The sequence below is a fragment of the Sinohyriopsis cumingii genome, chromosome 17, assembly GCF_028554795.1.
Source record: "Sinohyriopsis cumingii isolate HCF-2022 chromosome 17, ASM2855479v2, whole genome shotgun sequence".
Taxonomy (NCBI): Eukaryota; Metazoa; Mollusca; class Bivalvia; order Unionida; family Unionidae; genus Sinohyriopsis; species Sinohyriopsis cumingii.
Window position 1 is genome coordinate 77,936,597 of NC_142977.1, and position 144,179 is coordinate 78,080,775.

Below are 144,179 nucleotides of genomic sequence, written 5' to 3' on the forward strand. Positions count from 1 at the left end.
CATTTTTTTTCAAAATAACATTTTTTTATTCAAAATCACTTAACACTAACAAACAACTATAACATTTTTAACAATATAACATCAAACATTTTTTTCAAATAACAAACATTTTTTTCTAACTCACATTATTTTGGACAATGCTGACAACGTTGTGAATGAAATTGTGATTTCCACTGCTGGAAGTCATTAGGCCATTGATGGACACTACGTTTCCTAGCTTGAGACAAAAGATAAGCATAATGGTCACAAAACCATTGATCTACTTTCACACCGTTTCTAGAAGAAGAACGAGGATCAAAATGAGTCTCTAAATGTTCTAAGGAATAGCCCAGGCTGCGATGATGCAGAAAATACACACAATATTGTCCACACACCAAGGAATCTGTGCTTGTAATTTCACATGATTGAATCGGGTGGTCTGAGCATTTCTTCTCATAAAGTCAATGATATCGTCTTCCAAAGGAGGCAATCCATACGAATCGAAATATTCCACACATCCTTCTTGAGGAAAGTAGACGGCTACCCAGTGGGTTCCTGGGAGATGACTGTCGTCCGTGTTGATCACATAAGCTAGATGGTCTTGAGGTTTACGATGAGGGAGTTCATCTTTAGCACAGACGACAGGATTCCAAGAAGCCGTGTACGAGCTGTGGTTCAAAAGGTAATAAAGTTCCCAAGTATCCATTGATTTGTGTGGTTTTCTTCTTCACAGGTAATGATAAGTGATCAATTCGATCCTGACTTTTTCCTTGAAAATGTCTGACAAGTAAAAGGCGTTTAGATCCGACTTCTTACTCTGGTCAAAGAGTGATTCGATGCGACGGCACTCCAGAGACGTTAATGGAGGAGAAGAATGTTTATCCAAGCCTTTATACCACTCGTTCAACACGAATTCTATCTCGATGTGATCCCAAGCTTTGTCCAGATATTCGTCCAATTTTTCTTCTTGACTTCACATCAGATATTTGTCGTGTTGAATTTGACTGGGATGATCTTGTGACATCCATAGCACTCTTCCTTGATCAATTCTTTCATTATTTCTGCCAGGACTGTAGCAAAACAGGAGACTAAATGGGCTTCTTGTTCTGGCCATCTTGACTTCATCATGATAACTTCTTCGTCTTGGGATTCTTCTTCTTCTTCTTCCACGGTCTCCTCACATTCCATCTTCAAAGTTTCTCCACTAGGTAAAGAGGGATAACAGTCTTCCATGGCTTCTAATAATCTAGAATGACTTCTCTCAAACTGTTGATTTCTATGGTATTGTCAAATTCTGCATACAGGAGGACGTTCACTGTGTGATCTGGAGGTGGATTTGCAAACTGAAGTTCCACACGAATCTGACCCGATTTTATAGGGTGGAAATGTCCCTCGTCGCTGCCTTGGTCTGGAGTGAAATCAAAACCCCACAAAGCATAGCTTCCTGCATAATCGTCGTACAAAATACCGTGACTGGTGTTGGTTCCTAACTGTCCCGTGGCTTCGTACAGGGACAAGTACGATCTCAAATAATTCTTCGCGACACCAAAGTTAGGCTCAAAGGGTCGGGTACACAAGATCTTGCCGTCGCGACTGATTCGATCTTGGACACATTGTAATGTTGAAACTCAAAAGGATTTTGATCGTGGGTTCCGTTGAAGGCTGAATTCCTGACGATACCAACAATCAAAGGCTTGGGTAACTGTCCTTGGAACAGATGATCTTCGATCATAGATCACCGTCCAGCGGGAATGGTGAACGTTTTCACTTCTACGCGTCGTATCGGATACTTGGCGGTCGTTCTGCTCAACGTCTGACTGACGTCGTTTCCCACTTTAGGTAACACTTCCACACGACGCACGTAAAGTCGGGCTTCTTGAATGATAGTTTTGTATTCATTGGCATGGGCCATCAAATGGAAAGCGGCACTGCTACGATTCAGTCTCAGACGGATATCCACCCCGTTCAGCAAATACTTTTCTTGTAACCACATGTCCACATGCAAACGATCCATCAGTTCTAAACTTCGCCCTTGCAGAATTTTCTTACGACGGTCGTTAAACCCCACATTGTGAGGATTGTCATCTTCTGTCAGGACTGTGTCGCTAAACGTGGCTACACCTGCCGTGTCAGGTTTCCATACCACGCAAGCATCCAGATGAGTATTCTTGGCTTCTTTTCCGTACATTAAGAGATTTTCCAGGTAGGCACGATATGGGTAAGTATCCATGCTGCTGCTGACCCGTTTGTTATTCAAGTAAAAGTCCACTTCGCTGAACAAGGAATGCATGAAATTGTTGACAGGAGCTACTCTAGCATCGCCTCCTGGATTGGTGTTGTCCGTTTTGGTCACTTTCACTTTCAAATACAGGTAACTGCTATTCAGATCGATGTAACCTTCGGGCTGTCCTTTGATTTCAAACTCGATGGGAGCGGAATCCGTCAAAGAGGAGACGGGATGAAATTCCATCCACTGGGATTCTTGCATCGTCATCATCGTGGGGGGCATGGCAAACAGATCCAGTTCCGACTTGGAACAAGCGAAAGACTCTCGGTGCATCATTTTTCTCTGTGTCTCAATAATCGAAAACGTCTAAGTCTCGGACGGTTATTCTTTTCTTTGCCTTTCTAGCTTTAGAAGTGTGAAGTCTGGTGAAAGGGTGTTTTCTTCGTCGTCTCTTCCTGCCTTGTCCTTGCTGAATGCCTGACTCGGTAGCGTGCAGGGCATTTATAGGTGTTTCTCGTCGACCCAAAAGGTCTTTGCCCGTTTGCAGCAAGACATTTTTGCCTGCCCTTATGAAGGCTTCTTTAGGGTTTTGTTTGTCGATGATGACATTTTGGAGAAATTCTTTGCCTTGCGTCAGTGCCGCATCTTTCAAGGCGTGCAATCCGCGTGTCACCATCGGTTTCAACACCGGGGCCACCGAACGAAAGGCCGATTTCAGCATATCTCCTAAACCGTGTCCTCACTGTCGAGCAACCCCTCGGTACACTGGATACATGACTTACGACTCGTGAGAGAACCGTTTTCGAAAATGGAGTTTCACCGTGACTTTTCCTTTGGTGAATGGAATATTTTGTCCCAGATCTCCTTTTATAGCAATGTTGACCGTGTCCAAATATCACTTGCTGACAGGCAAATAGTGAGGATGTACAAATTCGCGGTGAACGTGGTAAGTGTTTCCACCTTCTTCGTCAGCGTTCGTGGCAGAATCCACTTTGAAAGGAATGACACACAGTAACGGCACGGAGGTGTGTCCCGCCACGTTATACTCCACCACATCGGAGTACACAAACATCAAATTCAGTCCTTGGTTCAGTTCTACCGGGGCACGAAATAACTTGCTAAAAGACTCGTTGTCGTAAATGATTGGTAATTCGTTTTTCTTGAGCATGGCCTTTCTCATGTCCATGTCTCCGCCCAACATGTCAAACAATTCAGGACAAAATAAAATGGACACGATTTTACTCCCGTCAAATTTCATCAAGAAGCGACGAGCTGATTTGTGGTATTCCATGGTGACACTTTTTTTTGACACTTTCCAAAGCTTTAAGAAACACGACATTAAACCTGGAGGCTATGGTGATCACCAAATGTTGACCACTAAAATAATAGCCTGGGGGAATGAACAAGTGATAGGTGGTGTACTTTTGATTTTGTGTGCCAGGGGTTTTATGTTATATTTGCCATGGATATCCAAGTAATGTTGCATTTGTTCGTCATGAACTTCCACATCAAAAAAGTTTTGATTGGGAAGGACATTGAGGACTTGGGTCGGGTGAATGATTTCTACTAAAGCCACTTCCCAATGGGCTTCGTGATCTAATGAGATGGTCTGAGGTAATTTGGCCGTGTAACAGCACAACGTGTTCTTGGGAAACACCTCCATGGAACTGTCACTGGGTAAGGTTAAGTAAAATTGGTTTTGGTGACTCATAATTCCAGAGTTCTGTGGCTGTCCGAGGGGTTACTGGACGTCAGAGGAGTGTCTCCGCCCAAAATAGGGTTGTTGTTGTTATTGGAGTGGTGACTGACACTGGCACTATACACAAGGTTCCCTTTGTTCCCGTTCGAGGAGAATTTCAGGGAGGGATTGGGAAGCAGGTAACCGATGCAGCTGCTCAATAAAATGGTCCACAATTGTTTGTCTCCTTGTTGAAAACTTAAATTGGCGATGGCTGCCCCGATGACACAATACACCACGAAGATTTGGCAGAAAAAGACGATTTGCGTTTTAGGCACACGTTCTCCACACCACACCCACAAAGGTTGTTTTTGTAAATCTTGCAGAGAAGAACTAGGTGAAGGAGTGGTCGACGTAACTGCGTCTGTGTGAAAGGGCATGATGGTCACTTTTTTTATAGTCGATGACTTGTGAAGCGTCGATCCAAGAATCGAAACTGGGTGGATATCCTTTCCAACGTACTTTGACTTCTTTGACACGTCGTTTGCCCACTTTACGGGTTCTGCGTTCGAGAATGCTTTCGATATCGTACACGTCGTCTTCTTTTTTGGTGACACGTTGTAACTCGGGTAAGTAAAACGTTCCTTTGAGCACTTCTCCGTTCATGTCTTCCAATTTATAGACGGCAGGATGACGGCCATGCACTCGTCCAGTGACACGAAACAATTCGGTCGTCCAGTTAGGTAAGTAACCTTTGTCGAAAGTGCGTTTGGTTTTGCCAATGCGTACCCAATCTCCTACGGCCAACACTCCACCTTTCTTGGGGACAGCCCTCGTCGGGGACGTACCAAACAGGCGCTCAAACACCAACACTTCGTTCTCGGGAGTCACTTCTTGCGGGGCATGTCCGATGCTTCGATGGTAAGATTGGTTGTACGCTTGCACCAGGTGCGGTAAGATGTCGATGTACTTCAGAGTGTGGTGATGCGTAAAATATTTCCACATGCGTTCTTTCAAAGTGCCTTGAAAACGTTCCACGATGCTGGCTTTGGTTTCAGGATTCTCGGTGGTAAAAAAATGAATGTTACTTTTCTTTAATTCTTTTTGCAAAGCTTGGTTCAGAAATTCGGTGCCTTTGTCCGTTTGCCAAGAGGGTGACGACCACTTTGTTTCAACACTCGTTGCAGGGCTCGCACTAACTCGCCGCTCGATTTGGAAGTCAAGGGTACGACCCAGGCAAATTTGGAAAAGACGTCGATGACACAAAACAAATATTTGTAGTCGCGACTGTAGCTGGCCAAATGAGTGACATCGGCTAAATCGGCTTGCCATTGATGATCGATGCCTTCCACTCTGGTGCGACTTCTGGAAAACTTGCGTCGAATGGGTTTGTGTAAAGTGTAGGTAGCTTGTTCTTGTAACCATCGTTGCCCTTGAGGTAAACGGAGACTTTTCAGTCGAGTTTTGGCAGCACGATACAATTTCTGAACTCCTGCGTAACCTGCAGGATGGGAGGGATCGTAGTAAATGCTGGCTAACACTTTTTCCATTTTTTGTTTGTTTGTTAATAAGGCACCCACTCTTGGAAGATGCTACTCTTTTTCTCTTGGGGTACTTTCTTGGATTGCAATGCTTTGCGTGTGCGACCAGCAATAGGTGTCGCAGAGGAGGATGTCTGAACAGGGGATATCGGTTCTTGTTTCACTTCTGTCTTCACTTCTGTCTTCACTTTCTTTTTCTCTTGTGATGAAGAAGGAGTGGTCATCATCTTTTTAATCCATCCAATTCTGGAGGTAGGTGGTGTTGTACTTTTTCTGGTGGAGTTTCAAACCCTTCTTCTTCTTCTCCTTTTTCTGTCTTGGTCACTGGTAGTGGTGATGGTGCTGAATTTTCATCAAGGTCTTAAAATCTTTCAGAGTGGGAAGAGCTGTTTCGTCTGAGGATTTCTCGTGAAAGAGTTGCAGTCGTTGCAAGAGTTGACCGTACTTTTGCGATTTTTCTGTTTCGGACAAATCTTGGCGATCCATCAAGGATTGCAATTCGTGTTGTAACTGGGACATCTCGCTCAAATTGGGATTGGGAGGTAAATGCGGGGTACGTTGTTCTTGCCAACGATGGTATTCCATCCATCGTTTGTAGGGCACTAAAGCTAGTTTTCGTCCTTCCATGGGATGTCAGGGGTCAATTCTGAGATCTTGGGACTTCAGAGGGCCTTTTTATCTTGCTCCCACCAGTCCTCCCAACATGGTTCCCAAGACTTCTTTCAGCAATGGGCCTAGCAAGAGGGGTAAAATTCCTCCACGTTGGACCAACATCTTCTTTTTTTGACGAGTAGGGATTTTCTTTTGAACCATTTGGCGAAGAACGTGACGATGTTTGCCTAAGCATTTTTTCTGGTGTTTGGACAAAGGGATCGTACCTTTCAAGACGTTCAAACAACATTCGCACACGGTATCGATGACCTCTTTGGAGGCCGTTTGAATGAGTTTTTTTCCAAGGGGTGGAGAAGCTTTGGACAGGACAGATAACATGTCCCCATGTTTGACTAAACAAGGAGGTAGTCCTTTCCTTTTCTTTCCTTGGGGTTGTTTAGAAGAGGGATGTTTTCAAGAGGGTGACATCTTTGAGCCTTTAGGAGCACCAAAAACACTGATACCCCGTCTTGGTCACAGGCCTTTTTTATACTGGAAAGCGTCGCCACTGATTGTCTTTACGTCCTATCAACTTCAGGACTGGCATGACACGTCGTGCAGGGGTACGCAACGGACTAAATCGAGCCAGTTCTTGCTTGGACAAATCCAGTAAACTTTGTAACATGCCCGATCTTTCTTGGACTTTGATTTTGGGAGCAGGTACTTTGTGAGCAGCGGCCACTGCCACTAAAATGGAGGGTCCTGCCACTGGGGAAGTTCTTGGGGTTATCAACGGAGAAGTTCTTGGTGTGATCAACGTCTCCAAGTACTCTTCAGTTCTTGGTGACATCAACGGGGAAGTGAATGAACCTGAGGCTACCGGAGACGCGGTCACCGCCGTTGCAGGTCGTGGTTTGCGAGTGTAAGGTTGCGTCCTGGCCGAAGTGCCTCTCTTGCGACTAGTTTTTTGTGGACTTTTCTTTTTCTGGGGACTTTTTCTCTGCTTCTTTTTCTGAGGGCTTCTTTTCTTTTTCCGGGGTGGTGTCTGGTAAGAGGAGGGTCCCGCAACTGGAGAAGTTCTCCTTGGGGACCTGGTCTTTTTCTTCTTCTTGGGGCTTCGTTTGACTTTTATCTTGGTGAGAACTTTGGGGGCATTAGGATCCCATCTTAAGAGAGAGCGAATGATGACCCCTCCTAGAGTACCGCTCCTTCCAGGTTTCAAAATGATTTGTTTTTTGGTTTGAGTGTCGATGCGAGGATCGGCCAGTTGGGTCAAAGCGACTTTGTTTCGATCAAAAAAGGTTTTAGTTTGATGAGGAATCTGAATGATCCCTTGTAGTAATTGACGTGCTGTCACCGTGAACCATCGTAAGACTTCTTTGAGACTAGCTTCTAAGACACAAGTCCGTATTTGTGGATTTTTTTCTCGACTGATGCCATACAAGGCACGAATCAATTTGACGGGAAGATGCGACTGAAGGGACGTCATGTTCAAACTGTGTGTGAGACAGACGATAAGTGTCTGAGGTTTTTATAGATTTTTTTGTTGAGTGAAATTAAGTCGAGGACGGAGACGTGTACAGGACAGGCCCTCCGTCTTGGCACCAGTGGTGAAACAAGTGGGTACGAAATCGCAAATCATCGGGGGTCGTAGGTTTCAAATCGACGAGTAAATAGGCGTGTGGAGTTTGAGTGGCATCGTCGTACACCTGAGTCAGCCAAGGCGTTCCTAACTGTTTGGCTAAGACTTGCACTTGCGATTTATCTCGAGGACTTTAAAACAAGACCACGTAATGCGCATTGAGACTGATGGAGCGATGGGCTTTACTTTGTTGAAAAAAATTTTGAGTGATGTAAACGACACTGGCATTACGATGATGCCCTTTACGCGTAAACCACAGTTTAATTTCTTCTTCGTCTTCTCCTAACATGTCGTCGAAAATGACCAAATGGGTTTGACGGGAGTCAGAGACGATGCCGTCGTCTTCTTTAGGAATGCCTTCCACAAACACGATGGAATCGCCTTGACTTTCTCGCAAGAGGCTGTACGCCGATTGCCACTCTTTGTAACACCACACGATGCGTTGAGGTGGACGATCGATCAAATGATGTTTATGTTCAATCAAACGTTTGACGAATTCGGTTTTGCCTGAACCGCTAGGTCCAGCAATGAGCATGTTAAAGGGATGCCGAAGATACAAAGCCTCCCAACTGGCACGATCTAAGTGTTCGTCGATGACTTTGACAGTGGAGGAAGAGGGAGCAGAGAGAGCAGAGGTAGCCATAGTGTCAGGAATATCACTTGTGACATGAAAACAGACAAGACAAGAGTTTATATACCTTTTCACGACACGTTTATTGAATGTTTCAAACATGAACACGAAAGACAAAAATACATAAAAGCCAAAGGCTTAAGTACAACGATAGAAGGCACATGAAAACCATTAACGTGGAATAAACACAAGTGTCTGTACAACATGTTTTGGGTAATGTTCTGACCAGTTCTATAGGGGGTAAGGTCACACAAGTGTCCTCTCAAAAGGGTCTTTCAGGCATGTCCACGACAGTCCTGTCCTGGGTGATGGGTTCTTCTGGTACTGTCACTAACACAGGTTGAAAAGTAACTTTTTTCTTTGGACGTTGAAAGGAAGGATCACAACTCTCGAGCATACTGGGCCAATTCTTGGGTCCAAGCCTCAAAATCCCATTTTTCCAGGCACGGACATCTGTCCAATGGGGGTGTAAGTCACAAGCTACACACACATCGTCATACACGTCTTGGGTAGCTAAAAGTTGACGAATCTTTTTTTCCCGTAGAGGTCGAGAAGTATCCAGATGAAAACGTAAGGCTTGGAGCAAAATGAGTCTCTCGTGAACATTTAAAGGCACCACTTTCATGTTGAATGGGGTGGTAAATACTGTTCGTAAAGAGTTCACAAGGAATCGGCTGGTAAACGAAATCCCAGAAAACAAGTCACTAAGACACGCACTATGCGTCGTCCCAAATTGATTGGATACAGTTCTTGTAATAATTGATGGTAATGATCCACGGTTTGAATATGGTCATTGAGTTCCTTCCATGGAATCTGTTCAATCACTTGTGACATAAGCCGTGGCATGGATTCCAGATTTTATAGTCTCTTTATTTCGAAAGCAATAAAGGTACTTTCTAACTAGACATCTTCGTTCTCCAGTGGGGAATCTAAATCTTGCATACTGTAACCTACACTTCAGAGTTTGTTTAGATGTTTCCTCTTCCGCTAAGCAGATTCCACGTAAAATATGTTGGTAATTCTTTAACTTGTCTTCCTCAATGCGTTGCTCTAGGTGAATCTCGAAGTAACCAAAATTACAAACATTTCGTTCATTCACTAACTCAAAGTGTTGAACAAGGTCTGACCACAGAAACAATTTCTGACGAATCAGTTCTTTTATACCATTCAGGTACCAGTGGTTAAACATCTGGTGACCTAACGGATGCAACTGTTCTTTACGTTTGACTTGTATTTTGACCAGCTCTCGGTAAATGCGTTCTCTCAACTCCACAGGCAAAGCACGAATGTTCTCTTGTAAAATGTCCATGAATAGGTCAGTCAGTACAATTCACAATCTTCTTCTAGAGCAAAAGTAATCCACATAGTAATTTCTGACCACTGCCATTCAGGGTAACGTCCAAGAATCTCACTGAACTCTTTTGATGTAAACGGTCTAGAGTGATATAATAGGATGAATGCACACTTGACCCAGAGAAATCTAACACACTGGTTGACTTTTTTCACTTTCCTCTTGTGAATTTCTCGGCACAAAAGTTCTATAGTTACCCATTGAGATTTCACTCTGGCAAACCCCTGCCAAACTTCCTTGTAAATCTTCTCTTGCAGTTCTTTAGGTAATGATTCAATATCGTTTTTGAAATGAAGTTTAAATACTGGTCTCGGTGATGTCCAACATTTGACTCCTAACCAGTCTGGTTTCTTCTTCGTCAACGACATGGTAAGTTACTTCAATGTCTCGGTCCCACTAAGGGTAAGTAATGACAATTCGGTGACCATCGAGCATGTTCTACGTAGGCCGAATCTTGCGGTTCCCAGTGGTGAAGTGACACACCGCAACTGAAGCACTTGACTTTATCCCCTTCGCCCAAGTAGAAAAATCCAGCTCTGGCTAATTCTTCGGGGGTTGGTCCTCCCAGATACTTAGGCCATTTTCCTTTGAACGATTGAAGACGATTTTCAAAGTCGCAGTATTCCGACAAACGCACAGGAAACGAATATTCGTCTTTCACAGGTTCGTTTCGATGAGGGTTGGGTGACATGGACAGGAGTTTGCTCAGGGCTGGATGACATCCGTAGGGAGATAGACGTGAAGGTAGACATTCACCTTTAAAACGAAACCCAGTAAAGTGTCCAAGAGGACGAGTGGCATCGCTTTCGCATCCCTCAGGTTTGATACGCACAGCATCACTTTCCATGATGGGGTAGTGAGAACAAAGTTCCCATGATGCTTTACGGCATCGCTAAGGTCACAGCGTACAGCATCATTCCCATCGCAAGGCTTACAATCGCATTCCACTTCAGAGCCCCCAAACTTGAATTGTGCCCTTCTGAACTTGTTTTGTGTTTCTCTGAAAGTATTCATCTTGTTCGCTTGGTCTTGGTAGTCACAATAAACTATCGATCTTGCCTAGGGTTCCTTTTTATATACAGACCAATACCGACGTGTCCATACGGTAAGATGAAATGATTGGGAAGTCGCACTCGCATCTGGCACACGATTTGATAGACTTTTTCCAAGGGTCGACTGACGATGTGGTGAGTGGGTAAACGTACAATCTTGTTGGGCTGATAGGTGGTCACTTTAAAGTGTTCATCTTCTCTAGACTGCAAGGCTTCTTTCAATACCCCAAAGTTCACCACACGACTGGTACGATAATTCAGAGTCAATCCTTTCACTTTGCACTGCGTGTGCACTTCTCCTTGTTTGTCCCGGTATTCGTAACCGTAATTTTCAGGACCACCACTGACGAAACTTAGAATCTTGTCGTCGGGGTGCTCGTCTGTCCAGGCTCCTAAACGGTCTCCTTCGATGTCAGGGTGCTGTTGACTCGGGTGATGGATGTAAATGCAACTGTTCGTGTCAAAGTACAGGACACGTTCCCCTAACAGTTCTAAAGCTTCGTACAGTTTTAAGCGAGCATGAGCTGTCACGTAAGCCGCAATGATGACATTTCCAAAGGGGTCGTTTTGTACAAAGTCCAGATCTTCTTCGTAATTGACCAAGATCAAATTTTCGCGAACGACGTCCACGTGTTTCATGAATTTGGTTTTGTCGTGAATCATCTGAAAGTAGCGGGAAGGTTCGGTCAAATATTCCGTCTTGGGTAAACACGGTCGTTGTGCCATTTTACCCCACAAGCAATTTAACATCACTTTGGCAAACGATCGCCTGCCTTCGTTTTTCTCGATGTGATCTAAAGTAATGCCTTCTTGTGCCCAGTATTTCTCTTTGAATGTCTTTTGGTCTTCGGGAGTGTGACACCAGGAAGGATAGCCACTGGCTTCTTGCTTCAGTTTCAAAAAGGCATCCACGTAGTCTGCGAAAATGCCTTTCTGCGTGGGGTCACCCTTGTGGTATTGTTGTGTCTTGGGAAAGTGACAAATTTCGTACACTTCTAACAGTTGGTATCCCATGTCCAAAGCTTTGAACAATTCGACGCTGACCCACGTCCCCGTCAAGGCCCGTTCTTCCTGGGTGTGATGACAAGGTTGATTTTGGTTGCACGTTTCCGCACAAGTACGGCACAAAGGAAACATCAGTTTGCCTTGGCAATGGTGAGGTAGCACGGGATGGTACAAGTCCGTGGCAGGCAAGACTTTGCACTTGATCAGACCATCGTATTGTCGAATGTTTTTCAGGTCGATGTGTTCCGTGAACAATTGTGGGTACCCTGCAGGAAAGCGACAATATTTGCACACGTAGGGATACAACGAACACACGTCAAAGTATTTCATTTCTTCTCCTTTCTCTTCGTCGGCTTGGTACAGCAAACAGGTGGCATTGGTCCTTCCTCCGTACAAACTATCCCTCTGGTTCAGCGGATCCATGAACTGGTAACTTTCCACGAGGCGTTTAAACTCGGGATCGGTTTTCAAACGGTGATCGTATTCGTGTTCCCACATTTCCACCACTTGGTATCCTTCCTGTTCTAACTTTAGGCGTCGCTGACAAGTGGCCTGGTACAAGTCTTCCATGGTCCGTTGTAAAAACTGATTTTTAGTGCCACGATCAGGGTAACAGTCGGGGCATCCGTGAAATAAGCAACTGTTAAACTCGTACACGATCTTGGAGTTTTCTAAGTCCCAGCCATCGACCGAATGCGTTCGGATGGTCTTTTCGCCCCCTCCGTTGCGGGCATGCTGAATCCATTTGTCTTCCTTGTCGCACAAGTAATGTAACCAGAGTAGGGCTTTGACCGAGTATTGACGTTTGACATAGTTGGTCGTTTGAGGACTGATGACAGCTACGGTGTTTTCAGGCATGAATCGTTGCCGGTACACTAAGGAACACGCTTTGGCAATGGTGCAAGCTTCTTTCAAAGGATCGACCCCTCCGTGTTCCATGAACAGTTCTCGAAATTTTCCACAGCAACGTCTTAAAATGTCCACGTCGGAACGACAATACTTTAGCATTTCTTCCTGAAAGTCGAAAGGGTCAGAGGCGTGAGCCTGGTACCAAGCGTAGAAAGCTTCTCGTTGTTCGGTACGCATGTTGTCGGGGTCGTAATAGTGAGCCTCAGGCAAATGGGGTAGAACGGCGTGTTGGTTGGCTTCCGTATTGAAAAAGTGAGGAAAGTACCGTTTAGCCATTTCTGTCATTCCAAACGTTTTAGGCATTCGACTCAAAGGCATGGCCAAGTAACTCATCGAATCTTTAAACTGCACTTGTCCCACTTGCATGAAAATGATTTTGGCTCCGTTCAAAGTGACTTTAGGACGTTCGGTGCCTTGTTCCGTATAGTACCTCAAAAGAAACTGTCCATCGTATCCGGAGAAATTGTGAGCCATCACTGTGGCATGGCGATGACAATCTCCGTAACGTTCAATGTCCTCTTGGCTCCATGTCTTGTCGATGGGGTCTAAAACCCATCGGGCGAAATCGGCTAGCGTGTTCGGTCCCCGAAAGATTTTTTCACGCCCTCCAGGAATCTTGCTGCAGTGAGGGCAATAACTCAAGATAGGTTCTTGAATGCACTTCTCGCACGCTCGATGAGCCACGCAGAAATTAAAAATGTGAATACCGGTCTCTTGCATGCATTCGAAATCGAAAAAGATGAAATTGCCTTTCTTCTTTGTCCATCCTCTTTCTCTGGTTGGAATTGGTATTTTTGCACGTAGCATTGATGTTCCAAGTCCACGAATCGGTGACAAATGTGACATCTTTTCTTTCCTGAACATACGTGTGCCTTGGCATTATTGGTAAGTATGCCTTGTCCACACGTAGGGCACAATCTCAGCAGCTGACAAGCACATTTCTTCTGTGAACTTTGCGCCTTCAGATGTTGTTAGTAACAGGCAGGGCTGACAAACGTGCGCTGACAAGTTGAACAATGCACTGGTTCTTGCCCTTCGCTCAGACAGGGTGGAGAGGCCAAACATCCTGAGCATTTCGAGCCACAATGTTTGTGTTGCTCTCGATTGTTATAGCCATAGTCACATTTCTCACAGTAATATCTGTATCCCAGGAATCCAGTGATGGTGGTAATGGTATCGAAATGGTCATCGTGATGATAGACATGAATGTATTTTCCATCCTTAAAGTCTTTCCCTCGAAACAACAGAGGCCCACGCATTTCTTGAGGGTGTACTTTCAAGGTGTAGCGTGGAGCTAAAATATCTTGCAATGTTTGCATCTCAGGAATGCCACAGGGTGTGTCTGTGGACAGGCCGGCTTGTTGTAACAGGAGTTCTGCTTCACTTCGTTGTTTGGCTCGGTCTGATTGTTAAATGTTCTCCCAGGCTCTTTTCCAATCTACCGTGTCGTTTTTGTTGGCATAGGTTCGTCCCACCACAATAGCCCTGGCTAAACACATCTGGTCTTGAGGGTTGTGAATTCGGACGAGACTTGTTTTGGTGCTGCGAAGCTCGTCCACCAATAACATCTTTTTGCGTCCAGTCCCTTGAGAAGGAGAGACGTGGGTCATGTCCAGTGTGGCTTTTCCATCGGTGATGTCAAACTGGTCATTGGATTGTTGTACGTGTTGAATCTTGTCCATGACTTTGGAAGCGGTCAATTCTGCAGGGGTGCTAAACTCGATCCAAACAGGGGATTTCAAACCGTCGTGTTGTATGGAAAGTCTCAAGCGATCGTCTTCTTTGGGTTGACATTGTCGCTTGAGTGTGGTAAGTAAAGAATCCCACACCCCAGTGATGAACCCTTCTGCTTTCTCCAACGGTACTTCGGACTTGAAATCTTTAAACTTCACCGTGTATTTGTAAGCCGTGGTTCTAAATTTTCTAGAGGAGCGCTTTTCGGTCTCTCGAATGTCATAGTACTTTTCAGGGTTAACTAAGGGTGGTGAACTTTGTTTAGAGGGTTTGGATTCTGGTTCACTCATGTCCTCTTCAAAATCACTGGCATGAATTTGTGCCAAGACTTCAGCTCTGGTACGAGGCGATAGATCACGTTTCTGCCTCTTACTGTCTTCTTCTTTCTTATCAAATGAATTGGATCGTTTCATCTTGATAGAAAAACGTCAAATGACTAAAGTTTAAACACCATGGACTAATTTATAGTCCTAGCAGACCAGCGTATATAAAAGGGTGTGTATCTTGTCCTTTCACTATTCATTTCACTCACAAACCTAGTACAATGATGGAAGAGACTACCCAGATCGAACATTTCATCAGAGCGTTGCGAGGGGTCATTAGAAAATTCTCTTCAGACCAGCCGACGGACTACTCTCCTTCCTTGCGAGATAAAAGTCAAGATACTTGCTATATCTGTCAGAAGAAAGGGCATTGGTCTTCAGAGTGTCCAGACCGTCAAAAAAGAAAAAAAGGGGTTAGAAAAGACAAAAGTCAAGATACCTGTTATTATTGTCAAGAAAAAGGACATTAGTCTCCAGATTGCCCAAAAAAGAAACACAAGGAGTCAGAAGAAGAGAGGGATTCTTCAGAGGAAGAAGAGGAAGAAAGAAGACAATTCTATTTACAAGAGGCAAAGAAAAAGAAACAGGAGAAGAAAAGAAGAAGGGAAGAAAGTGAGGAAGAAGAAGAGGAAAAGCCTGTGACGGTGAAGAAATTGAAAAAACAGACAGACTAAACAATGAGACAGAAGAAGTGTATGAACTTTTTAAAGTGCTCTGTTGTGAATTGTGAATTGGATTGTTAATATTTATAAAAGAATAAATTAAGTATTAAAAGGTAAGTGTCTTTGGGTTTTGATTTTAAAATAAGAACGTACACTCACACACTCATACACATACTATAGGGTAAAATGGGTTGATTTTTTTTTTTTTTTTTTTTTTTTGAGTTTGAATAGACGTTGGCAATTGAAAGTCTATCACTTTTCGAGAGACGTGGATGGCCCTGAAAAGGGCCTTTTTGGTGTAGGGGTGAGTTTAAGCAATCAACTTTAACTGCCTTAAGCCTTTGCCACGGCCAAGGCCTACTTCTGGACTGCGTACTGTTGATGATGATGATGATTTGGTTGAAATCACTAAGGGTGGTACGGTAGGCTTAGTCACAGGGTTGGAGTGTTTAGCTCGGGAAGGTCGTATTCTCTTCGGTCGTGATAAAGAAGTCTGATACATTTGTTTCAGACTTCTTAACTCCGCTAAAATGTCTAACAGTACTGTGACCGTTTGATTTTCACACCCTTGTTTCTTTGCTGTTACTTCTTCTTCGTGTTTTTTTCTTACCTCTTCTTCTTGCTGTTGTTGCTGTAGGAGAAAAGCTTGTTCCGCTTCCTTTTGCTGTTGTATAAATTTCTCCAATTCTTCTTTCTGTCTCTGTCTAAAATTCTCCACGTGCGGTAATGAAGGAGACGAAGGTTCCGGAACAAATTCTTGCGAAGTAAGAAAATCCACAAAATCCCAATTTACCTCTTCTGAAAGTAAGTCCGGGTTCCCTTGGGCGTTCTCCACTGCTGGTGCACCCCAACTGATCGTTTTCTGAGTTTCCGTCATGTTCAAAAACTGTCGCATGGATTGACTACACACAGGCGCTAGCGAATCTATATAGACCACGTGACGTCACAAACTGCTCTCTTCCGATTGGACGGCCCATGACTGAATTTTGTAACGCGTGTTTGGATTGGTCAATGAACTCAATCCGTTTCAATCCTTTCTCTCCCTATAAATAAGCGCAGTTCACTGCATTGATTCACCTGTTCTCTTCGCCTCAAGATGTGGGCCGACGTTCAATCTTCTACGCTTGTGTCTTCGATGATGTTCAGGACGGACATACCGATGTATGTCCGATCCAAATGGACAGTTATCCATAGGACCGACACCAGCCTATGGATACGTAGGATTTACGTGGAGAGGCAAGGATGCCTCAAAAGAGTGTTAGTGTATGGACCTACCATTAGACGAAGCCTAAGACGAAGAAGATGTTGCAGATGCCCTTTATATTAAGGGCATATTAACATAAACCCAAAGGCCCTTTTCAGGGCCACTCCAATCTCTCGAAAAGAGATAGACTTTCAATTGCCTACCCCATTTTTTTATTATTTTTTTTTTGTTTAAAACAAATCAGAGACCCATCAGGTCGGGACCATATTAAAATAGGGTCCCGACCCTGTTCCATTTCCCCTAGTCCCTAGACAGGCCCAGGGTGATTAATGTTAAATTTACATAGACCCTATATCAGCCCAAGATTTTTGTCCATGTTAATTCCCATAGACCCTAGAGTGGCCCAGAGTGATTAATGTTAAATTTACATAGACCCTAGACCAGCCCAAGATTTTTGTCCATGTTAATTCCCATAGACTCTAGAGTGGCCCAGAGGTTTTGTCCATGTTAAATTTACATAGACCCTAGAGTGGCCCAGGGGTGTTTTTAATGCTAATTCCCATAGACCCTAGGGTGGCCCACTTCACAACTCATACAGATACTGAGGATATCAATAATGAAATCAATAAAGGTTATGAGAAGATCCCCGAGATGAGCTTCAGATGGGTAAATTTAAAACGTATGAAAGTTCAGCTTCATGTTTCCCTATAAAAAGAACATTTTAGCTGGTTAAGCTATATTTAAACACCAGTGTGTAATCCACCGTGATCAGTGAACGTAAACAATGATGACAAAGAATGTTTCAGATGGGCACTAAAATGTGTGAGTGGTTGTACAGATCATCCTCGTATATACACACGATATCTGAATGAACTCAGTTTGATGACATAGAATTTCCTCTACAGATTAGTATTAAACTCAAGCCTATCGATGGGTTTGTTTGGAATAAAGGCCTGTAGTCAAATCGGATAACCACTGTGAAGCGCCCACGGTACAATAATGATTCATTATTTTTAAGAAACAATAATACTTCAGAAACGTAGTATCATATGTGTATATTGATTTTTTATTTTCACGGAAGGTATAACAACACGAAAAGCACAAGGGTAAAACGTTTAAATGCTTATATTTAGATAGTATCGGTATCTAGATAGTATCGGTATCTAGATAGTATCGGTATCTTGAAAACCATAACTTTTACTGTGATGGAATCAGTGAGAAATCATAGCAGACAATAATTCCAGAGCCAGGCTAAAACATTTTGAAATTTGCTTCAGTGCAACAGAAAATGCAAGTACCGTGTTTACTTTACGTGAATTTGTAATTTCTTAACATTCCCAAAGATGATTACCGTAGAGGCTATCACCTGAGGTATTATTAATCTAAATAAGTAATTATGAACTGAAAAAAGAACTATGTAATTTTTTTCGTTTTTACTTAGGTTGTATGCCTTTAAATACAGTGCAAGTTGCAGAACAAGTCTCGTATGAAATTTGTTGCACTTTAGTCTGATGTGATGGGCAAGCTGAGCCAATATTGTATCGTGCACAAGGGCGCTCACACCTACACACGGTAGAAATATTTATACGATCACGGAATGACACACCAATTTTTTTTATACATAATTGCTGAAACGCCTGACATATGTGTTGTGTAAGAAATGCAAGTTTCATTTGTCTGATAAATGTCAGAAGGTTCTTAATAAATTAAAAGCCATACTTAAGAGTGCACCAGTTCTTTCAGCTCCAATGTTTTTTTAAATGTCCGTTGATGCAAGTGATGTAGGGTTTGGTGGAGTATTGATTCAAGAAGACAAAAATGCTGTGGATAATTAAGTGCGTTATTTTTCTAAAAAGAAAATAAACATACATCAGAGAAATTATTCCACTTTCAATACGAAATGTTTTGTTTTGATGTTGGTTTTGCAAAGATTTGAAGTGTATATGTTCAACTTCTTCTCCGATTATTGTATTCAGTGATCACAAATCCTTTACTTTCTTTAACAAAACGAAAAACAAGAATAAGAGATTGTTGAGGAGTTTGATGTTGCAAGAATACAACATCGGCATTATGTACATCAATGGAAAAGATAATATGATTTGCAGATGCACTTTCACGTGTTAATAAGTATATATTGTTTTATTCTGTATATAACTTGTGTAATTCATAAGACATCTTCCTGTGTAATTGTAATTCTTTTTGCAACAATCAATATAAATCTTTCTTTTTCTTCATGAATGTATATCTATAGTGTGTGCATTACTTTGGTCCATTATTGTACATTGTGCTTTGAGATAATGGTCATTTGTAAACAACGTTCACTAAAACTTGGGTTCAGGGCTTAGCCTTGATTATGGCCTTAGAACAGGGGTGCACAACCCCCGGCCCGTGGATCCGGCCCGCGAACGTATTCTGTCCGGCCCTCAGGGCAAATTAAAATAACACAGAAATCTGGCCCGTGATCAGTAATTATATTAAAGAAATTAATGTTTGCGGCCCTCGAGTGGTCTTAGAAAGTGCAATCTGGCACTTGGCCGAAACAGGTTGTGCAACCCTGCCTTAGAAGAATCTGGAAGTGAACTTGTTTACAGTTTTATACAATTTTCCATTAAGACGATTACATTTTTTGTGTATTTTTAAAAAAAAAATATTTTGTTATTGTTTTGTTTTGTTTCAAAAGAAAATACTATTGTGACATGGGTCAGGTGGTGGATGTATATTAAAAAGAGTTTTGGCAATGCAGTTTGCATCATATTTTAATATCAGTCTAGAATCATTACTGCTGTGTTTAGTTATAATTTGAGGGGAAGAATTTATTTAAATTGTTCATTGGAATTACAAAGTGCTCAGTAACATTTGGTACTAAAACACTTCCTTGGGACTACGTTGGACATTCAAAAACATTCTTGATTATAGCCTTTTGATGCATAAAGACTGTTGGTACATCAGCACATTCAAGAGTACTGGAATTCATTTAGAACATTATCTACTTTTGGACTTGTGATAGATCATTTAGGATTATTTTGGATTTAATTCACAATACTGTAAGTTCCTCTTAAATTTTCTCTTTGTAACTTTGAGAATTAAAATATTTCCTGACTTTACTAAACTTGTTGGTTTCGCTTCTCTCTCTTACTTAGTTTAAGACCATAGAGTCGTAACACTGTCTTTTCTCACAAGTTTTACTAGGTGCGGTACCGTATCTTGTCCTATATTTAACATGGTTGAAATTCGACACGTGTCCCATGCTACCTTTGAATATTTCATATTCAGAATTGATACAGTTTTCGAAAATTGAATACAGGAGGGATATTATATTCAGTAATCATAAATGTGTATTTGTGGCGCTCTACAGTTTCGTATTTTGCATAGGTTTAGAATTTTGAAGAAATAGAATTTCCTCGGGTTTCCTCACTGGTTATATTGACTATTTAAAAACAAAAGGCATTTTATATCTTAGGTATTGTTCAAAGAACCTTTAATTCCTTTTATGTTGGTGTATGATTGATTGGTGTTATATGGGTTACAGAGTATACAGCTTGGCCTTACTCAAGATGTGCACCTTTCAAAAAAGTGCTAGCTCCACTTGGTAATTTTCATTTCCTGGACTTAAGAGGTAATTTGTAAAAAAATAATAACTTTTTTAATTACTTTTTGTATATTTGGCAATTCATCCATTGCACTTTCAGAAGCTGATATTTTCTAGTTGGGCAAAATTCATTTTCCCTGTTTTAATAGTTGCTAAAGACTGTACTTTAGACTAACTCAGGCTGATTTTTTTTAGCACAAGGGAGCAGTCATTTTAGTTAGCATATAGGTACTAGGACAAAATGGTAGCGCATAAAATGGTACGGACAAAAAGGTATGGACAAAATGTTAAGTGGACATAATGGTATTGGACAAATTGGTATGGATAAAATGGTGCGGATAAAATGGTACGGACAAAATGGTATGGGACAAAATGGTACTAGGATTAAATGGTACAGACAAAATGGTACGATTGCAATTTTATTATTACGAAATGTAAAAATAAAATAGAAAAGTTTTTAATAAATAACATTAATAGGCTGCTATTGCGAATTGACCATGGATGATTTATAATACTTACCTATACAAACAAATTTTTGTTTAAATTGTAAAATAAAAAAGAAATTCAAGAAAAATAAAGCTACATGACAAAAGACAAGTACAAAACCTCTGACTACTATAAAATATATTAGAAATAGAAAAAATAAACTAAAAAATGTCACATATCCAAGGCATACTCAAATAAAATATATCATATGAGGTCAATTTTTTTTAACTTAGTCGCAGTCAGATAACATTTATATTGAGTACTCTGGCAATATCTCCCAAATATATAACCGGATCTCGGTTATTGTAATATACCACTATGGTGTGAAGCGCTTTGTTGATGCAAACATATGTTTTCTTCTTGTACATGTTTCAAATGCAAACAAGTTCACTTTACATATGTCACTCTCTCAAAAGTACATAACAACTGGTGGAATCGGGTCACAGTTAATACTTCCAGTTCAGTACCCCACGAATGTAGTTCTAGTCTAGTTTTAGAACATTTTTTTCTTCTCTCATTTTGGTGGTGATAGAAGAGTATTTGTGCATTTTTTGTAGAGATTCAAAGGTAATTGTTTGTTCTTGAGAATATGAGCTTATGGTGTGGTTGTCTGTGTGTATTTCGGCGACAGTGCACATGAGCAACAAGGCCTTGGTGATGATCCGTAAGTGAAATATGTGTTATATTGCATGCTGCTTTGTTTACAATCCAACCTCTAAAAAAAAAATATGTAAAAAAATGCCGGTGAACCTTTCACAAGAACTTCACGTTAAGTCATATTTGAAGATATTTTAGATTAACATATGATTTGTATTGATTGTCACACAGTGGAAAGTTCAGTACTGAAAAATAAATGTAGAAAGTATATAGTAAAATTAATTGTGTTCTATGTCCTGGTGAGCGCCCCCTAGGTACGATACCGTATCTTGTCCTAACATGGTTGAAATTCGACACGTGTTCCATTCTACCTTTGAACATTTCACATTCAGAATTGATCGTTTTCGAAAATTAAATACGGGAGGGATAATATATCCAGCTATTTTTCATTAAAGAATTAAAACGATTATAATTCGAATGTCGTTAATTCTGCAGTCTCACTTTCGGCAAATGATTGAAAAATCACGAGGATGCGTAGGCCACTAAAATTGTTCTCTTTATACTTTCATAAACGAGTATCATATATGGTAGGAATTTTTTAAACCCAATGCACTTTTTTCCTAGCGTTAAAGGAACGTGAAGATGGCAAATTTTGGATTAGAAACTACCCCAACATTTGCCGGTCAGTGCAGTCGTGATGATGTGAAAACAGAAAGTAAAGAGGAGAAACTTCGACAATTTATGGACGTCCCAGGATGGGCTCAAATAAAACCAGAGTAAGAATTGCCACGCAGTAGATTTGTCACAGGCACTTGATTCGGGGGGTAAACTAATGTGTATTGGTGAGTGTACACAATTGTTTACCACACACACACACACAAAATCCACAGGTGCTCGACGCTCTGAAGGGAAAAAAATCACACTGAGTGACAAAAATACCTTAGATTGCCCCCATGGCCCGTTCTGACGTAGGACCCTCTATATCATACTATATAAGAAAGAAGGTACGTTACTTCCAAATACTTCGTTCCACCCTAGGCCTACATGTAAGACATAGCACATTTTGATCTTGTTTAGGTGCTATGTCTTACTATCCAAATAACGGCCTTGTATAGTGTTTTCCTATGTCGTTGACATCGAAATAAGTAATCAAAGTTTCAGGAACATCTCACACACTTGGCAGCCTATATCGACATTTTTCCACTAATTTATGTGTAATTAATATACTTACTGTGCTGTCTTTATCCTGGTGGAATGAAAATATTACACTTAGCAAATGGATGCATTCTCACGTTCCGTTGACATACATTTGAATTTGTTGCAATGCGACGGTAGTCGAGGTATGCCGAAGTAAGTTCAAGTAGGTTCATGTTGGGGATATGTTTCTTGAACGAAATGAACCGTTGCTTACAGTTCCAATAGGCATAATATATTTTTTATTCGTTTTGTTAAAAAATAATATTTCAACTTTATCCAATTTCGGCATTCTCGCCTTTCATCCCTTTCAAGCCAACTGAAAAGTAGGCCAAAGAAACTTGAAAACGGGTCCATTTCTTTTGTGAGAATTTGAATTTATTAGAGAAAAGGCATCATAGTAAGTAAAGTCTGACTAAAACATTATAACTTTACTTTGTAGAAAAGCATTGTTATTTTAGTTGTCAGTTGTGTGAAATATTCCTGAAAATTTTGCTTTTGTAACGATGTTAGTCGACATCAAAACACACTACACAGCACCGTTAGTTAGGCTGTAAGACCCTGACGCCCAAAACATAAATATCAGCGTCAGGTCTTACAGGTAGGACTACGTTCCACTCATGACCCTCGATTTCCTTCTGCTATCTCCGTCTTTAAAGAAACACGGCCATACTGTGTGGCTTGTCTCCTGAGATATTTTTCTATTCATCAAGCCATCATTGACTTTTCTGTGTTGCACCAAACTAAAGTTACAGGCTGTGAAACATGATGTGTCAGCTGGTACATGTACTAGACCAACAAGTTGTTCTCCACCTTTTTTTTGTTTTGTTTGACTGGCAGAGGACACAGAAAAAAAGGTGGAGAACAACTCGTTGGTCTAGTACATGTATGTTGACACTTTCATCAGATGGTAGAAGATGCTGGTTTTTCTTTTTTCCTCATGATAACATGTTTGAAACTTGTATTACCATGACGGTAATCTTACCAGTATATATTGTTTACTACAAGCATGTCTAACATCATTGACATGGTCACGATGTAAACATTTTGAAGAGAAAATAAACCCATGAATTAGGATATAACATTTCTCCTGTTCTATAAACACAGCCCCTGTGAAACATTATAATCAGTCATTGCTTATATCTCAACCAGCTGTACTTTCAACAGGATATAATTTGCATTAAACCAATAATTGTTTTGCTGATGCGTTGCTAAGCCTCAAACACATTTTCTTATATGGCTATACTTTCAGAAACTACTATATTTGAATTCTATTTGATAATGACCAGCTGCTGTCATGATCTGCAACCACCCATCTTTGTTGTACATAGATGCATATTTAGATTTTCTTGTTTTGCAATTAACAATCTTCAATTGTCTGGCAGTTTAAAATTATGTTTTTTTGTGTACAATTTGGCATTCTTGTGGATGAAATGATTACTCAGTGTAACTATACCTTTTTCATATCGATACCCATATTAATACAAAAGGTGAAGAATCGATACAAAACAATACTTACCCTGTACAGCACTGTTCTGATGGCCTAGTGGTTAGAGTGTCTGCCTCCGATGCAGGAGGTTATGGGTTCAATCCCTGGCTGAGTCATACCAAAGACTTACAAAATTGGTACTAATAGCTGCCTCACTTGGTGCTCAGCATTAAGAGGCTAGTGTTAGGACTGGTCGACCTGGTGTCAGGGTAGTTGTGACTGGGTAGAAGATCGTGCTACATGTCTGTGGCATGATGCCCCAGTGCTAGACATCACTATAAACTGTCACACTGCAGACATCATAGCGATATGATTGAAATTTTTTTAAAAGCTACGTTACAAATCCAAATCACACACAAGCACACACACTTAGTCTTCATCATTCATGAAAAATTATTAGTATGCTTTTTTTATTCTTTAAATTTAGAATTCATATGAGACAGCCATAGCAAGCACATACATCCAATTGTGTTTGTAACAAAGAAAAACTATTGAAAATGCCCACTTGACGTCTACAAATTAGCAAACACAATGTGACTTGACTCACATGGTTTGAAATCTGTCACTCACCCCCTCTGCCAATTCCATGCATTGCTGATTATTTTATCCCATTAACAGGCTGAGCCACTGGTAAAATATGTCAACAACAAGAAGACATTCCAGATTTGTTCTTCATGTATAACTTAAATTCTCTACTGATCATTTTATACATGAAGTTCCACTGTTGTTTCACATCTTGTCTACTTGTACCAAATGTGAGAGCTACACTTCCAGTTTGTCGCGCAGTGAAATATATTACATTTAATTTTGATTAGTGGTTGTTGCTTGTCCATGTCCAGAGTAAAACAATAATCATCAGTCAGAACTAACTGTAGCTTGTTCACTGTGTGACACCAGAGAAGTATTGGCATCCCAACTCGTTCTAAATATATACAAAGCAAGAGAGAGACTTTGCACAAAATTAGCTATTAATAATCTGTAAAGTACTTAAATCATATTGTACTACATGGAGGACAAGTCTGTAATGTCTCCTTTTATTCTGATACATGTATATGTAATCACTGACTGAACATTTAGATGTATCAATTTCAAAGGCTTAAACTTAATTGTTGTGATTGACTTTATTTTGCCTTTAATTACTTTAAAGTATTGCATTATCAACAATGTATATATTCTGCAGATAAATTGAAAACCTAAATCTGTTCTTGTTTTCACTACACTATACTGTGTACTAATTACTTGAAACAATATTTCATTAAAATAAAAAGATCTGATTTAAATTATTATAATAATATGATTTTGTTTTTCAACCCTGCATGTCAGTTGGTTGGTTTGGTTTGAGTTTGTTGGTTTACTGCCATTTTTTAGCACATAGTGGCCATTATATTTAGAGGGAGGAAGAGCCCAGGAAAACCTGGGAAGAACCAATAACATATGGGATGTTATTGGTAAGCTTTCTAGCTGACCCTTGTTGGCCAAGCTTAGACTGGAACACACATTGATAGCGGTAAGATGTCATTGATCTGAAAGGGTGAGTGCCTTCGACTACTCAGCCACTCTGGCCCCTCTGGGAATGAATCATTCATTCTAAAAATGATGCGGCATTTTTAGTTTTGAATTCTTGAACATTAACTGTCAAATGATATTATGATTGTTAATAAATTGAATGAAACAGAAATTTGCATCTGCATTATATCTCTGGTTCTATCATTAGAGTCCTTTCACCAAGGAATCAGACCTCTTGGTTTTATTTTCTTATATTTGACAGGACCTTTGTTCTTTGGAGACTTTGTTAGCTAACATGCATGTTAATTTTAATTTACAGTTTACATGTTTCTCTTTTCCTGCAAATGTTATATTCTTCACATAATATGAGTTGCTAAACCTATCCCCATCCAGATACTTCTTGTTGAAACTATTTTTTCAGGATGAAGACCTAAACCAGAAAATTGCATAGAAAGTTAAAAGATTGTGAGCTGTTTTCAAGGATTTTCATTTCTGAAGCTTCCAGAGTAAAGCAGAGTCTCACTAGGATTTAAAACTAAATTGGGAAAAATAAATTGATATAAATGTTTTAGTAAATCTGTCAGCATAACATTACCATAGATTTATGTCCCTTTCCTTTACAGGTTCCTGCTGCTTGATTTCAAGCCAGAAGTGGACAGAGAGTTTCTTACTGACTCAGATAAACAACAGCTGAAGGAAGATGAAGAATCCAACAAACAGGATGATAAAACAGATGAGCCACCTAAAAAGAAAAAATACCTTAGAGGACGTAACAAAAATCGTCCTCAAAATACATATTCAAAGACTACAGGTCGTATTTGCGCAGAGATTTTAGCTGAGAAAGAATGTAGGTTCGGAGACAAGTGTAAATTTATTCATGACGTCAGAGAATACATGGCTTCAAAGCCCCCAGATATAAGAGATAATTGCTACATTTTCAGCAAATTTGGAAAGTGTACATATGGTCCTGCATGTAGATTTGGTACAAGCCATCTTGACTCAAACTTCAAAAATATTATCAATGTGGACATTTTTGATCCAGGTTTGAAAACTGTTACTAATGTCCTTGTCAAGGAACTACAGGTGAAGTTGTGGAAGCGCAAGTACAATTTTGGAAAAGCCAATAAAATTCTAAATGAGATGGGAATTAAGAGTAAGTTTACTGATATGTATGAGAATAATCCTGCCAAAGATTCAAAAATTGCTTCCATAGCTAGTCAGAAAATGTTAGAGCCAGATACTTCTGAACAAGTACAAGTTGAAAAGGAACAAGAAGGTGGTATTTCAAACAACTGTAATATTTTTTGTGGAAATGTTCAGCCTTTGGTCACTGTCAGCACTGATGAGTCTGCAAAACATGTGCTTAGCGTTGATAAAGGCAGCCCAGATACTGATGTAAATATTGAAACAAAAGTCAAGAACAATTGTGATAAGCTACAGCACCATCTTCCTGTCAACTCAGCTGAAAAGGAAAGCAAGATCATTCATTTGGAAAGCAAGGGAGATAATGTATTGAATCAAAGGGAGACAAGTGACACCTTTATAAGACTTAGACCACAAGAGAAAAAGAAGGTAAGCCAGACTGTTTAATGTTTTGGATATTGTACTACACTATGCCTGTTCACATAACCATTAACATAACTTCACCTAAACTGTTCGGTCGAATTTGTTCATCAAATTTACTATTAGCATTTCACTTGTCAACATAGTAGTTGTGTGCAAAAGAGGTCTATATCTTGTCTCACATCCCTGGCATATTTTTGAGTGGATCAGGGACCAAAATTAAAAAAATCTTAATTACTATGGTATTTTCATTTTTCATGGGTTTTATTTAATACAAGACAGTTATTGATGGATGCCACGGTATCATTATTGGAGGAGCTGTGGTATAGGCATAGGTTTCAAATGATACCATCTTAAGATTAGTAAACATAATGAGCTGGTTGTGATTTACAATGGCAAGCAAGCAAAGTTGTTATAATGGGTGGGGGTGAGGGGGTGGTATTGTGTTATGGGAGGGTGTAAAGGCCAAGCAAATCAGAAATTTTCATGACAGTGATCCCCATTGGAAGCTTGGACAAGTTTTTCATTCCTTTTGCAAAATCACCTTCATTTTAGTTTTATTGATTTACTTTAATAGATCACTAATTCATATCAAGTAGTATGCAACAGTAACTTTTGAAAAACATTGGAGGAAAGTAAAGTTGTATAGGTTGTGTTTGGTTTAAGATTTTAACTGGAATTTTGGAAGTGTTACTATTCCATTAGTTTGTGTTTGGTTTAAGATTTTAACTGGAATTTTGGAAGTGTTACTATTCCATTAGTTTGTGTTTGGTTTAAGATTTTAACTGGAATTTTAGAAGTGATACTATTCCATTAGTTTGCGTTGGCTGCCTAATGCTTTCTTGATTTGATTTTCAGTTTTACTGGCTTTCTCAAAGTTTTAGATTTAGACATATTATCTTGCTTCAGACAATGTTAGTATTTCCTCGTGAAATAACACATTCTTTTCGAGTGTATGGACATGAGACAGAAGTTTTATGCTTGGAGGGATTTGTTTTCTGCATGTCTGTAGTATTCTCATAATTTACCAAATATAATTTGTATACCTAAAAGCTGTAGAAAATTTTATAGTTAGAGAGTTTAAATCCATTTGCCTCTGGTCAAATTTTATTCAATGATGGCAGCTCAAATTTATATTAATAGTTATACCATACAGTAGTTATCTTTCCACTGTATAGGATTCTACTGATCATAATAATTGAAAAAATCATAGTAAATGCTTTTAAGAGCAAATCACCGAAGTAATATCTCAGATAATGTTTCAAATATTGATATAACTTCTACTTACATATGAAAAAATAAAATGTAGAATAATAGCAAAATGACTATTCAGCTATTTAGCTATTTACAGCAGTCAATTTACAATAGTATAAAGGACATTTATAGAAGTATCTTTGGAGATATGTTGTTCCATCTGATCTAATGTTTGTTTTAGTTTCTTAATGGTTTTAATGGCACTTGAAATAGATTTATAACTATATGCTGAGCAAATGTGAGCTAAATACATTTATAACTATATGCTGAGGAAATGTGAGCTAAATACATTTATATAACTATATGCTGAGCAAATGTGAGCTAAATACATTTATAACTAAATGCTGAGGAAATGTGAGCTAAATGCATTTCCCAAGTTTTAGTTAGGTGCTTTATGGTAAAGCAACACAAGTAGGTTATTAAATGCCAAGGCAATTTAGTAAAGTGCCATGCCCAAGGTCACACCACAGTAGTTTTGGTAGGATTTGAATCCACACCTTTTAAGTCGTCAGTTCAGCACACAAACCACTGGGCCACCCATTCCCAAGATACAACAGGCAGTCAACCTGGGCTGGCCTGGGTTGGTATTGAACCCACTACCCTTGGATTACAACGTTCTTCCAGCTGAGCTACTGTGACATCCCTGTTCATATACAAATATATTGTTACTTTATTTTAACTCTTGAATGCTGATATTTTAGAGGAAAAGAATTGTTGCCAACCAGGCAGTTGTTATACGGTTTAACACCATTTTTCAGTATAAGATAGGCTATACATGGCGGCCAGTATAAACGGTGGAGGAAGAACCCAGGAAAGAACCACTAACCCACAAGAAGCTACTGGTGCGCATTCTCACATACCCACAAGCCCGAGACTTGAACCAATGCAGACAGGTGAGATGGCAGTGATCTGTAACAGTGAGAGCTTTAGACCACTCTGCCCAAGCCAACCAGGCATTAAGAAAGATATTCAAAAATTTAAATTTTAGGAGGAAAATGTTAGATGTTTAGTGAAGTAGAAAGCTGTTTTTCATTGGTTTTGTTGATTTTTTAATAAACTTTTAACACATTATTGGATATATTGTGATGAGGAAATGGGCATTAATTGTTTCTCCTAAGGACATACCAGGACAGTCGGCCCAGTCTGGCCTGGGTGAGTATCCACAACCCTTGAATGATGAGTCCATCACTCTACCAATTGAGCTACCAAAGCTCCCCAGAATGTTTGGAAGCACATCAAGTGTATATTGGGCCCTCATAATTGCATATGAGATGAGTAGTCCAGCTTAATGAAGCTTCATATTTGCACGAGCCATTTAATTTTAACATCTTATTTAAGTATATCATGTCACTGGTGTTAAATTATGATGATATTTAAGTATAACATGTCATTGGTGTTGAATTGTGACATATTTAATTGTAACATGCCATTGGTGTTGAATTATGATATTATTTAATTGTAACATGTCATTGGTGTTGAATTGTGACATATCTGTTTTTTTTGCTATTGGACATCTCCATAGTTTTCATTGTTTTCATTGTTGTGATTGTGAAAGGCAGTCCTAAATTAAAATAACTCTTTCAGAAGCAGCATTGACTTGTATTGTTTTTAACACAGTCATGTCTTTATTTGCATATAGAAACTATTTTGCAAGAAACAAACCTGCTTGATATTTATGGAGAATATAACCCCAGTGATGTAACATAATACTTGCTTAAAAGTCCAGTCCAAGCAGAAACAAGATCAACCCTGATTTGCTGTTGCATAATGTGATGGCAGATTGTTATTCTACTTATTATTCCTAACAAACTGCACAGAGCCAGGTTTGTCTGCACACTATCAGACTTATGAGTTATCTCTTTTTATTCCACAGATCTCATTCAGTAAAAAGCTGTATCTAGCACCACTGACAACTGTAAGTACCTACAGTTAATGGATGAAGGAAGTGGGTTTTTTCTTTTCAGTAAAGCTGTTATATCTATTAACACATTAACCCCTGGAGCTTTTTGTAATTTTCACCTGAAAATCGAGTAGGAAACACATTTTGAAAGCTGTTTCTGAATAGACTCGAAAAACACCAAATCCCTGGTCATCTTTCAATAACATACTGCCTAGTTGTGTTAGAAACATCGTTTTTCGTTGGATATTTGATTCGCGCATGAGCAGAAGGGTAAAAATTGGAGTTATTTTTTTCCCTCCATCTTATCCTAGTTTTTGTAAAGGCTCATCTGTCTGTTTGCAGTTCATACCGGTTTGCCTTAGATCCGAGACCAAAAAGTCTAAAAATCCAAACACAAAATCGGATTCCGACCACTGGCAAATTTTGGGTAGAAAAAAGGCGGGTCCAAAACATGAGGTTTTTTTTATCTGTATTTGGTAGTGCAACTAGATATTCCAGATTATTTGGTATCATGTTGAGCTACATCTGTCTACCTTTCTATAATACCACTCACTTTAGTGTATCAAGTATGACCATGACGCTACAGCTCGGCAGTAGGCTACTACCTTCTGCCCCGTTAAGTCTTCGCTAGGGGTTAATGTGTTAACATAAAAAAGGTAAATTATTTAATTATATTAAGATTATTATGCCCAGTTGATTAGAAGTGTTTCAGCATCATCAATGAATCAATAAATCGCAGTATTTCCTTTGGTGATTGTGCATCACGATACAGATTGTAGCTCATTTGGATTTTAACCATTTAAATACATGTCTAGTAATGGGACATAACTCATTTTAATTCTAAGAGGAACTGGAGGATATAGTTTTACTCAGTGGTTAACTTCCTTGTCATTTGTTTGACAGCTTCAGTATGGAATTAATTCATTTCAGCATTCACATAAAAGCAATTGCTTAAATATTTTCAATAAAATTTTGAGCATTTTTTAAAATTAAATCTTTGTAATGAGATGAAAAGAAGATTACTTGTTTTAAGAAAGGTGTTTATGCTTGTTTTTTTATCATAAAAAGAAGCATGACTATCTATTTGTAACAATTTATATTCATCACTTGTATCCTGGTTACCATTTTCCATGAAGCCTTAAGACATTGGTGTTCTCAATTGTTTCATTTTTCTATGTGGAATACAGCAACAACTAAAAACTCTAAATTGCACATATCAAGAGGTACACTTCATAGAGAACAAGATACTTTAGCTGTTTATAGATACTCACCTCACATATTGTCACATGCTGGGTGTTCAAAATATTTGGCTGACTATAATAATAGACATTTTAAATTAATTTAGTGTATCTCACCAATGTTTTGTGAATATTTAAAAGAAAGACAGTATGAAAAAATACTGTTTTCATTTCTTTCAGGAATTTAGCATATATTAAACAGAGGCACTCAAAATGTGTTTATTTATTTAATAATTGAATTATGAAATGAGCAAAAGACATTATTCAGTGCGCTTCATAAATGTAATATTAAATTATTACCCATTTGAGATTAGAAATAATATCTTTCATACTGGTACAGGCACTGCATCTTTCATCTGTTGCACGTAAAATATTAGTTCCAGATGCTTGACGACTTGATAATGCACATTTCTACAAACAGTAACATTTAAACGAAGATTCTTTTTCACAAATTATAATTCAAAGATCAACCAGATTAACAAATGAATAGAACATTTGACACAGCATCATCAGACAGTATGGAAATTCCTGTGATGTCATATAGTTTTACTCAAGCCATATACCTCTTTCAGTGAGACTGTTTCCAAGTTAATTCCTAAAGTGTGTCATTTCCTCTACTAAGCATTCCAGTTGCTTGATATCCATGTGAGGGGATTATTACTGGATACAGAAATACCAGATTTATATCAGTGTGTTTGTGAGTGGATACTTGCATTGTTTGATTTGGAACATTAGTCAGCATTGCATAACATAATAAGAAACATAAGGTCATTGGAGCTACTTTACTGTGTAATAAAATGCTGTGGTTAGATAACATTCTGTCAGTTGGGATACTGACATATGTTTATATTCTTTTCAAAACTGAAGTGAGTTTTTTAGTCCTTTAAATTAAGTTTTAAACGATGCTTGTAGTAGGGTGGGGTCCAGGTTACCTGCCCTTTATCTGTTGACCAATACCCTAGTTTTACTTGTAACGAGCCCCTGTGGTGTAAATTGGACATATTCTTACAGATGTAAAAAAAATCCCATACACTTAAGCAATCAATTCGAATAATGACCACCACAATGTTGATATTAATGGTGTGTCGACTATGAAATAAAATGGATTTATGCAATGATAAGAATGATTGGTGTTTTGCAAACATGGATTCACATGATAGCTTCTCATTTTATTTGTGTGTAATACTATCATTAAATAACATCACTGACAGTACTCAGCTTTACTCTTGTCAATTCTTTAGTTATAATCTTGCATTTCAATCTGTCTCAAATTCATCAGTTTCATTTTTCAGGAGACTTAATCAGACAAATTTAAAATTTTCTTTGTGAAAGCATCATGTCAGCCAATGATAACCGTCATATTTATCATGTTGTTTCTAGGATGAGACATTGTGGGATTTATACAGTATATTGTGGGATTAGCACAGCTTATGATAAGTTGACTAATTAAACCTATGTGCCAAAAGGTCAATCAGATTGATTGATTGACATTGGTGCAAATTGTGTAATTGTATGCAGGATTTCTTTAAGCAAAAAGAAGAGAATGAGTTTGGACAAAACAGTGACCAAAAGTAGATATGTTCCTGTTCTCATAGGGAGGTCTTTCAACAAGAACATCCCTCCCTTTCCTGTAATTATTATTACCAAAATACTAGCTCTTCTGGGTCTTTCAGATACAAATTTTGTGATTATTTCAAATTTTAAATTTTATACCATTCCTTAAATGAAATTATGCCCATATTACACTCCTATAGGCTGATAAGGGTCCCAGAGTACAGACATTTTTCTTGCAGTTACATGAACAGTATGACAGGAATTTTGTAAAAGATATAAGTTTTTTTATTATCCAGGACAAGTTTGACATTGATTTTGAGCAGGTTCTGTTCTCATTCTCCACTTTATATTTTCAAGCTTGGCATTAAAAATACATCTGTTGTTTCATATCTTTTTGCTTTGAAGCTCATAAGCTTTGAATTTTCCACTGAACATATAAAAACTAAGAAATTACTTTGAACAAACTATGAATTTTGTTCACTTGTGATGTTAATTCTGAGGAGTTATTTTTACAGTAGCTGCCATCCAAATGATAAACTTAACTAAATTCAGTTTCCCAAACACAAGCAAGTGTTTATTTACCAATTCTTCAAAAGATACAAATGATATGGTTTAAAACCATCCATACATAAATGAATATCACAGTGTTTGCATATATTTCTAAGTTCCCAACATCTTCCCTCTTTTTACCATTCTTAGGGTAGCAGCTCTTGTTACTGTGGCTAGCACTGCCCTACTATTTTTCTGGTAGTCCCCAATAAGCAGTGTGTCCCCAAGGAGCCGTGTTACTTGATTATCTTTAAATCGATCATCCTTTTTGCTTTTATCCATCTTTTCTTGCACCGGTTGACACATCATTTTGATTTTCTCATAAGTAAAAATTCATTGGTGATATCAAACGGAAACAAAAATGGTATTATCACATGTGCTACAGCTGGTCTGCAGTCTCCACTCCATTCATGTTGATCTTATACTGTATATGCTACAGCTGGTCTGCAGTCTCCACTCCATTCATGTTGATCTTATACTGTATGTGCTACAGCTGGTCTGCAGTATCCACTCCATTCATGTTGATCTTATACTCTGGCATGATAGATGGTTATCTATTTCCCAGACTTCTCCATTTCTGGACCTGCACTGCACAGTCTTCTCTATGGCTGCTGGATCTTGTGTTGTTGATAGTGTGTGTCTGAATGCAGGCTGTTAGTTCCCCTTCATAATCTGTATTGAATTACATGTGAATCTTCATGTCTTCTGAAGATGCTATGAAGGAAATCCTCTTCTTTTTGCTCTTACAGCTCCATGCTCATAAACACCACTCGAAATAAGCATCTCATATAAGTATGGATTGGTGAAATAGTTGTCAACATTTACTATTTGGTTTATAGATGTAGTTAAAGATAGAATTCTCCCTTACACTGCTTGACAGGAAGATTCATAATGTCATAAGGACATTCAGTTTGATGAGACATTTGTTTTACTGCTGCAGATTTTGATATTTGCCATTTACAAATTGTGTGTTCTTCTGCAGGTGGGAAATCTTCCCTTCAGAAGAATCTGTAAGAGGCTTGGTGCTGACATCACATGTGGAGAAATGGCAGTAGGTACAAACTTACTTCAGGGTCAGGCTTCAGAGTGGGCCTTGCTCAAACGCCATGCCTCAGAAGATACCTTTGGAGTACAGGTAGAAAATTAAACCAAAATTAATTTAGGATAGTACTAATAATCTGAATGTATCGACTTTGCACTACATCTGTATTTGTCTTAGGTATAAACCCTTGCTCTTGGAAAAAGAATGCAATTACTGTAAAGCATTTTATATTAAACTCCCTCATTTTATAATTTCCATTTTTATCTGTCTATTTTGGGGGCCAAATTCTGCTTTATTCCCACTCCATGAAATTGGTCCAGTTCCAGTCAATAGTTTTCAGTCCCCTCAGTGTTATGGGAACAAATTTTCCTTATCATGCTATCTGATATCGGTACTTGATATAAGTGCTTGATATTTTTACATGATATCTGAACTTGATATGTGTGGAAAATATTGAGATAAATATTGAAATCCAGATTTCATTCTGAAGCAAGGAATAAAATGGAAAGCTGATGTACAAAGGCTTAGTGTGCAAATGGACTGTCAAGGACCTGACTACATAGAACAGAGGGCTCATATACTCATATGTGAAGGCTTAGTTGAAAATGGACTGTCAAGGACCTGACTACATAGAACAGAGGGCCCATATGTGAAGGCTTATTGTGCAAATGGACTGTCAAGGACCTGACTACAAAGAACAGAGGGCCCATATGTGAAGGCTTAGTTGAAAATGGACTGTCAAGGACCTGACTACATAGAACAGAGGACCCATATATAAAGGTTTAGTGTGAAAATGGACTGTCAAGGACCTGACTGCATAGAACAGAGTGCCTATATATGAAGGCTTAGTGTGAAAATGGACTGTCAAGGATCTGACTACATAGAACAGAGTGCCTATATATGAAGGCTTAGTGTGAAAATGGACTGTCAAGGATCTGACTACATAGAACAGAGTGCCTATATATGAAGGCTTAGTGTGAAAATGGACTGTCAAGGATCTGACTACATAGAACAGAGGGCCCATATGTGAAGGCTTAGTGTGAAAATGGACTGCCAAGGACCTGACTCTGTCAAGGACCTGACTACATATAACAGAGGGCCTATATATGAAGGTTTAGTGTGAAAATGGACTGTCAAGGACCTGACTACATAGAACAGAGGGCCTATATATGAAGGCTTAGTGTGAAAATGTACTGTCAAGGACCTGACTACATAGAACAGAGGGCCATATATGAAGGCTTAGTGTGCAAATAGATTGTGGAGTGTGTTGATCAATGTCAGTCACAGAAATCATTAGTGACATCTAGATTATTTCAAAACATTTAACAACTTTTTGTGTTCCTTTTTTCTGCCAAAATGTTTGGTTGGGTCATAAGTAGGAAGATTATTATTAACTCCATATCAGTGAAGTTTATGTGAGAAATATTATGATTGTCTGGTTTGGAAACCAACTCATCAATGTGAGAAAAAACATTACTGGCATTAACTCTTTTTCAGAACTTTATTAGTTCTGAAGATTATTTTTAAATGGTTGGTTGAGGAGGGAAATCTATGCTTAAGTTTAGGTCTTGTGTTACCCTTTTTATCGTTCCATATGTCAGAATGTACCCTTGCGTGGTTATTTCTGGTAGGTAGGTCATTGTCCAGGCACTCTGGTGGTGGTGTGCTTGTTTTCCATCAAAACATCTAAAATTTGTGAAAATGCAAGGGAAGGTTAAGTTGATGGATCTGAATCACATTTTATTTAATCATTGTATTGAATACCATGCAAGTCAAATAGTAAAAGATACAGATAAGTGATACAAATTATGGGTTTTTAAAAAACTAATTTGGCCAAAAGGTAAAGTGAGTTTATTGTATGGTCCTGCATGCAATCGTCTCTCATGTATCATGCATTCATCAACAGTTGCTGTTTTAAACTTTTTTTTAAAAAAGATCAGTTTTCATCATAATTTGGAAGCAAGCATACTGGTATAAAGAACATTCACACTCATACAAATGATAATAATCCACCAAATTTGCACGCCATTAATAAAATTAGAACAACCGTTAAAAAACTTATTCTCAAAAAATACTCAGCCAAATTTGTCTGGCTTTGACTGAAGGGATATTGGTGGGGGGTGGGGGGGCTTTCAGATATATGCTCATGATGCTCTGTGCACAATCTAATTCAGCAACAATCACTAAAAATAGACAAACCTTTAAGCAACTTTTTAAAAACTGCTTGACTATATTGACTATATTTGGCTGGAATGCATCAAGGAATTCTAATTTACACAAATAATGCTGATCCACTATGAAGTATGGCCACTATTAAAAGAGCCAAACCTTTCAAACAACTTCTTAAATTCCTGTCAAGAGAAGGGGACAAAATTTGACAGAAAACATCCTGCCTTAGAGGGTTTTCTAGGAGGGTGGCACGCATGCATGGGTCTTAGAGATAATCAGATATTTTGCAGTTTCATGCATACTAAAACCAGTCGTTTTTAAGACATTTGTAAGAACTTAATGTTTTTGATAAATGTTGTGCCAAATTATTAACTCGTGCTATTTCGATTTTCATAAGAATTTCATTCACTGTGGTAATTTAACTTATTATTAAGAATCAGACATACAGTACATCTTTTTTAGAGACAATTCAAGAGGAATTTTGTTAATCAACAATATGCAGAAATGTCTGCACTACACTTGTATGTATGCCCTATATATTGTACATGTACATAACACCATGATCATTGGTGGCTTAGTCTCCAGAGACCATGCGAGTAGCGCCCTTGGAGTGTCGTCTGTCTCTGGGGTTTTGGCAACATCTGCTGTGGCTGTGCAGGCCTATGTGCAAGTGACAGTCCCAGTTGCAGTTGGTGCAGACATACTGGGAAGTCTGAGTTGATGTGGTTGCTGCTGCACTCTTTCTCTCACGTTTCTCTGCTGCCAGCTGGCTCTCCTCACATCAGTGAGTGCTATGCCCTTACAGACCAGCTGTCTCCAGGTGCCTTGGTCCTTGGCCTGCACTTCCCAGCCATTGGATGAAATGTCACATGCCTTCAAGTTCCTCTTGCACACATCCTTGAAACTGAGTGAAGGGCAACCAATGCTTCTGGTGCCAGTGACCAGCTGTTCATATAGGATGTCCTTATGCAGCCTCCCATCCTCCATGTGTTGGATATGTCCCAGCCATCGAAGGCGGCGTTTGCTCAGCAGAGAGTACATGCTGGGGATACTTGCATGCTGCAGGATCTCGCTGTGTGGGACGCAGTCTTGCCAGCTGATTTTCAGAATGCGTTTTAGGGACCATATATGGAAGGAGTTGAGCCAATGCTCTGGCCTCATATAGGTGCTCCAGGTCTCACTTCCATATTGGAGGGTGCTGAGAATACAGGCCTGGTAGACTTGGATCTTGGTGTGCTCTGTCAGTGCATTGTTTGCCCACACCCTCTTCATTAGTCATGCCATGGTGGTGTTTGCCTTTCCAAGCCTTCTGTCCAGCTCCACATCAAGCGAGAGGTTGTTGCTGATAGTTGACCCAAGGTAAGTAAAGTTGTTGACTGCTTCCAGGGTGACACCATCAATTTTGATGGAAGTGACAGTGGTAGCATCTTGCAAACTGACATTTGTCTTGTTCAGACTGATGGTGAGCCTGTGGGTCACAAGAGCCATGTCATCCGCGAAGAGCATCTCCCTGTTGAGCACCAACCTCACTTTGATCTTTGAGTACAGTCATGCCAGGTTGAACAGCCTCCAGTTGGACCTGGTGTGCAGATATATGCCACAGTGGATGAGTCAAAGGTGTAGGAAAGGAGCAGGTAGAAGAAGATCCCGAAAAGGATTGGTGCCAGCATGTTGTCCTGCTTCATGCCACTGTTGATGAGGAAGGGGTCTGAGAAGGATCCATTGTATAGGACTGTTCCCTTCATATTGGCATGGAAAGAGATTATCATGCTGCTGAGATTGGGGGGGGTGCAGACGATCTTACTGATAAGTTCAAATAGGCCCTTCCTGCTGACCAGGTCAAAGGCCTTAGTGAGGTCAATGAACATCATGTAGAGTGGCTGACCTCGCTCTCTACTCTTCTGTCCCAGTTGTCAGAGGGAGAAGATCATGTCTGTTATCGACCTACCTGCTCTGAAGCCGCACTGAGATTCCGGGTACACACGGTCTGCCAGCAGCTGCAGCCTGTTGAGGATGATGTGGGCATACCTGTTGAGGATGATGTGGGCATACACTTTGCAAATGATGCTCAGGAGCGAGATCCATCTGTAATTGTTACAGACACTGCGGTCACCCTTGTTTTTGTAAAAGGTCACAATGGTGGCATTGTGCATGACCTGGGGGACTGCTCCTTCCTCGCACCAGAGGCAGAGTAGCTCATGCAGTGGCTGAAGCAATGTCGGTTTTTCACATTTGATAACTTAAGGTGGGATGATGTCACTACCTGGTGCTTTGTCATTTGGGAGGGAGTCAGTGGCTTTGCTGAGCTCATCTAAGGTGGGGACTTTGTCAAGTTCCACCATGGTGGGCAGTTTCTGTATGCTACTAAGGGCCTTAATGTTGACTGACATTTCTTGGGAATATAGCTCTGAGTAGTGCTCCACCCATCTGGCCAACTGTTGCTCACAGTCTGTGATCTTCTCTCCCATCAGATTTTTGGGGGGGGAGACCCCTTTCACTGTAGGGCATAGAGCCTTCTTGATGCCACTGTACATACCTTGGATGTTTCCAGATTCAGCACTGTGCTGGATTCCTTCACACAGTTGCTGCCAGTACTGGTTCCTGTACTGTCTAGCGATGCATTGGGTGATGCTTCTGGCACTTCTGAGGACAGCAAGTGTCCATTCATTGGGGCATTTTTTGTAAGCTATGAAGGCTTTTGGTTTGTCCTCGATTATTAGTTCCATCTTTGAAAGGTGTGCATTGAACCAGTCCTGACTGGGCCATACCTTCTTGCCAAACGTGGACATGGCTGTGCTGAAGAGGGCATTCCACTTGGCTGTGACATTGTGCTCTGGCAGGTCCTGGAGAGCCTGGTCCAGGGGGAACAAATACTCCTGATGCGAGGGCATCCTTTTGGTTTTGAGATAATCAACATCAGTAGTTTTTGTGCATTTCTAATATGATATGATAATGTTTAACTACAGTAAACTATTATAAGTGAAGTTTAATGGAATACACTGAGTTCTGTATTTTTAGAACTCTAGCGTACCCATTAGTTAAAACCACTTACATAGAAACAAGAAAGCCACATCCCCTCCTGCACGTAACATATGGAAGAACAGTGACCTATAATGGGTGCATTTAAAGAAATGATATCAAGTAACTAATTACTCCAAATATGTGATATAATGCTAGTTATGCCACATATTCCATAAGGTCATACCATAATGCGGGGAAGGGTGGGGGGAGTTGGCAAACTAAGTATTCAAGCAAGACCTCAGCAAGTTAATTTTGGTACAAGTTACATGGCTCAAAATTGAAACTTGCAAGTTGGCATTTTGTTGGTTAAAATTCTGAACTGCTAATAAATTGCAGAATGTTTTTAATGGAGAATATTACACCCATAGAATTTATATCAAAATCACTTATGTCGACAAGCCGCCTATTTCAACAAAAAAGCAAAGTCCTGGTCCCTTGGTCTACTGTCACTACCAAAATTGTCATGCTTATGTCGACAGCGAGATAAAAAATAAACATACATGTCGACAGAAGCCCTTGGTCCCAGCTTGAACAAATCCTTTGTTTTCTACTCATTTATGTCGACAAGCTGCCAGTTTTGACCCATACTTTGCTCAACAATTAGTTGATCTTGCCGCCAGGCTTTAATTTTCCCGCCTAATCATTTGTTGACCAGCTGCCAGTTCCAACCCATACTTTGTTCAGCGGTTAGTTGATCTTGCTGCCAGGCTTTAACTTTACCGCCTAATCATTTACGTCGGCAAGCGGCCAGTTCCAACCTGTCCTTTATTCAACAATTAGTTGATCTTGCCGCCAGGCTTTAATGTCCCAGTTGGATAAAAAAAACAGGATTTTGTTTGGTCCTATAAAGTTGGCCTCTCGCAGCGAATTAAATAAAAGCAATAAAATCTGATCAATTCTTGCATTTTCCAAAGTGATCGGTGATTAAAACAAGTTTATTGTGCTATGAAAGTTTCCTTTTTTAAATTTTTATATATATATATATATACGATGGCTACCACCAGCTGTGTGAAATGCAGATTAAATTTACAGTCTCTGGAAACTAAATATCTCTGGGACATATTTTAAATGTACACCACTTGAGCTGACATTGTTACAATATTGTATTGTAAGAATCATTTTCTTTTAATACCTCATTAGCATGTGTCACTGTATACAATATTATGCCTTCATTAATTATATCAGCAGCGTATCTCTCATTCGCTGTGAATAGCCCATCCCCTTGGTAGCCTCAATAAGATGGGAACAGACTGACCAAACTCTAGGCCAATTTAAGAGACATATCCTTCGAGCATGTAAATACAACTACGCAACCATGTGCTAATGCCGACATTGAATATCGTAGTGAATGTTTTTCATATCAGGATGTGACCGATGAAATATTTTGTTGTGTATTTTATTACACAAAGGTAACCAAAATGTAATTTGTCAATATACAAATGTATTTCACACTGGTTTTGTCTTCATGTACGAAAAATTTCCATTGTTTGTGTTCTCAAAGTGTAAATGCTACTCACTGACGACAGGTCACCCCTTACTGACGAATTTAACTTTATCTTTTTTCAGACACACACACACACACACCCCCCCCCAAACACTTATCTCGACATCCGCCTATGTCGACACTATATTTCCTATGGGCCTGAGAATGTCGACATAAACGGGTTGGACTGTACTGAAAAAAGTTCATTTTGAGCTTCGGATTACTATCTTTGTCCTACACACTTTGTCTGAAGCAACTTACTGCGCATACTTATAGGTTGTGTTCAGCTGTAAGCAACATAATCTGCTGTTGCATAATGTGCGAGCAGATCATGATCCATGTTGCATAAGCACAAATCTTATGATGCATTACCGTATATCATGTATTTTTCATACCCTTTAATTTTTCGCACACAATCAAGTTATCAAAATAATAATTATTTAAATGGATCATAATTTTTCTTACATATCACTTTGTATATTTTTTAATCCATTAAATTATCGGACATTAAATTTCTACTAAGAAGATTTACATTTGCAAAAAAGATAGATAATAGAATATTGCCATTTTGTTTTTACAAAAATTAATAATTAATTGTTGGTGAAAAAATACAAAGATTGATACATAAGTGGACACTCGCAGCATAGGTCAAAGGGGCAGGTCATATGACCCCCCCAATCATACTGCAAATATATATATAGACATATATATAAATTCTGACAAGTTTAATCATGCAGATCCGCCTATGTCGACACTATATTTCCTATGGGCCTGAGGATGTCGACATAAATGGGTAGGACTGTACTGAAAAAAGTTCATTTTGAGCTTCGGATTACTATCTTTGTCCTATACACTTTGAATGTAAATAACACTGCATAGCCATGGGGTTGTTGTGACAATGTACATCGTAATTAATACAAGAATGAATTGTTGATTTAGTGTTTATTGATAATGGAATATAGTATTGGTCATAATACATGAGGATTATCACAAGCATCAGGTAACTGAAAATAGTCCTTTTTTTCTCTTTGCAAAAGCTACAAAATAAAAACCACCCTGAATAAATACGGTCTTGTACACTGACAAAATTTGGTTCATCTCTCTCGCACACGTGTGCATGCACTCACACACATTAACTAAAACTTGATTTCAAGTTCTTTACTTTTTATTACAATTTGATAATGAGATTATTATTGCTGTAAAAATAAAAGTTGCACTTAATTTCGTGACAATGCTAACTCGTATCATTGCATACAATTTACCAATAAATAATACCCATAACTAATACATGTTCAAACCATCTTAATCATTTTGCCAACATTACATAACATGACAGCTACATATGCTCTAAATGCAGATGAGCTTGCACACTGAGACATAATCTTCTCTCTCTCATTCTCTCTCTCATTCACTGAGACATAATTCTCTCTCTTGTTCACTAATAACAACAAAAATCTTTTTGAGTGCTTTTATTTTTATTGTAATTAGATTCTTGAGTTGAGAGCCAAATGAGACAGAAAATATACGTTTACTTTATACGCTTGTACCGTTAGGTTGTTGACTTGGTCTGTTCTGTAGAACTTTTTCGGGTACATGGTCGGTACCACCAAATGATAATTATTTATTTTACCTATAATTTTCGTACACAGAAATTAATAATTATTTTTTCATGTACGAAAAATTACATGAAATACGGTATGTGATGGCAGATCTCGGTCTGTGCAGTTTGTGGTTCGATCAGCTTTTAAGCAAATGATGATGTACCATCACATATGGGTGTAGATGCCAATAGTAGCACAGAAAACTTGAAACATCCAGTAGTTATGTTTCATTTCATTGGAAGAACGTTTTGTAATGCATCCTACTGACCCTGATTTCTTGGTCATCTTCTCTTCCATGTCAGCCAGGTGAGCAATCTCAGGTCAACTCGAGACTTCTGAAAGGTGTGGTAGACCTTCTTTCAACTTTCTTAAAATGGCTGATGTAACAATATTGCTGCCAGTTGCATGCCAAACTTTATTGATACCTTCATTTCATCTGCTTGTGTTGTTTGAACTTAGTTTTTTATATTCCGATGCAACGTGCTGTAATTTCGTTACTTCTTATAAAGTAGTGCCATAACCATTATACTGAGGATATGTCTAAGGATTATCATTTGTTATGCTCTAAAAGTGGGTTGATGTTACTCAAATTCCACAGTTCTTTAAAAATTGCTTTAAAACTATATATTTTGCCTGTATGGGCTGTAATTGCAATATCACTATACCTGTTAACATCAAGCTTAGACCATGGCTGCATTTTGGATGAGCACCATGTGCATCAAAACTCTGTCATTGTAATCTTTGCAGGGTGTAATAGAAATGGGTTACACTTTTCATGGGTTCTAATTCAAGTACCATGTCAACATTGCTATCATACTTTCTGTGAAAATGCATCTATGAGTGAAGCCATTTCACAAATCAAAACTCCAGCCTCCTTTCCAGGAGTTTGAAGATTGCTTTTTGTGTCCAAAATTTCCATCTTTGTAACTTGCCAAAACTGAGCTTATGTGATCAACTTGTTTCCATAATCAGATAAAGTTTTTCTTGGTATATTTTGTTTTATTTGGCTGATTCATTCACTTTTTTTTATATTCTAAAGAGTAAATGTTTTAAAATACTTTTCTTTTGGCACCTGCAGATATGTGGTGGATACCCAGATACAATGACCCGCTGTGGTCAGTTGATACAGGACCAGCTAGAAGTCGATTTTGTGGATATAAATTGTGGATGTCCCATCGATCTCATCTTCAAAAGGGTAGGTATTTCTAGTGTCAAGACCATGTGTAGAGAATACTACAGAAATCTGTCTTCAGGTTGTATGATTGATTTGATCTCCAATCAAAGAAGACTTAAGTTTGAATCAGAGCTGCTTGTTTAAATCCAGCCTTTTAATGATTGATTTTTCCTTCCTTCCCATCATGCATTGTGGTGTTGCCTATTACAGCCCCATGATCTCAATCAGGCATACAGTAGGTAATATTAGTCTTCAACCTTGGTGAACTCGAAACTACCAAAACCTCTTACCAGAACTTGCACTCACAGCACTTCAACATTTTTAAGTTGTAATGTACATTTGGGAATTGCCCTTTACCTAGGACATAATAGTAACAGAAACCCCGCTTTGTTGAGTTAATTTGATGATTTTAATGAGAACATTTTGCATTTGATTAACAAAGGACAAGGATGTATGTGTGATTTTAGCAAGTGAGGTAATGCATTTTAATACAGCACTACCTCACTGTAAAGTCCTTCATTGTAACATTGTAGCCTTTTAACAAGCTAGCAAGGACATGGACAACCAATGGATCCATTTTCATTCAGTGGTTGTAAAATTTTGGGTCATTTACTTCATTATAAGGTTGTCTCACTGTAAGGTAGGTATACTCAGTGACTCCTATGAACAGTGTTATAATTAGGGAATATTATATACTTCCTTATATGGCTTTCTCACTGTAAGGCAGTATACTCAATGACTCCAAGGGACAGCATCATAATTAGGTGTATTATGTACTTCATTACAAGGTAGTCACACTATAAGGTGATATAATCTGTGGTTCACATGGACAGTGTTACAATGAGGGAGTACTGTGTGCATAATGTACTACATTATAAGGTGGTTTCACTATAGGGCAGTATACTCTCTGGTTCACATGGACAGTGTTACAGTGAGGGAGTACTGTGTGCATAATGTACTACATTATAAGGTGGTTTCACTAAAGGGCAGTATGCTCTATGGCTGCCATGGACAGTGTTACAGTGAGGGAGTACTGTGTGCATAATGTACTACATTATAAGGTGGTTTCACTAAAGGGCAGTATGCTCTATGTCTGCCATGGACAGTGTTACAGTGAGGGAGTACTGTGTGCATATTATAAGGTGGTTTCAATATAGGGCAGTATACTCTATGGCTGCCATGGACAATGTTAGGGAGGGAGTGATGTACAGTACTCTATTGTTAGTTCTCATCATATAAGAGTTTACAGTTTTGAAAATAAATTGGTGGATAATGTCCAGTATTTAAAGATTGATACAAGTTGGACTGGATTGTAAATTTGTTGGAAGATTAATATTCCTCACTTTGCATAACCTAACAATGGAGTTTTAAAAAAATATAATAATGTTAGTAATTTTAGAAATCCACGTCTGTCAGTAAAGCACATTTACAGAGTACATATGTACAATGTAATGTATACAATACAAAATGTATGTACAGTAGCCTCGACTGTCCTACAGAAATATGCATGCTTGTACCTCAACATTCCAAGATTCAGTCCATGGAGAATGCAGAACTCTTCTATCAGTTGAGATACAATTGCTCTATGGATCGTTTGAGTGCTTTGCCTGAAACACATTTGTATAGTCACTCCAAGCACTTGGGAAGTCAGTTTGGTCACATAGACTGATTACCCCATAGTAAGCTTCATATCAGTATCTTAAGTAGAAGATATCAAGACCAGTCTAGCATCACACTGTCAATAAAGTGTCATCTCAGTAAGATTAAGGTATAAAAAAGTAACACTTCCCCAGTTAACATTTTGATGAGTAAAGTTAACAAAAATATATTGTATCAAATATTTGCTTATTATTCAGTAGTTAGTACTGGGAATATGGTGGTTGGCATCATCATCAATAGTTACCTTCTCAACTCCCAGCTTGCCTTTGTGGTATATCTGCTGATTGGAGTACATTTCACTGCAGATTCCCATGCTCTGGGTGTCTGTAACAGTGGCTGTATTAGATGTTCTTGACGATTACTGCATCAGCTTTACAGTTCAAAGCCAGGTAACATTTAAATTTAAAAGTAGATGATAGAGAATCATCCAGTCACGAGTGGATTAAAATGTTAGTGTTTGGACATCATCCTGGTGTCAGGATAATGTGACTGGGTGGGACATCATGCTACATGTCTATGGCATGATGCCCTAGTGCTAGACATGACTAGAAACTGCCACACTGCAGACATCGTAGCGATATGAATTCAAAATTTCAAAAAGCTACATTAAAAATCCTAAACACACAGATACTCGCTTTGTCCTCCCTAAACATCAGTTAAACCACCTCATAGTAACAGATTTATCTTGGAAACTTGTAATAGAATTTCATTGTTTGGGCAGTCAGTAGTTAGTTCCATATTTCTGCTTGGGCATAAACTATACCAGGTACACTGCAGGACGTGTGTGTACCTTTGAACTGTTAAATTTGATAAGCTGAAAAATTGTTACAACCAAAAGATTTATAGCTAAATTGACACTATTTTTTTTAATTGGTTGCAAAGGGCCATTCTAGAAAATACTGGCATGGGGTGGGGTGGGTGGGCGGTTACACCCAGCATCCAAGTAAATTTAATTATATTTTTCAACACAACTCATAAGAACATTCAGGATTACCCCCCATCATCCATATACATTTAAGTGAATGTTCATTCTGACTCCCCACACCCACACCACTACATTTTTCCTTGAAAAGAAGATATGTGTTGTATCTTTACAAGTCTAAATAAATATATTTACAATTAAAAGCTAAACAAATTTGGGGAGCAGATGGAGCAAAAACTCGACTAGAAGTTTTGTAGCAAACAATCTACCTTCAACATGTCAAAAATTGACTGGCTACCTAGTTCTTTTAGTTCCAGTAATTTAGCAGTGAATTTATTTATATACAAGATTTAGTTCTTTATTCATTTTCATACATAAGATTCTCTATCATTTCCACACATGATTAAATTCTTTTATCCATTTTCCAGGGTGAAGGATCAGCCCTGATGGGACGTATGAACAGGCTAGAGAAAATTGTCCGAGGTATGACTTCGGTTCTGGATGTCCCATTGACGATCAAGATGAGGACAGGAATCATGGCAGAACGGAACTTAGCACACACAGTGATCCCACGTTTGAGAGACCAGGGTGTTGCCATGGTTACAGTAAGGAAGCTATTTTACTCATGGATGTATTATTACAGCGTCATCTAAAGTTATTATGGCAAAATATGTTCCTAATAACTAGGGTGATGTTCCTGATAACTATAGTGATGTTCCTAATAACTAGGTTGATGTTCCTAATACCTGTGGTGATGTTCCTGATAACATAGGGTGATATTCCTAATAACTAGGTTGATGTTCCTAATAACTAGGGTGATGTTCCTGATAACTAGGGTGATATTCCTAATAACTAGGATAATGTTCCTAATAACTAGGGTGATGTTCCTGCTAACTAGGGTGATGTTCCTAATAACTAGGGTGATGTTCCTAATAACTAGGGTGATATTCCTGATAACTAGGGTGATATTCCTAAAAACTAGGATTATGTTCCTAATAACTAGGGTGATGTTCCTGATAACTACGGTGATGTTCCTAATAACTAGGATGATGTTCCTAATAACTAGGGTGATGTTCGTAATAACTAGGGTGATGTTTCTAATAACTAGGATAATGTTCCTAATAACTAGGGTGATGTTCATAATAACTAAGGTGATGTTCATAATAAGTAGGGTGATGTTCACAATAACTAGGGTGATGTTCCTGACAACTAGGGTGATGCTCATAATAACTAGGGTGATGTTCATAATAACTAAGGTGATGTTCATAATAACTATGGAAAAATATGTTCCTAATAACTATGGTGATGTTCATAATAACTAAGGTGATGTTCATAATAACTAGGGTCATGTTCAAAATAACTAGGGTCATGTTCATAATAACTAAGGTGATATTCCTAATAACTAGGGTGATGTTCATAATAACTAGGGTGATGTTCATAATAACTGGGGTCATGTTCCTAATAACTAAGGTGATGTTCATAATAACTAGGGTCATGTTCCTAATAACTAAGGTGATGTTCATAATAACTAGGGTCATGTTCATAATAACTAAGGTGATGTTCATAATAACTAAGGTGATGTTCATAATAACTAGGGTCATGTTCATAATAACTAGGGTCATGTTTATAATAACTAAGGTGATATTCCTAATAACTATGGCAAAATATGTCCCTGATAACTAGGGTCATGTTCATAATAACTAGGGTGATGTTCATAATAACTAAGGTGATGTTCCTAATAACTAGGGTGATGTTCATAATAACTAAGGTGATGTTCGTAATAACTAGGGTCATGTTCATAATAACTAAGGTGATGTTCATAATAACTAAGGTGATGTTCCTAATAACTAGGGTCATGTTCATAATAACTAAGGTGATGTTCATAATAACTATGGCAAAATATGTTCCTAATAACTAGGGTCATGTTCATAATAACTAGGGGGATGTTCCTAATAACTAGGGTGATGTTCCTTAAGGAGCAAAATAGATTTCTAACAGCATTAGCAAGTATACATTGATACATAGATAGCACAACTGTTCAAAAATGAACATTTCATGAATATACAGGCTAAAGTTCAAGGTATCTTTTACAGGCAGTTTTTTTCAGCAAAGTTGCTACATGCCAGAATTATATTAATGTATTAGTCCCCTGTTCAAGTTCAAATAAATACTAGATTTTTCTATTTGAATATTAATTTAATGTATTTGGATAGAATTTTAGTGTTCATTGGCATTAATAGGGTTACCAAATCCTTTGTTTTTTGTCATCTATGGTGATCTTAGTCGTCTAAATCAAGTTAAATGAGATTGGGGGGAGGGTCTTAAGTGCTATTCAGATTAAATTTTCCAAGTATTGTAAGTAAAATATTACTTTGGTGCTGCAGATTCTCCATTTGTTGACAGTGAAAATTACAGACATATAGCCAATTTAGTTTGAACTAATACGGGTATTTCAGTTAATGCATAAAATTTTTGTTGACTTTGAAAAGATCCCTTCTATCTTGTCTTCTTTTTGAAGGTAAAATAGGCTATTCAGAGATCTCAGAAATGCTTAATTACACTTATTTGGACGCCACTTTTTGATCTGGGATGCAGAAAATCACCGAGGCGGGAGTCCTCCGTACGCATGTAATAGGTGTGCGGCAAAATTCAAAGACTTGCCAGTTCTGCTTCAGCCACATGCTTTGTGAGAAAACGTGTTGATCAGTTAGCTGTGCTGATATTTACAATGACAGAATTCAGTGACTGAAAGACCCCTTGATGTACATACATGTTGCCATTACAAAAGTACATCAAAAAGAACATGATGCAGTAGCTGGGTGGTAAGATCAGAGGCTTTGACTTGTGGCCGGGTGGGAATGTACTTAAATTTACAGTGATTGAATTCAGAGTCAGAAAGACCGAGAGATGTGCATGCGGTCATTTACAAAAGTACATCAAATAAACAACTTTAGCTTTCGTTATTGTGTTCATTTCCAAATGTATCAGAATAAGTAGTTCACTTGACCTCAGAATCAAGACATGTTGAGACTTAGACAAAATGCCATTCGTAAATTTGGATAAGTATTTTGGGGTTAAACGGCAAACTTATGAAGATTGTAACGAGATTCAGAAGAGTGCTAAAGCTGCTAGAATTGATAGTTCGGATAGGACAGTAGCTAAGTGTAAGAAAGTGTGTGATGCCTAGCTTAGTGTTTGGAATAAGTCCTTACTTGGATTGACAAAATTCAGTGTCACTCTGATGGACGAACAAGAGCTATTTAAGAGGTACATTAACTGACCATACTTTTTAAAAAATGCCCCTCGCCTTAGCCCGGTTAGTTCTAGTGTTGTAGCGAAATGTATTCATCAATACATCAGTAGCTAGGCCTAGCTTTATATCAGTTACGTTGACAAACAAACTCTTGCCCATTCACAAGCATATGTTTTAATAGCTGATTGACCATTAACCCTTTTCAGAGTAAGGTAGTGACTATCAATTTCCTGCATGATATCCTTTGATGATAAAACATACAAACATGTGTTTTAAGATCAGAATCGGTGATCTGGATATATATTAACTGCCTCTTGTACACTATTTCATCATAAAATTAGTTTGAAACTGTAAGTGAACCAGTAAGCCTAGCGGGAAATAATGGCGGACTTTGCTAAGTCTGGGATGTACCTGTTTATTAGATTGTCTGTTTTCGTAAATCATCGGGCAGATATTTTCAGAAAAATATACAAATCATTGAAAGCAAAGCCAAGGTATTTTTTTATTAACGATTTAAATTTAAAATGCAAATTATGTAGGTCAGAAACATATGGGACAATGCTATGTTGTGGAATTCGCGAGATGCGCTTTTAGGTCTAAAATGTTTTCCGACTTGACACGTATTTGCGAAAATACAGGGGGAAAAACAGCAAATCAGATACTATTTAACTATTGCCTAAAATTACTACAATGACATAGACAAATAAATAAACCATAATTTGCAATCCTGTCACTGGACTGTTGTAATGAAGCTGTGTTAAAGTGAGTGATTACATTCGAAAACCTCTCCATCAAAAAATAGATGCACTCACGTCTGTGTTGATTCTGTAGGAAAGAAGGGACTGCAACTTTTGATGGTGGGACTCCTATTTTACTAAAATGGGAGTCCTGGACTCCTAGTTGTAAAATCCTAGTGAGACCTCTGGGCTATTGCAAGTCATGTTATCATTTCCAAAGCCCCTGATTGACATTGAATTTGAATGGCAATGTTTTGTGCAAAGTGACTAGTCTTAATTTTGACATTATTAACTTGGGAGTGGGAGTATAAATTTCAAATGATTGAGCAGGTTTATTCCTTTGTGAACTTATTCATCTTTAAATAGTTGACAGTTTGTCTTTGTTTCTTTTATATAAAAAAATGCTGCCATACTCACTCGGTCAGCAAACAAATATCCATATACCAATTTCTGTTTGAATCTTCACTTAAAGATATTATGGTTGTAATGTTTTTTGGTTACACATTTTGTCCCAGCTTCATTCTGTCCAGCATGCAATTCAAGCATCTGTATGGTTATGAATGAGGTTATTGCATCTGAATCCTGTGGGTTTCATGCTGTGATGAACTGTGCACAAAATAAAAAAATCATCTACAGTAGTCCCCCTCTTGAACTAGTGGCCAGAATCCGTTGGCACCGACGAGTTTATGTTCAAAAGTACCCCTTGCGAAAGGCCACCTGGCTAACGCGACCAGCAGCCAGCATATTAGTGCAATAATATAAAATTTACCCCTCACAAGCAGCCACATTTTATTTTAATATGTATCCAGAACCAGTATTTTATTCATAACGTGTGTTAAGTAATCCGATTTATGTTTCCCGATGTCAGGTTTTCGTTATTGAAAGAAGTGTTGACTGAAGTACATGTACCACTAAGGTTAATGTTATATCATTTATGCCTCACGAGAAGCCACATTTATTCCATGAAGCCGAGAAAGACTCACATTTTAATCGATACAAAAGGGTAAGTACATGTAATCCAATTAGCGTTACTGCTGTGTTATCATAAGATGTCCGGTTTAGTCACTGATAATTGTTAAGATTACAATTATTGAACAGAATGGTGTGATAGCCATTATGGCTTCCCTTAGTAAGATGTTGAGCTTGTTGACTTCGATAATTAGTGGCTATTACTACTGACAAAATTTGTCAAAATTACAAATCCTAATGGCTGCGAGGTCAAATCTGCATGATGTTAATGGTACATATCGAAGCCGTTTTTGCTTCTCTCACTTAGTGTAAAAAATGTATAAAAACAATAGGGTACCAGACTGTGACTAACGAATCACGTGACAAGATCACTTCCTTTATAAACACACATCAATTTGTTTAGATGCATAAAAAAAAAAATTGTTTTATCAGTACTGTAGTTGGCAACATGAATAACTTACTGCAAAAAGATCAACATGTCATCGAGGAAGAGAAAAATTCTCAGTTTAGAAGAGAAATTGAAATTAATTCAACTGACCGAGAGGTGGGGGGGTAGAGGATCCTTGCAGTAAACTAATGTTGGAAAGACTCGGATAACAGTATCGTGAAAGATAAGGAAACAATTCTACAGATGTGGGAAGATGAAATGGCTGGAGAAAGGAAGATTGTTTGAGCCAGGAGATGTTTGTATCTTGATTTGAATGACAAGAAAAAGCAACAGTTTTGTCAGTTGAATTGGGATATGATGACTTTACCGCAAGTAATGGATGGTTACACAGATTTCAAGTGCGACACAATATTAAGTGTTCTGTCCTTAGTGGAGAATCAGCTGATGTTAATAATGAAGATTGGAACAAAAGACTAAACAATATATGCATGGGATATGAATGACAGCAAGGATATTTTTAATTGTGGTTTTTAGACTGTTACCAACAAAGTGACAGATGATGTGATTCATAACATAATTATAAAGACAGTTTTAAAACTATATCAATGGCTATTCATAACATTCTTTTAAAAATGATGAAACAGTTTGTTTTACATTTATTTCACAACATGCATGTGATTTTGTAATGAAAATATTAAATGTTTTAGAATTAAATGTACTTGTGACTTTCTTCATATGTATTTACTTTTCGCATTTGTCATTTCTATCTTGAAAGGCCACCCTCATTATAAGGCCACTTCCCTGCTGCAATAGGGGTGGCCTTATAAGAGGGGGATAACTGTACATAATCAATCAGAATAACAGCTAGATGGTGTTGATAGATATGACGGTATGCATGAAGAAGCTTGAACTTGCATGAAAACATCTGTTGATATGGAAGGAGGAGGAGGATCATCAGTTAATTAAGGGATATATTGATTGAACTTTGAGACAGCACTTACAGACATTGGACAGGGTAAACAATTCTGAGATAGAATAGATAATTTCATACATAAGTATGCTTACAAATATTATTTCCTTCACTCCTGTTACAGATATTTGTAAATAGAACATTTCCATCTCAATCTTGGCTCTTTTGGGGATAGTTGCATCATGATAATTTTTTGCAGCTTGTATTGATCAGCATTTAGTTTAATGGCTCATGTAACTGAAATTTATTTGCTAGTAAGGCTGCAACATTTACACACAATAAAAGGCTTAGCTCAAGTCACTGCCTGTAAACATTACACATATGAAAGAATTAGCTTAGTTCACCGCCCATAACTATTTACACACATAAAAGGCTTAGCTCAGTTGCTGCCCATAAACATTTACACATATAAAAGGCTTAGCTCAGTTCACTACCTGTAAGCATTTACACATAAAAGGATTAACTCAGTTCACTACCTGTATGCATTTACACATAAAAGGATTAACTCAGTTTGCTACCTGTAAGCATTTACACATAAAAGGATTAACTCAGTGCACTACCTGTATGCATTTACACATATAAAAGGCTTAGCTCAGTTCACTACCTGTACACATTTACACCTATAAAAGGCTTAACTAAGTTCACTGCCTGTAAACATTTGCAAATTTGGTAAACTTGTAAATGAACATGCACGATACACCTGGTGTAAGCAAGTGCACATCTGAAGCCATCATGTCCAGCTATGTAACCTATTTTTTCATCATATCTAGCAATACAAAATGGTATCATGATGATACAGTGTGACCCCGCTATAACATGGCAGTTGGGAGCCATAGAACCCGACTGCATTATAGACCAAACCATGTTATAAGCAACCAGGTCAGTTAGCTGAAGAAAATTCCGCATGTATCACAAAAAAAATCGCAGAGAGGGGGTGTAGGTAATAGATGCGGGCAGTAAAATGTGTGCTTCATTGGCACAGTTACCATCTTAAATTGATGCATATTAAATGAGAAATACACTTGAAGTGAAAACATAGAAGACATATCTAATAGTTTACTTTATTTAGAGAACCACAAATTGGTACATATACGTGAATACTGTTGATATATACATGTCTAATGTATAGCATGAATAGTGTATCAACACTGTGTACTCACCTGTGAACCTCATCATATACATTGAATCCACAATACAAGTGATTCCATCAAAAATATGCACACACACAGCTTTAAAATATTCAATAATTTTGTCACAGGTCATATTGGTGTGAATTCAGTGGAAAAATATAGCACAATCACATAACAAATGACAAAGCACATTTACTTTTCAGTATGTCCCAAGTCGGTAAAAGTTAGTTTGTGTTTTAAGCTGCCATTGGTAGCATTCGTATGCATAAACTTTTTCCCTACAAAAAGAAAACTTTCACAGCACAGTTAACATGTTCCAGTCATGTTGGAAAATGCAAAAATCTATCAGATTCCATCACTTTTATTTAAGTTTGGTACTGACTTCCTTTGATGAAAAGTTCTTTGTTTTTATTGAAAGATTGTAGTCTGCTTTCTTTGATGAAGGGTGCATATGTTATTGAAGTCACCGCTAAAGGACAGCTTTGGAGAACCAAACAAATGCCTATTTCTTTTTGCGGTGGCAACATCAAATGTATTGCATGATTGAGACTGATTTTTTTTCTCCATTTGCTGAGTATGTTTTCATAACAATCGGTGCTTCAAAGGTAATCTGTTTCCTTTGAAATTTCAGCAAACTATTTTATCTGGGTACATTTTTGAAAGGATTTGGCCGGGGTTTTTTTACTAATCTAGTTACTGTCCCTCCATGCTTATTGAATAAACCAATAAGATGTAATTTTTAAAAAATTTTTTTTTTACATTTGTGGTAGCAGCGTGATGCTGCCTTCCATGCATGCATCTGAAAATTAACAAAGGGTCAATGGACGATAGAGACGCAGGTGTTCTGGTTTGATGACAGGGATTATTACAGAAGGATTTAATTCTGAGTGAAAAGAAGAGGAATTTTACTTACCATCCACTTACAAATGTCAGTCTTTGTAAATATATTAATTACTAGCGAGCGGTTGAAAATCCAATGAAAGATAGATTACAAGATAATACCTTGTCCGGTTGATCTCAGTTACCAGAAATATAAACAATAAAAAAGTGGATATTTCACAACAAACAGTATTCATGCTAGATTTCATGATAAGTGGATTATAATATAACAATGCACTGTTTAGATGGTTTGTCAATATGGACAAAGAATTTGTTTATGTAACAATAGATAAATTTCAATGCATTTTGTAGCCAGCTTGTGGCATCCTTTCATGGGGCCTCTGAATTCCTGCACTCCAAATCAATGGTTGTATATAAAAGTTTAAACAGCCAACGACGCCACCAGTAAAAATAAATCACCACATGGTATGTTTTGCCACCAATAAGGAAAAACAATCCAAGTTTGTGACATTGGCGAAGACCTATGCGATCCCAAAATAAACTTTGTATGCATTATTTGTTGTACTTTTAAGAAGAAAAAACTACTTTTTCATGTACAAGAAAAATACATACAAAATTTCAGGAGCCACGCCACTATCGTCTTCATATGCGATCTCTTCCCCAAAATGATATTAGTTTTTACATTTTTTTTCTCATACTTTTAAGAAAGATTTTGTTTTTGTGTACAAGAAAAATACATGTATATGAAATTTTGTGAGCCACACCACAACCGTGTTATATCCAAATTCATGTTTTAACGGAGCACACTATAGCGTGGTCACACTGTGCTAAGATGTTTTACCTAAATTGTGAGATAGATTCAAGAAAGATGTCTTGCATGCTGAATCCTGCCATAGTAATCTATAAAAAGACATAGACCAAACAGTCACAAGTTGAGCAAGATATGTCGGGCACATGTCTAAAGGCTACATATAAATAGCTGTCAGCTGTAAGCCTAAAACTTATGTGGGGAAAGATTGAGTTTTAAATCAGTCTGATGAAATGCATCGTTTTAGGTACTGTATACTGTGAAAAGTTTAGAAATGTTGCTAACATTGCAGCCATATTTGCCTATCTATGCAGACTAATAATTTGAATGAAGTTCCTTTGAAATTCTTCTATCTGAGCAGAAAGTTTGTTTCATCTGCATGATGCATGTGAAATAACTTGGACTCTCTGAAAGAGACTGGGGGTAATCATAGTGATACATCCCAAGTTTGGATAAATGTCCGACTACCTCTATGAAGAATAGTTCCATATAAAATGAAACTAATGCTGGACAATATTTGAACCATCAATAAAATATATGTACTTCATATTTTCCATATTGTTCCTGCAACTTTTAAATGAAAAATTTAAATTCATTAATGTAGCTTCAGATCATTGCTTAAATTGTTGTTAGTGATGACACATCATAAAAATGCAGTGCCAAAGAAGTTATGATTAAAACCACCCTAGAGCTTCTGGACAGTTCAGGATGGTCGCTATTTAAATCCAATGTCTTTTTCTATCTGGAGAAAAAGATACTGGATCATGTGCTGTGTATCACTTTTCTGCCAGTGTGGCTGGTAGTGTCAGTATTAAGCATTTTGATTCATTTTTTTGCAAATAAGATCCAGAGGGGTAAATCATTGTTTAATGGTGAGACACTATATTCTTTTGAATCCTTGTTTCTGGCTAAGAGGGATTTATCTGTCACAAGCCCATGACATACAATCTGCTCTCTCTCTCTTACTAAAAATGGTCTATTTCTAATAATAGGTACTTTTCAGTTCTGCTCTATTGGCCTTTTTGCCTTGAAAAGTGAGTCTGGCAGTGTAAATAGACATTACTCAAATTTTAATCTTACCAGGGAATGATTAGTGATCACCTCCTTTGATATGGTCTGACAGCTTTGGTTCTGTGTAGTACTTTAAACAGAACTATTTCCATAGAAAATGATCCTAAAAGGCAATTGCTTTATTAATTTATGTCAAAATGTTTGATAAATTTTGTAATGAAATCTAAGGAGATGAATGGAGGAAAAGACTGAAAACGTTTAATGTTTCAGAGGGATATTGTTATTTTCATGCGATCAAGTTGATTATCAGTATCTTTATGTTGATCGTTGTGATCCTGTTTAATATACCATATGACCCCCTAGCTCTATGTATCTTCTGTATCATCAGTTCTTTGATCCTGTTTAATATACCATATGACTCCCTAGCTCTATGTATCTTCTGTATCATCAATTCTTTGATCCTGTTTAATATACCATATGACCCCCTAGCTCTACGTATCTTCTGTATCATCAGTCTTTGATCCCGTTTAATATACCATATGACACCTTAGCTCTACGTATCGCCTTTATCATCAGTCCTTTGATCCTGTTTTATATACCATATGACCCCCTAGCTCTGTGTATCTTCTGTATCATCAATTCTTTGCCATATGACCCCCTAGCTCTATGTGTCTTCTGTATCATTTGTTTTTTGATCCTGTTTAATATACCATATGACCCACTAGCTCTATGTATCTTCTGTCTCATCAGTTCTTTGATCCTGTTTAATATACCATATTGTAACATGTCAAGGGTCAAGGTCAAATAAAATGGAATAGATGGACAGCTCACGCCTTTTTCAGTTATTAGATCTCTCCATTATATTGTAGTGTCAATAAATGTGTGTTCACCACAAAAGTTCTTATATACAGTAGATCATAAATGCACAAAACAAAACAAATATAAATAGTCAACACAGTTTATTATATGACTTCCTGGCTTGTGTTTGTTTTCTCACAAAATTTAGTGCTCAGAATGTTGAAATAAAAGCATATTGAAATAACAAGATTAGTTGCAATGGTAAATTGCATGTGAAAATCAGCATAAATGTTCAATTTGTCCTAATTCATATAATCTCTAACTCAGATAATCCCAATTCCCATATGACATACCGAAGTGGTATTGATTTTGTGCATCCAATCAAGGTTCGGAATCAGACCCGGGTTTGTGTTTCATAGTCCATTGATGAATTTGGTAGAGGTACAGTCTGGAACTGGATGTTAATAGTGTGTCGCGTTTGTTGTTTGAGACACAGTTTGGCGTTTTGAGCGATGCAGTCTGAAACCTGATGCCAATAGTTTGTTGCATGGGTTGTCTGTAACACAGTTTGTCGTTTTGAGTGACACAGTCTGGAACCGGATGTCAATAGTGTGGTCATTTGAGTTGCAAACACTGTGTCGTTTTGTAACAACAAAGTGTGCTGTTGTGTTGGGTATATTATTTCAACATCTAAATGAGAACCACTACAAACCAGATGGAAATTTCTGATTTCAAGATGATACATGAAATTGAGTAGGAAATTTGATAATGCCAATACTAAATTTCCAGTGGATAGCAGTCAGCTGTGTTGACGACGACACAGTGACAGTGTCTTCAGCTAAGTCCCTCTATGGGAAATTTTTGTCTGATGTAACTAGGAAATAAACGTTGAACCAATTTCAGAGAAACATTATAGTAGTCATTATGAGTGCTAAATTTAATGTGTCGGTAGTAACTAGTCTACCTTGCTGTTAATGCATGAAAGCATCTGCTGAGATGACTAGAGACTTTTGTTCTGTTTGCTTGGTTTTGATACCTTTACTGGAGTCCAGTAGAACCACAACTGCCAAAATGGCGGATCTCACCCCTATTTATAGGTTTTGGGAACACACTTGGGAAATTCATGACAAAGTTTTCACAAATATGACTAAATATGGAAGAATTCAAAAAGATTAACCTGAGCACCTCCTAGTGGAAAGCCAAGCGCCCAATACACATAGTAGTAAAAATGGTGTCTGATTTCAAATGACAAAAATAGCAATTATTTCACAATAAATTATACAAAGATTCAACATTGATGATGAACGGTTTCATCACACTGGTGACAAAAAAAATTGAACTTACATGAGTATTACCTTAATACTGGAGAAAAATGGATACAGTTGCCTATTTCTCTCTCAAAATAGAAAGTAAGTGATAACAGTTTACAATCCTATCATGTACACACTGGGTTCAAAAATATTTCCCCAGATGATGAATATTTAAACATATCATTTTTACATGATTTACATATTGTATCAAATTACTTTTCTTTTGTACAAGGGTCATATATCAAAAACTGTTACTACAGTTACTATTATTTGCAGTGGAAACAGACAGGTACAACTTTTCATCATGAAGGGAATGTAAACAATAAATGGAGATTATAAATGATCTCCAACATTAATGCTATGTGCAAATGCACTTTATAAGAATACAAGTTGACAGGTAGTCAGGATTGTTTCACTATGAGTCCCTAGCTCTAAGTATCTTCTGTATCATCAGTACTTTGATCCTGTTTAATATACCATATGACCCCCTGGCTTCTACGTATCTTCTGTATTATCAACTCTTTGATCGTGTTTTATATACCATATGAACCCCTAGCTCTGCGTAAATACTGTATCAATTCTGTGATCCTGTTTAATATACCATATGACCCCCTTGCTCAATGTATCTTCTGTATCATCAGTTCTTTGATCCTGTTTAATTTGCCATATGACCCCCTAGCTGTACGTATCTTCTGTATCATCAGTTCTTTGATCCTGTTTAATATACCATATGACCCCCTAGCTCTACTATGTTCTGTATCATCAATTCTTTGATCCTGTTTAATATACCTTATGATCCCCTAGCTCAACATAAATACTGTATCATCATTTCTGTGATCCAGTTTAATATACCATATGACCCCCTTGCTCTACATATCTTCTGTATCATCAGTTCTTTGATCCTGTTTAATTTGCTTTATGACCCCCTAGCTCTATGTATCTTCTGTATCATCAGTTCTTTGATCCTGTTTAATTTGTCATATGACCCCCTTCCTCTACGTATATTCTATATCATCAGTTCTTTGAGCCTGTTTTATATACCATATGACCCCCTAGCTCTATGTATCTTCTGTATCATCAGTTCTGTGATCCTGTTTTATATACCATATGACCCCCTAGCTCTATTTGTCTTCTGTATCATTTGTTTTTTGATCCTGTTTAATATACCATATGACACACTAGCTCTACGTATCTTCTGTATCATCAGTTCTATGATCCTGTTTAATGTACCATATGACCCCCTAGCTCTACGTATGTTCTGTATCATCAATTCTTTGATCCTGTTTAATTTGTCATATGACCCCCTTCCTCTACGTATATTTTGTATCATCAGTTCTTTGAGCCTGTTTTATATACCATATGACCCCCTAGCACTACGTATCTTCTGTATCATCAGTTCTATGATCCTGTTTAATATACCATATGACCCCCCCCCCCAGCTCTGCATATCTTCTGTATCATCAATTCTTTGATCCTGTTTTATATATCATATGACGCCCTAGCTCTACGTATCTTCTGTATCATCAGTTTTTTGATCCTGTTTAATATGCCATATGACACCCTAGCTCTACGTATCTTCTGTATCATCATTTCTTTGATCCTGTTTAATATACCATATGACCCCCTAGCTCTGCATATCTTCTGTATCATCAGTTCTTTGATCCTGTTTAATTTGCCATATGACCCTCTAGCTCTACGTATCTTCTGCATCATCGGTTCTGTGATCCTGTTTAATATGCCACATTACCCCCTAGCTCTGCGTATCTTCTGTATCATCAATTCTTTGATCCTGTTTAATATACCATATGACCCCCTAGCTCTACGTATCTTCTGTATCATCAATTCTGTGATTCTGTTTAATATACCATATGACCCCCTAGCTCTAGGTATCTTCTGTATCATCAGTTCTTTGATTCATCAGTAGAATGTGTTTACATTATGCAAACGTAGTCATCTCATGGTAGAGCATAGCCAAACATTGCCAATGTGTCATCTCAATTATCTTGTCTTTAACTGCTAGGTCCATGGACGTTCCCGAGAACAGAGATACACACGGCTGGCAGACTGGGACTACATTAATGAATGTGCACATGCTGGATCTCCAATGCCTGTGTTTGGTAAGAAATAAAGTATGATTTGAGGGGTGAAATGAACAGTTTATCTAAGCCAATTTCAAGTGCCCCAAACTGCTTCTACCCTATGTGACACATTTTGGATAACCAAACCTTTTATCAGAACAGATGTCAGTATTGATCCCTTTCCTTGCGGATGATATATTAATTCATGACTCAAAATTTATTACTACAGGTTGTACCTAATTGGTCAAAATCATTATTAATTTTAAAGGTTAGAGAAGTATAGGTGGCATCTTTATGCTCTGTTAGAAATAAAAAAGGTGCATGTAGTGTTGTAATTTTATGTCTCTTCCTGTATTCTTTTTGCACTTCATTCTGTCCATTATTATTGAAGTCATTTTCTAATTATCTGTGAACTGTGGGGCCCAGAGTGACCGAGTGGTCTAAAGCTCTCACCGTTATGGATCACTGACATCTCACCTGTCTGTGTGGGTTCGAGTCGTGGGTTCGGCCTATGTGGGTATGTGAGAAAGCTTGCCAGTAGCTTCTTGAGGGTTGATGGTTCTTCCCAGGGTTTTCCCGGGTTCTTCCTCCACCATTAATGCTGGCGGCCATGTATAGCCTATCTTGTGATGAAAAATGGTGTTAAACCCCACAACAAGAACAACGTGTGGGCTGCATGGTTGTTCACTTTGATAGACACCTATTGGTGAGTGTTTGCATGGTCATAACACCTTTGTAAACAATACTTGGTGAATTTAGGCTTGGTCTTAACACCTTTGTAAATATTGTTGAGTGAATGCATGGTCATAACACCTTTGTAAATACCTTATGGTGGGTGAATTCATGGACATAACACCTTTGTAAATACCTCATGGTGAGTGTATGCATGGTCATACCACCTTTGGAAATACCTCTTGGTGAGTGTAGGCATGGTCATAACACCTTTGGAAATACCTCTTGGTAAATGTAGGCATGGTCACAACACCTTGTTAATACTTCTTAGTGAGTGTAGGTATGGTCATAACACCTTTGTAAATACCTTTTGGTGAGTGTATGCATGGTCATACCACCTTTGTAAATACCTTTTGGTGAGTGTATGCATGGTCATAACACCTTTGTAAATACCTCTTGGTAAGTGTAGGCATGGTCACAACACCTTGTTAATACCTCTTGGTGAGTGAATGCATGGTCATAACACCTTTGGAAATACCGCTTGGTGAGTGTATGCATGGTCATAACTCCTTTGTAAATACCTCTTGGTGAGTGAATGCATGGTAATAACACCTTTGTAAATACCTCTTCGTGAGTGTAGGCATGGTCATAACACCTTTGTAATTACCTCTTGGTGAGTGAATGCATGGTAATAACACCTTTGTAAATACCTCTTGGTGAGTGTAGGCATGGTCACAACACCTTTATAAATACCTCTTGGTGAGTGAATGCATGGTCATAACACCTTTGGAAATACCTCTTGGTGAGTGAATGCATGGTAATAACACCTTTGTAAATACCTCTTGGTGAATGTAGGCATGGTCATAACACCTTTGGAAATACCTCTTGGTGAGTGTATGCATGGTCATAACTCCTTTGTAAATACCTCTTGGTGAGTGAATGCATGGTAATAACACCTTTGTAAATACCTCTTCGTGAATGTAGGCATGGTCATAACACCTTTGGAAATACCTCTTGGTGAGTGTAGGCATGGTCATAACACCTTTGGAAATACCTCTTGGTGAGTGAATGCATGGTAATAACACCTTTGTAAATACCTCTTGGTGAATGTAGGCATGGTCATAACACCTTTGGAAATACCTCTTGGTGAGTGTATGCATGGTCATAACTCCTTTGTAAATACCTCTTGGTGAGTGAATGCATGGTCATAACACCTTTGTAAATACCTCTTGGTGAGTGTAGGCATGGTCACAACACCTTTGTAAATGCCTCTTGGTGAGTGTATGCATGGTCATAACTCCTTTATAAATACCTCTTGGTGAGTGAATGCATGGTCATAACACCTTTGGAAATACTTCTTGGTGAGTGTAGGCATGGTTATAACACCTTTATAAATACCTCTTGGTGAGTGAATGCATGGTCATAACACCTTTGGAAATACTTCTTGGTGAGTGTAGGCATGGACATAACACCTTTATAAATACCTCTTGGTGAGTGAATGCATGGTAATAACACCTTTGGAAATACCTCTTGGTGAGTGTAGGCATGGTTATAACACCTTTATAAATACCTCTTGGTGAGTGAATGCATGGTCATAACACCTTTGGAAATACCTCTTGGTGAGTGTAGGCATGGTAATAACACCTTTGTAAATACCTCTTGGTGAGTGAATGCATGGTAATAACACCTTTGGAAATACCTCTTGGTGAGTGTAGGCATGGTTATAACACCTTTATAAATACCTCTTGGTGAGTGAATGCATGGTCATAACACCTTTGGAAATACCTCTTGGTGAGTGTAGGCATGGTAATAACACCTTTGTAAATACCTCTTGTTGAGTGAATGCATGGTAATAACACCTTTGTAAATACCTCTTGGTGAGTGAATGCATGGTCATAACACCTTTGGAAATACCTCTTGGTGAGTGTATGCTTGGTCATAACAACTTTGTAAATACCTCTTGGTGAGTGTAGGCATGGTCACAACACCTTTGTAAATACCTCTTGGTGAGTGTAGGCATGGTCATAACACCTTTGTAAATGCCTCTTTGTAAGTGTAGGCATGGTAATAACACCTTTGTAAATACCTCTTGGTGAGTGAATGCATGGTAATAACACCTTTGGAAATACCTCTTGGTGAGTGTAGGCATGGTTATAACACCTTTATAAATACCTCTTGGTGAGTGAATGCATGGTCATAACACCTTTGTAAATACCTCTTGGTGAGTGTAGGCATGGTCATAACACCTTTGTAAATACCTCTTGGTGAGTGAATGCATGGTAATAACACCTTTGTAAATACCTCTTGGTGAGTGTAGGCATGGTCATAACACCTTTATAAATACCTCTTGGTGAGTGAATGCATGGTCATAACACCTTTGGAAATACCTCTTGGTGAGTGTATGCTTGGTCATAACAACTTTGTAAATACCTCTTGGTGAGTGTAGGCATGGTCACAACACCTTTGTAAATACCTCTTGGTGAGTGTAGGTATGGTCATAACACCTTTGTAAATGCCTCTTGGTAAGTGAATCCATGGTCTTAACACCTTTATAAATACCTTTTGTTAAGTGAATGCATGGTCATAACACCTTTGGAAATACCTCTTGGTGAGTGTATGCTTGGTCATAACAACTTTGGAAATACCTCTTGATGAGTGTATGCTTGGTCATAACACCTTTGTAAATACCTCTTGGTGAGTGTAGGTATGGTCATAACACCTTTGTAAATGCCTCTTGGTAAGTGAATCCATGCTCTTAATACCTTTATAAATACCTTTTGTTAAGTGAATGCATGGTCATAACACCTTTGTAAATACCTCTTGGTGAGTGCATTAGTTCCACAAGACTGGACAGTGTTAGATGCACTTTTGGCTTTAGGGTTATATATCATTGTTATATGACATTGGTAATAATTTATGAGTAAAACTGTTTACCTGTATTGGTCTTTTATACAGGTTTGTATTGTATGTATTAGGTAATAGATTTTTTAAAAATTTATTTATCTTAGTACACTGCAAATCTTTTGCAGGGAATGGAGACATCTTGTCATTTGAGGATGCCAATCTTCGCCAGACTCAGACAGGTGTCAGTGGAATTATGATTGCCAGGTATTTACACCCTTGCATCAAAAATTTATATCATCTGTTAAATGAAGCTGCTCTAGTAACTGTAATTGATACAGCAAAGAAAAATTATCTGACCAATTGGGTTTTAAAAAAACAGTGCAAATCATAACATTTGAGTGTCATTAAACTATTGCAAATTTAGTAAATGGAGTGTGTGTTCGACATTTAAAATTTGGTGGCCTTGTGTGGCTGAGTGGTCTCAAGTACTCACGTTTACAGATCACCAACAGCACACCTGTCTGTATAGAACTGAGTCTCTAATTCAGACAGCATAGGTATGTGCGAAATTTGCCAGTAGCTTTCTGTGAGTCGGTGATTCTTCCAGGGGTTTTAGCAGGTTCTTTCTGCACCTCATAGACTGGCCACCAGATATCATATCTTGAAAATGGCATTTCATGGACTGGCCACCATGTATCATATCTTGAGATTGGTATTTCATAGACTGGCCACCTGGTATCATATCTTGAGATTGGTATTTCATAGACTGGCCACCATGTATCATATCTTGAAATTGGTATTTCATGGACTGGCCACCATGTATCATATCTTGAGATTGGTATTTCATGGACTGGCCACCATGTATCATATCTTGAGATTGGTATTTCATGGACTGGCCACCATGTATCATATCTTGAGATTGGTATTTCATGGACTGGCCACCATGTATCATATCTTGAGATTGGTATTTCATAGACTGGCCACCAGGTATCATATCTTGAGATTGATATTTCATAGACTGGCCACCATGTATCATATCTTGAGATTGGTATTTCATAGACTGGCCACCATGTATCATATCTTGAAAATGGCATTAACCCCATAACAATAACAACTTGACATTTTTGTGATTAATTTGTCATCTTGTTGTATAATCTCTTAGCCTATAATCTTCCATTTTAAAATATTACAGATATTCTGTATTGCTGCCAAATTTAGCAAAGAAATTGGTGCTTTTATCCTGTATCATTAGTTTCAGACTTTTTTGTTATATGCTTTAGCCATGGTAAATATTGTGACTCATCAATCCATCAGTGATATCAAATCAGCTCAGTGTTATTTGAACAGAATGTGTGATACTTGTTAAGTTTGAAGGCTAACCAGGAATTCATCTGACTTTCCAAGCATAAGATTATGACTTTTACCTACATTAAAGCTTTCAAAATTTGCAGGTACATTTTTATGTAAGCAAAGTAGCTAACACTAAAACTTTAATGTAATTCTTATATATATATCACCATCATCATCATAATTATCATCATCATCACTTTTTATTTTATTTCAATGATTTGAATGAACTGTCAGTCTCAGCCATTCATGTTGTATAAATTCATGCCCAGTGATCTGGCAGACAGTTATTTCTCATACTTCTGTTGTCATAACAACAATCCAGTTGTGTCTGAATATATTTTCTCCTTTGACAGAGGTGCATTGATAAAACCCTGGATTTTTACGGAGATCAAGGAACAGCGTCACTGGGACATCTCATCCAGAGAGAGGTTTGAGCTGTTACAAGAGTTTGCAAATAATGGCCTGGAACACTGGGGCTGTGACACACAGGGTATCGAGAACACAAGGCGTTTTCTCCTAGAGTGGCTGTCCTTCCTTCATAGGTATAAAATTGTGCATAACATTTTAGCTTGTAATATTGCAAATCAGCAATGAATCAGCACTATCCGATAATTTAATTTCTGTTTGTAATTCAAGCTTGTATTTTTGAGAATTAGAATTGAAACAGTGCAGTCTGATTTATCTGAAATTGTCATACATTGCCAAAAAGCAGTCAACTTCACTAAACCAGACACTGTTGGGAGCACAGTTTTATTAGAGATGTTCTATATGGGGATAAGTCTGATTAGCATTTGAGTTGCTTCATTGTGATGAAAATATATGTATCTGACAAGAGGCCCATTTTCTGAGGGTCCAGTTTAGGGAGGTTTGACAAGAGGCCCATTTTCTGAGTCTCCAGTGTAGGAAGGTTTCACTAGAACTTTTTACTGCCATTTTCACCATAGTTCTACTGAAAATGTCATAAAAATATTGACTGGTTCTTTTTAAATTTTAGGACTTAAGTCATTTTCCACAAAGATGCAGCATACCAGAGTTCTGTTCCTTTTTAAGGCTGCTCATTTATGTCACTAAAGAGTTGGAGAAAGCTATAAAATACTACATACAAGCAACAATAGGATGAGTGTAGTCATTTGATGTTATGATGGACTTTTGACAAGACAGACTAGCCAGTGGACTTGAATAATCACTGTGAACAAGAGATGAGATGGTCATAAACATTTATGAAAATATGCATCAAGAGTTACGACCTTGTAATTATCCATTTCATGCAAACTATGGTTGAAATGGGAGTGGGGGAAGGTGTGTGGGAAGGTGGTATATTTGTAATATAGAATCCACCTATACACAAGCATGGTTTAAATGTTAACTTAAAATAAAAAAAACTTACCTCTGTTCACAGAAGAATGTGCACATAAACCAGTCTCCCAGCAGACAGAATTTTATCCCACCACTGCCTGTTTACATGGTAAATATGTGATGCAGTTCTGACTCAAATTGAAATTTGTTTGTCTTCTGTAGTTTACTGCTAGTTCAACTTCGTTAGGGACTTTTTATGCACAACAAATAAAAGGTACAATGTCTGAGTCAGAATGAACAAAATTATTTGTTCTCCTTTCTCTCCAAATAATTTTCACAAAACCTTGTAAAAAGAATATCGCATGGGTAATAATTTGATATTGAATTTATGAAAGTCATTGAATACTATCTAGTCAAGGCTTGCCAAAGTTGGACATCATTCAACTCATTACATAATTTAATATTAAATCATTACCCATCCTATATTTATGCCATATATTGCCTTTTTAGAGCTGATTGATGCTCTAAATGATATTAACTGCATCTGTTGGACACAATGCTGTTTGTCCCACTATTGAAATCAGTATTTTTACCATTCATGGGTGGTTAAGACCTATCTTCCCCTTGATACCACATCTGTCAGCAAATGATATCCTGGTTAAATATAAATTAACCCTTGATACCACATTTGTCAACAAATGCTTTCCTGATTAAGTGTCAATTTCCCCTTAATACCATCTCTGTTCACAAATGATATCCTGGTTAAGTGTATATTTATTTCATCTTGAGGCCACATCTGTCCACAAAAGATATCCCAATTAAGTGTAAATTTCCCCATAATATCACATCTGTCAACAAATTATATCATGGTTAAGTATAAATTTCCCCTTGAGACCACATCTATCAACAAATTATATCATGGTTAAATGTCAGTTTCTTTTTGATATCACATCTGTCAACAATGACATCATGGTTAAGTGTAAATTTCCCACTTGATATCACATCTGTCAGCAAATGATATCCTGGTTAAGTGTAAATTTCCCTTTGATATCACATCTGTCAACAGTGATATCTTGGTTAAGTGTTAATTTACCCTTTGATATCACATCTGTCAACAAATTATATTGTGGTTAAAGGAGACCAGAAACCAATGGAAATGTAGAATAATAATAAAAGTACTATAGCAGAAAACCTTATTCTGAAGTATCATCAGCGACCGTAATGCCAATATTTAAATATTGGCCTATCTTCTAGAGCTGAATTTCCGTGACCTCGTATGCAAAATTTCTGTGCCTATTCGGTTACTTTCGGGATGTGACGTCATAGTAGTGACTCCAGCGGCCCAAGTGGGAGTTGCCAGAGTAAAAGACAATACCATTTTGCATTGCTTACGGGTGTAATAGAACATTAAGAAAAGCCTGTTGACATATAAAAAAAAAATCTTTTCCGAAAGATAAAGGCATAATGAAAGAATGGGTACATTATTACAAGTGAGTCGATTTCAAAGCAACACCATACAGCACTATGTGCTCGTTACATTTCTCAAAGGAATGTTACAAGAGGGATCATGAAAAAATAGCAGCTCAAAGATATGCAAATGCTAGGCTTAGACTAAAAGTTGGCACTGTTCCAGACATACCTTTGGACATTTTAAATCCTGGGAAAAGTGTTAAATGTGTGAGTTACGAAAACAGGCAGAAGGACGAGTAAGTGACCACAAAATGCAACAATCAATCCACATCTTTTGTCTGAAAACAGCAGTGCTAAAAACAAATTTGATAGCCCGACACCCTGGGCCCCTTCTGGTTTTAGTTCCGGCCCATCCTGTATTCAAAGTGAGGTGCCCGTCAGGCTTGTCGAAACAAAAATTGTTTGCCTGAGGAAACTTTGATTGCGCTGGTGAAGTGAGTAAATGTATTTTCAAGATGTTGACATACATGCCTTAACACGGTACAATCTAAATCAAATCACCACTGTCCTAGGTGAAATTTAGATTTGATTTTAATCAAATGGAAACTTTGCAAAAAATAAGATTCTAAACCAGTCGTGTTTCGAGAAAACACAATTTTCAGTAATCTTATAAAAATTAAAAATTAAAAAAAAATGCATTGTATACATGTAGTATGCATAAACTGTAATCTGTAAAAATTGGAACTGATATAAAACTATTCCTTGGGCAGTCAAAGTTTCACATTAACTATCTGACAATAGAAAGGGGGGGGGGTCTATTGACCCCCCCCCCCTTGCCCCAATGTGCGACCGCCCATTTGACGTGCCTTTTCTTCCTGTGATACGCCTTATTATTCCCCCATGACAAGCCCCTTTTGCATATTCTGGTCAGTTCTGGCTAAATTGCAAAATAGCTAAAGTTTTGATTTAAGTACGCAAATGATAAAGCCGGTGTGACTAATGAACATAATCCTTATCCTTGCATTGATCTTGTGAAAAGGACTGCCCTTCGGACATACTTCAAAGAAACCATGTTCGACAGTGTGTGTATGCGTAAGCACCAGCAATTGATTGCCAAATAAACGATGCCTATTTTGTTGTTACTTACGATGCCATGGACTTAATTTTAACAGTTCAAATCTGCAGTCACAAGTTACCGTACTTGTGGCAACTGTTTTTCTCACGTTTTATGGCCCACCTTATTTCCTTAGGTTTAAGTCTTAATGCATGTAATACTGTTTGCTGAATAAAATATTTATTCAGAATTAGTTCTTTAGGGCCACATATATCACATGGTATATTTTGTTTTATTCCTTGTAATTTAATCATGATAATTAAACTTTTCATATACGGTAGAGGAATGTCAGGTGTTAACTGGCCGAGTTTCTTTGGCGGAAATGGAGATGCGATTTTGTTTGCAGAGAAAATTTCAAAGTGATCATTCATTTAAGCTAATTGGTGACAATTTTATTCTTTTAATTTTTTTAATACTATAGTACTGTTGTTTAAAAAATCTGAAATTTACTTGAATAATGTTTAAATCTTCACGTTCTATTTACTGAAGAAGAAAAAAAAGATAAAAACTGTTGTATGATATTAATTATTTCGTCCAGTGCCGGTTTAGACGTGTATGCGTGTGATTTGAATTTTTAACGTAGCTTTAACAATTTTTCAGTCATATCACTATGATGTCTGCAGTGTGGCAGTTTAGACTGTGGATTGCATACGTTATATCTATTTATAAATGGTTTGGGGTTGGATTTTTTTCTTCTGACAAATGAAAATTGACAGACATAATGTAATAATCGGGACTTCGCTGTGCAAAATTGAGAGATATTACGAGATCGGGAGGTAGATGAGGAAATACCCCCAAAATCGGGAGGTTTTTCTCCCGGATTGAGAGTTGACAGGTATGAACTGTCCGGGCTTGTGGAATTTCATTCAGGACTTTAGTTTATTTAAGTCACCAGCCCGGGGCCTGTGCCTAACAAATTTCTTTTAGCACTTACCAGTACAGTACATAAACTATTATATCAGATTGCAGATTCAACTTTTGAATGTGCAACCCAAATGTGGTCTCCTGTCTGCCTCGCTCGCCAATGTTTATGTTTGTATTCGAGGACTGGCTAGTATAGCGTCACGGTACCACGTGATCTGTCATCTCATCAAAACTCGGAAAAACTCAGCAATTTATGGAATCATGGTATCTTCCACGCAATATAATCACTACCCGCTTACGATATTTAATTTATAAGCATTGCAGTCGAATTAAAATCTGAAGAGAATGACATACGTAAAAGGAAAATTTGATTTCTAGTCTCCTTTAAGTGTAAATTTCCCACTTGATATCACATCTGTCAACAAATGACATCCTGGTTAAGTGTAAATTTCTACTTGATACCACATCTGTCTACAGATGATATAGTGGTTAAGTGTCAGTTTCCCTTTGATATCACATCTGTCAACAAATTATATTGTGGTTAAGTGTAAATTTCCTACTTGATATTACATCTGTCAACAAATATCCTGGTTAAGTGTAAATTTCTACTTGATACCACATCTGTCTACAAATGATATAGTGGTTAAGTGACAGTTTCCCTTTGATATCACATCTGTCAACAATGATATGTTGGTTCAGTGTTAATTTCCCTTTGATATCACTTCTGTCAACAAATGATATCCTGGTTAAGTATCAATTTCATCTTGAGACCACATCTGTCCACAAAAGATATCCTGATTAAGTATAAATATCACATCTGTCAACAAATTATATCATGGTTAACTGTAAAATTCCCACTTGATATCACATCTGTCAATCGATATCCTGGTTAATTGTAAATTTTCCCTTGATACTGCATCTGTCAACAAATGATATCCAGGTTAAGTGTAATTAGCAGATATAGGCTCTCAGGCAGGCCACATGTAGACTGAAAAACATACTGGCAGCTGACATAATTTTGAAAGACAGTCTGGAGTACCATGTAAATTTAGTACTGATTTCTTCTGAAAAAGACCGCTCCTGTGGTCTGTTGGTTAGAGCATCTGCCTCGGATGAAGAAGGTCACGGGTTCGAACCCTGGCTGAGTCGTACCAAAGACTTATAAAAATGGTACAGGCCTCACATGGCACTCATCATTAAGAGGTTAGTGTTAGGACTGGTCGCTCTGATGTCAGAATAATGTGACTCGGTGTAGTGATGTGACTGAAAAATTGGTGAAGCTATGTTCAAAATCCAAATCACACACACACACTCTTCTGGAAAAAAAATGAATACTGTCTTAATATTCTGATAGCATAACTACTTTAATTATAAATCACCCATGCAGGAAGGTTTCATGTTCTGTAATGCCTCTCATGAAAGCTTAATTAAAATTTAACTGCCTAAACACAGGGAAAGAGACATGTGTATCAAATTGTGTAGGTCTAAAACTACAAGTGAATTTCAGATAAGTGTATGCTCAGTAGGCATTTATGATTATAAAACTCGCAAATGGTGATCTGATTTTGGGATGGCGTTTTCATCAACAACGGAAAAAGCAAGAAAGTTTACTGTTTAAAATTTCATGTCTTTTTTTAAAGTAGCTTCAGGCTTTCCACTTTAAAAATTCACTGCTGACCACTGGTATAATGGAAATGGTGTTGATGATAAAATTAACTCAATTTTTAAAGGAAACAACTGGTACAAATGAGAACAATTTAGCATTTGATCAGATGTTGAAGTAATGCACTTGGGGAAAAAGAGGATAGTTAAAAAGAAATGCACAATGTTTAAAAAGCTAAAGGAGAGCAACATCTTGAAAAGAAAAGATCTTTTCCACTATACTAAACAAATAGATATAAGACAGACTATTAAAAAAAATTGTCCTTTTTTTTCTGTCATTTTTGTTACATATGGGGATATTTTTGTCAAGCGCACATTAGAGGGAAGCATGACATGGCAATAGTGCTTTGATAGAGAGCTTGATATGTCTAATTTTGCTTATGCAGTACATGTCATCCATGCTAAACACTGCTTATTTTCTACTTTAACAGATACATTCCTGTTGGTCTGCTTGAGAGGGTGCCCCAGGTGATAAATGAGAGACCGCCTTATTACAGGGGCCGAGATGACCTTGAAACACTAATGGCCAGTCCCAGTTGTAGGGACTGGATTAAAATCAGGTAATATCTCTGTTGAATTTATATTTTCCCCACTGTATTTCATTTTAAAAATTAAAAGTCTTTTCAAAAATGTGAGTTTAAAACACACTAAAAGATAGAATTTACAATTGATTTTACATCTATTTCTGTCTAAATAATTGATAAACAAAACAAGATAAAACCAAGTTTAGTATATAAGGCACTGTCTAATACAAGAAGAAAAAAATCAAGTTCATCAGTCAAATTGTTATAGTTAAATTTCAGGCTAAATTTGATAGGTATCCCAAGATTAAAAAAGTATCAAATGAAATAAACAAGGGGCATTTTTAAACTTTAATACAGATGCAGATATTATTTTATGAAAAGTAACAAAATCCATCAAGCAGTCATTTTTTATTGCACTGATCACTGCTTGAACTGTCTATTTTCCCCAAACTCCTATTTATAGCAAAGCCCAGGATCTTCTAGAAATAGTCGTATAATTGGTATATCCCAAAACATTTCTTGATTGAGAAGTTTAGAAAAAGAACAGCATGTGATCAAATTGCAATATAGTCCTAATGATTTGATGACAAAATATGGAACAGATTCTTCAAGTAACATATCGAGATAACTTCTACTCATGTTTTGTTAACATTTTTAACTTAAAGAAATAAAATATGTAGTCTTGATGACGCTCATAAACACATGCCTCCCATCACATATGTAGCACCATTTATCCATTGTATGCTCATCGAAGTTTGACTGAAGAACAGATAAATTACTTCTTTACCCATTTATCATGCGCATATCATGAAAACATGAAAGCAATGAAAACTGCTGCTGACATGATGCCTATAACGGTAAACCTACAAAAACCAAGAAGAGAGTCAAACAGTTAGTGAAACTTTAAACGACTAAATTTGGGTTCCACAAAATTACAGAAAAAGAAGAAAACATTGGAAATTGCTTGTAAAGATGAACCTTCACAAAGACTGGTTGTTATAATGTGGGAGGGGTATACAAAAAATTGAAAATTTTAACTTCTGCTCCACTGTTCGAGTATGCTCAGAGGCATGGAAGAGGAGAATCCTGCTAAAGATGCAAGTGTGAAATTGTCTACATATAAATGATATTTTATTATGATGTTGGCCTGTTATGATCACACCAGTGGTCCACTTGTATCAAATGTGACATTGTCTATATATAAATGATATTTTATTATGATGTTGGCCTGTTATGATCACACCAGTGGTCCACTTGTATCAAATGTGAAATTGTCTATATATAAATGATATTTTATTATGATGTTGGCCTGTTATGATCACACAAGTGGTCTACTTGTATCAAATGTGAAATTGTCTATATATAAATGATATTTTATTATGATGTTGGCCTGTTATGATCACACAAGTGGTCCACTTGTATCAAATGTGAAATTGCCTATATATAAATGATATTTTATTATGATGTTGGTCTGTTATGATCACACCAGTGGTCCACTTTATATCAAATGTGAAATTGTCTATATATAAATGATATTTTATTATGATGTTGGCCTGTTATGATCACACCAGTGGACCACTTTATATCAAATGTGAAATTGTCTACGTATAAATGATATTTTATTATGATGTTGGTCTGTTATGATCAGACCAGTGGTCCACTTTATATCAAATGTGAAATTGTCTATATACAAATGATATTTTATTATGATGTTGGTCTGTTATGATCACACCAGTGGTCCACTTGTATCAAATGAAGGGTGATTATTGCCAACGTTTTGGTCTAACATGGTAGAAATTTGGAATAACTTTAGAAGGACTTGATGGATTGGATTTTGGATTTGTATGAGGCTTTACCTTAAAGAGGCCTAATTTGATTTACATCCTTTACTGACAAACATTAACAGTTATAGCCACTTTGTTTTGATTTCAAACTTTGCCCATTAATTGCCTCATATTGACAGTGTTGCTGTGCTGATAGTGTGCAAGTTTTAGCAAGTCCAGTACATGATAGGTACATAAATATTAATGCAGGTGAAATGCTGAGTTCTGCAAAATGGTTTGTAAATTTTCAGTCTTACAGAATTACAGTTGTATGAATTGTTGTGTGTTTTTTTTGTAAAATTTGTCAATGATATGAATAGATAATACAAATATTGTTATTTATATGAATATATGTTACAAATATTGTTATTTATACGAATATATATTACAAATATTGTTATGATGTGAATATATATTAAAAATTAAGAATGATTGATACAGACTCTGCACTACGTGTCTTGTTATATGATGAAGGCACTCAGGAGAATTGCCTGGTGCACAATCCAGACTATTTGTATCAAAATATATAAATATAAATAAATGATTAGATGTCAACAAGGATAATTTGAGGTTCATAAACAATAAATATTGTTGTAAACATAAAATACCATTACCACATAGGTTCCCTTAAAAGTTGGATGCAGCAGCATAGACCTAGATCTGTCATGAGACAATATGCATGCAGATTTGGTTTTGTTCAGTTTTTTAGGGGTACATGATAGAACAAACATCTGCCATGAGACAATATGCATGCAGATTTGGTTTTGTTCAGTTTTTTAGGGGTACATGATAGAACAAACATCTGCCATGACACAGTATGCCTGCAGATGTGGTTTTGTTCAGTTTTTTTATAGGTACGTGATAGAACAAAGAGCATAGACCTTGATCTGCCAGTGCATTGTATAGGTCATTTCAAAGGTATACTTTACACACCTGTTTACATTCCAAAACAGACCTGTCAGGTCTGTTTATTTGTATCACTTTACTGTGTGGATCTATTTTTTAACTGTTTTACTTTCCATATTTCAGTGAGATGTTACTAGGGCCAGTCCCTGAGGGATTTTCTTTCCTCCCAAAGCACAAGGCCAATGCTTACAAGTAAAGATGACTGATCTTTAATGGAAAGGAGATATATCTCAATTTTGATGGCATTCAAGTGACACATTTCTAATCTTTCTCTCTACACACTAGATTGTCAAGTCTTAACCACCATACAGGGTATATACATTTCCATGTAATTTTTTTTTAAACTATATTTTTTTTTACAATTCATCAGACATAAATGAAAAAAGAAATGAAATGATGAATGAATGCAAAATTAAGTGACGAATGCAATATGGAGGAAACAGGGAAGTCAAGTTCTATACTCAGACATAAAGGAAACGGGAATGCATTGCAGGCAGGTATTTGAAAATTTGTTTTTTATTTCATGCTGCAGCTGCTTATAAAATTTCCAGTTTGAAGTGGTTTTTCATGATAATCTGGGATTGTATCATGTCTTTACATTTGTGACAATTTTTTACTGCTTGCAAACCATGAAATTGTTTCCATATCTGCCATTGATACGATGACATCATGGATAGTAAATCTGTGAAATTTTTATTTGAGTTGAAGCAAAATAAAAAAATAACATTTTTGGGAAAATATTCTAAAACTGGTTTTAAGTTATTGCAGCTGTGGGTTTATTTATTTTTATTTTAAATTCAGTGTGGTATTTTGAATTTTGTGTTTTCTGTTTTATAAAACTACACTTTAAATAAGATACAAAAGCAAAGCTATTTTCAGAAATGGAAGTCCCAACATTAGGAAATGCATTACAGACAAATGAAAATGAACAAAAACAATGGAATTGGTAACACAAGATAAAAATGTGTATGTGTGACCATATACAAACAGTGAGATTATTGTTGAAATACAGATGTGAATGGAATGCAAATGAAATGCATATTTAGTCAAATTACTGTGTTAGAGACAACTCCAGCATATACAGCACTATTCAGTCTGAAAAAAGGTCCACTGGACAAGGTTTGGCACTATGCTGGTAATGACAAAGACTAGGACAAGGTCTGGTACTATGCTGGTAATGACAAAGAATGGGACATGGTCTCGCATCATGGTGGTAATGACAAAGAATGGGACTAGGTCTAGCATTATGCTGATAATGACAAGGATCTAATTTTATACTATTTTTATTAAGTAGAATTTAAAGCAGTTGGATCCATGGAAATTAATTCAGATGTATTTTATAAATGGTTTATTTCTCAGTTAAAGTGTTTCTATACTTATATTAAGAGACACCATGTTTGACATACATTTTACTTGATATTTTGCCATGTGCCATTTAATGCCGAATGATATTTATGAAACAAATGCAGTATACAAAGTCATACCAGAAAGCATTAAACTTTTGCACCATTATGAGAAGGAAGGTGTAAAAAAAATTTAGATTTCCTTCAGATATGGAAGTCTTGGATGTGGCTGTCATTTTATTAATAAATTGGCCTCCAGCTTTAATGGTTTTTATGGCAACAGTTTACTGTTGCTTCAGAAAAGTAAAGAAAATTAAGCACTTTGCAGAAGTTTCATTGTAATGATCTTTACTGGCCCATATAAGTAGGTCTTTGCTGTTGTTGCACTCGAGGAAAATCACAAATTATTTTAGAAAAAAAGTATTACATCCATGATTTAAGAAATATACTTAAAAATGAAATACTGTGTTGGGATACATTTTGTGATCCAATGGTCAGAGGTCATGGTTGTGGGAACTGAGAGAAGGAAAATTCTCTGTGCAAATAATTTTAGTTGTGCACCACATGCCTTGACTGAACATTATAGATGGTTTGCATTTGACACAAGGAAGACATATTGATTTGGTGATTCAAAAGGTCCAGATCAGAGGAGCACTAAAAAGGAAGACAGTTTCCACAAAATAATTCTAGTACAATGCCACAAGTTATAATAAACTGAATTGCTTGCATTTGAGACCTGAGAGGCATCTATCAATTTTGGGGTCAGTAGGTCAGGGTCACCATAATTAAAAGAAGAAATTTTTTTTTCACAAAATCATTTGAGTTATGTACCTTTTACCTTAAAAAAAAGGGGGAATGGCTGCACTGAAACAAGAAAGACCTATTGATTTTGGATTCAAAAGATCAAAGGTCAAGCTGCATGGCAATGTTGTTTAGTAACAATGGCATAGAACACTAGTTAAGCAGGTTACCATATTCTTTTTACTACCTGAGTATCGAACCATGATTTGGTTATTTGCATAATATTACTATTTACCATGCATTTGGGTATATAACATACCAATTATGGTACTTTTTCATGTTTTTTTAAATTAATATTTAACTGTTCATATGTGTGATTTCCTTCACATGTCTGTCAGGAGTGATTTAATTTTGCAGATGCAGTACTCATACAAATTCACAGTATTCCATCCATCGAAAGAAATTTGATTGGCTGTTTTGAGTCACACTTGCATATTATGGCATATTATGCCATGAAACAATTTTTTTAAAATTTGAAAATGAGATATAGTGTATTAATTATTGAATACAGGTCACCACAACATATTTTGCACAGTTCAAGCACACAAATGTTACTTAAAATTTCTGTTTTTTAAACTATTCCAATAAGAAAATCCATTTGCTACTGAATTTTATTTTGTTGCTGAATTATTTATTAAGTATTTTTCACAGTGTGTGTAATATTTTACAGCATTGTTGCTCTTTCAATTTTATTAAATTTGACTTGAACTTTTGTAGGGACCCCGAGTGGCCGAGTGGTCTAAAGCGCTGTCCGTTACGGATCACTGCCATCTCACCTCTGTCTGCGTGGGTTCGAGTCCAGGATTCGGCCAATGTGGTTATGTGAGAAAGCTTGCCAGTAGCTTCTCGTGGGTCGGTGGTTCTTCCAGGGGTTTTTCTGGGTTCTTCCTCCACCATTAATACTGGTTGCCATGTATAGCCTATCGTGTGCTGAAAAATGGCGTTAAATCCCACAACAACAACAACCTTTTGTAACAAGAAGAGGCACTTCCCAAAAGTATGTTTATTTCTGGCTGCCCAAGCCTGATTAAACAGAATTTTCAGTGGAGTCATCTTCTGTCCCTCTTGAATATTTAGTACAAGTATTTGTATGGCAAAATAAATATGGATAAAAGGAAAAATGATAGTGATATAAGTAAAGTTTCTTGTTTCTATGACAACAATATAATTGCTTAAATACAAAATAACAGTTGATGTATATACAGAAACAAGTACATCCAGTGTATGTCGTCATTAAATGTTAACCATTTTCCATGTAAATGAACTTAGCATTGTCATTAAACTTGTAATGTTATTTGGAAAAGCCAATAAATTTTCAACATTCTTGCTGTATCTTTTGCTTATGTTTATGTGTGTGTTTCAGTGTGTCATGTAAGTTTGTAGATTTTTTTAGGTCAGAAATCAGAGTGAGTATTATTGTGTAATATATTAGCATTATGATATATAATTACAGTTTGTCTTTTCCACTGAAATTTACAGGTGTCAGAACAAGATGGACAACACCCATTTTCTTATTTTGTATACCACAAATAAATTATGCAAAAGATTGTTCATCTGCATTCATGTAGACTAAAATGTAGTAGCCCAGTCCACTATAAAAACAAAAATTGATTTCATCTTGCCAGCGTAGACTGATTTAAGTAAGAACACAGTTTATATGCCCCTACCATATCTAATAAGGGCCATATAGTATTGCCCATTTTCATCTGACATCTCACATTACATTATGTTGCACAAACTGTTTCCACTCAGCAGAACATAGCCTTTGTCCATCTGTCCCCTCACATATCATTATGTCCTACAAACAGTTTCCACTCAGTAAAGCATAGCCTTTGTCCATCTGTCCCCTCACATCTCATTATGTCCTACAAACAGTTTCCACTCAGTAGAGCATAGCCTTTGTCCATCTGTCCCCTCACATCTCATTATATCCTACAGACAGTTTCCACTCAGTAGGACATGAGTGCTCCAGTGGCCTAGTGGTTACTGCATCCACCTCAGATGCAGGTTTGAACCCTGGCCAAGTCATTCCAAAGACTTAATAAAAATGGTACTAACAGATGCCTCACTTGGCACTCAGCATAAAGAGGTTAGTGTTAGGACTGGTCAGCCTGGTGTCAGGATAATGCATCTGGGTGGGACATTATATTACATGCCTGGAGCATGGTGCCCCAGTCCTAGACATCACTATAAACTGCCACACTGCAGACATCATAGCAATATGACAGATAAATTGTTAAAGTTACATTTTAAAAAAATCCAAATTCAAACCAACTCATTAGAGAATAACCTTTGTCTGTCTGTCCCATCACATCACATTATATCCCACAAACTGTTTCCACTCAGTACACCTGTCCCCTCACAAAACATTATGTTGCATAAACTGTTTCCACTTGATAGAATATATTCATGTCAATCAATCACATTTTGTCATACAAACTGTTAACACTCAATAGAGTATTTTCCATGTCCATCAATAACATCATGTTATACAAGCTGTTTCCATAAAGTGTTGTCCATGTCCATCAATCACATTATGTTATACAAACTGTTTCCATAAAGTGTTATCCATGTCCATCAATCACATCATGTTATACAAACTGTTTCCACTTGGTAGAGTATTGTCCATGGATATCAATCGCATGTCATACAAACTTTCCACTCAATAGAGTATTGTCCATATCCACCAATCACATTATGTCATACAAACTGTTTCCGTAAAGTGTTGTCCATGTACAGCAATCACATTATGTCCCAAACTCTTTGATTCCACTTAGTTGAGTATTGTCAGTGCCCATCTGTCACTTCAGTTCACAATATGTCCCACAAACTCTGTTTCTGTCCAGTAACTTGTGATGGCCTTCGTGGATAGCATCTGAATATGGCATGAGGCTTAATGTTGAAATGATATAGGTCAAGTTTGATTGTCACCATTTTCCAACAAAATTTAACCGAGTTATAGGCCCAGTTGTTGAATTTGCATCAATATTTTGTGTTCATTCAATAATGCTGAAGGACTTGATGAAAACCAAATTTAGTAATGGGCTTTTACATTGAAAAAGTTAAGTTTGATTTTCTCCATTTTCCAACAGAATTTAATGAAGTTAAAGTCTCTCATGGGTTTGGAACTTTCTTCTTTGTTTGACATCAAAGTTTCCTTTTCCCTCAAAAATCTTTGAAGGTCTTGCATTTTCACAATTTTCCAAAACAATTGGATTGGAGTGATGGTCCCTGTTTAACTCAGAATTTTGCCTTTCAGTTCAAGATTCAATTACTTTTGAAGGACATTCTCTTGGAAAAATAACCATTAATGCCAATGTCATCCTCATCCTTGTCACATCAGATGTATTGGCCAGCATATACATAAAGGTCAAAATGTGAATAAACTGGCAGTGATAAGATACTCTCTTTCTCTAAGCCTGGACCAGCACAAGATAAAGTAATTTGTGCAGTCTTTTTTTGTTTCATGAATTATTTTTTTATTCAGTGTATTGTGCCTATAGCAGTGAATGATCATACACCACACCCCCAATCAGAAGCCTCTTTCCTGATTTTTCATTGGCCCATGATCTTGCAAGCAGATGCACCAAATGTACTGCCATAATTTCTTGATTGTACAATATTTCTTCAGCATAGCAGCCAACACACAGGCACACCTATAATGCTATAATGGTATCATTACACTGGCTAGGACACACAGGCACACCTGTAATGCTATAATGGTATCATTACACTGGCTAGGACACACAGGCACACCTATAATGCTATAATGGTATCATTACACTCGCTAGGACACACAGGCATACATATAACAGTATCATTACACTGGCTAGGACACACAGGCACATCTATAATGGTATCAGTACACTGGCTAGGACACACAGGCACACATATAATGCTATAATGGTATCATTACACTGGCTAGGACACACAGGCATACATATAATGGTATCAATACACTGGCTAGGACACAGGCATACATATAATGGTATCAGTACACTGGCAAGGACACACAGACATACATATAACGGCATCATTACACTGGCAAGGACACGGGCATACATATAACGGTATCAGTACACTGGATAAGATACACAGGCATATATATAATGGTATCAGTACACTGGCTATGATACCCAGGCATACATATAATGGCATCATTACACTGTCAAGGACACAGGCATACATATAACGGTATCAGCACACTGGCAAGGACACAGGCATACATATAACGGTATCAGCACACTGGCTAGGACACAGGCATACATATAATGGTATCAGTACACTGGCTAGGACACACATGCATACATATAATAGTATCAGTACACTGGCTAGGACACACAGGCATACATACAACAGTATCAGTAGACTGGCTAGGACACACAGGCATACATATAATGGTATCAGTACACTGGCTACGACACCGGCATATAACGATATCAGTACACTGGCTAGGAGACAGGCATACTATAACAGTATCAGTACACTGGCAAGGACACACAGGCATACATATAACAGTATCAGTACACTGGCTAGGAGACAGGCATACATATAACAGTATCAGTACACTGGCTAGGACACAGGCATACATATAACAGTATCAGTACACTGGCAAGGACACACAGGCATACATATAACAGTATCAGTACACTGGCAAGGACACACAGGCATACATATAACAGTATCAGTACACTGGCTAGGAGACAGGCATACATATAACAGTATCAGTACACTGGCTAGGACACAGGCATACATATAACAGTATCAGTACACTGGCTAGGACACAGGCATACATATAACAGTATCAGTACACTGGCAAGGACACACAGGCATACATATAACAGTATCAGTACACTGGCTAGGACACAGGCATACATATAACAGTATCAGTACACTGGCTAGGACACAGGCATACATATAACAGTATCAGTACACTGGCAAGGACACACAGGCATACATATAACAGTATTAGGACACAGGCATATATATAACGGTATCAGTATGCTAGCTAGGACACAGGCATACATAAAACGGTATCATTACACGGGCATACATATAAAGGTATCAGGACACATGCATATATATACATGTATAATGGTATCAGTACACTGGCTAGGACAGAGGCATACATATAACAGTATCAGTACACTAGACAGGACACCGAGGCATACATATAACGGTATCAGTACACTGGCTAAGACATGCAGGTATACATATAACGGTATCATTACACTGGCTAGGGCACAGGCATACATATAATGGTATCAGGACACGGACATACATATAACGGTATCAGTACACAGGCTAGGACACAGACATACATATAACGGTATCAGTATACTGGTTAGGACACAGGCATACATATAACGGTATCAGTACACTGGATAAGATGCATAGGCATACATATAACGGCATCAGTACACAGGCTAGGACACAGGCATACATATAATGGTATCGGTACACTGGCTAGGACACAGACATACATATAACGGTATCAGTATACTGGTTAGGACACTGTTACGAAATGCCCGATATGGCTCATTTAGTCTTCCATACTTTTCATTTAAATCAGGTTGTCTTGTTTCACGCGCCGTAATATTTCTGTAAATGTAATTTTTCGTCGTATCGCGTGACGCTTTTATTGCTCGCGCGGCACGTGCGAAATAATGTATTATTGCGCACTACTATATATATATCGGGTAGAGATATTGAAGGGCACAGCCAATATAGAGGGAAGCTCTTAAACATATTCAGCTGTCGGGCAGGTGCCATTGTAATTTCGTTAAAGCCAAACAGTTGGGTGAGTCGAATGTTTTTTTAGTCAACTCTTTTTATTATTTACAATAATTATTCAGTTTCATAAAAGCACGTTCATTGTTGTATTATGTGGTCACATCGTTCATCGTATTTGCAATTCAGTTTATTAAGATATAACCTAGGCAATGTGGTAGCGAGTTAATTTCATCTAGTCGCTATCACGACTAATTTCGAAAACATATTGTGTATGTATTAATGTTATAGCATTACGTATATTTGTTTTTATTGCATAGCATTCCTATGTTATACTTCGTGCCTATCGTATATTCTTAAAGTAGTTGCAACAAAACCCATTCTAATTAAATTAGACTATTGGAAAGGTGTGTTTATTTTCCATATTCAGCTCGCCGGTTATGAGCAGCCGGATGGGCTTGTGAATACCATGACGTCTGGTGTACCATTACTAGTATAACCCACCAATTCAGTGCCAACGTACGGGTACAAGTGCGGAGGGGAAAGTGACCGTGCCAGAGAGAAGGCCGTGTCAACGTGTATTTTCCAAACAAGTAGTGTTTTGACTACAAGTAAAGCACAATAACAAGTAGTGTTTTGACTACAAGTAAAGCACAATAACAAGTAGTGTTTTGACTACAAGTAAAGCACAATAACAAGTAGTGTTTTGACTACAAGTAAAGGACAATAACAAGTAGTGTATTGACTACAAGTAAAGTACAATAACAAGTAGTGTATTGACTACAAGTAAAAGAACAATAACAAGTAGTGGTTTGACTACATGTGAATTATGACAGTAGTGTCTGACTACATAAATGTTTGCAACCAGTAGTTGATTATATGGGTTTGCAACAAGCATTTGTTTATATGAAAGTTTGCTAGAGATATTTGTGTACATGAAGTTTACATGGAGTTTCTAGAACTTTTTGACTACTTGAATGTGACATAGTAGTCAAAGTATATTTCGTATGTGTTTTATATTCATTTTATATGCTTTTCTGTGTTATTTTCATATCATTAGTACCAGTGTTTAACATATTGTCATTTGTCATCCACGAACGTGTTTATTGTTTCTTTAAAACCCTGCCCGGTCTCAAAGGGTCAGCTCGACTACGTTACAGACACAGACATACATATAACGGTATCAGTACACTGGATAAGATGCACAGGCATACATATAACGGTATCAGTACACAGGCTAGGACACAGGCATACATATAACGGTATCGGTACACTGGCTAGGACACATGCTTACATATAACGGTGTCAGTACACAGGCATGCATATAACGGTATCAGTACACTAGATAAGATACACAGGCATACATATAACGGTATCAGTATACTGGCTAGGACACAGGCATACATATAACGGTATCAGTACACTGGCTAGGACACGTAGGTATACATATAACGGTATCATTTCACTGGCTAATACACAGGTATACATATAACGGTATCAGTACACTTGCTAGGACACACAGGCATACCTATAACGGTATCAGTAAACTAGCTAGGACAACGGGCAAACCTAAATGCTGCTTTGCCTTTAGTTAAGAATACTCTATTCAGAGCTGGAAGTTCTATTGCAAATGACGGTATCTGATGGGCATTGTTGTTAACTTGATGAGGTTGAAATTTGACAGTATGAATGTTTTATACATGAAAATTAAAATATTGTCGGAAAAGGCTTTTCTTATAAAATTACACGCATTTCTAATGCTTATAATTTATAAGAATGTTTCTGTTTCTTTGACTACTGATAACATAATTTAAACATTTTGTCAATACTTAAAACTGTCCCAAATTACCGAAAACTAGAGCTTTCACTGTTGAAAACTGCCCCCAAGCTACTGAAACTAGAGCTTTCAGGTACTGAAAACTAGAGTTTCCACTACTGAAAACTACCCCTAAGTACTGAAACGAGGGTTTTCACTGCTGAAAATTGGAGCTTTCACTGCTGAAAACTACCCACAAGTTACTGAAAACAAAAGCTTCCACTATTGAAAACCTCCAGAATGGTTGGTATTATTTCAGTTAAACATTTTTTATTTGAAAACTGATGTTCTCGTATGAAACTTTGCATTCTATGTCCCAAATCCATGACCTTGAAGATGATTCTGTAATATAATTTAGCTGCTGTTTTAACTCACATGACTGCACAGACTTTGACCTAAATTGACCATCAGAATTATGTCATGAAAGCCTTTCTAATTAGTACGAAGGATGATGATCCACTATCAAATATGGTCACCATTATAATATTTAAAAAAATGTTTAAATAATTTCTTACAAAACAGCGGAATAGTATTTAAGCAAAATTTTATAAAAAGCATCCTGGCATCAAGAGCTTTCGGTTTTGTACATACGATGTTGATCCCCGATTCAATATGGCATTGATTACCGAAAACAGACGACCTTTAAATGACTACACAGAAATCAGTCGACAGAGTTTCACAGACAGTATTACATTATAAGGCCTATCAAGTTTGCACAAATAATGCAGATCTGCCTTCCACTATAACTGCCATTACTAACAAACAGAAAACCTATAGGTATTAGAAATCATCATGCTACAGACACAGAGACGTTTACATAATTTAAAATAGCATTTAAAATACATTTTGAATGCATTCACGTTTCATTGAACTATACCACTGTGTGTGGTGCATCATCTCGTCATCACCGTTTATATTGAGTCGAGAGCTTTGTATGTACATGCCTTTAAGACTGTTTTTAAATGTATTTGCAAATGCTTCTGAGAGACGATACAAACATAATCATAATTTTACGGTTTATCATTCTTTTTTTATCATTCACCTTTTATCATTTGTGGCTGAATGTTTGATGCTTGCAACAAGCATCATTTGGCAATACGTTTTATCAGTCGTTCTTCATGTCACGGAATTGTATAAATCCCTTTATTTATTAAATACATGTACTCGGGTTTCGTTTTATGGCGTACAACGATGCCCGAGGGTGACTTATGTATACGGTACAATATTTCGAAACTGAGTTTTTTCATCGTATACCGCACGTACGAAGTGCTTTCGATGGGAAAAAGCGATATTCGTTCGTTATGCATTTGTACTACACTCGTTTATATTTCGTTCACTATTCCATCTTTGTCATATGGGCACATTTTTTGATCACTTGGTATTATCAATTTTTCAGGCCTTCGATTGTCAGAAAAATCGCACATTTATCAGTTGGTATAAGCTTTCATTAGTAAATATGTATTCGTATTTTAACATACCTTTATATATTGTTTAAAAGCAGATTCACAACAAATATTTAACTGAGAAATGTAAGCATCGGGATAATTTTCAGGAACAGCAATATGAAATAATATATTTAAATGGTTTATTTTCAGAGAACATTAATATAATGACAGCAGATCTGAATATAAATTTTTTAATACATGGACAACAATTAGCACTCATTTTCACACCTAAAATATTTGTCTTGAAGTGATTAAGGGAAATTATTGCTTCAAGCATAAAATACACAAACAGACATAATCTCACTTATAAGCACAATGCAATGTTGTGCAGACTTTTGTGTCTCCCTTATAACGATGTTGCACTGGGAAAATTATAAATAACCATGTTTGTTTCAAATCGTTTTGAATGATAAATGTATACATTATATGAATATGACAAATGCTCTTTGACCGCTTGAAGAATATGTTACTCCTGTCCATCATCCCCATCCTTCGAAAAATTCACGTATTTGTTGATTTAGTTGAATGTGTGCCTGATATAATGTTGCAGATCTCATTCTTGAAAATCCAAAATTTATATAAGGAATAATTAGCATTTTTAAATGGTAAGACTGGTTGCCATAGAGGCAAAACCAAATTGTCATCGCAACATCTTTCATAGTGTAAAAATGTTAAACAAATATATGTAACTTCGTCAGTAATTCAAGATTGTATCGTTTTGAAGTTAAGTATATTTGTATCTACTGTTCAACTATATGAATAAACGAAGTTAAAAAACAAAGAGACGTTTTGTGCGTTTCGTTCTTTGAAAGAAAAATAGATTGTGAGACATTTCATTATGCCGCCAAAAGGTGAGCATGTTATGTCATGAAGCCTCATTCGTTTTCAAACAATACCTCGAGTTCTCCAAAATGTACCATTACCAAACTTGGCAAAACAGCTTACATTTGGAACAGGAAAGAAACAAATACATTTCAAAGATCAAGGTCACATGAATAGAAAATCTCAACCGTCGTCAATGCACTGAATTCAAGGACGGAAATGTGTAAAATGCGATCTGTGTGAATATCAAGTGCCTCTCCCTGTAGCAATTTATAGTAAAGAAAAAAGTTTGGATTCACAGATCGGAATTTTAGTATGCTCACTTGAACTATGTATCATTTATTATTCTCGAAAATACGGCTAACAGTCATTAGTTTGAAATATTTTGGGCATGCTGATGTCGTCGTTAGGAAAGAGAATGAGATTCACTAAATTGTTTCATTTAGACAAAGGGATTACCGTAAGTATGGCAACTAAAAGAAAGCAAGTTTTTCCTGGGTGGCCAAGGCACTTGTAGCTTGCTTCCATGAAGTAGAAGCGCCATATTATACTATTCCTAGCATCAACAGCTGTTTGGGCATCGGCATCCGCACGTATTAAACATATACGTATGTACAGCCTCATTGCGTCTAATCATTCTTTCTTCTGAGGTCCTAGGCAACAGTGTGTTTCATGGCACCTAACCCAACAGGATGCATTGTACATTCTTTGTGAAGATTTTCATTTAGCTCACGACCAGGAATGTTTTTGCACCCCGATGTTCATATAGTTATAATTACACTCGCGAACCTTGGTGAGGGGATACATATTAATGAATACTACAGCATCATCATAAAAATAGGTCACTGTAATCCACATTTCTTGATTAACTGTTTAAATTTAGTTTTAGCCGCAGTCATTGTTCAGGCTGACATCATCAGACTAGACGATGTGTTTACATTTCTATTAATTCCAAACCTGTACAACAAAGAAGATCAATGTGAAGTACATTAAACATTTTACCGGACTGGATTAAATTTGTGCGCTGAGCTAATGACCACATATGTTTGTTCATAAAAACTTTGTGAGGATATACATTTTGAAGAGAATTACATCTGCATTACAAAGTAGGTTACTATGGCCTAATCTGGGGAGTCTGTACATTTTTTTTGCAGTTCAAACCTTGTGCAGTTTTCATGATTGAATTATAAAACTTTCCATTAATATGCAACTCGGCTAGTATCACACCCATGAAATAAAACAGGTCACTATGACCTACATGTCATATTTTACCGGACCGGTTCAAGTTCTGTCATTTAGCTCATGGCCACATAGGGTTTTCTGTGTGATTATATCCTTCCTATAACTGTGCCACTTGGTGAGAGGATGAATTTTATGTGCACTGCACCTTAGCGGCAAAAGAGGTCTCTGTGACCTGTATGAGATGCTTCATTGACGTTTCACATTTAAAGTTGAAGGCTCCCTATCCGATCAGAACAGTTAAAAGTATGAAAAAGTATCGTTCCTTCATTCTAAACTTTCCACATTAATGATTATACAGTTTCTATTGTGATAGGTTACATGTTAACTGCGTAGTTATTGTCCATGTGATAGTACATGCATTTGACACGGGTCATCAGCAGTATTAGCATGCCAAGGAGTTTACCGAGACTTGAACTATGCTTGCAAGTAGTGGTCACTCTAGCCGTCACTCTAAAGTTATTTATTCATAGCCAGTGACTTTAGCAAATGTAACGGCATCTTGGAGCGGTCACTGATAATAGATCCTGTGCATAATTTATGAAAAATGGTCTGGGAAAAAAACTCAGGTTTTCATCATTTCGTTATAGTACATCTTCTTTAGTATTATAGAAATGTCTTTATGCCCAGTCACAGTGGCCAACATATTTTACTCCAAGATTACTTTAATCTAATTTATTATGCATAATAATTAATGTTTACAATGGCTACGGAGTCCACTAATTTCAGTAAACGCTTCGCAGAGGCGAGCTATTTAATCGATGATTACATTGTTACATTATTTGGGGAATTTGCTTGCAGGTGAAAAATAATTTCCTTTATGTAAAACAGATTATTTTTTTCTGGAATAATCAATCAATCAATGCGTCGGTCTGTTTCAACAACATTTAAGCAATAACCCTTTGTGTGTCAATATCAGGACGATCTGATGTCGTCAACAGGACACAATCTTCTCCTTTGAGAAAGAGTTATATGTCAGTTTTTCATGTTCAGCTGCGCCCGTTGTCGATGAAGTTTATGATCTTCACCATTAGCACTATCAGCTCCGCCTTCCCCTTTCTCCATCTTCCTGCAAAAGTTGACGGCATAGTGTGCTACTTTGTCGTTTGGGTCTATAGAAAGTGTTTTCTTAAACTCTTCAATTGCACCCGAGTACTGTTTTACTTTGATTAGACAGTACCCCAGTAGAGAGTGAGATTTGGGGTCTCTTGAAGTAGTACACATTTCAGCGAATTGTTGCAGCGTCTGTGTGAGTTCCTCTTGCTTCTGTTGAGCTAAGTGACAGTCCACAAGAAGGTAGAACGCGTAAGCGGCAGATAACACCTCCATTCCATCGTTCTCTTCAATTTCTTTTTTGATAAAATCTTCGGTCACGGATGCCTCCATCTTGCCATAGTAGTTAGTACTGGTTGGTTTCTTGCCCTCCTTTTTAATGACCTTCTTTAGGAGTCTAATACATTGTTCATAGTGCCCAGTCATGCATAAAAATCTACCATAGTCAACGTAGGTTCCAATCCCACAATCCTCTCTCTTTACCGCTTCTTTGAACGCCTCCTCTGCTTTTTCTAGCGCTTCCTTCCTGTGCTCCTCGTATGTCATTGACGCAGCGTGGTACATGCATCCTAGATGGTCGTAAAGGTCTGATCCTTTCTTGTCACTGGCAAACTTAGAGATAAGAAGGACACACATCCTTATCGGGCGCCATATTTCCGTTGCAGGAATAAGATCGCTTAGTGCTATATTTTTCTGACACAGATGAAGCGGAAGGTTTTGTAACTCTGTGTCTGCCTCGCTGTCACCCAGCAGGGGCTTGATAAAATGTTCTATGAATTCTTCAAACGCCAAGATCCCATAATTAATCATAGCTGGTATGTAGTATGACACTTCCATCATATGGTCAATGAAATCATCGAAACCGAAATCCAGGTAGAAGCTATTGCACAATTCATTGACCACTTGCATGCAAGCTTTCACACTCTTTCCTACGTCTTGGCGTTTCACAAAGGCTTGAGCATCTTCCAAAAGCGGTCTGAAGATCTGACGCACGTGTCCACTGAATGGGAAAACGTCATAGATGACGAAATTGTCAGAAAATCCTAAAAGGCATTCGATAGGATTCTTTCTTACTGTAGTAAGAATGTGCTCAGTTCTCGTGAAGTCTTCTTTATCCCAATGCTTTATCGTGTTTCTCTGAGAGATAAAATAATCTGGCAAGTTCTTTTCTTGAATAAACTGCAATAGTTTTTCAAGGAGTAACATCACTGCATGACCTGGATTGTTCCGCCAAATGCTTGGTTCAAGATCTTCGCATAAGAAATAGAATACATATTTCATATGGATGTACAGAAGAGGCCCCGTTTCCAACAAGTCCAGGCACAGTAGACAAAATACAATGAAACATTGTCTATGAGCAGAGGAAATAGCCTCTTTTGACAGAATCCGCTCGGCTTCAAAGAAAGTGAATGTCCATTCTATGTCCGGCTCTTCACTCTCCGAATCGGCTCCAGGAGTCACGTGACAGTTTGTGGTCACAACTTTTATCTCCACACGCTTTCCTGGCCAACCACTTGGCCTGTTCCTTGTCTTCCATTCCTTCGCTTCATCTGGCCAGAATGGACACTTTAAAGCTAGGGCGTAGTGGACATCATCGGATATTCTAGGTTTTGATGCTGTTTTTTTCGTATTGCTGACACGCGAAGACATTGCACGCCTTGTCAACTTGGATAGATGTTCGCTTTCGTCTTCTTCGTCCTGGCTGGCCTGCCTTGTCTGCTTCTGTACATAGTGCTTGGAACTATTTCCGTGGCTGGAGACCTCCTTGTTCAACATCATGGTTGATTTTTCTCGAGTCAAATGTGGGGCTGGTGCGCTTTTTGCCTGGCGGATTTGTTGTATCATCTTAAGACGCGTGAAACCAGGCGTGGTGTGGTCTCTGTCAGCTATACAGGAGTAGTCTTGCAGAGACTTTGCATCTGGCGGACCCACAACTTCTTGAGCCACCATCATGCAATACACTTCATCATCAGCCATTTTCTTCCATTGTAGTGAGCCATTTTCGTCCAACCTGAAGTTAAGTAAAGTTCGAAGCTAAAATCTTAACTTTCAGATTTTATATGGTAGAAATAAATCTTCTGTATGAATTAAAGATAGTCAGTGACTTCCGGTGATATTCGATCAATCTCTGCTAAGCGTTGCTTAAGCAGTGCATGTCGCCTTTTCTTGACCCAATCGTTGACCATGAATTGTCGTTTTTTTATTTATTGGACTAGTCTTTGTGGGCAAGCGAGCTATAGGGATCAACTTGTATTGGCGGTTATTGGCAGCGGTGACGGCGTCACATAAAATGACCTAATTTAACCAATATGTCTTCACGTCTAGACGTAAAATATTGCATTTTCCGAACTTGGTTATATTTAGATTTTATCTAATGAGATTCCTGGATTTCATGCTAATATTTTAAGTCGAGACTTTTGTCGTACATCTTGACATTACTTTTCCTGTTTTTAGTTATCTGTACGGTACAAACAGGAAACGCTCCATTTACTACTCGTTTATTTGCATTGAGTTGCGGCCTTATTATTCCCAGACAGTTGTAGCCTGTGAGCAACGAAATTATAGATCATCATCATCAGGTAAAATACCATCCCATTTTGGTGTCTTGTCAATCAGTTACCAGTATATTGGTATGTGTGATCTGTGTTATTATAAGATTAAACTTAAGTCGTAATATTTAATTCTGTAGTTCAACAAAAGTAGACAAGAGATGCGAGGAATATTATCTCAAGGTGGAATTTCAAAAATGGATTTTAATATAGTGACAACGAACATGGTATCTCACCTAAACATCTGAGGTAGTCTGTATCCTTCCGCGTTGTTGCCGGTAAATGTAGGGTCGTCGAACGGACACTGACGACGGACGTATCTCATCGGTACGAAGCTGTGGAAAACAAAGGACATGTGGATGTACGGTATGTTCGAAACTTTGTCAATCCCAATAAGACTCATCTGCTTCTTGTCACTCGCCATGTTTGCTTTCGTCGTCCTCCAATTCCTTTCAAATCCTGCAATCGTGAAGTGCCTTAGAATTAGCTGGATGAAAAATGAAGTAGCATTATCAGTCATAAACTTGTCCCAACATTAAATAAATAATACCCAAACTCCTATGAAGACCCAACTCTTAATTTCAACCGATATATTTAACATTGCAACACACACTTCTCACAGTTTAAAGGTTGATATCTTCCAGATGTACTGCTTGTTGAGTACAACCTATTTATATTTCTATGATTAAGGCTCGATGCTTTGTTAAAAAATATTGATGATCGTCATTTTATTTTCTTGAATATCATCTACAATATAAAAAATATCAGTTTATTCTTTGAGTTATCGTATATCACTGGTAAAATTCAATAATCAAAGAAAACTTACACTTTGGGTACTTTCTCAAATCAGTAAATTGTAAACAACGCAGTTTTTGCTTTATGTCGATGCTTGATTTGATGACGAAACAAAGGGTCGAAGGTGTTACATAACGATGATTAGGTTCAAGTTCTTATCTGAAACCAAACGGAAAATTGATCAATTGTTCAATCAAACATAGATACAATACATATATTAACAAAATGATGTCTGCGTATCCCATTACAAACGTAAACAAAAATATTCCTGTTCTGGTACCAACTGTTAAATAGGGAGAATAATATGTCTATTAAAGGCATAACTGTAGATATCTATTTTTATATTATATGATATACCTTGACCACGATTAAGGGTTGTGGATGTAGTTCTTGGATGCCTGACTTTTGTATATATATAACACATTTTGTTACAAGTTCTTCAAATTCAAATTCAGTGAACATATATGATGAGCAATCAATTAATTAAATGTATCTATTTATCTTCTACACCTTGCTAACAAATTATGTCAGCAACACTTACACACGGGTAAACTTCGATACAAACGGACAAAATAATAATGTACTTTGTAAACAGGATTTCCTTATGAGGAAGCAAACCAGCAGTATTCGGAAGTTTCCTATATGACATTGTCCTTTATACGGAGTTGTCCTTTACCGCACGTTTTACAGTAGAAATGAACTCTTCATTTAATTTAGGTTCTATTTTGAGTAGATGATTGGTCTCGTAATCCAAGATCAAAAGATGTTTTCGAAATAATAATAAAAATTGATCTCTTGGTGGCGGTAATACGACACCTTACTTTGCTACTCAATTTAAGGAAACGACTGGTTTTGCATTGGCGACTAAACACTGCCACAAACGCTCTAAAACCTAAATACAGCAATTCAAGCACACGAAATGGTGAACGCCTTTCAATGCAACTTATGACCCGTAAACGTTTACATTGTTGTAACTAACAGTGTGATTAGTAGAGAAAAATCTCCAATTTTGTTTTGTATCAGGCGCCATTTTGATCTTGTAATAGCGCACTTTTAATTCATTGCCTGCCCCTTTCTGGCCATTTTTTCATATCAACTATTTCGTCTCTGTTTTTAAGGAAAAACAGATCCTAATTATTGTTACACACACACGGGTATTTACTTGACCGAGCGGTTGACAAACCCTGGCGCGATTCTCGCTAGAAGTCATAAGTTTACCCCGACTTTCCAAAGACTTCCATACAACTTCAGTTGTAAATTAGAAAGCCCGACGTATCCATTATATACCTAAATTTTACTCTAATTAATGTAAGACCACAGATAAAACAACCTGCCAAATATCAATCAACCGCACATCTGCATGTTTTATTTTACCCATGTTTCCGTACCGCCAACCGTTCACGCCTTAGAAAATATATGAGTATCCCCTAACACTGGGAACTATTTTAACTCCGCCACCTTAGGTCAGTCAATGTATGCTTTCCAGGCACATTTCGGCAATATAACTGCACCATATTTGCCCACATTGCGAGATAAACGGTATCTGCCAAGTCCCTTCTTATTTATTCCCTTGTGTAATTTACCGGTTTCCTACCGTACATACTGTCCTTGCAGTCACACCACCAATGTAAACCACTAGATTTTAATATGGACCTAAATTAAATGAAGAGTTCATTTCTACTGTAAAACGTGCGGTAAAGGACAACTCCGTATAAAGGACAATGTCATATAGGAATCTTCCGAATACTGCTGGTTTGCTTCCTCATAAGGAAATCCTGTTTACAAAGTACGTTATTATCTTGTCCGTTTGTATCGAAGTTTACCCGTGTGTAAGTGTTAGTGACATAATTTGTTAACAAGGTGTATCAGATAAATAGATACATTTAATTAATTGGTTACTCATCATATATGTTCACTGAATTTGAATAGCTGCAAATATGCAATCACACCTATCCAAATTTAGCATTGAAGAATATATAAATTAATGCAAGACACTATCAGCGATTCTTCTATATACGGCACCAAAAAGTTATAGGTCCCATTCAATAAATAAAATACAGGATTGTGTGAGTTAACAGTATCTGAATGTCCTAAGATCGATATCAAACATACATAACAGTATCTGAATGTCCTAAGATCGATATCAAACATACATAACAGTATCAGAATGTCCTAAGATCGATATTAAACATACATAACAGTATCAGAATGTCCTAAGATCGATATCAAACATACATAACAATATCAGAACGTCCTAAGATCGATATCAAACATACATAACAATATCAGAACGTCCTAAGATCGATATCAAACATACATAACAGTATCAGAATGTCCTAAGATCGATATTAAACATACATAACAATATCAGAATGTCCTAAGATCGATATCAAACAAACATAACAATATCTGAATGTCCTAAGATCGATATCAAACATACATAACACTATCAGAGCGTCCTAAGATCGATATCAAACATACATAACAGTATCAGAATGTCCTAAGATCGATATCAAACATACATAACAATATCAGAATGTTCTAAGATCGATATCAAACATACATAACAGTATCAGAATGTCCTAAGATCGATATCAAACATACACAGCAATATCAGAATGTCCTAAGATCGATATCAAACATACATAACAATATCAGAATGTCCTAAGATCGATATCAAACATACATAGCAATATCTGAATGTCCTACGTTCGACATTAAACATACATACTCCGGTGTCCTAGTGGTTAGAACGTCCACCTCGGATGCGGGAGATCGCGGGTTCGAACCCCGGACGAGTCATAGCAGAGCCATCAGAAAATGGTACAAGCAGTTGCCTCGCTTTTCGCTCAGCATTAAGAGGTTAGTGTTAGGACTGGTCGGCATGGAGTCAGGATAATGTGACTGAGTGCTACGTGTCTGCGGCATGATGCCCCAGTGCTAGACATGACTATAAACTGCCATACTGCAGACAACGTAGCGATATGACCAAAAAATTGTTTAAGCTACGTTACATATCCAACACACACACACGCACACACGCGCGCACACACACACATACACACGCACGCACGCGCGCGCGCACACACACACACACACACACACCTAAGATCGATATTTAAACACACAGAGCAATATCTGAATGTCCTACGATCGATATTAAACATACATAGCAATATTGGATTGCAAACCTTTGTTATAAAGTCAAATTATCGTCCGTCGTTTAGACTGCGTTGTTTGAAGTCTGAATGGCATACAAAACCGTATAAGCTCAGGTTCTGCAAACACTAAAACATGGGGTTTCAATCCCTCATGAAGTTTTCCAAGATGTTTTTGTTTCAGCGTGATAGCATGATATTTTTTTCTTTCCTTCGGTCTGTACGTCTACCCACCAATCCACCCACTCCACACGAAAGTACCTGCTTTATATTGTGCTACCTATAACGGCTCATTCTGATCTAACATTCGCTGAAATTTTCACACGTGCAAAAAACTGGAACCCTTTACAATTTTCTGTCTTCATCCCTTTGACCCTATCTTGCCTTCATTCGGTTATGTCTTCTTTTGACCCTGTCGTGCAGTTAGGTCTTTCGACTTCTATGGTCGATATTTCCCAGTGAAAATGCACACACCCTCTCTCGCAAACCCATCTCCCACCCATCCACTTCTATACCTCACCTGTATTACTGTTCCCGTCCTTGAAGTATATTTTTTTCACCAGTAACTTCACCTGACATCTTAGACCACAGGTAAACAATCACGTCCGCATTTCGACCTTTGAACTCCCTATAGTCACTGTTTACATCGGTTACTAGGTGACACACGCGCGCAGAATTATCGCAAAGTATCGATTTGAATATGGATTGCACTTTCTGTATTATTCATGATTGAATCGGCTTAAATACCTTCATTTATTTCACGGCACAAGTATATATGTCTTCAGTGAATCTTTCTCACAGTCTGTCAGACCGTAGCACTGGCGAGACTTACGGGCGAAGGAACTCTTCAATGAATGTAAATAAATCCATAACTGTTGTTTCTTATATTTTCTCTTGGATATAAACGGCAACTGTCGGCGCGGACTAAATGCGATTACAACTGCGATCTACACATATGGCTTAAAATCTTACCTGTGTATTGTAAACCACTCACCTGTTTCCATCCGTGTAAAGTCGGCAATACACAAAACAATAGCGCGAAGATCACGTAGAGCTAACGGTAATAATATATTGCTTATTAAACGGTGTACTAGCTCAGGAAAAAGCGATTAAAAGGTTTAAATACCAAAACGCAATTTCACCGTAGTAGAGATAAAATGCCAATAAAACTATGAAGAAGGTTTGCCGTCGCCTATGAATTGAAATTAATGGTTATAAGTAACATTTATCAAATACAGTATACAGTGCGGGGGTAAGATAGAGTGGTAGGATAATGAAATATATATACTTTTCAGGTTTTTGCAATGAATTTACAAAAAACGATATATCAGCACTCTTTTACAATATCGTCGCCCCCTCTCCCATACATGCGGATGCGTGCGGAATTGAAATACTGAATACATACATACATACATACATACGTGCGTGCGTGCGTGAGTGCGTGCGTACGTACGTAGTACATACATACATACATGCATGCAGACAGTCAGACAGACCAAAGTTTCGTCGCTTGACAGAGAACAATTCTGCAGAGGCAAAATTATTTTAAAAAATTTACCTGAAGCAATGAGCGAGATATGCTATTGTTGTAGGGTTTAACGCCATTTTTTAGCATATACATGGCGGCCAGTATAAACTGTGGAGGAAGAACCCGAAAAAACCCCGGATATAACCACCGACCCACGAGAAGCTACTGGAAAGCTTTGTCACGTACCCACATTGGCCGAGCCCGAGACTCGAACCCACGCAGGCGGAGGTGAGATGGCAGTGATCCGTAACGGTGAGCGCTTTGGACCACTCGGCCACTCGATGCCCCTGAGCGAGATATGAGACTTTTCATTTCCAGTTTGGGTAGAAATTAAGTTTGCAGCTGTTATATTTAACATGTAAAGAAGAGGACCTTGTTGAGTGATAAATCGTGCAATAATTTTATATATATATATATATCTATCTATCTATCTATCTATCTATCTATATATATATATATATATATATATATATATATATATATATATATATATATATATATATATATATATATATATATATATATATATATATATCTTTCATAACAGGCAAGTAAGGTATATTCATATTTTAAGAGTAAATAAAAAACCAAGCATCGAACCGCTCAGGCGGTCTAGTGGTTAGAGTGTCCGTCTCGGATGCGGGAAGTCGGGGGTTCGATCCCCGGCCGAGTCATACCAAAGACTTACAAAAATGGTATTTGCAGCTGCCTCGATTGGCGCTCAGCATTAAGAGGTTAATATTAGGACTGGTCGGCCGGGTGTCAGGATAATGTGGCTGGGTGGGACATCATGCTACATGTCTGCGGCATGATGCCCCAGTGCTAGACATCACTTTAAACTGCCACACTGCAGACATCGTAGCGATATGACTGATTTTTTTTAAAGCTACGTTAAAAATCCAAATCACACACACACACACACACACACACAAAAAAAACCACGCATCACGTAGCAGGGAAAGCAACTTTTACCGTCATTTAATTTAGTTCTATGAGTGTTAATGGTCCTACATGTGAACAGTACTCATATGGGCTCTCTAATTCCGTGCTTTGTGTTCGCACAGTAAAACATCACATTACCACCACAAAAACCGACAAAAATAGAGTTCGTGTTAAGAAATATTACAAAAGGAATCTTTAAGGCTTATTTTAATTTTGCTCACATGACTGTTGTATCATGGGTTTGTGGTACGTTGTTACTTACCCGTCGTGCTCGTCATGCATTTTCTATTTTTTCTATTTTTCAGCTCTTCTTGTTTAAAACAAAAGAAAAACAACTAACTTGCCTCACGTCCAATGATTACAGCCGCTTGCTCTTACTGACCAAAGAATTACTTTATACCATATGTTTTTCAAACACTGAGCCACCGATTAGGTCAAGAATGATGGGGGAATGGGGATTGAACTCAGGATTTTGTCACACATACCTTTATTGTGAAGATAGTGATTTGTTGACTTCTTGTAGTTTTTGATAAAGGTCATTCAAACTGACATTCACAAGAGCAACTCTCATTAAAAATGAGAGCTCTTTTAGCACATTCTTCCCTAACATGGCTGCATTCGCCTTATAATGGCAACATGACAGATTTGATGTCCTTGATGTGCAATACGGGACAGTTCATACAACTGAAGACCTGGGAAAAACATTGGGGAAATGGAACTTTGCCATACTTTGGTGACTCACGCGGGAATAAACAACCGTAAAATGACAGCTCCATAAGTGTCCAAAACCATGTCAATGATTTCCAGAAATGCATCGACAGAGCCTCACAGAAAGCGTTGCATCTTGTAATAGCCCTTGTCACACCTAATCGGGACAAAAAAGGACCAGAACCAAGTCACAATATCAACTAATTTAACAGCTGATTCGTAATTTGCCTGTCAAATTATGATAATGTAAGAATTTCTGATAATATAAATCTGTCTTACAGTGGGTATATAATGTAAGTATACTACGCTAGAGACAACGTAGATTTGTCAAAAGAGGACACACCCCTTCTGGCCTCAAATATAATCTCGTGTCTTAATTTCTAAAACGATAAACACAAAAACGTACACGGCGAGTTTCAGACGAGGAGGAAATAATATGTTGGAATAAAACTCACTAAACTGGTTTTCGCAAGCAGCACTTCAACGAACGTTATCAGTATATTTAGCAAGGGAATAATAATAAACACATCAGACACATAATGATGGAGATGATAATAGTTTACTTGAAAACCTGAGTTTTTCAGCGGCCATTAATGGATCCTAGTTTGATGCATTACACAGATTGTTCCTTGTGCCTATGCAATATTTAAAGTCTGAGTCACTTACTGTAGTATCAATGGTATATATACAAAAATAAATACTATTAGAGTAAATCAATTAAACAATGATATGCTCCTGAAAATACTTAATCTAAATAATATATTCCGTGCGGAAACGCATTGTACTGAGGATGATTTGGATTCAGTCAACTACAAGGATATAAATACACCATAGTATGTAGATCCAAGATTGGGAACCGGGGATATTCAGTGTGGGAAATTTCTTGGTTACATTTGATAACTGTCCAGTCTCTGTTTCAATAGAAGCTGGTGAAACGTTATTAAGGTGGCAGGGTCTAGTTTCGTAAACTGGCCCCTGGCAAATTTCTTAACTTAAGGTTATGGTATGACTTTTTATGCTATTATTGTTTACTATTTAAAGATATGGATATATTTGTGAACTAGGTGTTTTGGGCTTGTGTTGTTGTTAAAATTGATGTCAGGCATGTGCACCTTCCATATGTGAACCTTCCATACTCTGCAGTATGTTGAAAGTGAAATACCAATAGTCGGCTAGGAAAAAGAGCTTGCCGCCCATAGCAGTAAACGCATGTGTTTGGGGCAAGTAGAATATCTCAAAAACGGCTTGCATGACAACTATTTTCAGTTGCATCAGCCTATTTAGTACACACTGTTTTGCAGAATTGTCATCTAGGAAAAGGGCTTGTGTTTGCACTGTGAGCATCACATGGTGTCAAAAATGATCTTCGGACATGAAAATTGCAGGTAGAAATTTGGGGTTGGGTTGAATAAACATCTTCTGCTATGAACTGCTACTGACTTCTTTGGTCAAACGGATAATACTTTTATGCTTTGTTTTAATATAGGTATCCCAAAAAATATGTACCCTTTTGGCCTCACTTGTGTATTTGATATTTTATGATTTTTTTAATACTAGGTTACTGATTGCGGCATTAAATTTGTTCATAAAAGCTGGCCCCTGACCCCTAATTAATAATAATAATAATAATAATAATAATAATAATAATAATAATAATAATGAGGACTTTGTATAGCGCCTAATCTTTAGAAGCTCTAAGCTCTTTACAACATTAGACAACACCTGTAAGATAAAAAACATGTAAAGATATGACTACAAAAACAAACACAATGAAATTAGAAAACATTAAAAAACATGCTGAGAATATTTAAGGTAGGAAACATTATTAGGTCTTTAGGTTTGTTCTTGCAGTCGAAATAAGTGAGTTTTGAGAGCCCTCTTGAAAATGATCACTGTGTCTTTGTGTCTAAGTTCAGTGAGCAATTCATTCCACGTTGCTGGGCCTTGGTATGCAAAAGAACGCTGTCCATATGACTTTGTTTTCATAGTGGGAATAATGAGTATACGATTGTCAGAAGAGGAGCGTAAGTATCTTGCTGGTGTGTACACATGGGTGAGGTCGGATAGGTATGTTGGACTAGAGTCCGTCAGTGAAACGTAGCACAGAGAACAAATTTTGTGTTTGATTCTGGATCGAATGGATAGCCAGTGTAGGGTACAGAGCAGTGGGGAGGTGTGCTCTGATCTTGGTACTCTAAGTATGATCCGAGCAGCTGTGTTTTGAACTTTTGGAACTTTCTGGAGTAGATATTGAGATGAACCAGATATAATTGAGTTACAATAGTCCAGTCTTGAAAGTACTAATGAACACACAAGTGTTTTGTGGCATCAACTGAAAGATATTTGTGAATTGAGCTGATGCGTCTCAGCTCAAGATATGCAGCCTTGCATATGTTCATGACATGTTGGTGCAATGTGAGAGTAGTGTCCAGAGTAACACCTAGGTTTCGTACTGATTGTGTGAACTTAATGTTGGCGTTGCTGATATTTATTGTTTGAGGTAAAGGATGTGAATGAGAAAGTCTTTGTGTTGTGATCAGAATGGCCTCAGTTTTATCATCATTCATCTGCAGCTTGTTACATGTCATCCATGATTTCACATCAGAAATGCACCTCTCGACACCTTGAATGGTAGCATCAACTTCAGTTGGGTGGCTAGATTTGTATATTTGGGTGTCATCAGGGTACAATTGGTGAGACACTGGATGATGATCTATGACACTTGAGAGCGGCTGAGTGTACAGAATGAAGAGAACAGGTCCAAGAACAGACCCCTGTGGAACACCAAAACATAGATCAACTGGGCTGGAGTGTATTCCATTTGCAGATACAATTTGTGTCCTGTTGACCAAGTAGGACTTCAACCACAAATCAAGGAGGGTGAGGACTGTAATCTTTCCTCTATCCAACGCAGAGAGAATGTCATTAACTACTTTTAGAAGAGTAGTTTCAGTACTGTGGCAAGGGTGATATGCAGATTGTACATTGCTGAAAAGAGTGTTTGAATTTAGATGAGATACAAGCTGGGATAGAACAACCTTTTCTAAGATTTTTGATATGAATGGGAGATTAGAAACTGGGCGGTAGTTCTTTAAATCGTTATGGTCTAGTGTTGGTTTCTTCAGCAGAGGCTTTACAATGGCAGTTTTGAAAAATGATGGGAATTCCCCGGATGAGAGAGAGGTATTAATAACATCGGTTAGTGAAGGCAATACTGGATCTAAGCACTCAAGCAGCAGTGATGTTGGAATTGGATCAACTTCACATGACTTTGGTGCAATCTTCAGCACGATTGTACGTACAAAATCCATAGAGACAGGTTCAAATGCTGCTAATGGTTGCCGCTCAAATTCTGTATCCCAACTGTATGGTGACGACGAGTCAGTTGAAATTGTGGTGTCAAGCTTATCTCTCATGGTTTGTACTCTGTCACGGAAGAAATTTGCAAACATGTCCGGAAAGACGACTGGAGAGAAGGTAGTTGGAAGTGGTGTTGATTTGTTCCTTGACATTAGCTTGTCAGTAATCTCGAAGAGCTCTTTGCAGCTGGAACTTTCCAAGATCTTAGTAGTGTAGTGGGCTGATTTCGCTGCATGGACTATATTCGTGACATTCTTCTTAGCGACTTCATAGATTTCCTTATGAATAGTGAGTCTGGTGGAAAGCCAAAGCCTCTCAGCTTTACGGCGGTCTCTTTCAGCAGTGCGAAGCTGGTCCCTAACACTGTTATACCATGGAGAACACTTTTTAATTGATACTCTGCACTTGGTAGCTGGGGCATGTTTGTCAGCAATGAACGCAGAAAGTTATCGAGTTGTTCTGCGGTAGGAGGTAAACAAGTTGTTAGGTTAGCTTGGATGTCGTGCATTAGTTTGGTTGTATTTATCATACGGAGTTTTCTCTTAGTAGCAGATAAAGGTGGAGGGTTTGGGACTAATACGTCCAGATGGCATATAAGGCAGAGGTGATCTGATGCAAGGTCATGGGATACCAGGGAGGACCGTAAAATGTTATCATCAGGTCTATGAAGAATCCAGTCTAAAATGTGACCATGTTTATGGGTGGGTTGATTAACTGACTGTTTGAGGTTGAAAACATTAATGATTTCTATGAGTTTTAATGTATTTGAGTTTCCGTGACAGTCAAAGTGAAAGTTGAAATCGCCAAGAATAATCAGGTTGCCACCTATCGAATTTCCATAGTCCAGGAGATTCGGAAATTGCTTCAAAAAGAGAGAGTCAGCCAGCTTGTTTTTTCTACTAGGAGGAGGGCGGTATAGGCATAAAAAAATGGACTGACCTTTGCCCTAGTGTGAGTGTGGTTTCAACTAGTTCAAACTATGTGTGATCGAAATTGAATGTTGTGGTGTAGTTAAGACGTTTTATCATGGAGTTCTTTGAGATGACAGCAATTCCACCTCCGCGAAAATTACGGGCTAACGACTTGATGGAGTAACCTGTGGGTGTTAGATCCGCACACTTGGGTTCATCGCCTGATGTTTTTAACCATGTTTCTGTCAGGTTAATAATAACCTATTAGTAGAGTTGTGTCCCTTGCCCTATAAAATGGAATAGCTTAATTGCCTATCAATTTATGAGTCTTTTTTATTTCTTATGATGATATTCAGTAAGATACAGCACTTTAATAGCAAAATAAACCCAACTAAAATGGATACAGATATTAACAATCTGACACAAGAATTTACCATTATCATCCGTGATAGTCTGACCAAGTGCAATCTGAAAATAGGGTTGCCCAAGAAAAGTGCAGGTACTTTTATTAAAATAGTTTGTGCAAAAACAGTTAACTATAAAAAGGTTTGATGATGATGATGATGATGATGATGACGTGTGTGTTTTGGATTTTTAATGTAACTTTAAAAATGTGTTAGTCATATCGCTACGATGTCTGCATTGTGGCAATTTATAGTGATGTCTAGCACTGGGACATCATGCCACAGACATGTAGCATGATGTCCCACCCAGTCACATCCTGACACCAGGCCGACCAGCCCAAACATTATCCTCTTATTGCTGAGTATTTAGCGAGACAGCTGTTTGTACTATTTTTGTAAGTCTTTGCTAAGACTCGGCCGGGGTTCGAATCCGCGACCTCCCGTATCCGAGACGGATGCTCTAACCACGGGGCCACCGGAGAGGTCTTTTTGATGACGAGTGTTTACCTATTAAAGACTATTAAGAGTCAAAACAAGAGAAATTAAAATCAATCAAAATGAAAATTACGAACTGTTACTTCAATATTACTTTTTCAAGTAGAAATATAAATAGGTTCTAAAATAGAAAAAATAAAAAATAAAACAATGTTAGCGAATGTTTGTACAGAAAGTTAAGGAAGACAACGCCTGAGCCGATAGACAAGCTTGATTTGATATCCCGAGGCAGAAGGAGTACAAACTCTCCGCTTGACTCCTGGCTAGCACATTATACTAATGATATGACAAAAAATATTAATTCATGCAATCGGCAATACTTGTATACTGATGACGTTTTCAGTAGCACTTGATTGTCAGATTACTGGTATGAAGGTGTCCAGTGCTATTGTCTGGCTTGAGTCCAACAACATTTGACGTTTGATTCAATTAACAATAATTAAATAACCAAAGTATCAAGTCCTTATGCTACTTGTTCTTTGTAAGAGAAATTTCCCAAGATCGTGGACAACACATTAAGACCAAACTTGATGATATTGATTATTGGTTCATCGTCCATCAGTATCAACACAGATTTTACATATAACATGATGTCCCATCCAGTCACTTTATCCTGACACTAGGCCGACCAGTGCCGACCAGTATCTTAACACTAACCTCTTAATGCTGAGCGTCTAGCGAGGCAGCTGTTAGTACCATTTTCATAAGTCTTTGGTATGACTCGGCCAGGGTTTGAACCCGCGACCCCCTGCATCCGATGTGGACCCTCTAACCACTAGGCCGGAACTGTCTCTGAATTAGACCCGTGTGCTATAGAAAAAGTAATAAATTCTGCAAGAAAACTGATAAATAATAAATCATCAGGTTCTCATAATCTTTAAAATGAATAGTTTAATTCATTTCTGATATAATGATGCCATACTTTATAAAATGTTGTTTTTCCTTCTAGTTGGACAGAAGGGACCATTGTACCTTTGCATTAACAAGGAGATTCTAAGAATATAAGAAATTACACGGAGATTACCTTAGTGAGTTGACTATTACTGGCCGTTCATATGATTAAATTTCGGGAAATAAATTCTTTTTAAAGAGAAAATTTGAGAACGTTAACGCTTTTTGTGTAAACAGTGCAATAATGATCGTTGATGCAATATGCGCGGTGATTTTAAAGACGAAAAGCTTTTATGAAAAAGTGCATGTTCGAAAATCCCGAAAAGGTCACTTTATCTTGATGAAACCTTTTTAACGAAGATTTATATAGCCAATACTGTTGAAATCGTCATGGAAAAAGTGTGAACCCTGGACGAACGTTTAAAAACCGAAGTTCTTTCAATCCGACATATTGCAGTGATAGTTTTTTTTTTTATGTTTACAACGGTGGCGTATTCAAATCTTGTGTTGCATGTTTACAACGGTGACGTATTCAAATCTTGTGTTGCAGCTTTCGGCTGAAATCGGTTCACCCACTGATGACACCAATCAACATCGGATTGATTTGTACACTTATGAAAAGTAGCCGGGTTTCTCAGTTCTAGGGAGAAATTACGTGGCTCATAATGTGATGAAATATCGATATTATATGGTTTGAATGGAAACCAACAATGTTTAGGACCAACATTATTCAAGATTCAGTATTATTCGAATGATTTGGCACATACGACTTTTCGAACGTAACAGCTGCATTAGTGCTTTAAAAAGGTTACCAGCGGGTAATGCTATTTTGTTTTATTTCATTGTTTGATCACTAATATTAAAAAGAAAAACCAACTGCTTGTGACAACCAATTTTATGAAGCATAAATTGAGTATAATATTAGGAATGTGTCGGTTTTATGAAGCATAAATAGAGTATGATATTAGTAATTTATCGATTTTTTGTAGCACTTTTCAATAAAATCATTTCTCAATTTCCACAATCAACGACATTTCCACTACTCGCAATGTAGCCATGTTTGCGAGCTGTTCGTGTATGATTAGCAGTAAATGTCCGAACCTGTGACGTCGTTAAACCAATCCTGATTTTTGGACAAGACAACCATCCGTTAAAAGTAAATAAAACTTTTTTTTTAATAGCTATTAGAATGTCTTGATTTAATTTTGTATATAATTTGATTTCATGGATGTCTTACATGTATCTCGGAGTATCTTGGTAACATTTTGAAGTTACGTAAAGAAAGATTTACAGATATCGTGTAGAAGCAGGTTCCTGGAGTGTTTTGCGTAAGTTTACAGTATGTGTGTGCGTGTGAACTTATGCATATATTGCATAAACTGACAGTATGTGTGTATGCACTTATGTATACATATATGTGATCATTGTGATGTGTAAAGGTACATTAGCACAAGGTTGGCTACATAGTGCCGAGTACATTTAGGCATCCCAATGAAGGCACACAAATATATATATATATATATATATATATATATATATATATATATATATATATATATATATATGCATCTCAGGTCTAAGAGGTTGGCTAACCATTGCCGCGCAGTTGTGACCTATTCGTTAGCGTGCCGAGCTAGCGACCGAAAGGTGGCAGGTTCAAATCCTACCATCAGATCAACTTGAATGGGTTACCGTGTAGTGGAATTAGGCTTTGCACTTTACTCGAATTGTCTCTACGGGTTGATGTACTGTAAAACACCAGATCATACCAATAAAATGTGCATGAGGGCGCCTGAGCCTATATCCACAAACTCAGGGGGACACATATCTGACAGCCTTATAAACTGACTCTTTGTATAGTTTCGTAATCTAAATTCATCTTCATTATTTACTGTTTAGGTTAACATCAGTTCTATGTGCTATTTTATCATTTCCAAATTGACCTTAAGGAAGCATCTTATTCGCGATAAGCCGAAGGCGACTTAGTGACGTGCTACTACTATATGCATCATGTAATTTTTTGTAGCCCAGACTATCGACGCAAATGTTCAACATTGTATCTGTCATATTTTTAAAGGTATTTATCTCAGTATATAGGGATTGACTGTTCATTAGAATTTATAAATTAGGAATACGTGATTAAATGTTTCATATAATAAAATTAGCACATACGAGTGACTAATCTTGCATGAGGTACGTTACATTTCTTTGAGTGTTCATCTCATATCAATCAAGGAGAGGATATCTCACCAATATTATTTCCTTACAGAAAAATATCGATAGTGGATAATGAATACATTACATCAATATATGCCTAGCATTAACTGCCGATGATGTGCTTTTTCCGATGACCATGAAGGTTTACATAATCATTATGATAACCTAAACATTTATTGCGAAAAGTAGTGGTTTTTAGAAAAGATAGGAAACAGGTTAGGGATAGAAAATGGTTCTGGTTCAGTACTGATATTGGATCAGAAGTTGCTGCCGTTTTTTATATTTATTCTTCAAGTTTCACTTCAGTAGTACATTCAGTATAGTTGAAATTTCCCTTGCGGGGAAAGGACTGAACGTTATGTATTACTTATCGAGACAAAATCGTATAATTTTACACCCTAAACAATGATTTGGGCTGTTTGAAGCTAATGATATTTCAACAATGAACTTTGCACCAGAAGCATGTTAGCTTTGTAAAGTCCAAATAAATCGAAAAGGTAAGCCTTAAAATTCTGAAAATTATCATACAGCATGTAGACAAGTAACGTTATTGTAATATGGCAAACTTGGAAGTCAGCCATTATGCTAGAGTACGTTAATGGAAGTCAGTCATTATGCTTGAGTAGGTACATGGAAGTGTGTCAGTATGCTTAAGCACCGTAAGTAGCGAATATTATGTCCCCTGCCCCTCGGCGTGCGCGGAAACCACACTGGCTTTCTGGGAGAAGACCCTGCTCACGATGGTGAATGAGCAGATTAAGCAGGACGCCAGCGATAGACAGGAGGGAAACTCCTCTGTTGTTGTAGCAAAACTGATGGTTGCCCTTTCGCTTGTAGAGGTAGACTAAGGAGGCGTTTTTACATTCTCGTGGGACCACCCTTCATTCCATATTGCTTGGAAGAGGTCTGCGAGTTTCTACAGTAGTACAGAGCCCCCAGATTTGTACACCTTGGCAGGTATGGCATCTGATCCTATAGCTTTTATACGGGACAACTGACTGATGACTTTCTTAAGATCTTGCACACTGTGTTGAGTGTCCAGTTCAACATTAGTTTTCATTTGAGGCCACCGTTTTGTGGCTTCGTTACTGATGTATGATGAACTGTTGAAAACTGTATTAAAGTGTTCAGCCCATCGCTCCAGGGTATGAGCATTGTCAGTAAGCAGTGTTATCTCAGAGGACTGGGGTCCGTAGACAGCTTTCAGGAGGTCGTGTATGCGCTTTGAGTCGTTTCTATCTGCATAGACCTGAATCTCCTCTGCTTTACTGTTGAGACTGGGGTCTTGAGTCTTGCGAAGCTTCGCCTGAACTGTTATGCACATACTCGTGAAGGCTGCTCTCTTGGATACTGATAAAGGGTTGTTCAGAATGGTTTTGTGTATGCAGTGTTTTGCTGCGAGCATTGTCTTCATCTCCTGATCATTCTCATCGAGCCAGTCCTGGTTCTTGCACGCCGTCTGTCCCAGATGTAGGAGTGTGGTGGAGTCGAGAGTGTCTCTAAAAGAGTCCCAGTCCCATTCCATAGTAGTCTGGTCAATCTGCTGGCCATCAAGCTACTATCCAAGATCCTCTAGACGTTTTCGGCGATTTACCTGTTTTGCAGCTTGGAGCAGTTTAGTATTTTACTGTATTTTTCTTTAAGCACGTCTCTTGGTCTAAATGTGAAGGTTCAACTTTGACACACTTATCCGCAGATCCGTCCAACAATCAACGCCACATATGGCCTTCGTCGCTCATCCGTCCTTCATTCTGGTGATGACATAGTCGATAAGATGCCAGTGCTTTGTGTGGGGATGCATCCAAGACGTCATGTTTTAGATAAGTTGGCGGAACAAGGTGATGATAACGGGATCATTTGAGGCGCACACATCGAGCAGCAGGAGTCCGTTGCCGTTGCACTTGCCAAAGCCGTACATTCCAGCAACTCCTTCTCAGGTCTGGTAGTCAGTTATCATTTTAACGTTGAAGTCGCCAAGAATGAAGAACTTTTCTGATTTCGGAGTGGCTGAGATGAGGGAATCCAGTTTTTCAAAGAACTTATCGTTCACATCATCTGGGTTGGTCATTGCTGGAGCGTAGGCGCTGATCAACATGGCACTCTTCGTGTTTACTTGTGGGAGTTGTAAAGTCATTGAGCGATCAATGAGGCCCTTGGAAAGAATGGTAAGCTTGCACACTAGATGAGACTTCAGCGTGAATCCGACACCTGTCTTGTGGTGTTCTTTACTGCCACTTCCACTCCAAAAGAATATATAACCGCCGCTTACTTCTGACAGCTGGCCCTCGACTGCTAGGCGAGTCTCGCTCAAAACTGTTATGTCCACATTGTATAGTACCAGTTCCATAGCAACCAGTGCAGTCCTTTCTGATCTATCTGCCATGACAGTGTTCAAAGAGTTTGCACATTCCATGTGCCGAAGGTGAGCATCATCATCCATTTCTTTTTTTGCTATGTTCTATCGTAAGGATGGGATCCCGCCAGCTGCGTTTTATTGGACAGGGTGAGATAAAGCAGGCTATGTTTTGGGGCACCTTTTCTAGCCCCTTACTCAGAAAATTCTTAAAAAGGGCTGTTCAGACACTCAGGGGACTACCGAGTTCAACAGCTATGTCGGTCCAGTCGAAAGCTACCCTATGCCCTGAGCCGCCTGTGTGCAGGTTCCTGGCAGCAGTTAAAATGTTATTCTCACTTGCTGTTTCCTCAGTCCCCCATCGCCACAGGACTTGAAGTTCTGAGGCATGAGTTTGAAGCTGTGACTTGAGCTTGACTTGAATTAAATTGAAGAAGAATTGTGCAGTTCGTCAGCCTCACTCTCTCGTCCTGGCCTATCTGGATTCAGTAGCAACATATGGTCGAGACGACTGGAAATAGTTATGGATGCATTGGATGACCATGGCTCTTCACGCTCCAAGGAGCGTTGATGGGTTCGCTGTTCTGCCCGTTGAATCAATTGGTGGTTTCCTCCGCCCCGTCCGCCGATTCCAGTCTTCACATGCTTAGGCAGGTAAGACCTAACTAAGAAAGGGTTTAAGACTCGTCGGCTACCCTCATCTGGTTTAGACCGTCTGTCGAAGCGGTTTGCCGGGGTTCAGCCGCCGTCACATACTAACAGATTCTTGGAGCCAGAGATGAGAACTGAGCGCCAAATGTGGAGCAAAGGTCATTGAACTGTTCTGAGAAGGATACGACTTGTGTTATCCCTCTCTGACGCCCCTGTCACCCCAATCAACCAGTAGCATTGTCCATATGGTTTGACTGGATTGACTATGGCAATAACCCAGTAACATTGACCATACGCATACTCGTCGATAGATATGTATCTGAGCGGTTAATAACAAACAAAACTTTTAAGTGATTGATTGATCCTAAACGTATGGCAATCAACAAGTAACCTTGTCCATATGCATGAAGCTGTCTTACCTATGACAATCAACCATTAACCTTGTCTATACGCATGAAACTGTCTTACCTATGGCAATCAACCAGTAACCTTGTATATACGCATGAAACTGTCTTACCTATGGCAATCAACCAGTAACACTGTCCATATGAAATAAACTGGATTGCCCACGGGGATCGAGCTTCTGTCCTATTATTAGAAATTTACGTCTAGTAAACATTGATTAAGGTAGTTAGTTTTTTGTTATTTGTGTAATTGTTGTATATTTGTGATTTCTTAAATACAAAGGGAGTCGCGGTAGCTTATTTAATAGTGTCACGAACTTGTAATCCAACTGTTGCAGGTACAGTACCCACCCATGCCAGACTTAGTCAGCTGCCTTGCTGTGTCCTTAGAAAAAGCACCCAGCTCCCATTTTCTTGGTATGATATAGCAAATAATGTGTTAAAAGTGCCATTCAGAATTTCTTTAAAAATAATTCAAACATGAGACAATAATATATAAATAACTCAATGAATTTAATCATTGAAATATGTATGCAGTCACTCATAATAACCAAAGTGGACGCGTTTTCTCCTGAAATGTAAAGAAAGATAAAAAGATTATCCACATATTTTGATTACATATGCTTGTGTACAATTTCCCATCTTCTTTATATTAAATAATTGTGTAAAGTCGCCCTCTTAGTAAGAGGGGTGGTTAATTGGATTTGGATAGAGAGGATGACCTCCCTTGATATTACAGCCAGGTGGGACTGGAAAGATAGAATTTCAACAGAGAACTGAGCGAGAATATTGTGAAAAAATAATGCAATACGAGCCCCCTTAGACAAGAAAAATAACAAATTTATTCAAAACAAATTCATAGCGGCAATTCCAATTCAATCTAAATTATGTCAACAGAATTTAATAGCAGTGTCTAATTTGGATTTACTTCATCATAATAACATGTGGTGAAAAGAGCGCAATGTCCACGACTGATTGCATCACCTTCCTCCCATGACCGTGTATCAACGTCTTCCTGTTTCCTCCAGCATTCCTTTTCGCAAAATTATTTTTCACAGCAATCCCTAACTTACAAGATTATTTACAAATTACAAAATCAGATATAAATATGCGATTCACGATAATAAGTATCGTTCTAGCAGACAAAGGAAATTATTTCATTTACCCTATGAATTCCTACACATATGAAAACTTGGATAGCATGCAATCGTTCAAACTATCAATGAACTAGTAATTGCAAAATTATAGAGATAAATTGCATAACAACTCTAGCATCAACATATTAAGATGAAATTGAATAAACGATATATAATATGAATCATAGTCATATCAAACAAATATGCATAAAACAAACAATCAAAATATAGAAAATTACATGGGAAATTAAAATTGCGTACTTTAATGCTGTTCTCTTTCAGAATGTGTGCGTCCTAGCACTAAACCCTGTCTCTTCTCACAAGACTGCCACCTGGTCCCCTTTTGTTGTTTAACGAGAAAAGAACTACTCTTTTTAGGCATCATCTGTGTCAAACCTCTCCTCTCAGGAATATTAAGACTAAAGAATTTCGACTATGGTCCTCACTTAAAACTCACATCATTTTCAAAGTGTACACCTTAATTTACTCTGGCCAATCGTAAGCAGCGGTTCCTAAATTTTTCCCAAGATAACCATTTATTCCGTCAGATTTCAGACATTATAGAATCTGTGAAGTAAGGGTCATATCAATTTCCCTTTGAAAATTATAATTTGACATGGGTTCCAATCAAGCGGTTATGGTTGGTAGCTCAGATGTTTACTTTCTCAGGACAGCGTAGCAATGCCCTGATAAATCTCAATGAGTCATAAATTCTAGCCTTTCAAGTTTTAACACTGACATGGGTGAGAAAAGAAGAAAGGTCGAAGTGACCTTTCACAAGGACATTTTTGGCTTAAATGTGATAAAACTGTATTGCTCAATGCATTCAACTTTGAGGTTCAATACAATTCAAAATTCTACACTTTACAAATTGTTATATTAATAAGTTGGTTGACATTTTGAGCTTCTTGCCCAAATACCAAGAACACGCACTCAGATGCTATTGAGCGTGCTTGCCCTAACAGTTAAAAATAAAACGATCCATCGCACCCCGTCAAAATTAAGTTCTTCAAATTTGAACACCGTTCCTACGTGCTCGAGATAAGGGGAGCACACAACTTGAATGGACTGATAAATAAGCACTTTTCCAGTGCTGGTCCGTGTTTGCACAAATAACTTTCATTCAAATAGACATATAATGACTTCCTTATTGTACATAGTCATACTTTGGATGTTAAACTTACAAAGTATCCTTTTTAGGTCAATTGCCGCCACCTTTTTCGGTCGATATACAATGCAACACGCTATTGGTTTGTTGGAATTACATACTAAGAGAGGCAACACATGAAATCCAGTTGATATCGCTAGGACAGAGCACCGCTATAGCTGTTTGATCCGCCAAGGTGTAGATAGGGTTATCGGAACCTTGGCTAGCGAAGATGAGGTGGCAGGGAATTGTTTCGCAAATTTGGCTCCTGTCAAATTTCATAACTTAAGGCTATGGTGTGACTTTTTCAGCTCTTATTGTTTACTAAATAAAGATATGGATATATTTGTAAACTAGGTGTTTCGGGCTTGTGTTGTTCTTGAAACTGATGTCAGGCATGTACAGCTTCCATAGTTAATCTGCAGGACTCCGGTACTAATCCAATTCCCATAGTAAACACCATGATATTAACAATTCAATAACATAACTTTCTGAGTGTTCATGATCAAGTCTATATCAGTATGGATGAAACCTGAACGCCAGCTTCTGTGTAGAGAAAAGGATTTGAGTAGCGGCATTTTCTGGACCCCCATGAGTTTGAAACATGTGCTTTCAATTCCGCACCAAAGAGTCAGGTGCTATTTTAGTAATGAGTGTTCTAAAATCAAGACTGTTAAAGGACTGAAATTCCATCAATAAAACAATGTCTCTATTTTGTTCACTTACAACTAAGATAAGCTCTCAAAAGATTCTTTATCTTAAAACATAACCTACATTATTAACCAATCCTGGCCAGCAAAACCGGTATATACTCTATTTTGTGTTCACCCATTTCCAGGCTGGTCCCCGCTCCAGTGGTTAGAGCGTCCGCCTCGGATGCGGGAGGTCGTAGGTTCGATCCCCGACCGAGTCATACCAAAGACTTACAAAAATGGTACTAACAGTTGCCTCGCTTGGCGCTCAGCATTAAGAGGTTAGTGTTAGGACTGGTCGGTCTGGTGTCAGGATAATGTGACTGGGTGTGACATCATGCTACGTGTCTGTGGCATGATGTCCCAGTGCTTGACATCACTATAAACTGGACACTGCAGACATCGTAGCGATATGACTGATTTTTTTTAAAATTCTACGGTAAAAATCATAATCACACACACACACACACACACACACACACACACACACAAACACACACCAGGCTGGTCCCCATTTTTCCATACAGCTAGTACCGTGTGCCCTGCAGTATATAGACAGTGAATTACCAGTAGTCGGTTAGGAAGAAGAGCTTGCCGCCCATAGCAGTAAACGCGTGGGTTCGGAGCAAATAGAACATCTATTTAAAATAACGGCTTGGATGACAACCATTTTCAGTTGCATCAGCCTGTTTAGTACACACTGTTTTGCAGAATTATCATCTAGGAAAACGACTTGTGTTTGCACTGTGAGCATTACATTGTGTCAAAAAATTGCAGGTATAATTTGGAGTTGGTGTACATAAACTTCTTCTGCTATGAACTACCATTGACTTCTCTGGTCAAATGAATAATATTCTTATGCTTTGTTGTAATATAGGTATCCAAAAATATGGACCTTTTTGATCTCACTTGTGTATTGTATTTTGTTTTTAATTTATACATTGCCGGTGATTGCGGCATTAAATTTGTGCATAAAAAACTGTTCCCTGCCCCCTTATAAGTATATTGGGTTCTTCGAAATGCGAACTAACTTTTGACCACGTGCTGTATAGTTAGCAAATGCCACCGAAAGCGAAATGAGGGGATAGAGTTTCATTTATTGCACTACCGCTACACGGAGTCACCTTAGCGAAAAAGAAGATCAGTTTTCGCGAATTGTAGAATATATGACACGAACAGTCGCGTCTAAAAATCAGCATCAAGTTGGTGATATTATGAATGGTGATAAGCTCAGTACAAGTGAACAAAATGAATTAAGTGAAATTAAAATCAATTTTAAATCTGGCAAAATAGTTTGAATACAATGCTGTACTTTATACGATGATTTTAAGTGGAATAGATTTTTTGCGGTCCCAGACATTGACTAGGCTAAACTGGAGATAACATCTAAAAGGTCGCCAGCTTTGTTATTCGTTGAAAGATGACTAGAAGCGTTAGCATGAGATCATAAAACGAGGATCGCAATTTTGGCAAATGTATTAATATTAATCATGTTCGTTACAAGATTTCATTACCTAAAAATAAATATATTTATTTTTAGGAAGTGGGATTATATACGTGTGTGTGTGTGTGTGTGTGTGTGTGTGTGTGTGAGAGAGAGAGAGAGAGAGAGAGAAAGAGAGAGAGAGGGTGATGGTGAAGAAGAATCGTTTTCATTTCTTATACCACCAAATGAGAATAATCCAGCCATAAGTGGTTTCTAAATAAAACAAGTATTGCTCCAAATATCCGTCTTGAAGAAAAGACGTTTTAATATAATATAGTGTGAATTCAGGCAGAAATTCTGATATCACTCTCAAGTCATCTGTGCACAGCTTTAGAATAAATGTACTCTCAATTTATGTCATCAATATGATTCTTTAAAGCAAAGCATTAAATTATAATAGATTGCTTAAATTAATTAATTAAACGAGAGAAGATATTGCGGTTGGCTAGATGGATCAATGGGGGACTGGTGGAAGGGGGACGTAGACAGGATTGGAATGGCGGACGGTATGTATGTATGTATGTATGTATGCATGTATGTGTGTGATTTGGATTTTTTAACGTAGCTTTAACAATTTTTCAGTCATATCGCTACGATGTCTGCAGTGTGGTAGTTTATAGTGATGTCTAGCATCAGGGGCATCATGCCGCAGACATGTAGCATGATGTCCCACCCAGTCACATTATCCTGACACTAGACCGACCAGTCTTAACACTAACCTCTTATTGCTGAGCGCCAAACGAGGCAGCTGTTAGTACCATTTTTGTAAGTCTTTGGTATGACTCGGCCGGGGATCGAACCAACGACCTCCAGCATCCTAGGTGAACGCTCTAACCACTAGGCCACCGGAGTGGTTGTATGTATGCATGTATATATGTATTATATGGTTTGGGGACACATCAACACAATCGCTAAATAAAGCTGAGCAAGACACTTGTTAGCAAATATGGCTAAGTCAAACACTTTGCCAAAATCCCAAGAAAGATAAACCCCTCCAGCCAAATTAAACTTCCAACATGATACAAACGATAGATGTTGCAAAACTCTCCCAAAGGCATACAAGGCAGAGATCTTAAATCAAACCTTAATACATGAGCACTGACTTATCAAACTGTATAGGAGATTCTTCAGTAAAGTGTTCACTGATAGAAACCCTTTGGGCAGATTCGATTCGGAGCTATGTGCAGATGTTTGGCACACAAGGTACTAGCCATTCGAAGAGGACAAGTGGAGGAACATATAAAAAAGAATTTACCCTTAGTACGCCGTTGTCTGTTCGTGTCTCTCTTGTCATGCTGTGATAAAATAACAACAATTCTGCCTTTACCAATGGGCAAAAATAATATTCCAGCAATATTCGGAGCAAGACAATGTATTTTTCTTCCGGCAGATATAGCTTTACTAGTATTTCTCGACTATACGCTGTATTGTGATTATCTTTAATTAAGCAAATGCGTTTACGACCAAATCAAATAAAATCAAACACAATTTTCAATATGCCTCCTTGAAACGATGGAAAACTATAAATTTTGTGTCAATCAATGACGCACTGCAATCTCAACTTCAATTGTAGAAGATTTTGTTTCAGATCAAGTATTTCGCCATCTGCAATCACCCATTTTGGTTGCACTGCACAATACAAGCTGTCGCGTGTGTTACTTGAGTCGAAAGTTCAATGTCTTCAAATATGCCGCAAATCTAATAAAGTTTGTCCTTAGGCTATATAAAATTTCTTCCTCTAAAATAAAACAAAAACGTATATCATGCCATTTTATCATTAATATTAAACTCGTGTCATTCTAGACTGATTCATCAGAACTCAAATTCTACATCGATTAATCACTAACTTCACAAATCAAATAAAATCTGTCCATGCATCAATGTCATTCTTTTTTTGTCGATTTTGTTTTTAAAAAAAGTTAAAAGGAAGACTTTTCCTCGTCGGAGACGTAGATTACATCAAATACTCCAGTATCAGGCCCCTGATTCACGAAAATATTTTACAACAAAACGTGTGTGTGTGTGTGTGTGTGTGTGTGTAGTAGCAACAAAATCACCATCAACACCACCAAGAACAAACAACAATAATAATAATAAAAATAATCATACAGCTGTAATTAGTACATTATTAAATTTTGACATTTTTATACCCTTTTCTAAAGAAATTTAATTAAAAAATGTATTATTATTATTATTATTATTTCGGTGTGTTTCATTATTAAATGACCAGACAGGTAGTAAGGACCATAACATGTCAGTGCTACACGTTGTCACGGTTCTGATATATGTTCTCAAAATAACCAATCAGATAATGCGTTGTATAGCATTTTTACACGTACGTATGATATCAACATTAAGTGTACTCAGTATTTCAATCATACGTGTTATAAATAAAGCGGCTAACGCTGAATGAAGACGGTAAAGAATATTTCTGATTCGCGAAATAATTTTCCATCTCTTTCTTTAAAGAGAACAGTATGTGTAGCTTATTTCCATAGGGAGAGTGTAGGGGCTGCTACTGGTGATGGTGTGGTATTATGAGGTTATACCTTCTTACCATGTGTCCGCTTTATTTGGCCATCGTTGTCTAGAGGGTGATCACCATCGGTACTGTTGTTGCCCGGATCGAGTAAATATTAAAATAAAGTGCGAAATTAAAGATGAAATAAATAGAGATCTGAGCAGATATATAGAACAGAATGACACGAGGCCCCCCCACACACACACACGGAAGAATTTTTTTAAAATCAATTATATAAACAACTGGGATAATACATTACATTAGGAAGATACACTTCCTTTTGAAATAAATCTTTCACTGAATTTAAAACACAAATATATTTATATAAATAGCGGATCTGTTTTAAATGAATGAATTAGTTAATCATATAATCAAGTGAACGATCGAAGTCATTGCATTGTACAACTTCATAACCTGCTTATTCCAGTCCACTCCAACTTCACTGTGGTGGTTGTTCTCGGTCCTTTCACTTGCTCCCTTTTCTCCCTACTGTCTAGCCTCTTTTCGGCCCTCAAACTTTGTGTGGGTAGGTGGATACGTAACTGGATACGTCCGTGGAGCTATTTCCCCTTATGCTTTCAAGCTTTGTTAGCTTGTACCGCCAAAACTGTGTCCTTAAATTTTCCAGACATCCGGTCCAATTGACCAATGTTTTACGAGAGAACTTCTTCCAAATTCAGTCTCGGAGTCCCTTATATTTTCACTCTTGCAGGAAAATTGCAGACTGACTAGATCTATTTCGATGAGGCAATTTAATCCCAAACATTATTCGTGTGGGAACCACACCCGTTATTTAGCGTAACCAATCAGGATTAAATATATTTACCGCTTTTTATAACAAGGCGCCAGAGTTGCGGTCATCATGACTTATAGAATTCCAAACAACAGATTTGGAAAATTTCAAATATGACATTTAAACATTCCCTTAACAAGCACATGACCCCATAAATCTAATTAATTGTTCTCTGGCCCAAATTAATGTGTTCTTCATAGATCGACAGAAATTTGCATCCTTACAGAGAGATAACCATACTTTCATTTGCCTAATTAAAAGGATAAGGGTCAATTTCACCAATGTTGTACATGTTATGTCCAGACTTTAGATATCTGATACACTGAATCTGTAATCAGACTTAACTCATCGGATCCAATCCGAACACTGGATTCTAGAGACTTACGTTTAAGTCATGACTTTAAGTTCTTTTGGTTAAATAAAGGCCAGGCGTGGAAATCATACAACTCTTGACATTGAGTTTGAGCTGGAACTTGAGATTTTGTTTCAGCCAATCTGCAATGGTCGTAGTTTTGAAAATTCGTTCCTGATTGGCTGAGAGTCGAAACTCACTCTCAAACTCAAGTTCAGAGCTCTAAAAATTAAGTATAAATTCTTTTGCAGCCTTCGGCGTTGCACACCACACGAAAAACTATTGCAGTTCTACAAATACGGATAATCATATTTTCAAATTTCCGTGACCGCTCCGGTGGCTTAGTGGTTAGAGCGTCCGCCTCGGATGCGGGAGGTCGTGGGTTCGATCCCCGGTCGAGTCATACCGAAGACTTACAAAATTGGTACTAACAGCTGCCTCGCTTGGCGCTCAGCATTAAGAGGTTAGTGTTAGGACTGGTGAAATGAGCAGTTATTGTACTCATTTCGTTATAAAAGGCAGAGAATTTGGTATTTTAATAGAATGAGAACCTCCTTATCCACAGCTCCGTTCATTTCATGAAATGGCAACTCTGCTTATGAAAAGTGAAATGTCTTGCATACGTCATCTTAAGTTAGAGATGAATGGCTTAACCTAAGCCTTTTGAATTGTTCCACTCCACGATTTCGACCAAATTTCATTCGTTCCACCGTGCCCAATGTCAGTAACACCAAACACTGACTTGAACAGTCTCACTCAAACGAAATTGCATAATGACGCAGTTCGCAAAAAATATATAGTGCCTGAGAGTAGGAATTTTTACCTAGGAACGGTTAAAACCATGTTAACGGGCAAGAATAAGGATATATAAACGAAAGAAGAGACAGGCTAAGAAGATAATGTATTCGTGCCCAGGGCCGATTGGGCCAATTTGGTCCAATCGGGCCCCGCGCCCACAAGGGCCCCGCGCGTTAGTAATTTAAAAAAATATATCTATAGAGAGAAGTACTTTTAAAGCGATGGAAGAAAATTTTATGTTGAATAACATATAAATCTTGTTTAAAAGTTTATTTCCAAATGCCAAAATGATCCAAATCGGGACCCACGTTTTCTAAGGCCGTTTCTGTTCTTGCCCTGGCACCAGGTGACAATATTTGTGCTTCCTGTATCTAAATATGACAGGCATTAGAAGGGCAAATGATTGGAACAATCCCTCAGATTAAGTGGTGTGTGCACCACCAGTGACTGAGTCTAAACATAAGTGAAAGTCCTATTGGAACAAGATGTAAAAAACAAGTTTATTACTAACTGCTACTGTTGCGAACAAAAAAAGAAGAAATGAAGCATGCGCAATCAAGAAATACAAACATATTTTTGAAAATAAAATGATCATAGAAGCGTGTTATTAACAAGGTCTATAATGCAGTATGTACCGACAATACAGAATGCCAAATTACTTACATCATTAGACAACTTTTCTTTGAGGGCACTGAATTTATTATTGGCACGAGAGCTCTAAATATTTAGGATCAATTGTCCATAATTTAAAGCAAGCATATAATTTAAGTGGACTGAGAGCAGAGACTGTACACACAGGAGAGATTACCAGGCACAAGATTGTGGAGTTTCCGATTCTATAGCGGTCCAGGTTTTCGGATATGCATATGCGGTATAAAGTGATGCACCTGTCTCAGAGCTGGCTTAAAATGAATAGCGTCTGTCATAGCTATCAAATTTATGATAGTGCAGACGAGTAATATTCTGTGACAATATGGAAGTATAAGATAAATTCAACAGATTCATTTCTGAATGTGAATAAGCTTTAGAAATACATTTTTTCTGAGGCTTTTTGATCTTTTGCCCTTTATAAAAATGTTCATACTTTTAAAACACCTGTCTTAAGCTGAGCGTATTATGTTGTCTTTGTACGTACGAATGCTCGCATTTGTTTGTCCGTCTCATAACTCTGCCCAAGTGTAAACCGTTCTTAATAAGGTCCCGTTGACATTCATGTGTTACGAAAACAAGGTAAATTCAGGCAGTTCCGCAAACAAGCTATAAAACAACAACCAAGATCAATCACTACAATGTACTGAAAATCAGACCGTCAAGGTGCCACCACTAAAACCAAAATGAAAAAGACAGAAGAACAAAGAAACAATATGAAACAATATACTTAGTAGTGCTGAAGTAGCTTACATAACGCATACTTATTTATATACTTATCTGCCATCTTACTTAAATAATGTATTATATATATTCTTGTGTGTGAATGCACTATTTGTGCTGAAACTATGCATGCCAATGCTTTATTTATATTCCGTTAATCTTTAACTGTATGTTTCTTAAATTTCATATAGGTTTATGTAGATGAATATGTACTGAATTTGTTACCGTTAGTAATTGTGAGATGACGACAACGACGACAACGAAGACGATGATGATAGTAGTAATAGTAGTAGCAGTAGCAGCAGTAGTAGTAGTAACAATAGTACGCCTGGAAACCTGGTAAGGTATTGACACCAATTTCAACAAACACCCATTACGAAAAGGTACACGCTGATCAATATACATTCATAGACATTATACAGTATTCAGTTTTCACTTCTTACCTTAACCTTTGGGGCCCCCTGTGGTCAAGTGGTCTAAAGCGCTCTCCGTTACGGATCACTGCCATCTCACCTCTGTGTGCATGGGTTCGAGTCTCGGGCTCGGCCAATGTGGATATGTGAGAAAGCTTGCCGGTAGCTTCTCGTGGGTCGGTGGTTCTTTCTGGGGGTTTCCAGGGTTCTTCCTCCACCAATTATACTGGAGGTCATGCATAGCCTATCTTGTGCTGAAAAATAGCGTTAAACACTATAACAACAACCTTAATCTTTGTAATCAAGGTACATGGTTGTGTGACTTATTAACTTGACCATGGTAAGAATATAAATAAGCTACTATTTAGAATCAGAAAACCAGACTGGCTGTTCTTGGACTTATTACTCGTTGTTACATAAAAAATACCACAAGTATATTTTAAAAAGAAATGTCTGCATGATAAGACCAACTAAACTTAGGTTCATTTTCATGATAAGCAGTCCTTCCTCATGACATATAACAACAATCCATTGATTTCTTTTTCAAAGATGGAATATACTGGGCGCAAAAGTCGCTTTGAGTTCTAGCATTTCCATTACACAAGGAAAAATAACAATATTTGTCACGGTTTTACTCCCTCACGTGTTCAGATGCAACCATCGATGATGTAACTGCATGCGCAAGCTTAGCCTCTATATCGACCTAATGACCCAGGGAAATATAAATACCTGAATAAATTTTAAAAACGGTCTGTATCTCAGGTGTGTTGCGTACCATAGCCACACCCCAGCCTAAAGGCTTTGTTCACGGCAATAGAAACTGCGTTTATGTGACTTGTATAATTTTCAGGAGAATGTTAATGCACTGAAGACATTTTAATGACATTTACAAATATTATATATAATTTCTATATGGTCTCTTGCCTACCATAGCTATGTCATCTCCATCTTCGCTAGCCAAGGTTCCGATATGATAATCCTATCTACACCTTGGCGGATCGAACAGATGTAATGGTGCTTTGTCTTTGCGCCATCTGCTGTATTTCATGAGTAGCCTCCTTTAGTATGTAGTGCCAAGTAACCAATAGCGTGGTGCGTTGTGCATCGGCGGAAAATGGTAGGTGCAATTGACATAAAAATTATAATTTGGAAATTTAACATTGAAAGTTTGACTATGTGCCAGAGGGAAACCTTTATACGTGTATTGTAGTGAAAAGTATTTGTGCAAACAAGGACCGGCACTGGAAAATTTATTATTTATCAGTCCATTCAAGTTGTGTGCTCCCCGTGTCTCGATCATGTAGGAACATTATTCAAATCTGAACCACTTAATTTTGATTCGATGCGGTGGTTTGCAGCATTCACAGACCAGAAGCACATACATATTTATCTGCTCGATACGCCCATGTGTAGATAGGGTAATCACATCAGAACTATGGCTAGCGAAGATATGTCCTCTCCCTCCAGGCTAAGGTCACAACAAGGGAAAATGTAATGATTTAACTCGTATCCTTGTCCAGAGCGGGCCTTTGGAACCAATGGAGGAATTTTAATTAAACCATATCCAGTTATACACAAAGGCTAAATAATTTGTTATGTACCATGGCCATGCCACATGCCTCAAGGTCATGGATCAAGCTAAGGAAATGTAATAATGTGACTTTTATCCATGACAAGGTATGACTTTTAAAATACTGAAAATAACTTTAATAAAATATTTCACATTATATATCGTATATAAACGGTGTGTCGCATATCCCCTGGCCACAAGATAAAGGTCACAGCAAAGGAAGAGGCTATATTAATTAAACTTTAACCAATTATATATGATAACTGTTTCTTATCCATGTCCCCAGCATCAAGGTGAAGGTCAACAGCATGGGAAATAAAACTAAGTTAACCCTATTCAAGTACGGGCGTTACCTTAAAAACAATAAAGATACTTGAAAGAACCTTCAGCCTGTTATATACCTGGACTTAACAGTGGTTCACATATTTATAGTTCATACACCACGCCTCAAGGCCAAGGTCACAATAAGCGATAATATAGGTCAGTGGTTGGTTTCCTTATCCAGGCTGTCAATTTTTAAACCCCAAACGTTTTGATGAAACTTTACCCGGCCCACACCTTATAATAGTAAAGTCCCTAGCTTAAAGATTAAGGTCTTGATTAAGTAAGGAAATAGAAACATCATGTGCCGTTTGCGGCAGTCTTATTTTATAACAACGACATGGTTTGAAAAGGTGTACTAGTTTGGTATTTTATTAAATGTGTCAAATATTCAAGGTTTTAAATGTTTCCTTCACTTGAGTAAGTAATCCTTACACAGCCAATTCCATTTATTCACTACGCGTAACATTAACAATCTAATCTTAAAGTTCATTTACAAAAATGAACTCATTCACTACATTTCAGGTCTTTTGAATGACAACTTCTTTTCTAATGAAATGTGTTGAATGTCACTTAGTTATTTCGCGAAATTTTTTTTATACAAAAAATGAGATTTACAGTTTCTTTATTCATTGTTTGAAATAGGGAGAAGTATTTGCGCATTTCAATAATACTAATACTACTACTACTAATAATAATGTCGCACACACACACACACACACACACACACACACGCGCGCGCGCGCAAGCGCACACTTGAAATATTAACGACCTCATAGCCTTAAGGGCTTTAGATCCCATTTTAGCATATTTCATAATTACCGTATTTGTACCAAATCCGTGGGCAATTATGATCCCAGCACCAGGCCATAAAATTGAATCATATTTGATAAAATGGCCGCACTTTGTTATAACCGCCATATCGTGTTCACACTTATGATTTCTCATGAAAGATACCAAGACACACAGGGCGAAACGAATTGTAGCCAACTATATTCCAATACCGACACGTGGGTCAGAGATGGAAAATGGAGATAATCTGATTTTAAAGGCATGTAAAACTATGCGCGCATGTCTGCCAGTGTTCCAGTTAATCCTCGGATTAGAATAGACCTGACACTTCTTCTGCAGGTCAGGTCAGGGCGTACACTCAAATATATAAAAGGTTGTTATTTTATTCTCTTTGAGAGAGAGAGAGAGAGAGAGAGAGGAGGGGGCGGGGTAACTCGTTCACTTCTCGCTGGATTTCTTCATACAGAAGAACACATATATTACCTAATTTCAAGCCTGGTTTAATTTTTGCATGAAAATATGTACAATATATGAAGTAGATGGATGATATATGCCCATAAACACTTTCAAATTAGGAAAATAGTTCAGTTACATTTCAATAAGACTTACAAACTTTATTTATATTACAAATCCACCGGGAATACAACTTTACGATTTTGCGGAAAATCCAAATTTTTGCTTATCCTGTTTCATGAAAAAGGTACACTCAGAACCATTGGCGCTTGGTATGAAGATTACCAGTGGGTGTTCTTAAAATCTATCAATTAGACTTCGTCTTATTATCGAACATATGCGGCTAATAAAATGAATGACGTTAGTAATCAGATTCACTTGTTCGTCGTCTGATCTTAAAGGAAATTATGACTCAAATCTGATAGGCGGAACCTTCGGCGTTTGGTCCAAAGAAACCTAAGTAGAGTTCTCGGACCCGGGGATTAGACCGCGTCCTATTACTTGAAAAATACAGAAAATATTATGAGTGATTGTCAGTCGCATTTTCTTGCTACTATTTTTCCTTTTGAAAAAAAATCCGAAACTACATAGTTGTGGACGAAAACCTGTGATTTCCACACTTATTATCGAACAGATGCAGTAATACTTATGAGTGATTTATCAACCACATTTACTGTCTCTATACTTTCCATAAAGATGCTCACTGGACCATGTAACGCTATAATCAGAAAACCTTGCTCGCCGTGAATTTCCTAAATTTTCTATTGATAAATTTAAGACGAAACTTACTCTTGTTAATAACAAAAGTTTTAAAATATTATACAATATTTATCATCACTTACAATGACAGGTTTACAATCTAAGTCTGAAAATATAAGTGGAATACTTTCATAACCAGACTGGTGGAAATGATTAAGTGTAATTACAATGTCTTTTTAACGATTTCTTTCTATGATTTAATATCCAATATAAAGGTCTCTTCTCCATGTGAATCATTACTAATTTGATATACTACTTGCAGGTGAATACTGGAGACCCACACGCACGGATCTTAGTTACCTGGGCCGTGCATGACATTCACCTAAGTTTGCATACCAAGGCCTGTCATCGCTTAATCGGTAGATAGATCAGGGTCTAAAAGCATTTTTCAACACGGTCAAATATGAATGTCACTCCAGTCTTCTAAAAATGAAAAGAAAAAATCAAATGTAAAAAGATGACTACAAACCTTTACAACACGAGCGCTCAGTTATTTTAAGCAGCTGCGCCAATTTCGATCTCAAAAATATAATTTATTGTAGTAAAGGTCACGCACAAAGAATCCTGCACGTATCGGTCATTTTCTTCAAGTCAATGTGGATAATTTTGAGCAAGGCATTATTGACCACATAATATGAAATATATTTCTAAATGAGAACCAAATAACAATCGTACCCATAATACCTTGTAGAAAGTTAAGGACAATAACTTGTAAGGATAGAGTCGATTGGTATTGGAATTCCTGTTATGTCGTCTGCTAAAATTTATACTTGTAGCTGAAATTTACATTCGTTTACCTGTCAAAAATAACTGGGCTCACAAGTCATAATTTGTAGTTATTGTTTTAATAAGGAAACGTGCACACAACGGGCTTTTTCAGGAACCTGTTCACTGTACGCATGGCTTCTTGACCAACAACAAAAGCGTGTAAGGCAAAATACCTTACAGCCAACTCTGTCTCAACCAATAACGGTATTGATTGTATGTTTAGAAATACATACACCAACAACCTACATTCTTTCACTCGTTCGTTTAATTTATTCTTATTAACGGTCGACACAGGACAAGAATCTACATTGGAAAAATGTTTTGATTGCATTTTGATTTGAAATGATAGATTGATGTGAAGATACTCGATGGTGTCACACTTTCGTTTTCACATGAATTTATTTTGAATAAAGAAAAGACAAGAATACAACAAATAGTAATCTTCCACGACAATTTTAGAATAATGTATATCTCGTACTTTGAAAGAGGATGTTTTATCATTCGGCGCATCTTCGCTAGTCAAAGGTCATCGATCAACTTTGTTCCACATCGACGAGACTTGTCTAGAGCAAAGATGCTTCTGGCGTAAATCGTGTTTGAAGAAATGGAAAATGAAGATCTTCTAAGCTGTTATGTGAATAGTACCGAGTCAAAATTGCTTGCTTCACGTAGAAAAGTTACATATTTTAGTATAGTTAGACAAAATATTTCATTCCAGAGGACAAAACTTAACGATGATCGTATTAGCTCGGGACAGTTTTTTAAAAAAAAACACCTACAAATCACGTGACTATCCTTGACAAACGGCTCAGCTCTTCAGTTGAGTGACGGAAGCAAGCTTGGGGATCGTCCCTAGACGTAGTCTGGTTCCCTGACCTCTCTCCACTCCGTTACAGACTACCCTAGACGGTACACTATCCGAGATCTCTTTAGGATCGTCCCTACACGGTACACTAACCGAGCGGCGGAATCGAGCTCTGCCGAAATCGTTTTGTGGCTGTCCCTATATGCCACTGTCCGAACGGTTGCAGCAAAATCTGCCAAATTGGGGGGGGGGGGGGCTGCCGTTAGACATCACACTGTCCAAGTAGTTAAAAAAGCTTTACCCAAATCGAATGCTGTCAAATAAATGAGATAATAATATAATCACTGGCATGTTGGAGGACATAATTCATGGAATGAAGATGCTGAAACTGAATTATATTGTTTATATCGAGTCTATCGGATGCCACAAGACATAATGCAAAAAAGTCAAGTTTAACACATAGAAGTCTTCTATCTTCTATTACAGTGCCTACTTTGTATGTATCCTTGGATGAACGATAAGTGAATTAAATCATTTTTATTTCCTACCTTGGAAGAGTCAATATATACATGAAAGCGTTGCATCGCTTTTGTAGCTTAAATGTAAATGTAGTTGGTTCGTTCTCTGGGGAAGTTCTTGGCAGATAATAAAGTTAGCAAAAGAGAATCTCTCTCTCTCTCTCTCTCTCTCTCTCCACTAATTAGGACAGTGGTAATATATACATAATATGGAAAAGTAGATCCACAACTTAGACCTGAATAGATTTAGAGTCGTATGAAATAATGAATATTTATATGTGGAATGCCATGAACAGTGGGCTTTGGACTTTATATAAACAAAAGTGGCGCAAACTCGTTTTCTATATATGTACTGAAATTATCCTTCATTTTCAGAATATGCAAAATTATTATATCGTATTTTAAAACATAGAAAAGAAATTAATAAGCTGGGAAAATTAGATGCTTGATCATATCGATATATATAATGCTTAACCGTCCTTTTCTGCAGATCATAATTCCTCAAGTTATCTCATAATGTTATGCATTCGGCTTTATAATGATAGTAAAACATGGTTCCATGTATACATCATGTACTTTAAATTTAGTTTTGTTTAAAATGGATTGTGAATCTGAATATTTTGAACTTTAAAATTCTTCCTAATTAAACATGCCACCCTCTCAAAAGTGTGTATGCCGCCTACAAGCTGCTGCACTTGACTCGCCATTTGTATCCTCTTTGGTAAATCAAAGACGTGCGCCATTCATCTTTGTCAAATTAAAATAATATTTCACTGTTTGATGCTGGAAACATTGAGATCACTGCCGCCACTGCACTCCGATTCCGATCCCGTGCCGATTACGTTGCTCATTAACCGGGGCATGTGCTAGTACCCGCGTCGCCGAGCCCAATAGGCTAAGTTCGTTCTTTAGTCTAAGCCCATCAACAGCAGTTAAGGCTGACACAGTCAGGCAACGCACGATTTATGGTCAATAATTTGGGAGGCTGGTTCGAGAAGCAACAGATGAATGTTTCTGCATCTTTCAGCTATTCTCTTCTCTCTCTCTCTCTCTCTCTCTCTCTCTCTCTCTCTGAGTTACAAATTTAATACCGTATTGCGGAAATATTTACGTTTGAGATATTTGCAAAAAAATTACTATATATATATATATATATATATATATATATATATATATATATATATATATATATATATATATATATAAATTTTGCATGAAATATATATGTTGTTTATTAAACGCTACAAAATGTATGTTTAAATATACAGCTAAGTTCACGTTCAGTCCAGTGGGGACTCGTTTTACAAGTCACTCGCAGTCATGTTTAGTCCTATTATACTGTCCTAAAAGAAAAGAAAGAGAGAAGAAGAAAAAACAAACAGAAACAGACCCTTCTTTTTCAGATTGAAAAAGAATTGTTGAATTTATCTGATTTTTGTTAACTTTCATTTCTCTCCCTAATTATAAAATTTACATTCTCAGAATTTGCTTTAACAAAGGATAAATTTTTTTTAGTCTTAATTTAAATATGGGACTGATAAATATATTCTACAAATATATTGCTTTATTAGCCTCATGAAATGGTTGAGTAACCCTGTTGCTTCAAAGGACAACACATACAACTTACGTGATTTAGTTTTCTGTGACATTGGACTGAACGGTCAATGAAACAGTTGTATTGTATAGCCATTTAATGGATTTTAAATACTGTGTTAGTTACTTTACATTATGTAATAAACATGTTTAGCAACTTACCTGTTATTGACCACACGCTCGTTATAACCATGTCATATCGTTCATATGTGCTTGTATTTGTAGGCGGATGTGAAAGATCACTTAACTCTTCATTCAAGTTTCATGAGGAGACTTCGCACTTTTGGTGTGTGTGTGTTTGTGTGTGTGTGTGTGTGTGCCAAAGTCGTCATTTTTATATTTTATCCCTTGGAGTGTGGGTATATAGGGAGTAAAGCATGAGAACATTTGTAACTTTTGCAAATGAGTGATGAGGAACCTTTGATATGAAATCATTTTTCGGGCTGTCATGTTTATCATTGCACTCTTGTTTATGGTACATTTAAGTTTCTACATACATACATACATACATACATACATACATACATGCATGCATGCATGCATGCATGCATACAGACAGACAGACAGGCATGCATGCATGCATGCATGCATACATACATACATACATACATACATACATACATACACAGAGACATACACACACATGCATACAGACAGACACACACAAAAATACATACATGCATACAAGCAGACAGACAGAGAGACATACAGGCAGGCAGGCAGGCAGGCATGCATGCATGCATGCATACATACATACATACAGACACACACACACATACATACATACATACATACATACATACATACATACATACATACATATACATACATACATACATACATGCATGCATCCACACACACACACACACACACACACACACACACATATACATACATACATACATACATACATGCATGCATGCATGCATGCATCCCCCCACACACACATACACACATACATACATACAGAAAAGAAAAGAAAACTTATTAGGCTTGACTTGAATTCATCGACTCTAACATGTAAAGTCTTTATTCTTTTTGAAACCCAGAATGAGGAAAAAAATCTTGATTAATCCATTTTAACTGTCAAGCAAGTTTTAATTGTTTCGCAAATGACAGTCAAATACTAAATCATTTAGACTGATTACATTCTATGATTCACGTAGAGGGAAAACGTTATTATTTAGACAAACTATTTATCTTATATTCATCTCCGTCACTTAGGCGTGATAAATGTAAAAATTATGGCTCAACGAAGCTGATGATGCATTCACAAATGTGAAAATGTTTCAGTTAATGCACGTTTTTATATTCAATAAGTTGTAAATGACGCAGATATCGTATTGTGTGTCAAGAAAATAACCCACCTTGTTTCTTATTTAATATTTTTTTTAATTAAAGTTATTTAACCATACTAATGGAGATTTTCCCATACGTGATTAAACCCGTTAAAGCTGTTGGTATTTGAGAATGCGCACAAAACATATTCCTGCCATCTTTGCGAGACATATAGTCTGATTTTAGGTTTCCTGTTCTATGTTCTTCTCTATTTATGTGAATAAATCGTGACATCAGACTAGTCTGTACATGTTCCAGAGTTGCATTTTGACGTTGTCATTCGCCAGGACACGATAATCAGGTTGTTACTTCAATAACCGGTTGTTCTGTTGGAAGTTGTACGACCTAAGTTTATGCATCTCAAATCTTTACCCACAGACAAATCGTCTCCAATGCACAAGATGCAGCCCATCATAGATTTTTAGATAGACCACTTAAAGAAAAAACAGTATGTAAATCAAACCAAATTCTTAACTTTTTTCTCAGGCAATTGCTCTTCTTTCATTTTGTTGCTTTCTGTTGATTGTCTTAACTCTGGCCATCATTTACAAAGGTTCTGATTCTATCTGCGGGAGGCTCACAAAGAGCACTTGTTTCCTCCAGGTACAATAGCTCATTTTTGTTTCAAAACAAATTTCGCTTCACTTTTTTAATAAATTTTATTTAAGACGCTGTCTAGCCGTAACTGCACGTTAGCACCCATCAATCCAAACTCCCATTGAAGATCTCTCTCTCTCTCTCTCTCTCTCTCTCTCTCTCGTATGCTTAAATGGATAAACGTATTCTATAATATTTGGTCTAATAAAGACGGATTAGTTTTGCTTTTTACTTCCTTCCCAATATAAAACATTACCATAGATTCCACTTATAAAAATATTTTTTTAATTCTATAAAGAAAATAAAGCAAACTAGATTTCTTGACTTTAAACTATATCCAAATATACATAAACTTTGAAATGATCGCTTAATTTTTCTGTGCAGAAATTAAACCTCGCTCAATTGTCTTTAATCTTTTACAGCTTTGTGGCGTCCATGTAAAATTGTAGCGTCGTATTTACTCCACATCTGTTATGATAGTCTGATTACAGGGTCGCTTATGAGTTTTTGACGCCTTGTTTTCAATAATTTACTATTAACACCTTGCCACCAGTTAAGGAAGGCATATGGTATCGTCGCCTTTCAAGGTGAGGTGTTAGTCTGAGTCAGTGGGAATTTCAATACCAGACCTTCGGTGGATCTCGGCGACATCCGACACCGGTCGCAGTGTCCTGGACGATATCCGACACCTGTCGTCGATATCCGAAACCATTATGCAGCTGGATAAGCACGCGGAATTTTGTCGCCATCTCGACTGGTTAGGGCACGTGTTTTGGAGTTTCATTTTCTGGCAAGATTATTAATAACAGGCGAATGATAGGACTGATGTTATAAATATAATTAAGTGAGGGAGGCATGCCTGATAATTTGCAGTACAAAGATAAAGAAATATCAAGCGTTTATCAAGGTTAGAGGAGTCCTTCACATCGATGTGCTGACCAAACAAACAATATTTGTTCTACGGACAACAACACTGACTAAAAATGTGAACAGCCATGCAATTGTTTTTGTTATACCTCATGCGCGACGCGTGCACCTAGCCACCCCTACCCCCATCACCACCACCACTACACCGTTGTCAAAATGATTTTGTTTTACGAACGTAGAATAAACTTTGAAGAATCGTGTATTCATTTGAAAGCAAGCTCTCTCCATTTAACGAAGAAAAATCCTTTCCCCCAAATACCGTAGCTTGAAAAAAAAAAACAACTGCTCTGATAAGCACAAAAAGGAATTTAATATATCCATTTTATTAGCAGAAGAAAAAATATATTGCTTTAAAAGAAATGAAAATATGGTTCGAAAGATACCATAGCCCCCCACCCCCGGGCAAAAAATTAAGCACTGATTATGTCTTAGAAAAAACGTTACACAACGTAAAGTTTAGAGGCATAATGTCAGCAAGAATCTTCTAAGCATACGTTTATAGACGCGTGTTTGCAACTCACTTTTTCATACTTGAGCTCCAGGTATTTATATTTCTGATAACTTAATTTAAATCTCGTTTCCTTTTCATAAATAATTTGTTGCAGATCTTGATTTTAAAAAAATAATTTATGTTATAAAATAGTGTACATTTAGTTAGTGCAAGACCATAATACTACATGACTCATGTTGCCCCGGATGAATTACTGTTTCGGTTAATAGCGTGAATTGTAGACACTTCTAATCTTGTGATACACTCTCTCACTTAAATATCGTCACAACACCATGAGTATATCTAGAAATTCCGATTCCAGAACTCACAAAATCTATACTTCTCCAAATATGACTAGACCAGTTAGACAATGAAAATGAATGAAATTGATTTGTATGGAGCGGAGTGCAGCGAACACCAAATTTTAGTATACGGGTTACGCTGATATATTTAACTTTTACCGTCTTAGCAACTGAGGCCACTTGGTCGGTGAATCTTTTCTTGCCAAATGTGAAAGAACTTACTATAGATATTGAGAACGCGTACTCTCTCTCTCTCTCTCGTCGGGAATGGCGTTTCAAGTAAGCTGAATGAACTTGGTTCAAGACTGTTTGACGCCATATTAGTGACATGGTTATGCGTTGGCAAGGTTCTAGCATTTCGACTTTAGGTTAAATTGAACCACGTCACTGAAACATGAAACCTGCCACAACAACCCCCCAAAATTGCCGTGTGCATCCAAGAGAGAGAGAAATTTCCTAATGATATTGAACATAGTTGATGCAGATTAGTACTAGAAACATTGACAATTAGAAACACAATCAGACTTAACGATCGCATCATTTGGTCATCACGAACGGCCATGGAAGTGCAACATCTGCTATATATTCTACGTGAGAAAGCTAAAGAATTCTCAACAAAATAGTTGGCAAATAGATCATTCAAAACTAAATTTTGTTACATTTACAAATTTGAATGGAAAAGTTCCTCTTTAGTCCTAAATATAATCCTTTATACCCAACCATCTTATGGAAATGGAGGTCTGTTATAGACCTGAACGGTCTGATGTAATAGGCTAACCTAACAACTTGCTTACCTCCTACCGCAGAACAACTCGATAAATGCCTGCGTTCATTGCTTGACAAACATGCACCAGCTACCAAGTGCAGAGTATCAATTCAAAAGTGTTCTCCATGGTATAGCAGTGTTAGGGACCAGCTTCGCACTGCTAAAAGAGACCGCCGTAAAGCTGAGAGGCTCTGTCTTTCCACCAGACTCATTATTCATAAGCAAATCTATGAAGCCGCCAAGAAGAATGTCACAAATATAGTCCATGCAGCGAAATCAGCCCACTACACTACTAAGATCATGGAAAGTTCCAGCTGCAAAGAGCTCTTCGAGATTACTAACAAACTAATGTCAAGGAACAAATCTACACCACTTCCAACTACCTTCTCTCCAGTCGACCTTCCGGACATGTTTGCAAATTTCTTCGTGACAAAGTACAAACCATGAGAGATAAGCTTGACACCACAATTTCAACTGACTCGTCGTCACCATACAGTTGGGATACAGAATTTGAGCGGCAACCATTAGCAGCATTTGAACCTGTCTCTATGGATTTTGTACGTAAAATCGTGCTGAAGATTGCACCAAAGTCATGTGAACTTGATCCATTTCCAACATCACTGCTACTTGAGTGCTTAGATCCAGTATTGCCTTCACTAACTGATGTTATTAATACCTCTCTCTCATCCCGGGAATTCCCATCATTTTTCAAAACTGCCATTGTAAAGCCTCTGCTGAAGAAACCAACACTAGACCATAACGATTTAAAGAACTACCGCCCAGTTTCTAATCTTCCATTCATATAAAAAATCTTAGAAAAGGTTGTTCTATCCCACCTTGTATCTCATCTAAATTCAAACAGTCTTTTTAGCAATGTACATTCTGCATAACGCCCTTGCCACAGTACTGAAACTACTCTTCTAAAAGTAGTTAATGACATTCTCTCTGCGTTGGATAGCAGAAAGATTACAGTCATCACCCTCCTTGATTCGTCTGCAGCATTTGACACAATAGACCATGATATATTACTTCACCGTCTCCAGCATGTATTTGGCATTCATGATACAACCTTACTGTGGTTCAAGTCCTAGTTGGTCAACAGGACACAAACTGTATCTTCAAATGGAATACACTCCAGCCCAGTTGATCTATGTTGTAGTGTTCCACAGGGGTCTGTTCTTGGACCTGTTCTATTCATTCTGTACACTCAGTCGCTCTCAAGTGCCATAGATCATCATCCAGTGTCTCACCAATTGTACGCTGATGACACCCAAATATACAAATCTAGCCACCCAACTGAAGTTGATGCTAGCATCCAAGGTGTAGAGAGGTGCATTTCTGATGTGAAATCATGGATGACATGTAACAAGCTGCAGATGAATAATGATAAAACTGAGGCCATTCTGATCACAACACAAAGACGTTCTCATTCACATCCTTTACCTCAAACAATAAATATCAGCAACACCAACATTAAATTCACACAATCAGTACGAAACCTAGGTGTCACTCTGGGACAGTACTCTCATATTGCACCAACATGTCATGAACATATGCAAGGCTGCATATCTTGAACGGAGACGCATCAGCTCAGTTCGCAAATATCTTTCAGTTGATGCCACTAAAACACTTGTGTGTTCATTAGTACTTTCAAGACTGGACTACTGTAACTCAATTCTGTCTGGTTCATCTCAAAATCTGCTTCAGGAACTTCAAAAAGTTCAAAACATAGCTGCTCGGATCATACTTAGAGTACCACGATCAGAGCACACCTCCCAGCTGCTCTATACCCTACACTGGCTATCCATCCGATCCAGAATCACACACAAAATTTGTTCTCTGTGCTACGTTTCACTCTCGGACTCTAGTCCAACATACCTATCCGACCTCACCCATGTGTACACACCAGCAAGATACTTACGACAATCGTATACTTTTGACAATCGTATACTCATTATTCCCACCTTGAAAAAAAAAAGTCATATGGACAGCGTTCTTTTGCATACCAGGGCCCAGCAACTTGGAATGAATTGCCCACTGAACTTAGACACAAAGACACAGTGATCACATTCAAGAGGTCTCTCAAAACTCACTTATTTTGACTGCAAGAACAAACATAAACACCAATAATGTTTCCTCCCTTAAATATTCTCAGCATGTTTTTTTAATGTTTTCTAATTTCATGGTGTTTGTTTTTGTAATCATATCATTATATGTTAATTATCTTATAGATGTTGTCTAATCTTGTAAAGCGCTTAGAGTTTCTAAAGATTAGGGGCTATACAAAGTCCTCATTATTATTATTTATTAATTATAAATAAGTCGAGAATGATTCATCTTTTAGACTGATTTACCTGCTATATACGCAGTGTGCACCAGTATAGCTACTACTGCACATATTTAGATATATCATTCAACTTAATAGCTGACTATTCCATGTTCCCCCCCCCCCCCAAAAAAAAAAATACAAAAAAAGAAAAAATAATAGTAATTCTGAGGGCGCCGTAGGGCTTGCTCTACAGTGTACAGAGCATTGAAAATACGTAAAATAAAATTCAGGTTGTTGTTTGATAATTGTCTTTATATTCTTCATGTGATGTTATTGTTTTAATTTGTTAAAGTAATATACTAGAATATTTCTGGCCCAATATTTCTGGCCCAGTATAATATTCTTTATATGTGAAGTAATATATTATGGTCTTGATGATCTAGTAAATGTTTGATATTGATTTTTAATGTGCTCAACTGCAAAAGGTGTCTGTTCCGAATGAACATGGTGACTTTACACGAGAAGTGAGCACAGAAAAAAGACGTGTGTTATAGATATTTTTTCATCTTGATCAGCAAACCTGACTACCTCTGTCCTCATCTCGATGCCAAACATTTTTTATGTTTGTTTTTTTTTGGTGGATTTTGCAAGATACTCAGAAAACAAAAATTTGAAGAGAAAAAAAAAATCAAAATGTTACCAATATATTATATAATGCTATGCATAAACTCTTCATTAGACCGTGTTTCGTTCATGAAAATGATTCATGTTGGCAGGGAGAAGATCGGGGTCTCAGATTTCTCATTTCAAATTACATTTAAGATCATTCATATGAATGGAGATACTTCTTTCTGACTAGCGTGATTTTGGTGTATAACATACCGTCAGATTCTTTCATCTAGATAATGGTAAACGCATCAAAAACAGTAGATATTAATGGACCTTGGCATTCTGCAAGAGAAAAGAGGGTTCATGTTTCCGACTTCAATAATCACAATTTTATTCTACATTTTCCAAAATTTTACAAATTTCTGATGAAGTGATGGATGTTAATATGCATCTAGTCGTAATATCAACCAAATAGTTCGTCCAATAGCAACAAATAAATCCAGTTCTATAAAAGTACTATAGAAATAGAAAATATAGCTAATTTCATGTGCTGGTCTGCCTTATCTCCTGGCCCAATTCTTACTTAGGGATGACTTTGAGCCTGTACAATGTTTGATGGTGAACTGTTTCACCTGTGGCAAACAAGTGTACATGGAAAGAGAAGAGTTGTTTTGCTTGCTTGTCGCAAGTGTCCGAGATATGACATTTTACAGGGGCAATAAATTTGATGATCTTATAAAAGTCAGATGCCGGTCGGAAATCAAAGTGAAGCGCAGGTTCTTGTTTTTTTTTTTTTTGGGGGGGGGGGGCGTTTGTTGATTGTCCGACGTCGGGACTTGCAAAAACTCTACAAGCGGAAACAAGCAATGCAAAACATTAAATAACAACCTTGAATCACGTTATACGTGTTCCCTATGTGCCACTATTTCATATATATGATGCACAGACTGACGTACGTTCTTTGACATATGCTATCAAAGATCCACAACTACTTTTTGTATCACATTACTTAACAGTTGGGAACAGTCAGTGTTTACCAGAGTATGTATGTCTGTGTGTGCTAGGGGTAATCAACTGAGTAGACATTTGACTCCTTCCAAAAACTGACGATGTATGTATGTATGTATGTATGTATGTATGTATATGTGTGTGTGTGTGTGTGTGTAATTATGTATGTATGTGTGAGTGTGTTTGCATGTGTGTATGTGGAAAAAATTAATTTTTCATTTCAAACCCACTAGAGTTTGTCCAGAAGTAACTGTTTTTCATCTAGGTGATAAATGCGCATGTATACTAGTCCCCCTTTCGATTATTAACTTAATTTTACTGGGTTTGTTTTGTTGCTAAAATCATAATGGAAACGTGCTTTTTTAAGCACAATAAAATTTTGCGCCATTATATTTTGTCAAAGAAAATAACCTTGTATGAAAATGAAGTAACAAATATTTCAACCGAATTTATGGCTTCCAAGAGTCAGAGAAACATGTGTGGAATGTACTCGAGTTAAAGAGGAAAATATTCATAACAGACTAGAAGTCTGAGAACTTGGGGAAAACATTAACTACCCCTTTATGTTCCCTTAATATCCTTTTGTATATAAATTGACTACAGATCGAATGACATCAACCCGTAGTTGCAAAGTTCTAGATTCTCCGCGGGAAAACAAGTATCTACAGTGTCCGTGGTAAAACAAGTATCTACAGTGTCCGTGGGAAAACAAGTATCTACAGTGTCCGTGGGAAAACAAGAAAGATGAGTATCTACGGTCTACGTGGGAAAACAAGGAAAGATATGATCTACAAGCTCTATGGCACTCAAAAGACGCGCAGTCATCACCTGAAATGATTACCCGTCATTCAAAATACAAAAGTAAAAACAATTTATGTACAGTATTTACGTATTTATTTACAGTTACTTTTTTACTTCCCTACTTATTTAAATTTTCTGTTTTCTTTTTCACTTTGCACATAAATTTGTATTCATTGATATATTTATCTAAAATATATAGAAAATACAACAACACTTACGTGTACTCACTAGAATTTGAGAAAGAAAGAGTCTCATGACATGATGAATGATATATTCTTTAACGCAAAATATTCCCAAGTCTCCAGCTTTCACATCTTAGACATGTCAACAATGAAAACATACCGGTACATAACCTAGTCATGAAACGTCTCTAAATATCTATAATTAAAATCTAGAAAACCATTTTCTTGAAAGAAAAAGTAAATGGGACTTGGAGAGACCTAACATGTTCTCACATCAAAAAGGCATTAATTATAAACATTTTTAGATAAGCTTGGGGTTTGATATAGTATACGCCAAGCATGCATATGATAAAATCGAGGCCATGACCCGGTCGTTAATATAATTCAGTCGAGTCAGGTACATAATACGAAACATAATATTTGTAAAATATTTTGGTGGATTCAACGTCGCTCAGTGTCATATATAACGATAACACGGATTGTATTCCAAGCGGACAATATTTGTCGGGATTTTCTTCGAATGGGTGGGCGGGTTTGAATTAAAACTATTATATAAGTGTATTCCATTAAAAAAAAACATATAATGGTCATGATACTGTTTTGGCTAGTTTTGTATTATCTGTTTAGCGTTAATATTAGCAACATTTAACATTTGAACCTTGGTGTTATAGTTGTTTTTAGACTTCTTAGTTTTCTTCTTCTTATTCTTCTTCTTATTTCTATTCGGTGTAATAATACAAATTAAAATTGGAGATGTAATTTTAATTCTTATTCTACTATGAATGATATGTTAGGCAGTAAATGTTATTTTTTTAATGACGAATTAGCATCACTAATGGTTGCCACCTAAGTGGGCTGCGTTTCATAGACTGGAACAAACCTGTTTTGACAATGAATGCAAACGGTGGGATGAAAACGCGTTTTCTGTAAATAATCATCACATTAAACATAAATACAGATAATGTTTGTCTAAGTGTTCACATAACTAGAATCTGGAAACTCGCCTGATAATGTAGGTGCACACGACTTTTGCTGTCACCAACGATCAGTACAATACGAAGGGACTTATCATAGGCCTAAGTGTCTGACCAATTAATTTTCTAGGAAGGAAAGAGTGGATGGGGTGGGGAAGGGAGATGGGATTGTTTTAAGAACAACAAAATTCCGGCTGACAAATAGCTTCAAATTTGCGTAGAATAAAATCGTAAACATAAATCAAACATGTGGGGCCGAGGGGTGGGACATTCAGAATAACATTTTAAGTATTAAAATAATTATAGATTATATACAGGAACGTGGGCTAGAAGGTGCCATGGTACTTTTTGACCAGGAAAAAGCATTTGACAGATTAGAACACAACTATATGCAAAAAGTCTTACATAATTTGGATTTGGAAATAACAAAATAACCTCAATTTTAGATGGGAAATTTGACAAAAAAATACACTTTATAAAATTACAGATTACATTGTTGGAACAATGAGGGCCTGTTGGCAAATAATAGTGATAGGTAGATAACTATGAAATAACTTGTTAAGAAATTGGTATTTGGGGGAGATGAAGGAACATAAAAGGGGAGGGGAATGGGAGGGAGAGCTTTGGTTGGCTACCCATTAGGGGTGTGATACTGTCAGTGCGCAGGCCAGAGCCTCCAACTCATTCCCGACCCAGACATGAGCCCCACCAAACAACAGTACCCAATTTCAAGTCTTAAAAGTTTAAATTTTTTGTTTTTGTTTTGTACTAAAACTCGTATACATAATTTGAAAATCTACTAAATCGAAAAATACGAAACTACAGGGAATCCACAGGGAATCTATATGGGAAAAATACAAGGCGATGACATCATGGGGCTACGTCACATGGCGCTACGCGAAGTGGACAGGCCTATGAAAGAGTCTTGGAAAAACATCCCATATAGAACATAAACAGACAAAACAAAAACACAAATTCAAACAGAGAATACTACATAGCAAATACCCCGACTGACCCCTTCTTAATCTCAAACCATGCAGCTCCCGTTCTGTATGGTTGACAAATCTACAATCTTGTAGTTATACAAACAATTTTTTTATTTTTTCAAAGAAATAATTTAATAAAATAATAAAAAGAGGCCTAACTCGATTCAGGAGAAATACAATGAGAATAAAGAAGTGTGGATCTTGAATCGAGCACAGCCAATCTATTTCTAATTCTAGCACTTTTTGCGAGGAAAGACACAGATTAACACTCGAATAAAACAATAGAATTTTTTTTCATAACCTAATATATTGCACCGTTCAATTTTAAGTTGAAAATAAATTAACGGAAAATAACATAAAATATATTAAAATGGATTCTAAATTCAAAGAATTGAAATAAGACAACTGGGAAAAAAAATTGATTTATACTTGCTGTCTCAAACACACAGAAAATATACCATACACACAATATAGCACAAATACACATAACAAGCACTGAAACTTTTGCGACCTCTAGCAAAGGTCACACAATTTTCAAGGGAAGAGACGTTGAGCAAGGTGAATAAAACCAGGCTCGGACGAACGACCCTATAGATAACACTAGGGAAAAATAAATACCCCAACAAAAATTTAAATTTAAATTTTTGATACAAAATTCTGTTTAAATAGAACGTACAACATGTCTCGTGGGGAAACACACAAACATAAAATAATTTTTAAATATTTTTTTGGAAATGGTGGTGGGGTGGGGGCATCTGTCTGGTGCCCCCCCCCCCCCAAGAAAAAAATGCGTAGAAACATAACTATGATATCTAGCATAGCAAAAAATACTGACTGAAAAGACAATCCAAGCTAAGACCCCTCCCAGGAAATTTAAATGGTCCACCTTTTGGTCACTTCAGTATTGAAGACAATGCTCTGCAAAGCGAGCCTTCACATTCAAAGGGGCACAAGGCATATGGATGACCAGATGAAAGAGATAATTTATTGACGAGGATTTGCAGGGCAGTTGCAAGTTTGGTAGTTATTTGTTATACTTAGTACAATATGGAGATATGGGGAAGAGACAAAGTTCTCAATATACAAAAATAGCAGGGGAGTGTAGAAGTGTTTGCTTTTACTTCCCAAACCATGTTTCGTTTCTTTCCCGGCTCCAAAGGTCTTATTATAGTAATTATTGTCTATCTAAGGTAAACGATTCCTTCCGGACTTTCCGAATTGATCCATCCCAATAAATATCCAATGCGAGCAACTCAGCCGTAAAAATTACTTTTTTTACGTCGTGATAAGTAAGTGTACATACAAAGCATGTATGTATGTATGTAGGGAACAATATAAATTTTTGTCAGGAACTATCATCTGATGGAGTTTGTGTCCGTGATGATGATTCCATCGCAAATGGCTTTGCCAGATACTATGAGGACATTCACACGCCGAATTTAAACCATAGTTTTGACGGAAACTTTTATGAATTTATAGAGAGAGAATTAAATCGGGATCTACAAGACGAAGTAAGCCATATCGAGGCCTTACAGACCAATATCAGTTTAAACGAAGTAAGAGAAATCATTAAAGGTCTAAAGAAATCAAAAGCAATGAACATTTGATCTATGGCAGCGACTACCTCATCGAGTGTATGACAATTTTATTTACTCGGATGACTGATCAATCTTACATACCTGTAGATTGCAAAAAAGGGTTAGTAATACCACTGTACAAAGGTAACAGAAAATCAAAGAACTCCCTCGAAAGTTACAGGCCTGTTACTTTACTGCCTGTTATCTACAAAACCTTTGAGAAAATTATTCATGAACGTTTGGTAACTTGGCTCAAAGATACTAATTCTAGTATACCCAGTTCACAACAACATGGTTACCAAAAAGGTTTAGGCTGCACAACAGCGAGTTTTGTGCTGTTGCAATCAGTACAATATAATGTAAACATGGGTTCACAGGTTTTTGCTGCTTTTCTTGATACAAAAAAGGCATTTGATACCGTGTGGCACGAAGGACTGCTTTTTAAATTATTCACGTTGGGAATTACAGGTAAATCCCTTTTGATATTTTTTAACATGTATACAAATGGTTCTCAATTGGCCAAGGAGTGAGACAAGGGGGTGTTTTGTCATCCTTGATGTACACAATATTTATAAATGACTTGCTGCTACAGTTAGAAAATAGTGGATTTAGAGCAAAGATTGGATCCTTAGCTGTGGGAAATCCAACCCTAGCTGATGATATTTCACTTTTGGCTATATATCCTAGCAATCTACAAAAGCTGTTAGATATAGCATACGACTACAGTAATAAGTGGCGATTCGAGCTTAGTGTCACGAAGTCATACATTATCATTTTCGGACCCCAATACAAGAATTATATCAATATGAAATGGTATCTTGGCCCGTCATGTTTGCCGGTTACCGATTCGGCAACACACCTGGGTCACCGGATTAACTCAAAGCTGACGTCGCATGACGCAATACTCGATGCATGCAAGAAAGGGAAAAAATCTTTTCACGGTCTGTTTGGTATTGGCATTAAACCGAATGGTTTAAATCCTTTGGTTGCTGCAAATGTAATTAAAAAGGTAATTTTCCCTTCAATGTTTTATGGAAGTGAATTATGGTGTAACATTTCAAAAAGTGACCTCGCTTTATTGGATAAAACTCTGAGGTATTTTGCCAAACATTTACAAGGTTTTCCAATACATACAAGATCAGACATTGCCCTGGGAATGCTAGGATGGACATCAGCGCAGTCCGAAATTGATAGAAGAAAATTGATGTTTTTACACAGATTGTGTTTGATGCCTAACAATGTACATACTAAACGTGTGTTTAACGTTGCGTTATTTCACTTCATTTTGAGCGGATGCATGTCAAGCTGCGGGTTAATTTCAAATTTATATTATACCTCAAAGAAGTTTGACTTGCTCGGGTATCTAACTGATTATTTACATCATTCTGAAATTCCAGATAAACATAATTGGAAAGAAATTGTAAGGTCAAAAATTGTTGGTCTTGAAAATAGCTTCTGGAGAGTTCGACATATCTAATCAAGCAGATTTTGATAGATTCTCTTCGATACACGAATACTTACGACCTGCCTCAGTGTGGCAGTCGGCTAAAACCAGACAACATACTAAGGTATTTACATATGTAGCTAAACTATGGGCTGCTGTTCCACAAACACAGCTTGATATGTATATTAGATGTGGGAATATTTATACAGACTTGATACTTCATTGTTGTGTTAGTTGTCCTTATATGTCGAACTTTCGAAATTCTTTCTGGGATTTCCTTACTGATAAATTTCCCCTGAGCCTGCACATTACGTTATTTAATGCAGAAGATGAGCTGCAACTACAATATCTTTTAGGTAAAAGGTTACCATCAGGAGTAATCGACAAAGAAAACTCCAAGCTATTCGTCCTGTATGCAGCATACTTTGTCATGCAGTGTGCAGCTATCTTCTGTAAATAAGGTACTGAAACTTGCAACTTATGAGTTGACGAACACTTTGTTGATTGATATTGTGTAAGAATTTGTATTATAATATAGAATTTTTTTTATTTAAAATATTTATTGATTGTATTCAGATGATTTATTCTTATATCATGTAATCTTCCATGGAAGGAAATAAAGATGATGATGATGATGAAGGTAAACGATTCCTTCCGGACTTTCCGAATTGATCCATCCCAATAAATATCCAATGCGAGCAACTCAGCCGTAAAAATTACTTTTCTTACG

General features: G+C 37.5%; 2 protein-coding genes across 4 annotated transcripts; one reads left to right on the top strand and one right to left on the bottom strand.

Moving 5' to 3' along the window:
• Positions 1–21,659: 21,659 nt before the first annotated feature.
• On the top strand, positions 21,660–78,744 carry LOC149779283 (tRNA-dihydrouridine(47) synthase [NAD(P)(+)]-like). Of its 2 annotated transcripts, XR_016415603.1 has the most exons (12): positions 21,660–21,977; positions 26,014–26,962; positions 30,081–30,122; positions 34,431–34,583; positions 43,843–43,959; positions 46,948–47,124; positions 60,754–60,850; positions 64,513–64,591; positions 66,031–66,219; positions 72,455–72,583; positions 75,400–75,588; positions 78,138–78,744. XR_016415603.1 is itself a non-coding variant. In XM_089939885.1 (11 exons), the coding sequence occupies exons 1-11, from the start codon at positions 21,844–21,846 to the stop codon at positions 75,470–75,472; spliced, it is 2,139 nt and encodes a 712-aa protein (XP_089796011.1). In that variant the 5' UTR covers positions 21,660–21,843; the 3' UTR covers positions 75,473–78,744. The 2 variants fall into 2 exon arrangements, 1 of the variants encoding a protein (XP_089796011.1); XM_089939885.1 differs by having other exon boundaries at positions 75,400–78,744.
• A 10,469-nt stretch (positions 78,745–89,213) lies between these two features.
• On the bottom strand, positions 89,214–96,930 carry LOC149779284 (uncharacterized). 2 transcript variants are annotated; one of them, XM_089939883.1, is made up of 4 exons: positions 96,548–96,930; positions 92,901–93,028; positions 92,311–92,533; positions 89,214–91,536 (listed from the first exon to the last, which is right to left on the bottom strand). In XM_089939883.1, exons 3-4 carry the CDS (start codon positions 92,496–92,498, stop codon positions 89,448–89,450), a joined length of 2,277 nt encoding a protein of 758 aa, XP_089796009.1. In that variant the 5' UTR covers positions 92,499–92,533; positions 92,901–93,028; positions 96,548–96,930; the 3' UTR covers positions 89,214–89,447. The 2 variants fall into 2 exon arrangements, with proteins under 2 accessions (XP_089796009.1, XP_089796010.1); XM_089939884.1 differs by having other exon boundaries at positions 92,311–92,561.
• Between the last annotated feature and the right edge of the window lie 47,249 nt (positions 96,931–144,179).

Coding starts and splice junctions, on each gene's coding strand:
- LOC149779283 (XM_089939885.1), top strand. CDS start 21,844: ATGGCAAATTTTGGATTAGAAACTACCCCAACATTTGCCGGTCAGTGC. Junction 26,963..30,080: donor GACCACAAGAGAAAAAGAAG/GTAAGCCAGACT, acceptor TTTATTCCACAG/ATCTCATTCAGTAAAAAGCT. Junction 34,584..43,842: donor AAGATACCTTTGGAGTACAG/GTAGAAAATTAA, acceptor TGGCACCTGCAG/ATATGTGGTGGATACCCAGA.
- LOC149779284 (XM_089939883.1), bottom strand. CDS start 92,498: ATGGCGAGTGACAAGAAGCAGATGAGTCTTATTGGGATTGACAAAGTT. Junction 91,537..92,310: donor AGACTACCTCAGATGTTTAG/GTGAGATACCAT, acceptor ACTTAACTTCAG/GTTGGACGAAAATGGCTCAC.